Here is a 144,179-nt window from a genome sequence, read left to right as displayed (position 1 = left end):
ATCAAGGCATCAATATTCACCTTATACGTGCCTTCCAAAGGAGCTAGCCATCTGATTTGGCTAGGATTTCCACCATTAGAATCCTTCCTTTCATGTTGGGATGGTTTCAGGTTATTCTACATGTTACTATGGATTTGGCTACATTCCAAGTTTCTGGTTTGAAATACCAATTGGTTACGACCAAACCAGATTGCCCAAAGCCAAAGAGAACATCATGTTCTTTGCTTCCATGCCCATTTGAGTCACATAGCTAAGAAGCCATAAATGCAAGTTTGAAATATTACCTGAATCCACTCTCAATCCCATAGGTGAGGCAAACCATATATGCTGGACTTCAGGACAAGTTACAAGAGCATGCAGAACTATTTCTTCCTCGAGACCACAAGAGGGCGAACTGGATCCACTTGCACATGTTTTTTCGCTAGATTAAAATTTCACTGGAAGGATATCGATGCAAGTTCGCCAAATGAAGTGCTTGCACTTTGGAAGTGCCTCTGCATCCCAAACCAAACTCCGCTGCTTCTCATCAACCAGTGAAGAAGATGCTATTGGATAGAGTTTCATGCGGGTTAAGTGATAGCCCGATTTCACTGAGTAAATACCATTGTTGTTGTAGCACCAATAAAGCCAATCATTCGTCCAAGATAGCTTAATTGGGATAGCTCTGATACAGGCCATTGTGCTTGGCGAGAATAGCAAGGAGAACAACTTAGAATTCCAAGTTCCCCCATCTTGCCCAAACAACTCACTTAATGTCATATTTGGCTTAACACTCACACCTTCATGGAAAGGGATTCTATCTTCGGGCAGGTTTGGCACCCACTTATCCTCCATAACACCATTTCCTATCCTCCATTGGCATCCATCTTCAAACAACCACTTTGACTCCATGATAGAAGACCACATATAACTAGGCCTAAATCCCTTGGTGGCTTCCAATAACAGTTTGTTTCGGAAATACCTTGCCTTAAAAACTTGAGCCATCAATGATTGGTCTTGGACTAAAAGTCTCCATCACCGCTTCTTAAGGAAAACCATATTAAAAGCCTTTACAAAACCAAAGCCTAGTCCTCCTTCCTTATTTGGGCTAGCGAGTTTCTTCCAACTCATCCAGTGTATCTTCCTCCTCTCCATGTCTCCTTTCTAGAAAAAAATGGGCTGTCATGCTTTCTATTTCTTCACAAATGGCTTTGTGGCAGTAGGAAACATCCCATCACATATGGGGGGATTGACTGGACCACAAATTTAATCAAAATCTCCCTAGCTGGCTGCTTTGGATAAAGCCTTTTCCTTCTAGCCCTTCAATTGCTTCCAGACACAATCACAGATAAACTTGAAGTCTTGGGATTTAGACCTTCCTATCAAGGTGGGAAGACCCAAATACCTATCATGACTCTCCATTGCCTTTACTTCCATCAATTGGATCAACTCATCAATCCTGGGACTAGGCACATTTCAGCTACAAGAGAGATCCGACTTGTTGTAGTTTATCCTTTGTCCATAAGCATTTTCATAAGTTATTTGATTATTATTAATTTTTTAACATTTCTTTTGATTAAAATTATTTTAAAATAGTAAAAAAAGACTTCAAGCAAAGGTCATCATAAAGTTAAACTGAAACATGTGCTATCATTACCGGATCATGCATGTCTGGACTAACTGATAAAAGATATGAACAGAACCTTTTTTCAAACAAGTTGGAAACAAGAAGCAGATTAAAAGGACAAGACACCTTAGCAGGGGTAAGAGATCCATCCGAGAACCACGTAGATCTTAGGCAACATATAGCTCCGATCTTGCAACTTAACTGCTTGTCGGCATAATCCAAGACAAATTAGCAATGAATAAATTGAATAATTTTTTATTCATGAACAAGTGGAAAATACATCATATCAAATCCAAGACAAATTTAATTATGACTTCTACAACTATAAATCAATTTGGTATCTAACATTACTAAATCCATTAATTTAATCCCTAAATTTTATAACCATTAATTTAATCCCTGAATCTACACTAATGTTATGAACTAAAATGAGTAATGCAAAAGAGTCAAAATAAGTAATAGTTGTCAAAATAGGAAATTAGTTGAATTGATCCTTAACATTAGATGTTAAAGTGTTGTTGATATTAAGGTCTGATTTTTTTATCTTTTTATGGTTTTGTCAAAATTAAGTCAAAAGTTAACTGAAAGTTAAAAAATTAATTAGTAATTAAAAGCTGAAAAATTAACTTATTAAATTATAAATGTTTAATAAAATTAATTATTGAAATAGTTGAAAAGTATAAAATAATAGAAAAATAATAAAAACTTAATTTATTTAAGAAGGACAATTAGAAAATTGAATAAATATATTGAAAATAAAAATATAAGAAAATATAAAAAGTAAAAAATTAGAAGATAGTGTTATATAAAATATTAATTCAAGTAGCATTTAAAAAAACATACTAGAAATTATTAAAAAAATTTGTTTATCAAACAATCAAATAAGATTTTTAACTAATAAAAAAAGTTAAAAAATAAAATTTTTAACGATTAAAAAAAGTTAAAAATTAACTGAAATTTATGATATTGTATATCTTCAGGAAGTAAAATGATTAATACCTTTCCCATATTGAGGACTTTTCTTGATAAACTGGATCCAGTTAAATCCTTGCTGTTTGATTCAAAGATGACTTCTAGTTGAAGTAAATGCGCCAGATATTCTAGGCCAGATCTCTCGAATTGACCCCCCAAAATCTCAGTGCCCGTCACTTCATTTGAAGGATGATTCCTTTTTGAATTTTTTAATTCCCTCTCAAATCTCAATGGTCCAGAGGGAGTTAGCTCCATGATTGCATACTCGAAGGAGCATCATGAAAATTAATGGCACGAATCCAAGAATGGGGGAAACTGTTCATAGAAGAATTGTGCAAGTAAAGATGGAATCCTAAGTTCTAACACTATCTTAAAAAGCAGCACACTAACTGCATGTTTAGATTAAAGTTAAAAAGAACCAAAAAGTGGTTTTATTCTGGAAGCAACAATCTTTTACTTCGTCATTTGGTGCATTGAAATTGGTTATTGTACATCTGCATCTCTCACTAGATAGAGCTTCTGTCATTATGGCATTAACTAGAAGTCTAAACTTTCCTTTCTAAATCTGTTACAGTGATATTCATATAAACTTTCTTCTCTTTTTCTTTCCATCTTTCACTTTCATGATTTGACTTGAGAAAAAATGAAAGAAAGATATATTAATGTTTATTTTCCTTTACGGGTAAAATCGATGTTAGAGTTGGATACGTTTATTTGCATTTATTGAGATTCAAACAATGGCATAATTGTGACAAGGTCCGGTTTTAGTTATTGTAGGTAGCATAAGGGCTAGACGCTCATCATACAGTTAAGGATTTTCAACAAGAGAACAAGTCAAAAAGAACGGAAACTTCTGTAAGAATTTCATAAGGAAACAATATATCAATTGATTTCTTTACACGCTCATACAGGGGTTAACAAAGAACAAAACAAGAAAAGAATAACTGAATCAATGAGGCTGACTTTCTTATTTCACCTCGTATGACCAGTTTGCAAACCGCAGTGTGGAAAATTATGTCAAATGATGAGAGAACAGAATAAACTTAAAGTTCTTTGTAGAACTATACCATTCAAAGTTGCTGCAACTTACGAATATGTTCCAATAATGAAGTAGCCTTCCGTTTGGCCCTCTCTGTGCCATTTCGAGCAAGTTCAGAGAGAGGTATGACAACACCAAGTCTACTTATACAAGCAAGATTATCTGCATCCCTCTTGCACAAGGCAAGAAGAATAGCAGCTGCATTCTCTTTATTGCGAGGCAATCCGGTCCTCAAAAGATCTATCAAAACTGGTATAGTGCTGGCTTTTACTATGGCAACTTTTGCCTCTTGGTGGCTGGCAAGAACTGACATTATTGTTAGGGCTTCGTCGACCATTGATTTGCTTGAATCTGTAAGCATTTTCAACAGTGCTGTGATGATCCCTGCCCTAATGGCCCTGCCCTTGTTCCCTTGATAAATGCAAAGATTGAACAATGCTGTAGCTGCATCCTTCTTTCCTCTAGGACTCCCATTTTGGAGCAATTCCACCAAAGCCGGTATAGCTCCTGAGGCGCCAATTATTATCTTGTTCTCATCTGCAAGTGACAAGCTGAAAAGGGTCGCTGCGGCATTTTCTCTTGCTTCCATGGTTCCAGCCCGGAGGACTTGGACAATGGATGGAATGGCACCAGCAAGCATTATAAGTCCCTTGTTGTTTTCATATATGGAAAGGTTGAGAATTGAAGTAACTGCATTGTCTTGTGTCAATACATCTTCTGATGTTAGAAGGTTGACTAGAACTGGAATTGCTCCAGCTTCAGCAATTAGTATTCTATTATCAGTACTTCGTTTGGATAGCGATCGAAGTTCAGTAACAGCTGCTCTACGCTCCTCAACAGATCGGCAGGAGAGCTTCCGGACCAGAGCTTCGATTGCTGCTATGTCACCTGTAACATCTCTGAACGATCCATCACTTTTCTTTAATTTTCCATTGGTTAGTCCTGTTGGCTGCTCAATGTTGTGCTCTATACACCACTGAGAAATAAGGCTCCTTAAAACATAATTTGGTGTAAGGGTCAAATGCTGGAGCTTCTGCTGAGTTTTCGGACATGTTGTATTTCCACAATCTATCCATCTCTGTATGTAAGATCTCTCATATGTCTGCATAATAACACAAACAGGGAGTTTAGAAGAGCAAAAAAATAAAATTGTTGGAATATTTCTTGTGTTGATGCAACATGTGAGATGAACTCACCTGACCAGTGGCTACAATAACAGGATCCCTCATTAGTTCCAAGGATATAGGGCAAAGAAAATCTTCAGGAATCACAATTGCTTCAGGCTTTTTAACCTCAGGTAGAATCTTTGTCTCAGAAATTTCTTGACTTTCAGGATCAGTTGCATTTAAGGAAACTTCAACTTCAGTAGGGATGCTCCTTGTTCTTTCCAAGCGAGTTCCAGCGGGATTTTTGCTGCACCTTTTCTCTTCATAGTTGATAGGAATGCTGTCTAGTTCTGATAAATTTTCAGGGCAGCTGTGTTGTTTGTGCAACCTACTCACAGATTTGCCAAGAACCTGACTAATTTCTTCAGCCAGTGGCTGGGATAATTCATGAGATGGCATCTTTGAAATCATAAACCCATATTTATCCGTGGCTCGTCTCAATTGTGTTCTCACCAAATCCACCTAGAAAACCAGAAAATATCAGCAAATTCACTCAAGCAAATTGTAGATAAAATTAACAATACTTCAAAAAAAAAAAAAACACCCCATTTGTCCAAATTCTACCTGCTCCTTGACTTCCTCTGAGATGTCCAAATCGTCATACGGCAAATTGCTCAACAGTTTCTCCAATTTCCATGTCACACACTGAAATTGGAAGACAATGGTCTTTGCAGCTCCATCCTTAAATCAAGATATATCAAATTTCAGAGATGTACACAGACATCCTTTTTACACATATACATGCCCACAGAAATTCAACCCTCGTAAGATTCCAACTTAAAATAATTCAAGAAGTGCAAATTCTTCTCCCTATTTAAAGAACACATTGTAAAGACACAAATATTTACCAAGATAATCAGAAAGAACAACACACAAAATGCCAAAAAAAGAACAATTCCAGCCAATGAAACATTTTTTTTCTTTTCCCTAAATATATCCATATCCTTCTTCTGAGGCAATCCTGATTGAGACATGGTTGAGCTCTAAATGCGAACACCTCTCCTTACAGGAATTTGAGCATTGGTTCGACCCGCTATGAATTATGATAGACTAGACTCTTCAACTAAATCCAAACCCATTTGTAAACAACATAATGGGAACATAAGCAATATATGAGTAACATATATGGGAAGTATTCTACTTTCTCCTCAAAAACATAACCATAAATAGCGGTTTGATTGCACGCATCACACCAATCTAAACAAAAAATTCGAATCCTATAAAAAAAACTATATAATTTCCCGAAATATCCACTCTCACAAGTAACAATGGAACTTCATAATGAACTTGATTAAAACTAAACAATTTTCTTTCTATAAGATGCCGTTTTGGGAATGCAAAAAAATAAATAAAAAACTCAAACTTTAACAGTTTCAGCTGGTTGAACTACAGATCTGAACTACTAAAAAAACCGAACAAAACGACGTCGTTTGAGATGGATCGAGAGACTCACAGAGGAGCAATAGGAACGGAAGTTTCTAGCGACGGAAAGCAAGCGTCTAGCGGAGTGAAGCGCGAGGACCAGATCAGAAGACCACTTTGAAGACGCCGAGGAAGAAGAGGACGAGTAAGAAGAAGAAGAAGAAGCGGAACCACCGACATCGTTGTTGTTTTTGAGTTCCTTAATCTCCTCGAAGAGGTGGGTGAGGAGGGAGATCCGGCGAACCAGATCGGTGCAGTCCTTGCGGAACATGGCGTCGGCGCCGGAGGAGGACCCCGCCGAGCACATTCCGGCGATTTCGTGGACCAGGCACAGAAGCTCCGGCGTGTGGTCTCCGGCGAGGTCGTCGCCGGCCATTGTCGACGCTGCTAAGGTTATTAAGGCTAAGGCTAACTATGTTGTTGTGTGTTGTGTTCGAGGACAGTCAGAGAGAGTCTAATAAGGTGTTTGTGTGAAGAGACTTGTTAAATGTCCACATGTACAAATACACAAAATAAATCGCTGTAATAATAATGTCTTGTGTTGGTGCTTGCGAGGCTTCACGTTCACCGAGTTTTCTAAACTATTACAGCATCAGTTAATCAAATAAAAAAAATTGATAATTAAAAGTTTAGAAGAATTGAGCTCTCAAAACTTATCAACATCATAACAAGACTTAAAGACTGAGTGATAATAGAAGAATTTACATATTACTTATTAATAATATTTTTCTTAAGTTGGTGTTGAACCCACATTCTTTTAAAATATAATGAGTTGGATAATTTCTTATCAATCAGACTAATATTGGTTGGTAAGTTAGTATATTTGAATATAAGTCATAAGTACTTTTGACATCTTTCTTATTAAAAATATTGACTATTTTTTTAGTAGATAAGCTCTTAAAAATACTTCTGGTCTTAAATTCAAACATTTCAACTTCTAAGAAAAAATGAAGGATGAGAGAGAGGAAAATAGTCAAATTACGGTTTTTTATGGGTAGTTTTATTTGTTAATTAATTAATAATTTAATAATTGGTTCGTTCATTCTTGAGAGGGTTAACTTAACTTGACGCCTTAACAGGGGAAAGCGAGAATCTCGGAGATTGAAAATTGGGAGGATAATGAGAGAGAGAAAGGATACAAGAGGATACAGTTGGGTTTGGAATATTATGAATTGTAATGCAACTAACCACTATTTTTTTTTCCTTTTTAATATGTATTTTGATGTCTTAAGACTTTGAACGAAATTTTTGCTACTAGCTAGTAGCTATTTCGTACTCTAGGTCGAAATTTAATTTTGAGTATTTGACACGTTCGGATTTCAGAAACTAGACTCAATATATGTTTTTTGGTACATATACTCAATATATGCAGTCAAAGAGTTATACTTTAAGTCATCTTTATTTAGTCTAATATATATTCAACAACGACAAAAATAGTCTATTGTCTTATATTATTTTCAGAAGTATAATATATTTAACAATTTAATTAAAAAGTACTGATGATGTATATTTTTTATATTATTATTTTAAAGATTATATATAAAATGATTTTTAATTAATTGTTAATGTAATTACACTGACCAAAAACAAGATTTTTCTTTAAATAATTATATGTTAATAATAAAAAATTATATTAATATTATCTATCTTAAAATATGTATTATAAAAATACTTTAATTATATACTTATATTTTTTATTTTACAGTTTAACTATACATGATATTAAAATTTATACATTGTGTCAATATATTAAGTTGAACTAGTCTGATTTCATATATATATAATCTTTTAATCAAGTTAGAATAAATTTAAATAAAAGTTCCTATCAATATTTGGAATTAGATTTAAAAAATTGCATAAATATTCTACCGGCTTGCACATCCTAAATACATTTTTTGATAAATAAAAATTTTACAATTAAAGAAATGAATTTACTATTTCATAAATTAAATTCAAAGCATGAAAACAATGTCATTAACGCCATTTAAAATTTCTTTTAGCAATATTGTTAGCATTTAAATATATTTAATTATTTCTTGAATATAAACATTACGCAATGTACGTAGAAATAGTGATAAATTATAAACATAGGCAGTGGCGGAGCCGCGTGACAGCAAGTCGGCAACGTGGAGCACAGGTCTGAATTTTTCTTTTCTCATAGAAACTAGAAATAATGTGAAGAAAAAAAAAACTAAAGATATAGCTTTTTTTAAAAAATTATCGTATCTTGGCTAGCTTTTTTATTTTATTTTTAAAGAAATCTTTTGCTAGCTATAAGTTTGCCAATATTTTCTGAATTGTCTAGCATGTCTCTCTTCCATTCCTTTAAACTATTACTCTGGATTCCCCCATAAGTATAATTCAGTATCATATCAAAATATCATTTAAGTATGTGAAAGTATAATTTATCTGTAACTTTAATTATTCGACTAAAAGGATTTTTGTTAAAATTAACATTTATGTGTATTTGATATGTCATATGCTTACGTAATAATTGATGATGCACATGACAGGCTAATTATTATTATTTTGGTCTCTAGTTAAACTGTTACTTAATATTGTTAGTTGTCCAATATGCATTAGATCTTATCATTATCAATTGTTACCTCAGTAGATAATATGTCACCTAGGCACCAACGTTAATTTTAATGAAATTTTTTAATAATAAAATTAAAGTGACAAACAATTTATACTTTTAAGAACTTAAATGACATTTTGATATTTTCAATTTGAGAGATCTAAGTGATTGTGAATTATCAATGTGAGATATTTAGGCATTAAATGTCTATTTTTACTGAAAGATAACGTGAAGCTTGTGATTTATATTGAGTGGTTGCTCATTTTGCTATTTTCTGTTTTTTATTTTTATTCAGGTGATATATTTGTTATTTTTGCCCTATACTATTGTTTTCCGTTCATAATTTCCTTTATTTTTTGCAGTTGAGTTTATAAAACTCTAATGATTTTACTGCTTTTAATTTTCACTTCATGATTGTCGATGTTTGAAATTTAGAATTTTGACGTATATAAGGGAATTTTATTGAAAATTTCAAGGTCTCTAACTATATTTAATTATTTAAGAAAATCAATGAGCAATATGATACTAATATTATTTGACATGGTATTTCAGAATGGATATAATTTTTAAAAGAAAAATAAATTATTATAACGATCTTTTAATTAATCTATAATACAACGGTTTTTAACAGTTAGCTTTGCCGCTGTGTGGAGGCAACATATCTCTTTGGTTTTTTCTTTGATATTTTGCTATGTTATGATGATTTTGGTTTCTAGCTGGAATAGAAGCATTAGAAACAATAAGAGCATTTTCAACTAGAGGTGCGTCATTGGGTTCTTAGCCTAAAGAACGATTTCTTTTGAATTTTTCGACACTGTAGCAAAGTGACGTAGTAGAATCAATTTCTTCAGTGCATTCCTTATATAAGGAACTGTTTCTTATCAATAAAAAACCATTATTTTCATAGAATTTGTACTCCCCAACCACAAGAACAACAAAAAGAAAGAAAATGAACAGTTTCAAAAAACTAGATTAAACAGATGAAGCAAACGCAAAGATGAAATTTTACAAAAAAAAATTGCATTTTTTTCAAACAAATCAAATCACCCAATGCAATCTCACCTTAGAATAAAATACAAACCAAATTAATGAGTACCAACAATGACCGTGAACGAAGTATGAATAGTGACTGTGACACCAACGATGTCGTTCCGACCAACTTTGAACATAGTGGGTTGCACATGCCGGTATTGGAGGCGATGAGGCGTTGAGGGGACGTGGGTGGTGTTGCACATGTTTGGTGTTGGGGTCTGGGTTAGGTGGTGGTGCAATGAGGGGACGCAACGATGTTGGAGGATGGGGTGGGCTGGCTTGATGAGAAGTTTAAGGAAAATGAAGAGATGGTGGGTGGGGTGGGGTGGCATTGGAAATTACTCAAAGGAGTGGGAGGGGAAGGTTTTGGAGAAAAGAGAGACTGCAGAGAAAGGTCAATGCAAGTAGGTGGGGAAGGTTTTGAAAAAAAAGCTTTTTGAAGGAAGAAAAGAGAAAGGATATGAAACCTTTATCACAATATTTTTTAAAATTGTGGATATTACCGTTGATTGTGAAATTTGTGCATTTGTATCGTTGAATGTGGAGACGATCGTTGTGTAGCATTTTTCACTGTGTTGCACTATTCACTATAAATTTGTGCATCGTTGAACATTTGCACAGTTCACTTGTACTGCTTATTTTTTTATTGTTGCTATTAAGTGTCAATTTTTTTTATTCTATCTGAAATGGATCTCAATCAATATAATTATCAATGTTACTATAGTTATTTACAAAACCAATCACTCCCTATTAGTGAAAATTCTCAAAATTCACCGCAATATGTTATGTATCGACCACCCCATACCAGTGAAAATTTTCAAAATCCATCGCAATATGTTATGTGTCCACCACCACCCCTTACTAGTGAAAATTCTCAAAATCCACCACAGTATGCTATGTATACACCACCCCCACACATGTGGTATATGCATCCTTCATCCAATGTAGAGCCACCTATCAGTGGTAGTTCTCAAAATGCACAAATTTATAGTCTACCATCAACTTTCTACCATCTCAAACACATGTTATAGACCTTCTTTATCCAATATTGTGCCCCTTACCAATGAAATTGAATCACCCATCGGTGTAGACAATATTCAACTAGACGAAGGAGATCAAAATTCAGGTGCAAAAAAAGTCGTACCACATTCTCAGTGATAGAAGATGTGATTCTCATCCAATCGTGGCTCAATGTGTCAAAGGATTCAATTATAAGAGTCGACCAAACATCAAAGCAATATTGGGCAAGGATAAAAAATGTGTACAACAATAACGATGTGCGTCAAAGCGGACAATTTTGTGAAAGAAGTTAGACTCAATTAAAATCTCGTTGAAACAGGATCCATCCTCCAGTTCAAAAGTTTAACGGGTGCTACAAACAAGCAGATAAACATAGGAGAAGTGGAAGTTTAGAGAATGATGTTTTGGCTAATGCTCATATGATTTACTCATAAGATACAGGTATAAAATTTGAGGTTGAGCATGTTTGATTGTTGTTGAAAGATCAACCAAAATTCGATGCAAAATTTATGTCAAAGTGTTCATAAAGAACAAAGGTTTTTGCTTTTGGAAATTACTCGTTGTCTTCTAACCTAGAGACACCCGTTGAAGTCAAAGAATATGATACGTTATTGTCAATATCTCACCCAATTGGACAAAAAGCAGCAAAAAAGAAGAGCAAAGGAAAAAAATCTTCTAACACTCTCGATTTATCAGGCATAGAAAGTGTAATGAAGGAAAAAAATGTGAACACATCAAAACTTATTCAGTTAAAGGAGGCACTGGAAAGACGTCTGCAAGAACAGGAACGACATATGGAGTATGAAATCCTCATGAAGGATACATCCAACATGTCTAAACAACAACGCAAAGACCACGAAAAGTATTGTGACCATATTAGGAAAAAACTAGGATATCAAATTTTTTCTTCTTATGTATGAATGTTATGCTAATGTTGTGTTTGATATTTAATTTTAGCAGTGTAGGTCTTTGTTATGTCTTAAATTTAGAATTTTATGTTGTAAAACTAGCAGTTATGAAAGTAATCGTTATAAAACTAGCCGTTATGAAAGTAGCTATTGAAAAACTAGCCATTATGAAAGTAGCCGTTATGAAAGTAGCCGTTAATGAAACTAGCCGTTATAAATGAAGCTATATAAATGTCCAATGTTTCATTATTCTGACATATTCTCATACAAAATATGCAATGTTTCTTATTTCAAACACTTCAGTTACCATATAATGGATCCAAACATCGATTTAGATGAAGTTTTAGATCAAATGATTGATGAGGAATTGCAAGACAACACCGATGAAGAAATCATTAGGTTGATACTTGAGAGCCAACAACAACTACATGGCAACACCATTAGGCATAGCCAAAGAAGAAGAGTGGTACATCGTAATCGTGAAGAAGGTCATGATCGATGGTTCAATGACTATTTTTCAAAAAATCCTGTGTACACAGACATTTAATTCTAAAGAAGGTTTCATATGCGAAGGCATGTGTTTCTCCGAATTGTAGACACGCTCAACAACCATGATGAATACTTTCAAATGAGGGTCGATGCATTACATCGAAAAGGCCTATCTCCATTGCAGAAGTGCACATCTGCTATTCGTATATTGGCTTATGGATCACCTGTTAACAGTGTGGATGAATACGTTCGAATTGGTAAACAACCAATGGAATGCTTGGAGCGATTTGTATCAGGCATTTGCACCATATTTGTGAATGTACTTGAGAAGACCAAATAACAAAGACACCAAACGACTACTACAAATGGGAGCGGCACACGGATTTTCAGGTATGTTAGGTTCCATTGATTGTATGCACTAGGAATGAAAAAATTGTCCAGTTGCTTGGAAAAGGTCAATTTTGTCAAGGTGATCATTGCAACCCAACAATCATTCTTGAAGCTGTGACATCACAAGACTTATGGATTTGACATGCATTTTTTGGAACCGCCAGTTGAAATAATGACATTTGAAGTATCTTTAGGTGCTCACCCTAGTATGAGATCAAGATACTTCCAAAGGAAAACACAACTTCATGACAAACAAAAACACCGCCAACTTCAAGCAAATTTAATTGAGCATATTTGGAAATGCTTTGGAAATGAAAATAACAATTAATTTTATGTAATATTTTTTATTTTTCATCATTATGTTTTTTTATTTCAATGTCATTGTATTTAATTATCTATTATTATGTAAAAAGTATTTATTATTGTTACACATTTTCTTTTAATGTTATGTAATTTTTTATTTTTAATTTATATTTAATATTTTCTTCATTTATTCATATTTATTATTTGTATACATAAAAACTGAAAAAATGAATTAATTATTTTATTGGAATAATAATTAAGTTATAATAAAATAATTTAAATGTTTGGATTTTTTAAAGTTTCTTGTGGTTTCTCACATTTGAGTAAAATTCTGTATGAATTTTTTATGAGTGACATGACATTATGGGGACTACAAAAAATACTACAGAAACCATAAAAAAATAATTAAGAAACTCATATAAAAAACTTGCACCGAAAATGCTCTAATGCACAAGGAAAGAAAGAAGAAAGGATATCGATGCAAGGTCGTTTGCCACCTGTAAAGCCATCAACCGTGAACCATTTAAATAACCAATGGGAAAAACAAAGAAATAACAAAGAAAAAATGTTTCATATAATAGACTTTAAATATTTCTTTTCTTGTAAGTTAAGACTTTTTTTTTGGTGTTTGTAAGTTAATTTTTTTAATTTTAATCTTTTTAAGTTTGACATATTTTCAATTTTGATTTTTTTATATATATTTTTTAATTTTTAGTTCTTGTAAGTTTATATTATTTTTTTAATTTTAATCCTTTAATGGTTTTTTTGAATGAATTAATAATTTTATAATTTATAGTACCTATAAGTTCACACTTATAAGGATTAATATTGAAAAAAAATACAAACTTATAAAAATTAAAAATTAAAAAAATATTTTATAGAAATCAAAATTAAAAAAAAACACAAACTTGCATAATTAAAATTTTAAAAATAAACTTATTAAGACCAAAACCGAAAAAACTTTAACATGCACGGACCAGGACAAAAACGTGTTTAATCCATAAATATAACAATAGTTTGTAGTTATTTCTTATTTACAAATGTAGATCTTTGCAGTGGTGCAGGCGGAGCGATACAGTAGAGATGAGGGTGCTGGCTTTGGTCTGTTGGAAAGCATTATTAATAATTTAGAATGCCACTACACTAAACAAATGAGTTTTGAAATGTTATATTGTTTTGTTTATTATGATTTTAACTTGTATCACCCATACGTGTGTATTTGTCCTAAGGGGTAGTTTTTATTCTTTGTAAATTGCCAGAAATAACAATGTTGATCCCTCTTAAATTATTATTATTATTATTATTATTATTATTATTATTATTATATCCTTCACATTAAAAAAGGATTAGTATGCTTGAGAAAAAATGAAAAGGAAAATAATAAAGTAGAAATATAATAATTTAATGTCATCATTATCATATTCAATTTATAAGATAATTATGCATTTCATGATTTAATTTTTGGATCTTTACTGATGTGATATTTTGTGAATAAAGAAAAAATTATGAATCATACAATTTTTTTTTCCACAAAATGCTTTACAAAAGAATAGGGGTCACTAAAAAAATCAGCGAGACAACATTCTCTAGCAGATTGAATTTGCCACGGGTGTTTCATAATAAAAAAGGTACCTTATAATAATCTTCTTTTGAAAGATAATTATTTGTTTGTGGCATGGGCGTTAGAATATTTGGAATATGTGCATTCCAAACTAAGACAAAAAAAGGTTGAATGGTATGGGTAACTGACTTAAGTTGGATAAATTAGTATTCACAAAAAAAATTCTTTGATAAGTACTTATAACAGAAAAAATAAAAAATAAGAGTACAGTAATTTTTTTCTCATAAGTTAAAATTAGTTAAAAAGGTTAAAATTAGGTTGAAAAAATTTCTGTAACTCATGCATAAATTAATTTTAATTTATAAATTCTTTTTAATTTTTTTTTTATTTCTCACTTTTTTAAAGTACTTATAATGTCAATCCTAGTTTTATGATTATTGGCGTTTAATGAATCGAAATTCAAATACATCTTATATTGTTGGGTGTTGAGGAAAAGTCCAAACTGAAGAAAAGGTCCATTGATAAATTAATAAGCAAAATATTATCATAGACATCTTAATCCAAATCTTTAAAACGATACATTAATGAGTTTTTTTTTTCATTTTATATTGTCCACACTTATCACCAATATGAATGATTTCAAGCTTATTAACATATGCTTTTAGAATTTTTATTTTATTCATTCAAAAAAGACATTTTTATTTTATTTTTAATAAAAGAACCTATTTGATAAAGTTTTTGTTTGATGCTTAAGTTCAAAAATCTATTTTTAAAAATTAGTATTTGTTCATGTCGAAGAACATCAGGAAGAAAGGGCGGAGAACTCTAGCTCATAGTCAATATCAATGTCTCCTCCTAGTACTCCGTAACAATGAACTTGAGGTGAGTCATGTAGCTCACTTCTATTTATACATGGTGCTCTTCGACATTATCGTCCACGTATCATGATCTCATTTGTTCCTTTTTGCCATGTTATTGGTCATTTTCAGTCTTATCCCACTTGCACATAATACGAGGTGCATGATAGTGTGTCTTTGACATGTTAAACTACGGTGATTCTTTGATTTTGTTGCCACATCTCTGAAATAATGTCTCGTTATTGTACTTTCCATTGTTTCACTTTCTCGACTATGGCAGGAATCAGGTGTCACTTCGCCTACCTGGTAATGTAGTGACAAGTCAGTCATCCTGGAGTTCTACCTTAGATGGTGTTTGGCTCATTGGACAATGGGCCCCTTGGCATAGGTACACATGAGAGCTAGTCATCATTTTTGTTAAGGTAAGTGTTTTGAGATATTCATCTCAAATAGTGTAAAATATCAAAATTCAAAACAATTTTTTAAGAATGATATGAAGTCAAACAATGGTGTGAAGATGTTGAAAAACACAGTAGTAAGCAAAAATTTTCTTTCTTTATTTTAAGAAATTGTTTTACAAATCATATTTTGAAAATGAAAAAAGAAACCTAAAAACTATTAAAAGATACTCATATTTAAATATCTAATATTCTCACCTTAAGCCAAACAAATATAGTTTTTGACTATAAACTAATTATTGGATGTTTAAGAGAAATACTTAAAAATGAAAAACTACATCAATGGATTAAGTGAAATATCACAAATAGTAAGGTTGATACCACACTTTAACATCAAAAACAAAAGTTAAGACAATAAATATATCCTCACTTGACTCATTTCTTTCTTATAGCATACTCTATCACTTATACCTAAATTTAGTAAAACATAATTCGTTCCTTCATTACAAACCACAAATCTGTGCTTGGTATCAATTTTTCACTACTTTCATAAATTGGTCAATGCAAAATCCCTATGTAATTGATTGAAGTGAAATGCTTGTATACATGAGGATGAAACCTTTTAACTTTTGAAACACTCATATTTCCCCTAGTGCAAAAAAAAAAAACCTTTTACCATTAGTTAAAAAAGGTTTTTAACATCGATTTTAAATCGATATCACAAACCAATGTCATTAAATGTGAACACTTTCAACATCGGTTGTAACTTCAGCCAATGTAAAAAGTGTGTCCTTAGGCTTTTGCATTGGCCACACCCACTAATATTTGAGGAAATAATGGTGATAGAAGATTCAATTTTGGTGGGAAATTTTTGAGTTAAAAGATTAGGAACTTGGAAAAAGATTTTTTGTAGCATTTGAATATGGATGGAAAAGTGCTTCACAAAATTAGTGTTTTCTTTTCACGTATCTTTGGTGTTATATTTTTTTTTTGAGTTTATGCTTAATAGCATATTTGTGTGTGTGAACCAAAAAATATTTGTTTTTGTTATGTTTCATGTAATGACCTTTGGCCTCTACCTTTTATTAGTGAAATTCATTATGGTTTAAGCTTAATTGTGTGTACTTTTCTTGTTAATTGATATAAATTATATGATTGATTGATTAATACTAGATTGGTCTCTTTCTTTTTGGATTTGATGCTATAAGGGAAAGAAATTGAATGATTCCTTATTGTATGTCATGTGCTAGATTTACATATGGTTATACATTTCAAAGGGATTGATGCTAGTAACCATTTGTGTAAGCATTGAGTAAACACATGTTTAAAGTAAGCAAAGGAAAAATGTTGACCATAGAAGATTCAAGTTTGGTTTGGCATGATCAAAACCAAAAAGGGAGAGATTGTTGAATATTGAAGTATTTGCCTCATTTTAGTTTAGTTTTGATTTTGATAATTTTGCATGCCAAAACACATTTAACAGGTGTGATATTGCATTAATGGTTTAGCTATGCATGTGTGTTTAGTTTATGTCAATCTTGCTTAGCTTTATCACCTTTATGCTAGGATTTGTTATCTTTGAAAGATTAGAAGTTCATTGAATAATTTATGAACTTGGCGATCGATTACAACATATGTGTAATCTATTACACAAGTCAAGATTGATTTATAGATGTTTACATCTAATTCTAAGTGAGATTTGTTAAATTAATCGATTACAACCTTTTGATAATCAATTACATTGCTTCTCATATTAGAAAAAGACTATGTAAACTCTTTGTAATCGATTACGATATTTGTTAATTGTTGAGTCCAAAATGCTTGGTGTTTTTAATTATGACAAACTTTCTGAACACAAATCATAAGCCTTGAGTTTATGCCTACTAATGAGTTTGCTTAAGTGTATTTAGAAAAAATAAGTTATGTAAAGAACAACAATTGAAGTATACTCAGTGCTACCATGAGTCACTCAGAAAGGATGATGAACATGAAAGCTTAAAAGAAGATTTAAATTATCCTTGGCTGTGTACAACAATGAATAAGTCAACATTCTTATTGGATGAAGAGAAAAAAATTCAAGCCATGAGAAGTAATCAACAGCTAAAGGACAAGAAGAATGTTGCATATATGAAGATCTGCACAATGAACATAAAATGAAAAATGACATTGCTACAACATAGACATAATGAAATTTATCTAGCAAGATAAGTTCATTTTAGACATCGTATCTAGATTTCCATAAATGAAATTAAGTTATTCTTGGTAGCTATGGAAAGCTTGAAGAAATAAATACAGCATTCATGAACAAGTCATGGTCAGAAATAACCTGAATCATGGACAAAATTGAGCCTGAAGTTGTAGACGCTGATTTGCATGGGCAGCTAGATATATGTGAATCAATTTAAAGACTTCTTGAGCTATATAAGTGCATTTGAGATTACCTTAGTGTTTGAGGAAAGATAAGAGAAATATATACATCTTTCGTGAAGAAGTCATGAGCTAATATGGCTTGTATCTTGGAGTAAATTGATGATCAAGATAAAGATGTCATTTTGTTCTCACAATATACCATAACTACAATGCTTCAAATATTTCTTATGTTGCAGTGGTCCAAATGACATGAGACCAGTGCCTGAATGTCAAGAATTAGATTCTCTACAACTCTCATGAAGACATCAAAATCCAGTTTGACCATTCAAAGGGTCAAAGAAATAAAAATAGTAGCAAGCATAACATGCTACAACAAGCTCACACTAGAATGTTTTGAATACAAGTTTGCCGTGCCATCTCATCAAAGTATTCATATAAGAAGAACATTCAATGGCTTTGTATCTATATCAGAGAACTCTCTTAAAGCATAGCATCATATGCAGGAAAGCTATGCAAGCCAACATATTTTCAAATGATACATACACAAATAGCAGAACATAACAAGTATTATGATGAGTTCAGAACAAACTCATAATGGATGTCTCAAGTGTGCTTTCAAGTGAAAAGCTTTGGAAGATTTGAATGAAACCTATACGTGTGATGAAGTCAATGCTTCCCTCCAAAGATCTCAACCTTACTTAGTTGCAAAGATATAAAGAAGGCCTTACGTAAGAGATTTATCAAAGGCTATAATAAACATACAACATTAGAATGAAGCTGCATTAGAGTCTACATCAGAATGATGAAGAACCTGACTCTCAAAACTAAACTTCAAGATGAAGTTCAGAATGACTCAGAATTCACCTCAAAGACAATATCAGTTCTTCTATATACTGTCACACATATAGAGGGTACATCAAAAGACTGAGGTTGAAAACATTTCACTTTCCATATGCTAACACACACACACACACTAAGGGCACATTAGAAAGTAAATTCTAATGACATTAGAAGATGCATAAGTAGAAAGCTGAGAATGTACTTTGAATATTTAGTGTGAAACATTAGAATGAAGATTCAAGAGACTTTGTGAAGTCTGAATCAAGGATATAACACTAACACAACAACAACAACCTTCACATGTTACCTATGTTGAAATATGCTACTTTAGAATGATATGTGTTGTGATGAAGTATTTGGATTGATGGATTTGTGCTACCTACAGTGTTATATCATGTTATCTTAAATAGAAGGAACCTACATTAGAACATGTCCTTAGCAATATCATAATGCAAAATTGATATACATTCATAAATTGATCAAAATTGTTCTTTAAAACAGACTTAGACCTGTCAAGTAAAGTACAACTGACACACTTTCAACTTTTACAAGAATTTGTTGTAGAGCTAAAGGCCCCACTTCCAACAACTATTTTCTAGGGGCATTTCAGACTTGAAGCAAGCTTTTGAAGAGAGAGAAGAAGAGACCCATTGTCATAATGGTTAGTTTGACCTGTAGGTCTTTAAAACTGTTACAGAACATATGCATAAGTTGTGACAGAAGATAAGAAACCACGTTCATAGTGCATAAACAAAAATTACATCCTCTCCACCTTCCACAATCCTTCTATTTGTTGAAAGGAAGCAAATGGAGTGAAGTACAACCAAAGCATCAATGAAGATCCAACCCATGAGTGTTGTTTTTCTGTAAAATCCCCTCAAACACATTCTCCTTGTATCTAATCTGTATGTATCCTAAATTAACCAGGTGGGTTAAGTTTGGATGTGAGAGAAGTGATATGGAGAACTCATGGAAGGTGCGTAGTATAGTGAGAGTCTCTAAGATAACAGCCTGAAGAGACTAGATTGAAATAATTGTATTGTCTTTCCCATGACCAAGTGGGTGTCGTGGTTGAGTGGATTTCACTTCCCAAGAGTGAGGAGAATCATTTTTTGGGTTAAGCCCACCTGAAGACGTGAATAATAAATGGATTGTCTCTCGCACAATGTTGTGGTTGAGACAAGTTATCTTCAATCCAAGACTAGGTTTGGTGTTGTGAGGGAGATGTTGTGAAGTCCAACAAGTGGTTGGGAGTTGTAAAATTTAGCATGTTTTGGTTGTGTTAGTGGAAATCTCATTAGTTTGGGTGAGGACTGGACGTAGCCCAAGGTTGGGGTGAACTAGTATAAAAATTCTTGCGTTGAATCCTCTCTTTCTTTCCTCTTTACATTATGTTATGTTTTGTCATATATATTGCAGCTGCATCAAAATGTTCTGAGCATCAAATGACATATATCATAATACATGCATAAGAAGGTTTTCATAACAAGCTTAACTGTTTGGAAAATGAAATATCTGAACTAAATCATGTTTGTGATAACAATATTTGTCTTAGACTAGTTCAATCATATGTATCAGAGTATGAAAGCTTTTAAAAAACATGAAAATGATTTTGTGCATGAAAAGTTGGAAACAACATTCTGAGTAATAGCTTTCTGAGCACAACATTCTGAGTACTCCATCTGCATAACATAAATTGAGTTTTTCATAATAACAATATTATGAGAAATGCTTTATTTAGGTAATGAACTTTTGAACATAAGCAAATGTGCATTGACATTAGGTTCTCACAATCATATCAAACATCTAATAATGGAAACCACTTAGAGAGCTTAACTATCTAAGTGCTTGAACCTTTGTGTCAAAACTTTTTGAACACCAAGGTAATCTTGAATAAAAGTTCAGAAAGGTTTAAAGTTTCAAGAAAAGTTGGCAAAGTCATAATTCAAACCCCCTTCTTGTGATATTTTGATCACTTTAATAATCAATTATGAGATTCTGGTAATCAATCAATTTCGAAATTCTGGTAATCTCCTACAATGCTTCTGACTTTCTTAGATGGCCTTATAAGATCAAATCAATCAATTACAAGGTATTGCTAATTGATTACATTGATCTTAGATGGGAACCCAAGTCTTTTCTTAGCAATCTAACCAATTATATCAATTATATAACAAATTCATTATAAAATAGTTCTCTTTGTAATGAGTCTCTAAGCTTCCAAAACGTTTTCCAATTTTGTGACTCATTGAGAGAAAACTATCATGAGGGTTTTTCAAGAATGATGATGATGATCAACAAGTTTGAAGTCCTTGATGTTGAAGATTGAAGGCAACCCCTAAGGCTTGTGTTAGTCAAGAGCTCAATGTTATAGAACTTCAAGGATTTGGTGATCTCTTTCCTTTACCTTCTTTTTTGATTTTGTTTGATTGATTCTATGATAGGATTTCTCAAATTCTTGTTGTAGGGTTCAACAAGGTTTTGTGATTTCCACTTGTAGGGTTCAAAAGTTGGAAGTGAGTTTTTGAATTTCTTTGTGTCTACATAGTGTTTGCAATACATTGAATTTCATAGTGAAAATATCAAACTAGGGTTGTTGGGTATAATTGAATGTGGGTCTTCTTGAAGGATGAACTACTATGAACCTTGTCTTTGATTCTCTTTCTCTCTCACTCTCTTTATTTTTGCAATCAATCTTGTTAAATGAAATTTAAATAAGTCTTTGATCAAAACTCTGATTTTAAAGGTTTTGTGTTAATTGGTTTTTGTTGTTCATAAACTTTGTTCAAGAAGTTATTTTGAGAAAACCTTAATTCACAAAAAGGGGTTTACCTATGTTTTAATTGATCAAAAGAAGAATTGGTAAAATTTCTAATAATCTATTCAAACCCCCTTTTCTAGATTCCTAGCTTAATCCAACAATAATGATGGTGGCAGTGTAGGTGGAGGTAGTAGTGATTTGGTGGTGATGATGATAGTAGTAACACAATGATAGTGATAGTAGCAATGATTGTGGTGGTAGTGGGGGTGGAGACAATGGCAATAATGAAGGTGCGGTGATGGTGGTGGTGACAATATCAGTGTTAGTAGTGGTGACAGTGTTGTGGAGGTAGTAGTAATGCTGGTGGTAGAAAGTAGCAACAATGATGACAATGACAACGAGAATGCATATGGAGGTAGTAGCAATGTTGGTGGTAGAAAGTAGCAACAATGGTGACAATAACGGTGACAATGCATGTGGTAGCAAAGTCAATGGTGATAGTAGTAGTGGTAGAGGCTGTGTCAATAGCAATGATAGTTGCAACGATAATGACCATGATAGTGGTGGTGGTGGTGACTATGTTGTGTCGGTAATGGCGATGGTGGTGGTCATGTTGTATTGCTGATACTGGTAGTGATGACATTAGTGATGGGAAAGACCATTGTTAATGGTACTAAGAGTATGTTTTTTTAAACAAAAAAATCAAATTCATAAATATTTTCTTAGTTTTTGAAAATAATGTATTTTTTTTAAATTGAGTTAAAAAATATTTTAATTCCATTTTTATTGAATGCATTTTATTTTCAAAATTGCATTTAAAAATAAATAAAAAAACTTAAAACTCGCTATCAGCCTGAACTTGCCCTAAGATATTAAGCCTATATTTTCTTTTAATTTTTGTTATATTGGAAAGGAAAGCAATGTGGAACACGATGGAATGTTTTTTTGTGTTGGGATTTAGAAAGTGCTTGTAATAATTTATTGAATTGAATAGAATAAAATGGAAGGATAAGAAATCAGCCAATGGTCATCGAATCCACACACACGAAGCATCACAAACAACAAACAACAAATTAATTGTTGGGGTCACGTCTGAAGTTAATCGACAAGCGTGTTGTCTGTTATGTATTTTTGTTTTTCTAAAGAGTCTCTCTTATCTATAAAAGTATGATTATTATTTCTTTTTGATATTTATTTTTGTAAAGCATGAATAAAGGTATTTCTTTTTGATATGGGAAAACATATAAAAGTATGATTATTAGGCTAACATAATTCTTCTTTTGGCATACAACAAAGTGTTTTCTATAACTAATTGGACCCATTATTGTTGACAACACAATAAATTATAAGGCTTATCCAACTCATTTCTTCATTCAGCATAGAAAAAATCTCCATTAGGTGTTAGTTTCGTTCTGTTTTGCTGTTCATGATCACTCTAACTCAATCGCTGAAGTTCAGTTCATCCTGAACTCATAATGGTTTTCTCTTATACTAGGTAGTAGTGAAATTTCTTCACTACTTGCTTCTAATTTTTTAGAGTAAATATCTAATTCGGTCATTGAATTTGTAAGTACCGATACTTAGGTTTTCAAATGATGGAAAAATAAAATTTTGTTCTTAAATTTTTAAAAAATACGACAAATTCATTCTACCGTTAGTTTTCTTTGTTAACTCATGGACAGAGAATGTTGATCTCTGGAGGAGCTTACCTCTCGGCAGTAGGAATTTCGATTCCTTTGTATTTTCCTTTTTATGTTATCATAATATACATTGCTATTCCCAATTGTTCATATCTTTTACTGCTAAATTGTTATTTCCTGATTGTGGTTCCTGATTGTGATTCTGGCTGGGCAGAGCTACTATCCCTGACTAGTACTGCTTGAAGTGGAGATATGATAAGAAGATTGATCAATGGATTAGCTAGTGGGCCCACAGGACAAGTTATCTTAATATTTATTGGTTTATGATTCAGTTGAAGTGTGCTGATTTTTTGTTATAATGAAAATGGAATGCTAAACTGACAGAGATGTTTGTGCTGGTTGAAATTTATTCCCCACTTGGATTATTGAAATATGTTACCATGAAATTTACTGTTATAAAGTTTTCCTTACTGACCATTGGATATTTGATTGTATTCTCATCCCTATTTGTTTTGTGTGTATTTTGTTAATCTTTTTAAGCTTAGACAAATCTTAGAAAAAAGCTCATGCACTTTGCTTAATAAAATAATCTTTTAAACAAATAATCTAGTTGTACTAATAAGGGTGTGACGATGCTTATGTTTTAAGTAGATAAATTCATAGAGATTGTAACGTAATTTTGTACCATCTTTAAGGACAATGGAGAACTTGAATCAAAGGTTCCTCCGAAAGACATTCCTAATGAGGACAAACATTAATGTTTATGCAGGTGATGCTGATGTTACTGCAGTAATTTTGTGTTTCTCTTATTGTCTTTGAATGGATACATTTTTTTGTCTTTTACTAGAACAAATTGTTGATTAGTGTCTGTTCATATTACTCTTGAATGACCTAGCTTGTATTAGTTAAAATGAATTACTTTTTTCATCAATATGTTTAGTTTCATTAAAATAATGTTAATCACCTTACTTAAAATGTATATATACATAATTACTTGACAATAATAATTTTCAAATATTTATCTATATACATAGGTTTTAGTTAATTTAATATTATATAATTATCTTTATTGATTATTAGTAATCTAGAAATAAATTATTTGATAATCATTATTTATATTATTATTTATAATTACAAAACTATCTAGAAATAAATTATCATTATTACAAAATATCTAGAAATATATTATTAGTAATCTAGAAATAAATTACTTGATAATCATTATTTATAATTACAAAATTATCTAGAAATAAAATTTCTCCATTATTAATGTTCGTATTTTCAATTTTATTATATTATTAAGCTAAAATTTACCTGCAGGTTAATTTTCTTTCTACGTTTGTGCTTATGCCAACACCGTCTTCGAAAGGAAGTTTTCTAAGTTGGTACTTATGCTAGCACCGTCTTAGAAAAATTTCTTTCAAAACCGATGTAGAAATACATGCTGACGGTGCTTACCACAACATTGTCTTTGAAAGCACGTATTTCTACGTTGGTGCTGCCAACAACTATTTAGAAAGCCTCCTTACTATGTCGGTAATTACGTCAGCATCGTATTTGAAATCTAGCTTTCAAAGATGGTGCTGACGTAAGCAACGACTTTAAAAAACATATTTTCTAAGTCGGTGCTTACGCTAGCAGCTTCCTCGAAAGAAATCTTTCTAAAACAGTGCTGACATAAGCACCGACTTAGATAGTATGTCTATTTACAACTGTCTTTTGTCGACCGTCGTTGAAAGTGATTACTTTCAACGACGTTAGCTTCAAAGACGGGTGACCACCATCTTTGAATGTTGATTTCAACCGACGTAGAAGGCTCTTTTTTTACTAGTGCCAAATGACTAATCCTACTTGGCATCTCTGTCATCCTAAATTTTATTGTGTGTGTTGCTAATACGAAAGAACTAAATTGTTACCAAAATTTTGACTGATTGAATTGACACCACCATTTTCACCACAAGTTGTCACCACCACCATTAATCATGCTTTCACAGATCCCCCTCACTGAAAGGTGAAAATCACTATAAACCCATCAACCATCATCAAAGTCACCCCAAAACTCCACAATAACAACAAAATCACTATCTTTGTGAGCTATAACAATAAACCTCCATTGCAAACAACAACAACAACAAAACAAAATGAAGCACCTGGAACAAAATATCTCGCTGGGAACCTGTAATCCCACCAACAAACAAGTAAAAAAGAAGAGGAAAAAAATCAAAGCATTAAGCCTTTTTTCTCGTTCTCTTTTTTCTCCTTTTGGTTCGATCTCATCTCTCACTCATGCCAATCCATTTTTTTGCAACTTAAACATCACATTTAAAATAAATTAATAAACTTGTGACTATCTCTGCCACCTCCATGGCGACGGTGAGTGTCGACCTCTGGATGAATTTGTCGCTACACGATTTTAAGGGGGAACAAATGAAATCATGTGGGGTGGTGTATGGTTTGTGGTTAGAGACTAAGATGCAACAGTGATGGAGAGTGCAAAGACACAACAGAGGTGGAGAGGGTGAAGGTGCAACGGAGAAGGAAAGGGGAAGAACAAAGGAGGAGAAAGAGAAAGACAAAAGAAAATTATCTACAATTCTCCAAACTGACAAATTAGTCCATCAAAATTTTGATAACAATTTAATCTGTGTTAACAACACACCACAAATTTTAGGATGAAAAATAGGTCCAATGATATCACATAGGATTACCCGTTTGGGTTAATGGAGAAAATTGACGGTGAGACAGATTTGTCGCACCTTTTCAAAATTTAAGGATAAAATTTTATTTTTTAATCTTTGAGGGATTCAAATGTTAACATAGTACAAATTCAAGAACCAAATTAAATATTTACCCAAGTTTTTACTAGTATTTATTTTCTTTTTTGTACAAGATTTCTATTATAAAATTTATAATAAGGATGGGAAAGGAAGTTATAAAACAGGGCTAGTCTTATGTAATTTTTGAACTGATGCGCGATGCTCTATACTCAATCATTGAGTGACATAATAAAAGTTCACTTTATTTCTTTTGGTTTCTCATATACTTTCATACTCTTTAATCGTGAAATTGATTTTTCCATACTCTATATTAATAAAATAATATGGTTAGGCTTTCTTTTACAAGTGGCATCTCCCCACTTTGAAACTTCTTTTCCCCCTAAAAGCATTATCATTGATTGCAAGCCACTTAATGGTTAACTTAAGTCTGTTGAAAAAATAATGTTGCCAAAATATAAATGAGTTTTGCTAATAGTTATGGAATTGAAAATACAATAATTTTATTAAAAAAATATAACATTCAATGTTATTAATTTGATTCTATTGTAATTTTGAATAAAAAAAATCAATTTATTTATTCACTCATATTCATTGATCATTATTGGTATGCCAATAGTTAGCAAAAATGTAATGTTATAGTTTTGTGATATAATTGAAGTTTGAGTTGACTAAAACAATTTGCTTAATGATGTTAGATAATGATAATTTCATATCATCAATGTTTTATATCTTCTAAAACTCTGAAGTATGGCAAGAAATGCTATTGAGGAAAAAGCAAAGGATTTGTTGCTTCAGGGAAGATTTTATGTCTTGAAACTAACCGATCAATTGCTATAAAAGCTACCATTGGCAACAAGATAGACCGAATGAGATCTTGCCTCGGCTTTTATTTGTTATGTTGACTTTCACATCAACAAAAGAATTATAATTGCTTTTTGTCAAAAAAATAATAATAAAAAATTGCTTAAACAAACAGTTATTCAACAATCTTTTACCTTAATTTTTTACTTAATAAATGGAGTATAGTCCTGATAGCTCAACATTGATGCTTAGAAGGTTCTATTATAAACACTAAAAGCTTGTTCGGATCATTCTTTCCTTGTTCAAAACGCGTGTTTTTTCTTTTTTTGATAGATCAAAATGCGTGTTTTTTCTTTTCATTCTTAAAACATTGACGATATCTTGAAATATCAAAAACTTCAACACTAGCTATGGGTCTCACAGAAGAAAAGATGGATTTGAGAAAAGAATGGAAGGTAAGGTACTAATCATAAGAGGGTGGGCGCTTCAAGTGTTGATTCTTGAACACGAAGCGATTGGCGCGTTTGTGACTCATGATGGAATTCAACGTTGGAAGCAGTGACTGCAGGGGTTCCCATTGTCACTTGGCCTATTTTTGCAGACCAATTTTTCAATGAGAAGTTGGTGTTTAAAGTCCTTAATATTGGGGTACCTGTTGGTGCTAAAACATGTATTGGAGTCTAGGGACATAATATTTCATGGGATGCAGTGGAGAAGGCTGTGAAGAGGATAATGACAGGGGAAGAAGCCATTGAAATGAGGAACAGAACAAAAATGCTTTCGCATTTAGCTAAGGGAGCTATTGAAGAAGGAGGATCATCCATTTCTGAATTCAAAGCTTTAATTGGGGAGTTAAGTTCATTGAGCCACTAATATACATCACAACAATAGTATGCATATGTTGAGTCACTGAGTGGATTTCCTTGGAAGGTGGTGTTTTGTTATCTAAATTTCCATGATTTGAACTAAAATAGCTTGAAGTCTTGTCAACTAAAGTTTAGATATGCTTAATTAATTCAATATAACCCTATTATATTATAACATTAATCATGTATTAATTTTGTTTCGGAAGTGTACGATTTCTTATGCAGCCAAGTTTCACATTTAAGCCTTAGGGCTAACATATTCATATTAATTGTGAACCAACTATGGTTGCGTCAGATATTATGGAGTGAACCAACTAGATAAAATCTTGATTGTTAACATGAAGCTTCAAGTTAATATACAAAAATTCAGCAGGGGTAAATGGGAACTTTATGATAGAAGTATCACATTTATAGTTTGTGGATAATACTTTCTTCATGAATGGGAGAATCTGGTCTACAGAACATGTCATTGAGACATTGAAAAGTGTTTTAAGATGCTTAGAACTTGCACCAGGTCTTAAAATCAATTGTTTTAATTCTAAGAGTAGTCTCATGGGTAGAAAGGGGGAAAGTTACAATTTTCTGGAACAGTATGCTGAATTTTTCAACTGTGTTGTGGTGGTTTGAATCATGAGGCGTTTAGCAATATGCTGTTTGCATGGGATCGAACAAAAGGGGACCTCTTAAAGAATGATGAAATTAACTGCTAGCTGTTTGTCTTCAATCTTAGTTTCTTGGCTTGGCACTTTACTAGACTTCATTCGAATATATTTTGAGGTTGCATTGGAAATAGTAGAAAATAGAATTGGTAAATATTTTCAATTCTCATACAAAAATGTCAATTAGATGCAGGGCTGTACTTGGGGTTAAGGCAAAAATGTTAAAGAGATCCTTTTTTTTACAAGAATTTTAAAGAGACTTATATAAAATATTAATTTTTATATTAATCTTCTAGCTCTTTTAGCTGTAAAATCATTTATCAAAGTTTTATAATCAAGTAATTCTAACACTTCACTTTACAAATATTAGTAAAAATATGAAATAAAAAAAATATTTTCTCAAAATAGTTCAGAAGGGTCATTGGCCTATATATGTTCTAGTCAGAGTCGTATATAGAGATTATAAGACCTAAAATAAAATTTACTTTAAATTTTAATTTAATACACTTTGTTATTTTTTTTTTAAATTGTGAGTTGCTATTTTAAATATTATTTAAATTTCAAATTGACTCAATTAAAGATTTAAATTAATTTATGTATACAAAATATCAATTATACAATGATACATGTTATTCCAATTATAATCACTATCAATGCTAATAACAATTTACGAGCAATTCCTTTTTTTGGGTCTATAGCAATTATCTATGATTCTAATTTAAAAGAGATTGTAATATTACATTTTTTTTTCTGAATAGACTGTAATGCATAGTAACTAGTATATTGAAAAAAGAATGGGGGCCTAAGGCTGTGGCCTAACTGGCCTCACACTATACACGGCCCTGATTAGATGAAACAACTGTATTTCAGTTAACCCAAAGGATAGGTCGAGTGGAGTAAGACAAAGGTCTTGCATTTAAAAGATTGGAGGTTTAAACCTTTGCTCGTCTCCTTAGAGTGAGATAAATGTATGCATTTGTAAGTCTTTTGAGCACGAAGATTAAGTACTTTTATAAGCTCTCTTTTAAGTTTGGAGATTTTTACTGCCTTGGTCTAGAATGAAATTCCTTTCCATTAAATTTTACTCTACCAAACAAAAAAAATCTGTATTTCAGTTAGACCGCTATAATTTTGCCATGAAGATTAGTTATAACTTATTGCTGCATGGTAGTATGACTTTTCAAATTCAGAGTAACATCTCTAAGCCATGGAGAGGGAAATAAAGATCATCAAGCAGCTAACTATTTTCAGTGGTAAGACTTACAGGTGAGGGGAGAGAAAACGAATGAAAACTTGTCTCCCACAAGCTTTCAATATTTCTAAAATAGGCCATCCAAGAATTTATTGTCTATCCATGTTGGCTAGTAATGATATATGAACATCCAAGTTTTTTAAATACCTAATAAAATATATATATTTTATCTTTCTCTCTTAAGTGTCAATTAACATATTAGATATTCATGCATAATTTTTCTATAATTAACTACTCCTCCTCCTCAGTCCTTTAGAATTTATATCCACGTCTTAAATGACCCTCCACCTTTGTTTGGAGATCAATTAAATCAGAGTTCAGTAAATTCGATACAAACTACTGCTTTATTTTCGGTGTGTGTGATAGTTATCATACGGTATTCTTCAGTACACGAGGGATTTGGATTTTCATAAGTCAACATACATACATGAAAATCGGGTTTGGCCCAATCTGATACTACCTACTTGTACCAGTTTTGGATGCTTTTTAATAATAAAATCTCTTTCCTTCGGCTTTTTCAAAAAAAAAAAAAACATAATAACATACATGAAAAGCAATCATTAGATCCATGATACGTACCTTACCTAAATACCTTTTTAATTTATTACTGTCCCGCCTCAGTCCCTGAGAATCATTTAACTAGCTAATTCATACCTATAAGAGTCATTTATTTTATGAATCATCTAACATTCTCAGCAATATAAAGATAAGAGTGATATCTTTCGTTTCCAACAGAGTTACATTCCCATGTAAACATAGTTTTTATTCCATGTCAATGGGATGAAAAAGTTACAATTTCTATGAGAATGTAACAAATTATTTTCTAACTCTTTTATAACTTTCATTTTTATTTTTATTTTTCATTTATTATTTCAAAACTTTATAAAAATATTCCTAATAATGTTAAAAGTTAACGAAACCCATCTTTATATATGTCAAAGAATAACATTCTCAACTACAATATTCATGAGGATGTGATTTCAGAGAATACAAAATTATTCCATGAAACAAACACTTTTTATGGGGTTAAATTTAGTAGTAATTTGTATTATTATTTTTAATAAAATACTCTTAAAATTATTGACGGTCATCATCTCACTCTTTTCATTTAATTATATTTTACCTAATTAATTAATGTTTATTAGTCATCTTCTCCAATCTTAAAAAAACAAATTTATTTTATCAATTTATAAAATTTATTGTAAAATATTTAAGAGTATTTTAGTAAAAGAAAATCAATATTAATTTTTATATGTAAAAATCAAATACAGGTATAAAAAATTTATAATAACTCATGGATCATCATGTTTAACTAGTTGAATTAGACTTTTTTAATTAAAAAAATATAAGAGATAACTTGATAAGAATCTTATAATAAAAAACAAACAAATTGAAAAAAAATATCTTACATTTAAGGACAAATTTAGTATTTTGCTTTTTGTGCTTAAGAATTAAAATAATTTGACTTTAAGCTTGGCAATTGAGGATTGTGTTCCGTATCGGGATTGACCTAGTTTTAGCATTGGCCTTGATGTAACTGATGGTTACTCCTTAAATCTTCTGAAATATTACTATCACTATTTTTATATAAGAAATAAATCCTTAATTTATAAAAATAATAAAATAAAAGAAGTTAAATTATTTTACAATAATGTCTTATATGAAGAAAGATGACCTCAATCAATGGAGCGATTTTTTTCCTGGGGAAACTAAGGTAACAGTTGTGGCTAAGGAGTTACATAACTTTGCTACAATTGAAGTATAATTTAACTAAAGCTCAAGAGCAAATGGATAGAAGGAGAAGGATGCGACCATTTGAAGTAGTAGAACGAGTTTCCTCAGATTACAACACGTAAACAACAATTGGTAGAACATCCAATCAATAAAAAGTTGGATCCTAGATATATATATTATGGTCCTTTCAATGCTAGAAAAATCTAAAAATGTAACTTGTAGATTATAGTTACTTCCCTCTTTTGAGGTTCATTCAGTGTTTCATGTGTCTAGATCCAACTTACACGATTAAAAAGTGACACTGTTATAATTTTAATTAACTATTATATTATTTAATAATTTTATATAATATTTGAATTTGATCGATTCTTTCATATATATATATATATATATATATTATAAAAATCAAACATCAATAATAAAAATATAATCAAATAAATCATATTTTATTATATCTTTAAAAAATATATATTACATCAATTTTGATTTATATGAATAAGATATTGAATAATTTTTTATTAATATAAAATCTAATGGATATGGTATTTATGATATAAACTTTTAATCTAACATATGTTTTGAGATAAAATTATCTAATTAAAAATTATTAATATAATAATTAGCGTAACCGATATGATTTCATCTCTCCCTTTATTGTTATTCCGTCTCATATTTACCGTTCAGTGGATAGTTGTGAACTGCACTTGAATCCCAGAAATCACCTACCCCAAAAGGAATACCAAATAAACAATTTTCACTGCATTAGTTCCCGAATAATGAAGGTTTCTGATAGCTATAAAGGTACATATATATTCAGTATTTCCATTTTTTCTAACACCACAATATATATAGCTGCCAAATCTGTAGCAAACATATTGTACATAGAACTCTTCATTAAAATGATCCTCACTTGTTCAGGACCAACACGAGGAAATTATATATTTCTACAATTACGTTTCAGTGCATTCAATCTAATTGCTAATAATTGGATTTTCCATAGAGATATATACCCTTCTCATTTTCACTCTCAAGAATTTGTGAGTACTGATCGGTTGCAAGATAGCAGCAATTAATGTTTGCCAACTATATATATATATATATATATATATATATTGCAACTAGCTAGTTGAGGGCTTTCATTCTTCAAAATGAAACACAAGCTAAGTCCTTTTCTTGGTCGGTAAGATCTCAAAATATTATGATCACAACACACTTGCGCCTCCACATATGACGAGTTGCTGAATCACCATATTCAAGCCAAGATCGATGTTGATTAATTAATTACTGAAACAGAAGAAGTGTAGAAGGGGAATCAAATTGCACTTTCCTCGACGAGTTAGATTCATGAAATGGTTTTACATTGTTTCCAGAAATACTTTGTGAAGCTGAAGGATTGGTAATAGAGAGATCAAGGTTTAAATCGGGCAATGCACACGGTGACTCAGCCTCACCACTTGCAGCATCTGAAACTTCAACATGGTTGTAGACACGAGGTAATTTACTTGTCTCGTTCTTATTAGTGTCTTTCATACTAAAGGCTTTTGAACTATCATCAGACATGAGTGAATTCTGAAGGGAAGAAGGGGTTGTATGGTTCAATCTATGATTATTTGGGTCAATGCCTTTGCTAATAAGCTTTCTTCTTATATGAGAATTCCAATAGTTCTTCACTTCATTATCTGTACGTCCAGGCAATCTCCCAGCTATTAGTGACCACCTGTACGAATCAATATTTATCAATTAATTTTTTTCTTTCCTTTATAAGCACAATTTATGCAACCAAACAATGAATTATGTGAGAAAACCTTTATAGCAATGTACGTTGATAAAAGTTAACTTTAATTTCCATTTATATTATTTAGTGGTGATAATATTGTTGCTCAATACACATATCTACGGTGTAATCATGATTCTTTTCATTCTTATACACGTATAAAAAAAACACATATATAAGTCAAAAGCACAAAACAAAAATTATTCATGTTTAGAATTAAATTCACACCGGTTGCCTAGCAGCGCATGAAGCTTGATGATGAGATCTTCTTCATCTTCAGCAAAGTTGCCTCTTTTAAGGTCTGGGCGTAGATAGTTTATCCATCTCAGCCTACAACTCTTACCACACCGATGTAAACCTAACCATCATTAAACCAAATGTAAGTGGTCAAATATATATCTTGTTTTTACATGTATGTGTGTGCTATCGCTTGTGGATACATATGATGTATTACAATTATTATAATTATTGTTCGTTACACACTTACACCTTTGATTTATTAAGACATTAGATATAGGATTCAAATTTCTTATATGTCTTTCATTGAATCCTTTCCTAGTAATATATGACTAATCACTCAATAGGGTCAACCTAATGGTAAAAGATTGGAATAATTATAATGTATGAAAACATAAGTTCAACCTTTATTGTTACCACTATACACCACAAAAATAGAACTAACAACTCAAACTTGATTTTCCAATAATTATATATGCACGTTGCTAGGGGTTTATTAATTTCATACCTGCAGCCTGAGGTAGTGTACGCCAACAAACTTCACCATGTTTCTTGATATAATCAATAAGTTTCTGGTCTTCTTGTTTGGACCAAGCTCCTTTGTTCAAGTCTTTGATATCACAACTAGGCTTCCTCATTCTTTCTACCTTCACTTGGGTTTCCTTTCAAACCTCAAAGGGTATAAACCCCAGCTACAAAAACGGAAGAACCTAGGAGGGGATGATATATATAACAAGCAAGTGTTAGAAAGAAAGAAAGAAAAAAAAGAAAGAGATGTGGAGGATACACGAGAAGAATGGGAAGGGTTATAAGATCAAAGGAGGTAATATATACTATGAGTTAGTTATTAGGATATAAGGAAGTGTAAAGGGTTGACTTGGACCGGTGGTTTTGCTCATACGTGACTGCGTGATTCACAACACACCTTCAGACAGAGAGAGAGAGAGCAACGACAAACACTACTAAGGAAATTGGGAGTGTGAATTCTTTGTTTGTTTGCCAATTTTGTAGGATATGACATACGGTTGGTCTTAATGAATAATGTGTTTGGCGGTGGGGTTGCATGATTTATTGCATCTTACTTACCGTCAGATATTGATGCTCATGATAGCGAGTTGGGAGAAGAGATGGTGGGATGAAAATAAGAGGGTTGCTGGCTTAGCAACTTAATATATATATATATATATATATATATATATCAATAATCGTATGAGTTTCAACCCTATTTTTTTTTTAAATAATAGAATTGGTAAAAGCTTCTTTATGCACTAGTGGAATTAAGTTATTCTTGTCAGAAATAATAATTAATTTTTATCAGATATTCTAAGCGGACATAAAATATTTTTTTTTTAACGTAATTTATTTTATATCATCTTATCAATCTTATATCACTTGATTAAAAGACACATGTCAATGTCAACTTTTATTGGTCGATGAGAAAAGATAATTAATTTCTTAATAACATCAAAATCTTTAGATTTTAATTCGAAGGTATCATATAGTTTTTTCATTTATTCTTTTTCTGAAAACTTATTTAAAACAATTTAACTCCAGCATAAGTTAATTCAATGGCACTAAATCTTTCACTTTTTCTAATTTAGTTTTCTAAGTATAAGGAAAGGGAACATCAACGTTTTGTCATTTTTTACTTTTAAATTAAAATTTTTTATTGAAGCTGTGCAATAAAAATTATATGAAAATTATTGAAAAGGTACAAAACTACAAGAGTACTAGAAAGGAGGAAAGGGTAAGTTGGCTGTGTGCGTCACACGTTACAGTGTTGACTGTTAGTTTTCTGGAGCCCATTCGTTGTTCTGCTTTGACGAAACACGAAACCGGATTATAAGGTGGGTGCGTGCATGTTTTCACCAGCTAGGTCTTTTCTTTTATGCTATGTAAAAAATTGATTATTAATATATAGTCCATTCTCAACAAGTTTAGTGGATGATCTTTCCCAACAGACACATTTATAGTTCATCATATGTGCGGCAAATTAACGGTTAACATCTTTTCTTTTTCGGGGTTACAATGGTTCCATGATCACGTAATCACAGCATTTGACTATTACGATCGATACATTATAAACAAATTTGTATCTGTTATTTTTTTTTTATCTTAATCTTCTCATTATGAAAAAATCATCTTAACTAATCTGAAATTTTTTTATCTTAATCTTCTCATTATGGAAAAATCATCTTAACTAATTTGAAATTTGATCGAAAAGATAATCAAGAATTATTTCTACTAAGATTTAAACTTAGATACCTTTAACTTCATAAATAATTCCATATGTGTAAAGCCTTGTTAATTTATAACTTAATTAATTTCCTTCACGTATAAGTTTTGGATTATAATGTTCAGTTATAGAAAAGGCTTCTGATACTGGTCATAAAATACCTATGTTAATAGTAAACTATCGTTAATGGTTTTAAAATGTTTTCGAAGATCGATCAATTATGTTAATTAGTATAAAAAAGAATCACTAGCATGCTATAAAAAATAAGACTTAATTAAATCTACTTTTGATTCCTATAATTTTACTATTGTATAGTTTTGATCTCTCAAAACTTTTTTATTAATTATATGTTTGGTCCCTCAATTTATAGTTAATCTTTCCCACGTCAATTTTTTTTTTAAAGTTGACAATAAACTAATGATAAACTAAAATTGCTAAATTTAAGAACCTGGCGGCTAAATGTGCAATAAATTATTTTGAGATATTGAAGTGGCACAATCATAAAAATATATAGACCAGAAGTGGATTTAAGAAAGAAAGAAAAAACAACTAATGAATTAGTGTCTAAATTTAGTGAAAAAATGTTTTTGTTTTTTTGTCTAATTTTACTATTACAAAACATTCTAATGACATTTTTTTTATAAAAAAAAGTACATATACATTGTTTCATTGTTAATTTTAATTCTTATAATAAAAGTTTGTGTGTGTTAAAATTAAAATAGAGCAATATATATGGAGAGCCTATCAAGTGATAATTATGCTTATTATGAGAAATAAAAATTATAAATTTAAGTCATACAACTATATATGAATAATTAAAAGTTAGTTAGTAGCTATAATATGACATCTAAAACAAGACATATGTATTTTCTTTATAAACTGACCATTCAAAAATAAGTTATTTGTCTATATTTATAGTTTTCATGGCTCACTATAAAAAGAGTTAAAGTGATAACTCTTCTAATTATGAAAAATAAGAACTACAAATTTGGACCATACAACAAATCAACTACCTTGAGTTAGTTGAGCCTACTCGAATATTGATGAATGTATGACTTGGATTTTTAATTTCGAGCTCAAATTAAATGTTGACCTATTTAGCTAATTTAATCATGTCCTGAACTTTTGCTTAACCTACAAAAATCTTGAAAACAATTCAAGGTTTTCCTAGTCTTGAGCTTCATTAATTTTAGAGGCACAAATTAGACATTTTTTTTATCTAACTCACATCGGATTAGGTAACCAATTTTTCCACCTATGTATACATGGATGGTCAAGAATGAAAGTGAGTTACTTTTCAACGGGAATAAGATCTAATAAGATCTTTTACATTGATTATATTTAGGTCTGATTTAGATACCACTCATATAGAATGAGAGAATTTTTTTACATTGATTACTATGGCAATCAATTATGTAAAAAGTTACAATTCAAACGAAAAAAATATGCATCTAGAACAAGATTATGAAGCCGGGGTCACCACCGTCACACCCTCCATCACTTTACTCTGTCACACCATTAACCACCATCTCCGTTGCAACTCCCAAACCTTAAACCTCAAAGCCATCGATGACAAAATTAGACAAATAAACAAAAACCCTACCAACAGGATTGAGCCATTTGCTCATAAATAGAAACTCTGAAACAAAAGCTCAAAAAACAAAAGCTTTCATTAAGGAGAAAAGTCCATTTGTTAATCGATGAATAGTTTATAATTTGGGAAGGTTATGCTTAGAAAACAAATCCGAGCAAGATTATTCTTCCTTCAACAGGTCAATCGGGGCCAAAATCAAACTCAAATCATCAAGCGATGTGAAAACCCTAACTCTTTCACTTATTTTCATTTTGAAACATAGATCCCAGGCATCTTCAGACAATGTCATATCCCTACTAGTGGCTACCTTGTTCATGATACTCTTCAACAACGACAAGGTCCTCTGATAGGTATTGGTTCCCTAATTTAGGGCTAAGCTCTAGCACCATCAAAACATCTAGCCCACCTTTATCGATTATTGAAGATCTTATCTACAAACCTTGGCATATAAAACGAAAGGTATAAAAACACTAATGGGGAAGGGGAAGAATGTGGTGTAGCATTAGTTGAGAATGGGAAGAGACTTGCAGGAAGGTGATGTCTATGACAGGAAATTGCGTGTCATGGTGATCATAGACATTACCGCTGAGCATGTTGGAGACGACAAGTTTGGAAAAGTTAATGTCGCCAATGACAGTGTGTAGAAGTTGACTTTGGAGAAATTCAATGTCCTTGAGAGCACCTTCATGCCCTTCACTAATTTCATTGGCGGCCACCGTGTCTGCTCATACCTGGACACCAAGGGATCCAAACCATGCCTTTCATCTGAAGGCACCACTAGAGAGAGAAAGGGAATGAGAGGTGTTGATTATATTAGGTTAAGTGTTTGAAAATCTAATGTAAAAAAAAATTAATTCCTTTCTAAATTGATTAGAATGGTCAAAAGTTACAAATATTATATATATATATATATATATATATATATATATATATATATATATATATATATATATATATATATATATATATATATATATATATATATATATATAAAACCAAAACTCTTGCTATTAGGATAAATGAAAATTATAAATATAAACAAATATATCAGTTTTGAAAATAAAAAGAGTCGATGGTCAAAGGCAAAGAAACTTGTAAAATTTAAAGAATTGATACTTGGAATATTGTCTCGAGGATATTCAATTTTTTTAGAACTAATGTTGTCCATTTGACGTGGACACCAGTCATATACGATAAATAAATAATTAAATTAATAAACATCTTAATTTTTACATCACTTTTACAAAAATCCACTTTAGTCTTGTTGAATTTATGTCATAAAAATAATTTATGACAAATCGAAAAAATTACTGGCTGAGTCGCAGATAATGTCGCTTTCTTTAAAACGTTTTGTGGCATTGCCAAAAATTGGCATTGCCTACGTGACTGCATATAGCTATACCATCAAAATTAAGTTGATCCATATATCGTGGGCTACCAAAAAAGGTTGAAAGCAAGATGACTCTTTTGCCTTTACTTAAGCCTTCTGTATTTCCAGTATCTAATGACTGTTGCAAGCTACAGAACTTGTCAACTCTGAGTTTCTTTTGGTTGTTTCTAACATAGGAAAGTCTTTCTGATTCAACCATTATGTACCCTTCAACAACAAATTATTGGAATAGTTTTCTAGAATGCAACAGAGTTTGACCTTCATTTGGCCTGCATTGTAGTCTGTAAGCAAACCACTCCCTCATTGTAAGATGATTCCTTTTTCTTTTTTTTCCCACTTAATGTATCACGATGCAGAATGTCAGGCCTATATCCATCTTCTCCGTAAGGAAACAATAGAGGATATTGCAGAGCTAGATAGTTAGAATGCAATTTGTGTATCCTTTGTAATTACCCATTTTGAGTTTCAATAATAATATCTCTCTTCGAATTTGCATCAATATCACATGCAATAAGTGCAGCAACTTCTGGAACACTTGGTACATTATATGTACGCTCATCTTTTTCCTGACCAGCGATCAATTTCAGTCTGACATTATGCACTTGACTACCTGTCAATCTATCTCTTGTCATCCTAAAACTCTTTGCATGAACATTGTTTTCATCCAGCATTTTTCCCAAACTTGAAACAATATGTGCTTCAATTTCATTATGGTGGCTAAAAAAACAGATATTCAAATGCATAGATAATTTAGAGGACATCAATGTAGAAGTAACAATAGACATCAATGTAAATTAGACATGTTCTATTGATGTTGTGTTGTTAACTACCTCATAGTATTAATTGCATTCTGAACTTCATTTTCTGTTTCAAAGATATACAACTATGTAAATTTAGGTTCTTTTCCAGGCATTGGTAATAGACTTCCTATCCTGTGACATGGTTGACCTTGAATTCTAATTGTAGGAGTCCTTCTTGAATGAGTCATTGATTTGTCAAGTTTAATACCAGTAGAAGTAAATGCAAACATCATGTTATATGTTCTTATGTTTTGTTGGTAATTTTTTCCATAAGTTGTATTTTGATCAAACAGAAGTTGTTGTAGAAGTTTAGGTGGATTTTGTAACAATGGAAGTTCAACCTTGCCATCTCCACAACATAGGCTAAATCTTGGGCTTGAGTTATTTCTACGTTTTGATATTCTTTCATTATACCACATTTTTGCATTACAATGTCTACATTGCATTAGCTGGTCACCAAGATCAAAATACTCTAAAATGATTAAATTAGGTATGAGGCCATAATGGTAACCATCGATAATATTTTAACAGGAACATCTAAATTACATATCAGAACATGAACTGGTGGCCAACATCAAAATACTAAAAAATGACACTTGTTATGTTATTTTTTTAACTAAAGGAATTGTATCATACATTTACCTCCTATGTTAGTTGCAGAATCATTATATGAGGATTCACACTTTCCATATCCAACTAAAGAAATAGTATCAGATTCTACAAAAATTGCAGTTAGATATGATAATTAGAATTGAAGTAAAAAAATCAATGAAGGAGATTCTTAATAGTACCTTCTGTTGATTTAGAATTGTCATTCTGTGATGAATCGGAAACATTCACTTCAAAGTAGAAGAAAATTGAGAGAAACAGAAAATCATGATAATTATTCAAACGGAATAATAAAGTGACATGCATTACTATAATGTTACATCATACTTGCAGATTTCTTACCTTTTGATAACAAATGATCTATGGATATTGTATCAACCTAATTAACTAATATGAGCTGAATATAAAAATATCAAAATGCTATCCTTGATTGCTTACAATGATCTTCAGTATGGTGGGAAGGCTGATTAACAGTTTCATGGACACTATTCTGAGCATTAGCATGCAGCTTTTGCTGTCTAATACGCTTTCTGTTGATTCTGCCTTTTGCTGAATCAGACTTGTTTATATATCTATGATTTTCCATGTTGTTGATGCCTATAGCTGATGATACTGCAGTTAATATTTGGACAATGGACTGTTCTTGGAATGGATAATTATATTGTAAACTCAAATTCTAAAAGAGAGGAACAAACATTGAGGATTGCTCACCATATTTCAGTTTAACTTTTCTGTGTGAAACCTTCTTGAAATAGGCTATGTTATGGTTAACTATTTCTCAAAAAGAAATCAATAGACATCGAGGATGAATGAAACACTAACAAAAGGGCCTCAAAACACATTTGAAGATTGACAGCTGGTAAAATGAGCATACTTTTATTCAAATTATTATGACACATGTACGTATAGGCATGGGTTGGTAATATCAATAAGATAGTTGATATCAAGTATGTTGTGAGTGACAGAAGTAGCCTCTATTGATTGATAAAACATTTATCGTCCCCTTTTTTAAAGCCATATTCAGTGGAATTAGGAAAAAGCGTACGAAATAACATAGCCGATACGTTAAATCAGTTTATGTTTCTTCCTATTGATATCTCCAACCACATACCAGATTTTGTTCCATGCATATTATGAATTAACTTAAGCTTATTCTATTGAGCTCGTCACAGGCTTTGGCCAAATTTGGCAATAAAAACATTTAGTCAGTTAAACATCGAATTACATGCACATTCTTTAGTTACCATGGAATAAATCATGATTTTTTTTAATATAATACAACATTCTACTGAGCCTCTTTTTTTAATAATAATTAATCGTAATTTCCCTTGGAAAATTAACATATGTCAATATTGTTCAAAAGATTTAAACAGAATGTCAGATAGTAATAACACATGCCAATATTAGCCTAATGTTTGACAGGGTTACACAGCAAAATAAACCAAAGAAGAGACTTCTATTACAATTTTCAAATAATAACCAAAATCAAAAAGAGTGTTTGCTGCTTCTAAGGAACAAAATCTATTCGATTTGCTCATGTTTCCCTAATTTGTTGGACGATAGCTGAGCAGGTGAAATCTGGGAGCTTCTTGCTTCATCGTCACATTCATCAGATGGTTGTCGCTTTGTCGATGTCAAGGAGAGCCCAATAAGTGGATCATGGTCTGCTGTCATAGACATGGATTGCTGGATACAACAAACAACAACAATAAGTTCATGCCAAACCTGAAGTTGGTGCAAATGTTTGTGGAAATTCTTGATCCCATTGGACCATCTTTATGTATGTGCATTAGAATTCTGGTTCATATACAAAAAACAAATATGATATTGCAAACAGAGGCCAATATTGAAAACTTACAGATGCATGTTGGGCAGGATCATTGGAGCCAAGCATTGTAACTTTAATCTTTGAACATGTCTACATAAGATATTGATTGACACCAACACAATCCATGCAAAACAAATTAGCATATGGATAACATATAGATATAACAATTATTGGTCAAGTTAACTCAATAAAACAGCACCTTAGCATTAGGCAACATGTTGAGTACGTCGCTAATTAAAGTTAAGTCACTTGAGCATTTCAAAACAGCTGAATTTTTATACTTTGGCTGGACTTTGATTTTAAAGGCAAGTACATTACTCGAGATTCAAAATTTATGTTTGAAAATGCAGGCACCCACTGCTATTTTGAGACTATTTACTTCATCAGCTGATTGTCCAATCAATTCAGTGCATTCACGGTCCCAGAGGAGGAATCTTGCGTTTTCATTATGTTTGCAAACATATATAATAGTGTTAAAATCAAAGATAAATATGGTGGTACAAAAATTGGAAAAGGGATAGAACGACCTAAGCACAGCTCGATCATTATGTTTTCCACATGCGCATGCGAACGGTTCTGTGTACTCATCTATTTTTTGTGGCACTGAATGCAAGCTGGATAACACCATGAATGATTGTCCATAACAATACTCGTGATTGTCCCAACAGTAACACAAACAAATTCCTATGGAAAATAACACAGGCATAAAATTTTGTAGGAGGTAGCCAAGGAAGCAATAAACAATTAAACATAAATAACATAATTACTTCAAAAATGTTGTTTATCTCAGAAATGGTCTTTGCCTCAAACTTGGAAATAAATGTTTCCTTTGATGATAATTTAGCAGAACCTGAAAGCTATGAGCTCCCTTGCGAACGACGTGTCAAAACCGGTCGTACCTCAATGCCCAATTCTAAAAGCCTATACATACTGAATCAATGCCAGAGCCAAGGGAAAAAACAGTAAACATATATTAACAACAACATGAGCAAAATACCTCTGATTGAATTCTTGGATTGGTGCCACTTGCTGATTAATAGCCAACTTAGAAGCCTTCAAAGAATTGCTAACTGAGGATGGATAGGATCCTGCACCAATCAAAAATAGAAGCATAAGTTGGATGTGATGAAGATGAAAAACAACAAACTATATATGATAGTATACCCTGGCCTTCCTTAATTCTGGCATTGGTCAACAACACAATAATGGGGCTTTCACTCTCATGCTCATCTAAATATTCCAAAAATTGAAGGCAATAATCGTCCCGTAAAGTGCAAGACAACAATTGGTTACTAATGAAAAAAAATGATCATATAACCATCAGTTAACAGTCATACAATCATGCAAATAACTTTAAAAAACAATTTAATAAAATGTATATAACCATGAATAAGTCATAGAATATATTGGACATTTACCTCAACTCCATAAGTTTAAAAACAACCTTTTTACTTCTCAATGAAACATGGCGAAAGACAACCTCATCAACCACACCAATGATGTCTAAAAAATGTAGAATAAATAAGAAACGGAATTTAAAAAAGACAAACGCTGCTTACAAAATCAGTGGTGTAAATCTGGCTTGGCTCACCAACCAATAGGCCAGGTTGTAACTGGCCAACAATGACATCGCAAAATTCTACAAATCTATATTTTTTAAAAGGAAGACCATCCAATTCACACTGCCTAACAACGGTAACTCCAATAAATGTCAATTTATATGCATGATCACAAACTCTGTATTGCCCATCATTCTTGTTGACCCTAAAATTGTGCATGACATAAGTGCAATTTTCCTTCAAGTCCATTTTTCATGTCTTTAACTGGTCTTGCTTACAGACCACATGGATTTCATCACCCTGAGCATAGGAAAAATATGTAAGTAACAAGTACAAAGGCAGACAAATCGTAAAAACTAAAAACACAAATTGAAAGCATACATCGAAGTCAATGATAACCATCTCAGCTAGTTCGGACTTGTCTGGTGTCCCAACAAACCAAAGATCAGTGATCCTCACAGCAAGTTTAAGAGTTTCTTTTGATCCATCAATGGTCTTGATCTTGTCAAGAATACGTGCCATGAGTCTGAACAAAAACTCGAAAACATGCATAGATATTGAAACCACAAAACAACCACATAACGTGACAACAACAACAAACACAATGTTATTTATTGAAAAAACAACAGTTTAGCTGACCTGATTTTTTATTTTTTTTGCTCCTGCCTAAATGACAGCCAACACCAACATCGAAAAGGAAGAACAATATATGGTATCTATGACACACAAAACATTTCAGCCATGCTAAATAGCATCAGAGAAATGACGAATGAAAAAAAAACAATCAATAGGCAAGCATGCATAAATATGGAGCAAAATTTAAGCGTGGGAATAAAACCTTACCTATTATGCGATTTTCTTGACCCTACCTAAATGACAACCAAAACATACACCAAATTACATTAGGCAAGAGAGGGATGGTAAAAAAAACATAATGACCAAACATCCATAGATATTAAAAAAATTCCAAGCATGGTCATTATAGCTTACCTCGAAAGAAAAATTTTACCCTGGGAATAACACCTTACCTATTATGCGGTTTTCTTGACCCTGCCTAAATGACAACCAAAACATACACCAAATAACGACCAAACATGCATAGATATTAAAAAACATTCTAGGCATGGTCATTATAGCTTACTTGGAAAGAAAATTTTTTCCCTACGAATAACACCTTACCTATTATGTGATTTTCTTGACCCTGCCTAAATGACAACCAAAACATACACCAAATAACATTAGGCAAGACAGGGATGTTAAAAAAAAGGTAACGAACAAACATGCATAGATATCAGAAAACATACCAGCCATCGTCATTATAGCTTACCTCAAACATTGAGCTGTCAAACACCAAACAGCATCAGCCATATCGGTTTTGGAAAAAAAGAGTCACCAGAAAAAACCATGCAAAAAAAAAAACGTAACGACCAAACATCCATAGATATTAAAAAACATTCCAGGCATGGTCATTATAGCTTACCTCGAAAGAAAATTTTTACCTAGGGAATAACACCTTACCTATTATGCGGTTTTCTTGACTTTTCCTAAATGACAACCAAAACATACACCAAATAACATTAGGCAAGACAGGGATGTTAAAAAAAAGGTAACAAACAAACATGCATAGATATCAGAAAACATTCTAGCCACGGTCATTATAGTTTACCTCGAACATTTGGCTGTCAAACACCAAACAACATCAGGCATATCAGTTTTGGAAAAAAAAAAGTCACCAGAAAAAACCATGCAAAAAAAAAAAACTAACAAACTTGCCTGGTGGATGCTCCTTCGTGGATCATCTCATAAGAGGGAAAACCACAAACAAAGCCAAAAACATTGACCTCTGTGAACAACAAATCAACAACACCACCCAAAAACATGCAAAAGCAACCAAACATATAGATCACCAAACAATATCCCAGATGACCAAAAAGAAACAACAGGGAGCATGCATGAAACTAAAACTTGTGTGGCCGTAAAGAAATGGACAGAAAAAAACCAAAGCGGGAAAACTCTAAGTAAAATGCACGACAACAGTAACAAAGAATGGAAATGAAACATAAAAAGCAAGAAAACTTGAAGTATTTAAGCAGGAAGGAAACAAAAGCAGAACCTCCTATGGAAAACACAAAATGGAAGGCCTCAACAACTGGAAAACTAAATTGAAAGTGAAGACACAAAAATGAAAAAGAAAGCAAGCAAACGAAGAAAGCAAAGCAGTATCCAACACTCAGGAATAAGGGGATTACACAAAAACAGAGGAAGCAGGTTTGGAGTAGTTGAGGGAATGACCGGAAATGCATGCAGAAGGTGACACTTGGAGCCAAGTGGAAATGCCCAAAAAACCATCAAATTGGACACGTGTTAGCACATGGAGCATGAACACAATAGTCATTTCCAATGCCTTCTCCTTTATAAGACTTAATAGAGATGCTACGAGTTTTAACCCACAAAGCCACAATATCAAAATTCAAGTTAAGCAAGGTTGGTCAAGATCAACTCTTGTTCGAAATCATTTACTCTCACTTTTCATGCATAATGATTTTTCTTTTAATCCTCCTCTGCCCCCTGCTTCCCTGACAGTCGTTCAATCCGATTATTTGACCAAAACCCAATTGATTTATCACAATTAATATACTATTTTCTTGTTATTATATTATTTGAAAAGATCAAACTCGTAACCACTTGGTCATAGGGGATCTAGTACTCTAATATCATGTTTAGTAAAGACATAAAATGCTTTTATATCTAAAAAATACTACATCGATCGCATGTTATGTGGTTTTGAACAACAATCAATCTAAAGACCAAGCAAACAATTATTGTTCAAAGCAAATGAAAGTCATTTCTTAAGTTGCCTATAGCACTCAGTTCCATATAGTTCAAAGCATCATCAAGCAGCTTCCTTGCAATCAATAACTCTACTATCTTTTTGCAAATATAAGTCCCAACTTATATCAACCACAATCAAAACATACATAAGTAGGAAAAACAAATAATTAAGCTCGTCATATGCATCGTTTTCGAATTTCAATTTACTGTGCAATCTGGCTTGGTATAAAATGAATAGCAAAACCAATAAATATTAATCAAATTGGTAAGGAACATGCTCATGTCCTAAAAGAATATGAGTTCAATTCCGATTGCCAATGTAATAATATTGATAATATTGTTGGTGGTTCATTAAAAAAAAATGAATAGCAACCATTGCCAAAAAACCAACAGTATCATCTCATTATCAACATATAACTGATCAGTCCCCATGTATCTTAGTTAAAAACCATAATTGATAAAAATAATAATAATAATAAACCGAAATTCGAGAACTACAAATATCAACTCTAAACACCACATCTATTTCTTCAGTAGCATAGCAGGTCTAACAATTCTCAGTTCTTATATCTTCAGCTAGAACAAAAAAAGAAGGTGAAGGACCATTTTTTTCCTGCGTGACTAATTTTCTTTTGCTCAGCAACATTTTCACTTGTATTTATATTTATATTTGTATTTAGATAGAAGTATTAATATATTTTTTATAAGTATATACAAATATATTTGTATAAATAAATATGAGTTAATAACATCATTAGTATTAATTTATTAATAATATTATTAATATTAATAAATACATAATATATATGTGAATTTGGACCCCATTTAAGTTATCTATGTTATAGTTGTAGAAAATTACAGACACAAGGAATTGCACTCAATATGGAGAATGAATAAATGAGGAAAAATCTTATTGATTTCAACACCATTTACAAAGGTCTTAGTTACTTATATAACAAGTAACTAACTTTTACATCTCTATCTGTCATTCAAAATCGTTAGTAACTAACTCTAGGTAACTTGAATTACTTAACTAACCAACAATAAAAATTTCAAGAAATTCTATTAATCTAATGGTTAAGAGTTTAAAAGAATAAGGCATTATATCAATTAAATATTACATAAATTAAATACGACTAATAAAAAATTAAATGTCAAAATCACATATAAATTAAAGTATAAGAAGTAAAAATGTAGTTAAATTTAAAAATCAATCTAACAACTTTTGAAAGTATTAAATTGATAATATGTAGGTCAATTTAAGCCCGCGGATACCACTAGTTGGTACGTATAGGCCTTCGGTTTGACAATAAAATAAGCCCCTTACCGACAGGGCTCAAAATACTCTATCTCATTTTATCATTTCGCGTGGAATGTTTGGTCAGAAGATAAATTTTTTTATTTTCAGAAATTATCGTTTACTTAAAAGGAATAAATTTTTTAATTAAACATTAAGAATCTTTAGATAAATTTTTTAGAAAAAAAATTATCCATATTTTTATTAATTATTTACCATATTATATAATTTAATAAAAATAACATAATATTTTTATTATAATAAAAGAAAAATAAACTTTAAAAAATAAGATTTTCACCTATTTCTATAGAATTTTTTTTTTGAAAAACTGATTAAAAAATAATTCTAGGAAACATTCTGTTTGAGTAATGTTATTTTTTAAAAATATATATCAAACATGAAAAATTAACTTTCTCAACTACAATTTATGAAAAACCAAACACTTCTCTTCTACCAACTCTCTGTGTGTTTAGTTCACTTTGTCTTTTTTTAAAAATAAATAAAATTCACACTGCAAATTAATATAATTTTATATGAAAATTAATTATGACTTTATAATTAATTTTGAGTTAAAGTAAATTTAGGAAAAAAAATTTGTTGCATATAAAATTATATTAAATTTTATTACTAATTTCATTTTTAAATTAAAACATTTAAACATGAACTACTTTACTTCAAAAGTAATTTTAACCAAAATTAAATTTTATAAAATCAATTTTACAAACCATCACGGAAATACATCAATCCTTCTCATAGAAAGAAAAGTCAAATTATAAAAAAAAAAACATTAAATATGTAATGAAATTAAATAAGCAGAAAGTAGTACATAATTGGGTCAATGATTAATTTAGAGATTTATACAGCTGAAATTTCTGCATCAAGCATGATTGAAACTAGTTAATAATAGACTTGACTCTTTTCACTTTGCTGATCGTTGCTCGTAGTTGGATTTTTAATTTGTCACATATTATAACCTCAAGAAAATATTGATAAAATAAAGTTCAGAATTAGTTGACATGATTCCTCAGTATTTCTGCTTGAGAGTGCTTGTGACAATAATATATATATATAGGACCCACTAATGACATACAAAGCATTATGTCTATATATATATATATATATATATATATATATATATATATATATATATATATATATATATATATATATATATATAGACATAATGCTTTGTCATTAGTGGGTCCTCTTATGTAAATAGGAGTACAAATTCATACTGAAACAAATAAGACTTCCCACAAAACTTGATTGTTATAATTAACAAAAGCATAACAAAATTTATTTTACGTTTGAATAATATATTTTTGCCCAAAAACAAAGATCATTTCCTTTCTCTCTGAAACAATAGGTGTTCATTATATATGTAATATGTTACAACTTTCTTCTTCCGTACAATCATTGAGGAATCTATTTCTTCAAATAATTTTTTAAACTAAATAGCAAATTACTGTAATATTTTAAATTAAACTTACTAGAACATTTTGTAGACAGAGATTATGTACTCATACTAAAGAAATGTCCACCATATTTTTATTACCATAGTATTACTTTATTAAACAAATACTGAATTAATAAAAAAAACAAGCCCCATTACCAACATTTATTTTAATTAGGATATAACGTTTTTTCTTTGTAGTTCCAAATGTAAGGTATTTATGGAAGGTTTCTCAAAAAGGCCTGATGTCTTTGTTAATGTTGATTAAAATGATCACATGACATGTTAATTGAAACAATATCATTTCAAATGGTACTATTTTGTTCCTTTAAGATTTTAGAATGGTTTCAATTCAGCCTATTAATTAAGTTTTTAAATGGTTATATTTTTCTTATTTTAGTTTGCAAAAAATTTATCTAAAATAAATTTAGAAATAATTTCATATTAGTATTATCAATTTCATATGCACATACTCAATGTCTACTACGGGGTAGCAGATGACCTTCTATAATTCTACCAAAATCATCACAATACTTCAAATTACTTAATTTAGATATCTCCAAATTTAGGTACAATTCACCATAATATAGAATATAAAAAACTTAATATTAAATCAGTACATTCATAACCCAAGCAAAGCCACCTTAATTTGGATAATTAAGGTCCCAAGTTATATTGGCACACTTGATGCCACAACCTATTTTTTATTCCTAATATTAGACACACAAAAAAAGCATGATTATTATGAGGCAGAGGAGTAGATCATCTGCTACCAGAGGTAGACATTGAGTGTGTGTGCGCATGAAATTGATAGTATTTGTACCATTTCAGTCGTCCGCTGACCTATCATTAAATTTTGTGCCAATCTTTTCCCTCGTTCGGCCTTCGATTGCGAAATGTTCTTATCGCTATAACACTCATAACACCGAGGACCTAATGATCATTAAAGAAGTGTTATTACAAGGCAATCATAATAAAAAAAATTAATAAGTAATAAAGGACAACAATGATTGTTACCATATTAGAGGGGGAGCCTGTCAATAAGAACCTCTCTACTAGAGCTAAGAAGGCATATTATACTTGTCTCACTTGAATGCTCTTGGGTTAGGTCTTGTAAATCCTATGTGAGACTTAGTTATAGAAACATTTTGGCGCCAACCGTGGGGTTATGGTGAAACTTTTCCTATCGCCCTTTGTTAAGCTTATGTTCTTTGACGAAATGAGTGGACAAATGAATGACGATTCCATGTCAAGGACACGTATTGTGCCCCCGATGCTAGAATCTCTTATGGCAGAAATGGTGAAGATGAGGAGACAAGCCAAGGGGTCTATGAGGATAGCAAATAAGGCATTAAGAGGTCAAGACGACCTACATCTCTAAAATAAAGAGGCCAAAAGGATAGTCGACAAGGCATTACAGGAACAAGACATTTTGTGACAGCAAAACGATGAAATAAGGAGGCGGGTGAACGCTGCCTAAGCAACAATGCAGAACCAAGCGACGAATCTGAGGCGATTGGAAAGAGAAGGAGTGATTAAGCCACCGAGGGTTTTCCAAAACTTTTTCGAGGAGGTGGTAAATGAAGTAATTCCACCCTTTCTTCCTTGCCCTGAAAATTCCACATTTCGATGGGACAATGAATCCTACACAACATCTGAAGAAGTATCGAGCTCATATGATAATGAGTGAGGGTAACGATGCCCTTCACTGTAAGTTTCTTGTGAGAACTGTAAATCATGAAGATTTTGATGATGTCAAAAAGATCAAGCATTGGATAATAAGTGTCATCATCAAAAAGGGGGAGAATGTGGATCATGCATTGTTTTGATGATATCGAAAAGAAATCACTTGATTGTCATCATCAAAAAGGGGGAGAATGTGAATGTATGTATACATGATTTTGATGATGCCAATGATAAGCACTTCTCAAGTTTAATCCAAGTCAAGAATTCGAAAATTCAGAAAATAACTCCCAAGAGTCACAACTCTTCAGAAAATAACTCCTGAGAGTCACATCTGTTCAAGAGATTTTTGAATGGTCATCAAAGGCCTATAAATAGGTGACTTGGGACACAAAATGTATGAGAGAGATATTTCAAGAGAACTTCATTGCCAAATGCTCTCTCAAAAGAAACTCTTGGACAAACACTTGCAAATCCATTAAGAGTTTCTCCATGGACTTCAATTATAATATCCTTCTCTTCAAGAGAGAATTCTTCTTTCTTTCTTCTCATTCAAAGAGATTGATTAAGGGACTGAGGGTCTCTTAAGTTGTAGGAATTCCTGAACATAAGGGATGAGCTGTCCCTTTGTGGTTCAGACTTTGAAAACGGATTTTTACAAAGAGAGTGGAAAATCTCAAGTGGGTTGCTTGAGTACTGGACTTAGGCACGGACTTTTCCGAACCAGTATAAAACTGTGTTTGCATTCTCTCTTCCCTTATCTCATTTATTTTGTTGCAATCAATTTTGTCTTGCATGTTTAAAGAACATTATTAAATTGATTGTTGTTTCTTCTGCATTCTAAGCCTATCCCTCTTAAGTTATTGAGGTCGCTGGTCCAACAAGAACACTAACTCATATCACTTTGGATTGGGTCAGTGGAAAATCCGATGGGTCTATTGCTCATTTTGATGAATTATCGAGTCTATTTACTACCCAGTTCATAGCCAATTAAGAGAAACCATTGATGACAACTGATCTGTTCAACATACATCAGCAGGCAAATGAATCTCTTAAATATTTTTTGGCTCATTTCAATGCAATGTCAATTTAAGTCTTAGAACCGATGAAAGAATGACTGTGGCTACTTTCTGCAAAGGGTTACATGTAGGACCTTTCGATGAATCTTTAGTGCAACAAAAATCAGAAACCATGGCCAACATTCGATCATGCGCCTCTTGTCATGTAGAAGTTGTGAAGGCTACGGTGAACAAAACGATCATGGAGAAAAAGGAGGAAAACCTGGCTCCCTCCTCAAAATCACACCAAAAAGATTACTTGAAGCCGCGCATTAACTAGAACAAAGGAGGAGGTGTCGGCTACGAGATAAGGTATAATGGAAGCTAGAAAAACTATGATTATGGAAAGAGACAAAAGGAGTTAAAAATTCTCGATCAAGCTCTTTTGGTTGTGTCCTGAAAACAAATTTTGAGAGAATTATATAATACAAATCTGATACAATACCCATCGCCAACAACCAAACAAATGGGAACCAATTGTTCCAGATGGTGCGAATTCCACAAGATTAACAACCGCGATACAAAGAAATTTTATGCTCTTATCCAACAAATCAAAAAACTAATAAGAGAGGGGCCTTTGGCCAAGTATGCTCATCCAAAAATTGATTGTGAATTATTGAGCGGTAAGGATAAAATAGATCAAAGACATCTAACACCCTCCTCCTACAAACGATCCCTCGACAAAACCCAAACACCTATAGGTAATATTTGGAAACTTTAGTATTATAACTGGTGGTTTTTTAGGAGGAGTTACATTGTCAACCCAAAAAGGATAACTAGGTCAGTCATGATGGTATCCATTCAACTTGCTTGACCATCACTAGCCATTTATTTCATAGATGCCAATTTCGAGGGAGTCTCTCCCTACGAGGATGGCTCTATAGTGATTTCGGCAGTAATAATGGGCTTCAATGTAAAAAGAATTTCGGTTGACAATGGGAGTTCGGAAAAAGTCATGTTCTTGGATACACTTATGGGACTCAACGTTCCAAAGGATCTACTCTGACCACATCATGGTGCATTGTGGTGGAGAGACTAAAGTGCGAAGTTATGTTGAGTTGGAAACAACCTTTGGGGAGCCAAATTAGAAGAAAACTTTATCAATCAAATACATTATGGTAAATGCTCCGTTCGCATACAAAATTATCCTTGGTCTTCCTTCGATCAATAAGTTAGGTGCGGTGGTATTGACAATGCATCTAAAACTAAAATACCCATTAGATGATGGTACAATCGACACCATCAAAATAGATCAAGCAATAGCTCAAAAATGATACCAAGACAATCTGAAAGCTAAATGAAGTTGGTACAGACAACCTTCACAACACAATGTTAATGTCCTAGAAGTTAAAAAATAATGATTTTTTATTGAATGGATTTAATCTTATTTTTAATACCTATGTATTTATTCTTATTTATTTATTTATCTTTTAAAAATAATCATTAACTAATTAAATTATTCTCTCTCTCTCTCTTCATTATCCATTCGATCATACGGTGTAACTTAATTAAATTATGAGATCCTCAAGTTAGTATTGAGCGAGGAAGATTATTCATTATCTTATACTAGGGGCAAATGATGCCTCCCTATTTACAAAGAAATTTAGATTTGTGCGATAGTGAGACAGTTAATTATGTTATGTTGTCAAAGTTTTGAGAGGGGTAATATTTCAATTAAAATTCTTAAAAATAAGTAGTTTCGATTTTTTTTATTAATGAGTGGTAATATTTTTTTCCTTTTTTTATAACTGTTAATGAAAAAAAAAAACTAACAATAATTGAGAATAGTAAATATATACACCAAATACCAAACGAGCTAATTGCATTATAATTATAGATTTTGGCCAAAGATAGGCATGTGAAACTGAGTTGGCAAAATCAAATGAATGGCAATGCATGCCTATGAGGAACTGAAATTATTTGATAGGTTATCTCTCGGGAATCTGTTGTGGTTTTTCTTTTAAGGCTCATTTTGTAAGTATCTTAAACAGAGTTGTGCCTGGAAGTTTTAGATCGTTAGGCAAAATTACTAGACATACTTGATATAATATATTATTAGTTTTTGATGTTTTTTTTTCAAGAACTGTGAAAACATTCATTAAACATTTATAATTACGTAATTTTAACATTTATTCTAATAAATAAAATGGATAACCCAACTACTCTATTTTGTAACATTGCTGATTTTTTTTGGTACACTAACATCACTGATTTAATATAATTTAAACATTTTTTTAAAATTTCTGTTTAACAACAACTATTACAGATATTACTAATAATATCCCATAATTTGTGAAGTGGATTCCCTGTGGGTTTTGCTGAATCCGATAGCGATTAGAATGTATTTATTTTTTCACCTTCACCTTTTAATAACTTATCCGGAAGCGACGCGTTGCCATCCATATAAAGGATCTTCTTATAAATAACTCAAACAATATAGTGGTAAGAACTTTAATCGTTAAAGTTGGACATTTAAGTGTTGATGCCGAAGTGAAAAATCACTGATGCACTTCAGGCATGATAATCACTGGCCTAAAAAGTTTGTTTGCAGTATCCCATACAAACTTCTACGGAACTTGTAAAGAAAAAATGATTGACGAAAGTAAAGAGAAAGAAGGTTTAATAGAGGTCAAAAGAAAACAAAGAAGAGTAAAGAAGAAGCCGAGAAGAAACAACGGAGAAGTCAATGAACTCATTTCCTTTTATATTAAAATTATTTTTCAAAAAAACTTCAGCCAACTTTTTTTTTCTTTTATCACTTATAATAAACCTATATATAATTATCATTGTCCCTCTCTTGATTTTCACTTTTATTGGTATTAATAGAAAATTTAAATTTAAGAAAATTACAACATTAAATTCTCCAACAGGAGTTAATTATAAAAAAAAGATGATAAATACTTTGCATTAATGTTATGATGACCCAAAAAAGTTGGACAACAAGTTTTTAAGGGTGACAATTCAACTATTCCTTGTGACTATTTCAACCACTTAAGTTTAACATTATTATACATTATTATCTTTTATTTTCTAACATTCATATGCTTTTGTAGAGTTTATGTAGATTTACTAAGAGAACTCCAGTTCAATATTTTGCACTTTCACTTTGATCAAGAAATTGTTAATCACGTTCCTAACTTGTTCAAAAAATGTGTGTGGCTTACTTTTAATGTTATTTAAGTAAGAATCTTCATAATATGGGTTCAAAATCTTGAACATCAAATTCGAGATCTCTTGTTGATGTCTCTAGCATATAAAGGCCGTTGAGAAGGGTTGAAGTGTGGTCTTGTTACATTAATGATTGGCTATATAGTTCAAACTTCAACTTGGAGTGAAGGAATGAAATTACATCTAATTATGATGTGCAAGTACAAGGCGCCAATGATCAATTAGAAGGTGACTTTTTGGAATATTGATTTACATCATAAATAAAATGGAATATTATATATATATATATATATATATATATATATATATATATATATATATATATATATATATAAAGTTATCAAACTCGAGAGTTTACGCAGATTTGTGAGAGTTTCATAAACTCGACTCATGACTCAATTCATAAGAGTCTACTTCATATGAAAATAATAATAAAATATTTATAAATAACATTCTAATTAAACATTTTAACAATATAATAAAATAAAATAGTAAATCATAAAGCTCAGAATATTTAAATAATCAAGTTTAGTAATAATATATCATTACTAACAGAGGTTATAGTAGTGATAGATCATTTTCATATAGGATTTGATGTTATTAAAAAACAAGGATTTGATAATAAAATAAATGAAAGTATGTTGAATGTTATACAGACATAAAACAATAAAAAATAACTTACATTTTAGTCTAATTTTTTTAACTTGTTAACTCGTTGACTCGATGGTAAACTCGAGAGTCTATCGAATTAAAGTTCATAGAGTTTGTTGAGAGTCTCTTAAAAAAAGAGTTTACTCAAGAGTCAATCCGTAGAGGACAAGTGGACTCGTAAAAATTAACCAGTTAACTCGAGAATTTGATAACCATATATATATATTGGGTCGCTTATTAAAAAGTTAGTATTATTCGTGTGTGAATCTGATTTATTAACACTTTTAATTAGGACAAAAAAGAGCGTGCAACAAATATGAAATTGTCAAAGTTAGTCAATCACAAAGATACAGAGTGCATAAATCATTTTTTGTAAAAAATAAAGAAGTGTATGAATCATTCATATTAATGTAACAAGCCTAGCAAATTTATTACGTTTCGTATATATATCTTAAGGGACATTTTGCTGAATGTCATTAAGACAAAGGCTTATAGTGCATTATGGGTTCCACGAAATGTTGCATATTGATGCAAATGTTTTATAGTACTGATATAGAGTCCATAGCATTAATTAGTCTTTTACACATACTAATATTATTATTTTTTAATCAAAGGGGCCAAAAGCCCCACACACGATAGGATTAAAACCTGCGAGAAAATGCAGTAGAACTTACATCTGTCCATAGTATTAAAACCTACGAAAAGGTAAATAAATGACGGATAGACTTGTTAGCTACGGATTAAAACAGCTTTAGAAATAAATTACAAAATAACATCAAAAACTATAACTTGATTAACTAAACATAGACAATAATTAGCAAGTCTATCCGCCACTTGATTATCTTCCCCTAGGGCATGACTCCATTTAAAATCACCACCTTGCAGCAAAAATTATCTGATATTTGGACTATTTGAAAACGAAGAACTGGTGTCAGGACAACCTTTGGATAACAAGTCAATCGAATTTATTATATTGGCTAGCTCATTGTCATTAAGACACAGGCTTAATTATAGTAATGGACCGAACTCATTGTATAAAAAGATTTAATATATTGGTTGGTTATTGCACATAATTTTGGTTTTATTTCTTCAAAAATATTTTAAAATTTTAAGAAAATTTATTAATATTAGTTAATAATGTAAAATACATTTAAATATGCAATATCACGTGTCATTATTTTAGGACGGTCACTAATATAACATGATCTAAATGATAATTTAGACACTTCTTTTGAAAAAATTGAATGCAAAAAAAAAGTAAATTTACTTCAACAATTTTTAAAAATAAATTAAACCAAATTTTACAATATTTACTAATATTAAATACATATTAAAACCCACAAACAACATAAATTGCAAAATATCCCTGAACAAAAAGTTGAGTCAAATTTATAGTGATGGTCCAATGGTTTTCTTTTTCTTTTGGTAGTATTTGGCTTTTAAAAGATGGAGAACGTGTCAACTTGGCGACCCACCGGAACAAAACAAATCATTGTCCTTCTCTGAAAGAGAGAGCGCAACAACAACAGCTTCTCACGAGAGAGTAGAGTGTAGATTATCTTCAAGCTCCATCGAATTCAAGCCCCCTTGACTTTTCTCCCCAATAATCTTCCACACACGATAAGATATATATATATATATCTATATAGCCCATCCCACAATAACAACTCGATAAGAACACAATAAACTCCTTCCTCATTTCTCATTTCTCATTCAACACCATGGCAAGAAAAACCAAGTCCATTTTCTTAGCCTTCTTACTACTATGCTCTTTCTCACTGGGGGTAGTGGTAGTAGCCCAAGAGGAGGCAATAGCAAAATCCGAAAGTGAAGCATTAGGGGAACCAGAGAAAAGAGAAACACTTGAAATCATCATTGGTGGAGGTGGTTCACCTGCTCCTTCTCCCTCTCCCCCTACATATTGCCCACCTCCTCCACCAAAACCACTGAGCCGGTTGGAGAAAGCAAAACGTGTTCTTCTCAAATTCAAAACCACAATCGACGACCCCAATTGTTACACGCAAAACTGGAGCCAGGACACAGACGCGTGTAAATTCAATGGGGTACGATGCGCCAATTTCCCAGACGATCAGCAGCGAGCAGTAGCTGGACTTGACCTAAACGGAGCAAAACTCGCCACTAAAAACGGTGGCAATTTGCCCCTCACGGGTCTCCTCGACAGCATACCCGAGTTAACATTCTTCCACGTTAACTCCAACAACTTCTCCTTCGTCGGTGGCTTCCCCAACAACATTACCAGGTTCCGTTTCTTCTTCGAGCTTGATCTCAGTAACAACAAAGTCAGTGGCAAGTTCCCAACGCAAGCAATTCAGAACAACCAGTTAGTCTTCCTGGACCTCAGGTTCAACCAGCTCACCGGGCCCATTGACCCGAAACTCTTCGAGAGGGACCTGGACGTGATTTTTGTGAACAACAACAAGTTCACGGGGTACCTCCCGGAGAATTTCGGGTCCACGCCGGCCCGGTACCTCACGTTTGCCCACAACAGCCTCTCGGGCTCGCTCCCTAAGAGCGTGGGCTACGCGCCGAACCTCACCGAGGTTCTCTTCTTGAAGAACCAGTTCGAAGGGTGTCTGCCCTTCGAAATCGGTTACCTCAAGAAGGCCGTAGTGTTTGATATAAGTGAAAATCTCTTGACCGGTCCCATCCCGCTCTCCTTCGGATGCCTGAAGAAAATTCAATTTCTCAATTTGGCGCACAACAAGCTCTACGGCTGTGTTCCCGACAACCTTTGCCAAATTCCTTCTATCCGCAACAATGGGAATCTCTCTTTGGCGAACAATTATTTCAACGAAATTGGACCTTCGTGTTGGAGTTTGATAAAGTCCAAGGTTTTGGATGTGTCAGGAAACTGCATTCCGGGGCTTCCTAACCAAAAGTCTCCCAAAGAATGCTACCAGTTTTACAAAACAAAGAAAACATGTCCGAACCCGAATTCATTTTACTACGTTCCGTGCAAATCGTACTGGGGGAGGCAGAGCAAGCCCACTAGTCCACCTTCTGAGCCAGTGACTTACAAGACTCTCAAACCACATCGTCTCAGATTGTGATCAGATATCATAGGATAGCTCATATTAGTCCCTTGTGCAGGCGGGACTTTGCCTTTGTGTTGGGTTTCATTTTTTATTTTTCTCACAACAATCCTCTGGTCAGATAGAAACCTCTCCTCTGATGCGTTGATTCAAATCCTGTTCACTGGTTTCATATTATTACTGTGGTTATGTTTGTATGTTTTTCTTTCATGATTAGCTGTTGTTATTTTGTATTTTGTATGCCCCGTGAATAAGCGCTGTCGTGGAGTTGGGCATCTTGACTATTACAAGTTTGGTGTCACTCAAATGTAATTTCCCAAGTTGTCGAATAAAATTGGTACTATATTTGGATGATGGGTTGTGTTAATATGCCATCTTTCAAATCGAATTTTGTTTGTTTCTGACCGAACACATGATGGATGATATGAGTCTTGCTAAAAGCAAATTATTAAATGTTAAAGCTGCCTTGTCTTTCTCTATAGCTCTCTTTTTTGGTACACTACAACTTTTATTTTCTTTGTTCTTTGTTCTTTGCTCGCCCTTCCCCTCTTCTTTTCTATCAACATCAGTTTCTTCTGGTGAAATGTCTTCGTCATGTTCCCTTTTATAAAGGCTAGTGAACGCGTACAATGTATTAATATATTCAAGAAGATAAGGGTTTTGTTCGGACATTGATTTCAGGCGTTTACTTCTTAGGCCTTGAGTCGTTCATCTTTGCAGCCAAGTTTAACTACAATATTTCGTCGGAATAAAAGGCTTAACTAAAATATGAGAAATGACTACGTAAACTAAATTTATTAATTCGGGTGTTTAAGTAAATGCGGTGTTTGTTTAATAATTTTAATTTGCTTGATGTATATATAAGATTGAAGATTCTCTTTCATAGTATAATGCCATAAAAGTCATTGATTTCTTGCTTGCAAGTGATTAATAATTAGTGCCAAAGACAAACGTCATGGTAGCTAATAGTTAGCTTAAAAAAAATCAAAACTCTCAACTGCTTCGAGAATGATTTATTTTTGTCCTTTTCTTATTAGTATTACTATTTTTATTTTTGTAAGGGTCAAGTCATCAAGGTTTTGGTTTTTGCTAACATAAGATAACACGTACAATTGATGGATGAAAAAGAACCATGGTATATTTGGATTCCAGTTGTTCTTCCCCTTCCCGCGTCTCGTCTTTTTTTCCTCTCTTTCATGTTGACAAAAGACCAAAAGAAAATTTGATTGGTCCGAAATGGATGTGGATGATGTGTTCAAGGTAATTTTGACGTGACAATTTTTTTTTCCAGAAAAGAATAACGTCATATGAAAAATATGTCAATTTTTGTAATGATTAATTAATGTATATAGAGAAAAGGGCTAGCAAAGACAGGTGATGTAGCCCAAATTACTTGCATATGGGCTCCTTAATAGTCTTTGATACGGTTTTCTCCAGTCTGTAACAGTGGGCCACCTAGCTAAATCAATCACTTTGAAATTGAAGTCCCACGAAAATGATAAGTGATGACTTCGAATCGATGGAAAACAGTGATGATGACCTATATTATAATTTGGAGTTGACGTAAAATAAAATTTAATGATCATATTTAATTATTTAAATGTTTTTAATCAATTAAATCAAATTAATTTGATTGGTTTAAATAATTAAATTAAGATAGAAAAAATACATTAAGGTATTTTAAGAAATCTTTGTCCTCACATATTTTTATATAAAATTTTAATTTTCATATTATTAAACGTTTAAATAATTTCTTATTTTAAAATAATTTCAAACAATAATTAATCCTATTACAAGAATAGCTTTAGGGACACCTTATACAATTTTTACTATCCCAAGGTAAGGAATAACCTAGTAATATTTATAACTCCGACAATTAAAGATGGGAGATACGGTTCATCAACAAATTAACATGACTTGTGAAGTACAATAAATATTAGAAAATAATCGAGTTAAAACTAGTTATGAGTGGAACAGATAATCTAATGAGAGAAATGTAAGTGATTGACATGTGAATTTCCTAAGTGTTCTAGTAGGTAGAGCAACTCTAGAACAAATTTTTAACGTGCTTAAAGAACTCATTGATAATTTAATTCCACTAGATACTCATACAGCATGTCTCATTCATAAATCTAGGTATGCCTTTATACAATAAGAGTTTTGTATTACTTTTAGATAAGAGTAAATAATATTAACTATTTTTGACATTTTTTTAAATTAAACAAACTTTTCCTGCTTTTATCTACTCTTAAATTAACCCTCCTTAACTTTTAAAAATTATACATTGATCTTTTCTTATATATTATACTAATTCTCTCTTAATTTTTGAAAAATATATACTAACCTCCTGTCCTGATAGACATTATAGTAACCTTTCTATAAGGGAGGTTATACTAAATGTTAACAAGACATAGAAAATTTATACAATTTTACCAAACTTCAAGAATGATTAATATTTACTCTTTAAATAATACTAATATTTAACTTTCATAAACATAAACCATTTCCATCTAAACGTAAAACCATTTTAACTTTCCATTTTCATGATCAGTTTCAGTACAAGCAAATCATGTTTTGGGGTCGACTTTGCATCAGCTTCTGATCCCGCATTAAGGTTATGTTTGATAAGGTATTTAAGTTAATTTTTATTTTTTTTATTAGTTAAAAATTTTATTTTATTATTTAGCAAAAAAAAATTAGTAAATTCTATCATTTTTTTAAACATTACTTGAAATAACATTTTTAAAATGTTAACTTCTAACTTTTATATTTTCTTCCATTTTTATTCTCAATATATTTATGTAATTTCCTAGTTATCATTTTTAAATAAATTATACTTTTCTTATTTTTCTGTCATTTTATATTTTTCAGCTATTTCAACAACTAATTTTATCGAACACTTATAATTTAGGCTATTTTTGGCAAAACTAGCTAAAAAGCTAGCTGGTAGCGGGAAGCTGAAAAAACTAGCATACAAAATTATAAGTATTCAATCAAACTAGCTGTTAAAATAGCTGAAAAATATAAAATGATAGAAAGATAATAAAATCATGATTTATTTTAAAAAAAATAACTAGGAAGTTGGTTAAATATATTGAGTATAAAAATGAAACAAAATATAAAAAAGTCAAAGCTGGTATTTCAAAAAATGTTAGAAATTACTAAAAATAACTTGTTTACTGAACAGTCAAACAAGTTTTTCAACTAGTAAAAAAAGCTAAAAACTAATTGAAATGTCTTGCCAAATATAGCCAATTTTTCAACTAGATTTACCAAACATGACTTAAAATATATTGAGGATAAAAATGAAAAAAATATAATAAATTGATTTTTCAACTTTCAACTATCAACTAATTTTTCAACTTTCAACTAACTTTTCAATTAATTTTGCCAAACATATTCTAAAATATATACTAACACCGTGTTCTATACATTATAATTAAACATTTAATTACGTTCAACATTTATGACTGGTGTCACTGCTGGAAAAATGTTATATGACGATAGTTGTAAGGCTCCTTCAAGGATGATTTTGAATCGTCTTTAAATCTAACGCGGTTGAAAGTCAAGACTTTCTACGACGGTTTAAAAAAATGTCTTAGAAAAATCCATCACTCTAAGATGGTTTTTAGCTTAGAATCGTCTTAAAAAGACACCTTTCTAAGACGGTTTTAAGTTAAAAATCGTCTTAGAATGAATTTTTTATAAAAAAATAAAAAAAATTGAGAATTTTAAGATGATTCTTTGAAAAACCGTCTTAGAAAGTGCAATTTCTAAAACAGTTTTTGAAAGAATCATCTTAGAATTATTTTTTTAAAAAAAATAAAAATTGATGAGAAATCTAAGATGATATTTGGAGACTTTCTAAAACGGGTTTTCAGATAACCGTCTTAGAATGTCTTCTTTAAAAACAAAAAAAGAAAGTTAAAAAATTTGAGAATTTTAAGACGGTTTCTTGAAAAATCGTCTTAAAATGTATTTTTAAAAAAAATTAATGAAAAAAGTTCTAATTCACTCTGTTTTAGATGTCATTTTTTTAAGTGTATTTACTCCACAAAATTATTGAAAGACAGGGTTATTAAAATTATGTTTAAGGGATATATCAACAAAAAAATCCACAAAAATTACAACTAGAAAATTACCAACATCCAAAACTTACTATTAAAATCATGTAAAATATAGCTAACATTACAATACTCTTAGGAATACATGGCAATTTTTTATATGCCCTTGGATTTCAACTTAACAAGAACATAAGCAAACAATGAGTATGAAGTATAAAGAAAATCCAAGAGAGAGAATGTGAGGGTAGTAAAATCTAAGGCTTCACAGGAAGTCCAATAATCGATTAATTGAAAAAAAAAATAAGGATAATTTTTAAGTGAAAAATTAAGGATAATTTTCTTAAAAATATTATAAATTATTAATAAATTTAATATTATTAATTAAATAAAAAAATTATATAAATTAATTAAAAAGATCTTGTAAATTATAAAAAGATACATGGAGTATTTAGATACTATTATAGAATTAGCACATACAAGATTTGAGACTTAATTAACCCTACTCACCCTAGGCTTTTTATAGTGGTTTAGAGTAAGCGATTTCCTATAAAAGCTAGCAGCATAGGTCCAGTGTCTTGGCTTTATTCAAGAGATTGACATAAGTAGTTAAATATCAAAACAAAGTGATTTAGTTTGTTTATGTAACTGCATAGTCTCAAAATTTCTCACAGAAGAAAAGAAAATCTAAGACTTTCCTTTCTGGAAGTTAGGGACTTTTGCTCATAATTTTTGCTAGTTTGGACAAATTGTACCTGCAATTGAAGACATAACAACTAATACCACATGACCATCGGCATAAAAAGCTTTTCCATTACCTTGTTAACACTGAAAAGGAGAGGATATTTACTACTTCAATATGATAATGGAAACTAATCAAACAATCATATAGGCATAAATAGCTACCTCAATATTCAATAAAAAAACAGTTCATTTAAGAAAAATTTAATCAACTCAAAAGATAAAATATTTAACTAAATAAGAAACTACAAATTTAATTTCATATGGTCATTCCCCATCAATGCAATAAGATAATTTCTTTTACCTTTAATATCACAAGTTTGACTGATGGGTCATTCTCATACAACTCTAAATTCTTTTTTATATGACAAATCTGAAAAATAATAAAGAAGCCAGTATCATTCTTTTACAACAAAAGAACTATATTTTATATATATCCTTTTAAAACTAAACTACTTGAGATTTCAACAATGATATAGCTTCATTGATCGATCTTCCGACGGTCTTAATTGTAAATTTAGTGATCCCAAAGTAAAGTAATTTGTAATTATATAAAAAATATAAGAATTTGCTTTATGAACTTGCCATTTCATGGTTAAGGATGTTTAGCTTTTGTGGTATGCTTAGTATCAGTGCCTTGACACCAGAGTTTCCTATGAAAACTACCTATAAAGAAAGCCATGTGACAAGGATATATAGTTATTAATAATCCCTTGGATTAATTAATTTTCAATTTTTCCCATCATTTAAGGAGATTTTGAGTCCGTCGTTATAAAATTTAACTCATTAATTTTGCCCTCAAATGAATTAATTTTACAATTTTTAGAGTGGAAGATGTTCTTTTTTTAATTTTCTAAACTTTAATTAGGATTAGTATCCATTATTTTTATTTTCCTTATAATTTTAGGAAATAAAAAGATGACTAAAAAGAGCCAATGAATCATTTTCTACAGTTTTAGGATTTTTTGGATTTCTTTTGTAATCTGTAATTAATTGGAGTGGTTTTAACATACCTTATGTTAAAATTGGTATTCTTCTCTTTTTCAATAAAATGGTGTTTTGTTTTGGCTTTCAAAAATAAGATTGTGTTTCAAAACTTATGAATCACCTTTGATCATGCAAAATGACACTAGGCGCTTACTTTTTAATTTATTAGTTTGTGACTACGTGGTACATTTGCCAAAGTCTCATCAATCATGCAATCAGAAAAGATATATAATAAAGACCTTGATATATAATTAATTTGATCAATTATGATAAAAACTAATATTTTTGAAGTAGTTTTATTGTTGAGTTCTACTTTTTTTAGAGCTAAATGATAAAGTATTAACAACCCCAAGGATAAAGTGCTAATGAACTAAACACACGAGGCATTCTTAATGTCAGAATATAACATAGAAAAGTGACAAATCGTATCAAATTAGGGGGGGATATTGAACTAACTATTGTACCCTCAAATGTGTGTAATGGGATCGATTACTCTGCAACGTAGTAAATATTTGGGCATCTTGATTTGTCATGATGTGAAGGATCATTTTCCTAGGCATCATATCTGAGACACAAGAATGAAGAATAAGTAGCCAAAGGCTTACATAGAAAATTCCAGCTCACAACTCACACGACATTAAGAAAAACCTTTTAGAAGATGGAAAGTAATTAGAAGCCATATAAAAATCAGTTAGTCCAACACAGGTTTAAAATTACTAGCTTATATCAATCGCCATTATTGCATTTCTTCTGACTCGTGGAAGAGAATAATTCGGTGAAAATGCCTTAAAAGAGTGAAATATAACTTATTATTTCAAGTTTTATATTTAGGCAGTTCATGAAGAAAAAAAATCATGGATAAATTGAAAAAAGCCCCAACATAATTACTGATATCAGATATTGTATTTCCTTTCTTACTGCACCATCTTTGGATACACTTCCTATGAACAAACTGCATGCCAAGAAATAGTGAGCAGACTAGTTCATAAGGAATCACAAAAAGCATGATGTAAGTGCATCAAGAGCATAAAAGTCAATTTTTAAGCGTCTTTGATTTTATCAACTTCCTAATAGATGCTAATTTGTCAGCACAGATCTTTGAGGCACTAAACTTTTTCCAATTATCATTTCTTCTAACAAGTACCTCTATAAGAATTGTGTTGGTGCAACTTCAGAGAATTGTCTACATTGCAATTGTCTACAAGGAAAAGGATACCTTCAAATTCCAAAAGGCCATTCCAGGGGATGCGCGAGATCTGGTAAAGAATATCATCAGTCAATTTACATTTCCAAATTGCATAATGGGCAAAGAAATGTTTTTAGTTAAGTGAGAAATGTGTAGAAAACCAAACTTACCAAAGCAATCAGCATGTGTCACTCACACAATGCCTTTACTTAAAACATATTATGGCACTTCAACCTCATGTACGTAAAATGAAAGTCCTAGTGACTTAGAAACATACTGGCATAATTAAACCCAATTTCTAGGAATTTGTTTTGTTTTAAAAAAGAAGGCAAGGACATCAAATAGCAGGCACCAAGAATATGTTTCCTAGAAACTTATAAATTATAAGCAGATAAATAACTTTTGTTATGATCTAAAAATCAGGATTTCAATATAAAATAAGCACCATCAACATTTATGGAATTCAATTCAAATGGGCTATGTTTATTTCCATTCCTTTTATTATATAAAAAATATACTACCTTTAATCTATTTAACAGAATATCAAATTACAACAATATATCATACTTGGTAGCAAGTACTAGGCATAAGCCTTATATGGTAGCTCTTGCAAAAATTCAACAAATATCAGTAGTATTTTATCCACTCTAAAAGCTATCCTCTCGTATGACCTTCCCCATAAAGTCAAAAATTGAAACTGCTTCTTAGAGTAAATATGATTTCACATCACTCAATAAGAACCTTTTGTAACTTACAAATGCATACCTATCATAGTATTATCAACTAATGATGCTTATTCATTAATTTTAGAGCCAATGAGAGATGACATGAACTAATCATGGAAGAGTAATAAATAGCAAGTTGAAAGATGTAGCTCACCAGCAAGTAGCAACAAAGCTGTGAAATACAACATGGAGCTGCATAGGCATATACTGGTAATTCACCCAACCAACTATAGGCCAAAACTGCAAGTAAAAAACAATATAACTTCAAAAAACTAACTTTTCAAAATGCTCCTTGAGGTAAACTGTAGAAGATTATTCTCATTGCCATACCTTCCAAAATAAGATCTTTTTTATCCTTGATACCAAGTTTCAATAAATTGTAAGTTGAGAAAAAAATATTTATAATTAAAATTGATGCAATTAAATGTGATTAATTAATTTTCTTAGTGTGACAACATATGTTTGTGATCCTTCAGAATTTTGCTGTTATTTTAAAATGCTTGTATTATTTAATTTTTTCTGCTTAAGCATGTTGTACAAATGAAAGTATATTGTTTAGCTTATCAACAGAAAAAACCATTGTGTGTAAATTAAAAGGGGAATGAAGGTTGAAAACATAACATGTGTTCTGTGCATTTATAGACATGAGTATAATCAATTCATGACTTTTTAAAGTTCTTGCATGCTGAATTGTTAACAGTGTCCCCATCATCAATTAAAATTAGGGTCCATATCCTGATCAAAAGAAACTGGGAGGAGATACCAGGGATCTGTGCTATAAGGATGATTCTACGTAGGGTGTCACTACCACAAAGAATGCTATTGATACTCGATAAAAAAAAAGCTTTTACTGGCCAATTAATAAGTGAACACGGTAAAAACTCAAGATTCCCATATTAGCTATGAATTAGCAAACATAGGCTTGGATCTCCACATGTCTTGTTTCATACAAATGCTTGTAAGATGATAGGGGTTTTGAAGAATCCAAACACTTGAGACATTATAGTGGTCCGCATGCCAAACACCTAGTCGGAAGAATAATGAGATGAGACCCCAGATGCTTAAAGGCTGGTTTCCATTTGCAGATTAATCACTAGGAAGATTCTTGGGATTATACCTTCCAGATAAGTATACTAATATTGAACTGGGAGTTTCGGTATGCAGAAATTGGGGAAATGGTTGCACCCATTGCTATTTCACTATTGACTTGAATAAATCATGAGGTAAGAAAATTTTAGTAGCCAATAGCTTGATATGCATCACTTTGCAAAATATCATGAAATGAGTTTGATAAAAGAAAATAATAAAAAAAAATTGGACTAGCACAAACATTAAAACAAAAAATCAAAGCGATGCATAAAAAAATAACATCAAAGCTTATCTTCTAGTAGGTGAATAGTCGTGTGTTGTTATCACTATATAAATAAGGGCTAACATGTTATCATGCACAACAGTCATTACAATTTACAATTATAATTCAGAGTCAAGGGCAAGTACTTAGATTTCACACTTGGTATAAATGAATACTGATTCTTATTTCTTTGTATATGCCAGCAAGCTACAATGTTGTTAACCAAATGAGCCTCCTAATATCCAAAGCTGAGACAAGCTGAACTCATTAGGCTGCAGAATATTGTACCCTTCAATACAGTTTTTACCTGATGACCACTTTGAGGGATTGTTATGTGCTTCTTCCTACCATACCTTTTGACTGAACTTGCTCTCAGAACATCCTCTTCCTTGGTTCTCCTAACGAGTATTGTGTCCTTAGGGCATCTACCATTCGCATGCCACAATTGAATGATTGGGGTATGTGTTTTTGCTTTAGGCTTTTTATATAACTTGTTCTATTCAAAAAGCCCTTTAGCGTTGAAACTAGGCCTTGTCTATTAAATCAAAGCATGGTGTTAGTAAAAAAATACATAAAAATGAAGAAAAATAAAGAACAAAAAAAATAGATCTTGAGTAAGGATAATGGACCTGAATCTTGAGTGAGGAAAATAGAAAAAAGATAACATATACAAACCAAAAACAACACCCCATTTTAACATGCAAGTTCTCACGCATTTTGTTAAACACGTTGAATGTGATTTTAACCTTTTTAAGTAACTCACCTGGGAAACACCCTAGTTTGGAAAAAATGCATTCTCCTCCGCAATAGGTGGAGGAAGATCATCCAACACTCCACTGTTCTCGAAATCAAACTTTGAAGAGACTAAATCTTTCATCTTCAACCTTGCAACTTGCCCTACAACTGCATACAAAACATCCCACGCGTCGTTTGTTGCCTTAAACGACATCGTCGTTGGCGATGGAACGCGAGAAGACCCGTTCAGGCTTTCGTCGTCCATGGGTTGGGCCTTGTGCCCTTGGAACCCTCAAAAAATCAAGCCCGAAGACGAATACATGTTGTTCTGAATTTGATACAAAGAAAGAATGAATGAATGCAGAGAAGGCAGGGAGGGAGACTGACAAGATAGAGTTTGCCTAGGAGTTCAGCAACAGAAAGATAGAGTCCACGCAAAATGCTAAGAGGTTTTGGTTAGGGTTGTAATACATAGCAACGAATGGAATGACAGTAGCTAGGAGAGTGAGAAGGAAAGTGAAAGCCAAGACATTTACACTTCTAAGAATGTTTTGTAAAAACTGTCATCGAATATCAATCATTGGAAGATGATTTTTGCAAAATTGTCTTCAAATGATACTTTCTAATAGGATTTTTGTAAACTTATTTTAGTTGAAAATTTTTATTTATAAAATTCTCACCGCTTTATATATAAGACGATTTTTTAGAATCGTCGTCAAAGTTACATTGTAAAAAATTATTTTTTTAATAGTGTGTTATTTAGCTATTTCTAAATATTAAAAAGGGCCAAAAGACCAAAAACACTATATACCAAGGGCAAAATGAATGAAAAAAATAATAAAAAAAGGGAGTTCTAAATAATAAAATTTAAAAGTTATAAATGTATAGTATAAAATAAAATTCATCAGATAATTGAATTAATTGAGATTGAGAAGTACGGAAAATTTTTAATTAAAAATTAAATCAATGATCATAAGATTCAAGGGAAGTCAAATAGGGGCCTTATCTCCCTTAGGACTCTTTATGTATAATACAAAAATATAAAATTTTAAAAAATATTATTGAAGAAAAGTAAGTTTTTAAACTAATAATTGTTCAATTTTCTTCTATTAGTAAATTATATCTCTAGTTTTACACGTTAATTAGTAATAATATTTTTGTTAAACTTATTATTTAGTAAATAATTATTTATTAGAAGTTAAATATTTAAATAATTTTGTAAAAAAAAAAAATTCGGCCTCCCTTACGTACTCAGATCCAGGGATTATAATTGATTTAGTTTTAATTTAAAAAATAACGAATTCATTATTTAAATTAATTAATTTAGACCATTTTAATTAGTTTCATTTGAATTAATAGGTTCATTGACTTAATTTGACTCGATATTAACACCCATGAAAAGACTTATAGTAGTTCAATGAATGGCCACGGTAAACTGGATGTCCACCATGAATCAAAGGGTCACTGATTTGTGAGGAAAGATAGCAGAAAGGTTCAATCACAAATCACGTTTTGCATTTGGCTCTTACTAGTATAAATTATATAGGGAGAGCACTGAACTGATGAACATCCATTTAAGTTAGAAGTGGCTCTTATAAGTGGTTTACAATGTATAAAAACTCTAAAGTGTTCGCATGTTCCATTTAATTTTGTGGTTTACTTTGCAAAGTTGGGAAGCCACAATATGTGCTCCATTTTCAAGTCGGTGGTGCGCGCATAATGCCACCTTACCAAACTCCCAAGCACAAGTTCTTGGTGGGCTTGACCTCTTTCCAAGTGCGTAATGTGCACAAACCTACTTAAACATCCACCACCACTATCATGGAAAGAAGAAAAACAAGTAAATTAAATCGTGGAAATATTTGAATAAACTTATCGGATACATTTTTTTATGGAAAAAGAAAATGAGAAAAAACGAGCATCTTCATAGATTAATTTATAAAAACTCTTTCCTATAATTTTCTAAAAAATGAAATATTTCTTATAAATTAATTTGAGCTTAAGTAAAAACTTATTTCATCTTTTTCTTTTTGTTTTCTTCTCATAGAAATAGGTAGGGGTGCTCGGAACCAAAACAAATCCAGCGTAAAATTGAAAGGCAACCCAAAAAAAAATAAAAAATCGAAGCAAGCTGATGGTCATTTGTTTGATCTTTTTTTTTTTTTCCAAACCAAAATGAATCAATCCCGTTAAGCTGAATGACTATTATTTAAGTATTCAAGCATTGTTCAATTTGAAAACAATTATTGATTTACTGAAATTTTAATTGTTGAAATTTTATTGTCTATATAATTGATTGTTGAACTAATAATTATTCAAATTTTTGTTCAATTAATAATAAATATTTTTTTAATAGTTACTAGCAAAATTTTCAAACATTAAAACATTAAAAACAATTTTAAATTAAACAGTCAAAAATTGATTTGATTTGATTCAAATTTTATAAATAATTTAAATTAAACTACACTACACTTAATTTTCTAATTTGATTCGAACTAATTTTAAATTAAAATTACATCACAAACATCCTTAGAAGTAAAACTAATCCAACCGTAATTATTTTAAGAGAGACTTAAAGTAAATTTTAAGAAATTTTTTTTTACTTTTAAATGAAAAACTATATGTTTGCCTTTTTTAACAAATATATTTACTTTTTTCTCAATATGTAATTTTTTTATTTTATAAAATTTAATAATAAATAATATTTTATAGGTGAACTTAAAGTTTGAATGGACTTTGTCTAAAAGTACTTTTGAATAATCTTACCAAAACAACCTCATTTCATCATATGACCCAAGAAAAAACCATCATCCACAATACCACTATAAATCATTAACCAATACAAACAATTCAACCATGTACCCTTCTCTCAGAAACCGAAAGCATGGTTTTATTTAAGCAATTAGCATCACTTTCAACACTCCTCACCCTATTCTTTCTTCACCTTCTCTTAGTAGATTCCCAAATCCTTGAAACTCCATCACCACCACCCGATCCAACCTCACTGGTCCCCAACATTTTAAACTTCATAGACCAGAGGCTCGCACAGGTCTTCCCAATCATCCAAACCTTCAAGAACACAATAACCTCAGACCCTCGTGGAGTAACATCAACATGGGTTGGTCCAAACATATGCAACTACACAGGCTTCTATTGCGACAACCCACCGGACAACCTCACTGCCACAACCATCGCCTCGATCGACTTCAACGGCTTTCAGCTCACCGCTCCAACCCTAGATGGCTTCATCGACCAACTCCCTGACCTGGCTCTCTTCCATGCAAACTCCAACAAATTTTCCGGCATCGTTTCGCCAAAAATTGCAGGACTCAAGTTCCTCTACGAGCTCGATTTGAGCAACAACTTGTTCTCTGGGGCGTTCCCCACATCGGTCCTCAACATCCCAACCTTATCCTTCTTGGACATTAGGTTCAACTCCTTCAGCGGCACATTGCCCCCACAAATTTTCATGCAAACCTTAGACGTTCTTTTCCTCAACGACAACAATTTCATGCTGACACTTCCCAACAACCTAGGCAACGCCCCAGTTGTTTATCTAACATTAGCCAACAACAAATTCACCGGCCCCATTCCACGTAGCATTGGCAAAGCCTCGTCCACGTTGATCGAAGTGTTACTATTGAACAACCTTTTAACAGGTGTGTTTTTTATTTATTTTTGGATCCATAATTGTTAGTTTTTTGTTAGTGAAGATATGTGCGATTTAAACCAACCACGTCTCCCTTCTCCCTTTTCCAAGTCAATTTTATAACTCCTTATATTTTTTTTAATAGGTTGTCTTCCTTATGAAATTGGTTTCTTGAAAAATCTCACATTGTTTGATGTTGGTGGGAACCTCTTAACTGGTCCAATTCCATGGTCATTTGGGTGCTTGAAGAAAGTGGAGCAGCTTAACCTAGCTAGGAACTTCTTGTACGGACAGGTTCCGGAAGTGGTGTGTGCGTTGGGGAATTTGGCGAACTTTTCGTTGTCTTATAATTATTTTACTAAAGTGGGACCATTGTGTATGATGCTGATTCAAAGGGGTGTTCTTGATGTGAGGAAGAACTGCATTTTCGGGCTTCCGGATCAGAGATCGGTGAGGGAGTGCATGGCATTCTTTTTGATTCCTAGGTCTTGTTCGCACCCTGCGTTGTTTAACTTCGTACCGTGTCAGATTCAACATCATTGGACCAAACCGCAAGAGAGAACTAAGTCTAAGAGGCATTTGCTGTCATATTCTGCTCTTTCCAGAAATAGAGTAGTTTTGTAACTAAGGATTGTGAAGTCTGGACTGAGGTATATATACTTTGATTTACATGCATACACAGAATATAACGAGTGAAGTTGTGTTTATGATAAATTTTTTTACTCATCTTTTCACATTTTTTTTCTTTTTATATCTCTGCTAAATTAGAAGAAAGTTGTGAAAAATTGTTCTGAAGGATTTCTGGTGAAGTACAGCACGTGCAAATTGATTACTGTAATAATAAAAATCTCAGGAGATGATGTTGTGTGTAATTCGATTAATGTTATTTCCTCTTCAATTGTACTCCTATATGCTATTATAATTGTCATAAAAACAAAAAAATTAATAAATAAATAAATAAGAGAAAATAATAATTTTATAAAATTAATTTTATAATCATTAATTTATTTTTACTTTTTACTTTTGTATTATTAATATTATAAAGAATAAAAATAAAAAAGAGTAATTAATGTTATATTAAAAAATTAAATTAATAATTATTTTAATTTTTTTTTCTTATACCACCATTATTATGGGATGGGGAAAGTAAACTTTTCAATACAATATTATTTTTTTCCACTAATATCATTAACTCATGTTATTTTAGTTATTAATATTAAGGCTAATTCTATAAAATTATTATAATCTTTCACTTGGAGAGAATACTTGTGTAATGTGTTTTAACAAAAAGAAAAATGAATTATAATGATCGTATTTATAGATTGTCGATCTCTAACGGTTAAGAGATATCATACAAACACACGTCAAGTAAGATTTTGAACCTTTTTTTTTTCTTCTAATTCTTCTTTTCTTGACACTCCATCAGTTTTTATCCCTTTAATCATATAAAAGTGGAATAAATAATTAATTCATCAACAATAACAAAAATAATTAAATTAGTTAATTTTAATTAATAATATCATACATTTAAATTTTATTTCAAAATTATTCATAAAATAAATTTTAAAAAAGTAATAGTTAATTAATGACATTATTCGTAATTCTAAGTATTTTTTTTCACCTACAAGTGTGGCTTAAATTATTAATAAGCTAATAAATATATAGATACTTGTGTGAGGAATGAATGAGTGTCTTTTAATATATTTCACAATAAATTAATTAAGAGTATATAAATACAAATTAATGCATTGAGTCTGTATTGTTCTTATAATTAAAACCAAAAAAATATACTCATTTGCAAATATTTGTTCAACCTTCAAATATCTAATGATATTTGAGCATTCTATAAACACTTCTTTTATTTTTTATTTTCTTCTTATTATCACATCATATATCATTTTTATATTTTTTTTCTTCTCTCTTTAGGGCTGGCCCTAGGCCTTGATAGAAGGGGTGATGGCCCAAGACATACTAGGAGGGGTCAAAAACTTTAAAAAAAAAAACTATGCAGGTATATAGTAAAAAAAATCTATATCATTTTCATAAATAGACTAAAAGTATATTGTTTCATTTTATATTTCGTTTCATTCAAAATAATATGATATGTGATTAAAAAGAATCATTCTTTTAGTTGTTAGTTTTTTTCTTCTTCTAATGTTTATATTCATAAACAAATGTTAAATAAACTTTTAGTCAATTATGACATATCAACATGTGATGGATGTTTAATAATAGACATGTTTGCTTTTTTAACAAGATAAGAAATACAAACTAAAACTTAAATGATAAATAAATTAAAATTTAGTATATTAATAAATAATAAATTATACGTAAGTTTTAATCTGAAATGATACTAATATTTTGTTGATAATAGATAATATATGAACATAGCTAAGTATTTTGTTGGAGGGTCAAATATAAAAATTAAATTGTAATTTTAAAATAAATATATAAAATTTAACTAACAATTAAAATAATCATAATAATTGACTAAATACCATAAAAATCAAATTCATATAAATTAAACAAAAGATGAAATACTATAAAATTGCTGTTAGAGAAAAGATATTTAATTTTAAAAATTCTTGATAGCAATTCAAATGATATAAAATCTTTATTCTATTTAGATATGTTTAAAGTTCTAATTGGCTATCAATTGTTATTAAAGTAAAATTTAATTTTTGACTTGAGAATAATAAGAATAATATATTATCCACTTTAAACAATGAAATAGTATTTCTTTATTTTTATTAAAAAAACATTCAGGAAAAAAAATAGTGTCCTTCAAATTTATTGAAAACGATGATTGCATATTTTTGAGGAGGTATAATTTTTTGGGAGGTGTATCTTTAATGGTAAGAGAAACATGAAGAGGATAAAAAGAGAGTGTATGCCAAATTTAATAAATGTGATAAGAAAGGAATATAAAAAAGAGAGAGAGAGAGAAGAAGTTATGAAAAATAAATTGTATGAAACTATTTTAAAAATAATATTATATATGCATATGTGTATTTTTACTATTTTTTAAGGGGTGTCCTTTTATATAAATATTAGTGTGTGAAAAAATAATGGAAGGTGTAAATTAAATGATGGATAATAACATATGAGTAAATTGAATTAAAAATATTATACATCTTTTTGAAATTTATTAAAATCATATGTTATTCACTAATATCATAAACCATATCATTTTAAGAGAAATATTAGGGATACTTTATCTTATATTCTCTTTCTAACACTTTTTTTATAGGCAAAATTGTAAATTTGGTTTCCACAGATTATCTCTAGTTTCGAATTTGGTCCCCGGTAATTTAATTCACGATTTTGATTCTCTTATTTTGTAAAATCATGTAATGTTGATCCCCCATGTCACAAATGGACATTGACTGTTAACAAGTGATATTGACTATCACATGTCACGTTCTCATTGAATGATAACTCTCACGTGTCATGTTTTGATTGGATGTCAACTCTATGAAAGATGAAATGCATTGTTATTTTTATTAATCAATCAGAACATGATGGGGAACCAACATTGCACGATTTTACAAGATAGGAGGACCAAATTCATGAATTAAATTACTAAGAGACCAAATCCGAAACTAGAGATAAACTGGGAGAACCAAAAATGTAATTTTTCCTTTTTTATAATTGATTGAAATTTATTAAAAATCACCAATTTAGAAGTGGGATCCACTAAAATTAAAAAATTTCAACAAATTTTAGACAATTATAGAGAATGTTAAAAAGATAGTAACATTAGTATGGATGATCATTTTAATAAAATTGAACATCTATTTTTTGCATAATATATTTATTTTTTAAAAAATATTTATGTATATAAAGAATCCTTATTATTATTTTGTCTTTAGTCCCTAAATTGTCTGGACCGACCTAATCTCTCGAGGCGTGTCAACTAGCATATGAAATATCTATATATATTTTTTTCAAAATGTCACGGGAAAGCTCTTACCAAATCAAAGAAAAATTATATATCGACATCTAATATAAGATGCCAATAGACACCTAGTGATAAAAGTATAAGCATTGTAGTAGAGGAATATTAGTGATACTTTCTTTAATATTCTTTCTCAAATATTCTCTCTATAATTGGTTAATTTTTTTTGAATTATCAATTTTGATGGATTTTGGTTCTCATTTAATATAAATCAGAAGAGAAAATTATTAAATAAGAAAAAAAAATTATCAAAAATTGTGATTTTCAATAAATTCTAATCAATTATAAAGAAAATCTTAGAAAGAAAGCCTTAGAGAAAATGTCATTCACAAGTGTTCTCCAACCCAATAAATTAGAGATTAATCTCACTTACAATGTGTGGTTGCCGCTGGTCCAAGAAAATTTTACATCGTAAGAATCAAACACAGATTCACTTATTAAATGGATTTTTCTCACTCATGTAAAGGCAACAAAATCTTATACCAATGTGTTAACCTTTAAGTTTATAAGTAATATGATTTATAATAAAGAGAAAAATAAAAAACAATAAATATTTATTAGGTGTTTAAAAAAATATGAACATACATCACTCTGCACTCATACTCAAATGTTCTAATGTCAACCGAAACAGCACTGCTCCCGTCCCTTATTGCTTTGTGGCGGTAAAAAGAGAAGGTGATTGGTGGTATAAGGTGATGATCTCTCTCTCTCTCTCTCTCTCTCTCACACACACACACACATATATATATATATATATATATATATATATATATATATATATATATATATATATATATATATATATATATATATATTCAATTAAAAAGTTGTATGCCATTATGTGCTTTAGAAAAGCTTGGAGAGAAAGAAAGAGATATACTACTTATTAATATTGATATAAAGGACTGTACCAAAAATATTTAAATAAAGGATTGTCATATACTGATTATTTATTAATCATAGCATCGTATGCTTTATGTCATCAGGGAAGAAGCTAAAGTTCTAAGTGGTTGAGTGGTAGTAGCTGAGCACTTTGGAATACCATATGTATATTCTCTTTGTTTGAATTGAGTATCGATGCTTCATTTTTCTAAATAAATAATCATTTTACACTCTCTAAGAATACCTTGGAAAGAAGAAAGAGAACCAGAAGAGAAAGAAAAAAAAGATATGGCAAATAAAGGAAAAGCTGTTATGAAAAGAGAACGAAGAGACTTTTTTTTTAAAAGTCAATATATGTTATGTCTATTATTGTGATGAGCAGAAACATCGGTACCGACAACTGTGTGTCCACATTTTTTTTATCTTGTTTTAATGCATTAAATTTATATTTTTATAATATTTATTTTATTATGTTTTGACGTGTATATCAATTTTGTTATTTACTTAGTTCGTATTCTTTTTTTCATTTATTGTTCAGTTTTCTTTATTTGTTAATTAATTGTGTGTTTACATCTTTATTGCACAAATAGTTTGTGTGCTCGTATTTTTATCAGTGTTATCATATTTTATTGGGTTAAATTTGTTATATTACAAAAAAAAATTCATTATGAATTAACATGCATATTAATTTTGTTTGTTTGATTTTTTCTAATTATTTGTTTATGTTTTTTATTTAATGATAAATTTGTTAACATTAATTGTACTATTTAGTTTTTTTTTAAGTAAAAAAAAACACCCGTGGTCTCTATTTTAGTTCCTATTAATTACTACTATATAATTGTAGATAGACCTGTCCGTACTGATATAATTGTTAATAGTATAAATAGAACATTTAACCTTCAAAATTTTCATTATTTTAATTTTAAAGTTCCAAAATACTTTAAATACTCTCTTCTTGACTTTTTAAAACAGACAATTATAGTAGTCTTTTTTAATTTATCTAAATCACAACTATTTATTTTATTGATTTCTTTCTTAGAAATTTATGCACAACACTATTTTTTATTTAAGGATTTCTTTTGTTATCATTGGTATGAAATATCGATCGATCTTCTAAAATAGTTATTTTTTTCCACTTCAAATATTTAATAAAGTACACTACAATTATTTAAAAACTTCAATTTATTTTAATTTTAAAATTCCAGACTACTATTATTAAACAACTGACAATTTTTTTAATTCTGAATATAAACTATTATTATTATTATTTAAAAACTGTCAATTTGTTATTTTAAAATTCTAAACTATCCTATTACTCTTTTTTTAACAATATCCTATTAGTTTCTTATTGGATATTTTAATGAACTACTACTATTTAAAAACTAACAAAGTTTTTAAATTTTTTATTTTCAAATTACTATTATTTAAAATTTTCCATTTTTTTAATTTTAAAGTTCCAAACTACACCACTTCTGATTTTTTGACTTGAATAGAGGAATATTAAGACTTGTCATTTGTATCTGATTCAAAACATTATATTAGTAGCGTGAAATATATGATTATTTTTTCCATTAAAAATATACATTTTCACAAAGGAATAATAGTAGTTAATAAACATGGAATAAATCTTACGGAACTCCCTTTTATGGCCTCTGTTATGGGCAATTAGCTAGAGGCAAAGAAGAGAATTTAAACATGGTCGTCGATAAAACTACAGCAACACATCGATAGATTTTTTTATTTTTGGTACAAATCAACATTGATAGAAGTATGTAAATTACATATAAAATATATCTTACAAAATCTGGATGATAAAAGTTGTGAAATCTAATAAGTATTTAAGAGTCATATCAAGTTTTGTTTCTCTAAATAAATCCTCTGACAAATAAATTAGAAATTTTGTAGCTCACACAATGACGAATTTTAGTAGACCCAAATTGTTTGCCAATAATTAGAAGGGGGCAAGTCATGACCTATAGCAACTGGAAGTGACATGGGATTAATATAAAAGATAAAACTTAAAATGCTACAAAAAAAATAGTACAATCATCAAAAGAAACAAATAAACTACTTAAAAATTGTAAAAGACAATAATTAATTAGAAAAAATAAAACAATCGATAACCTGAACGAACGAAAGCAAACTCACCAATCAAATTATGCTTCTTTAATTTGAGAGCATATGCATAGATCCACCTTCATATCAAGAGCTTAATGGCCATCCCAAAGAGCATATAACATAAAATATTGTTTTAATTGTTTAGTTTAAGGGGGACAAAACAATCGTAACGGATGGAAAAATTGAAGTAAGATAATATAAACTTACGATTTATTACAAGTCTTTCTAAACTTTCAGACTTTGCTTCAAACACTACAATTTTTATGTTAAAAAACGTAATGTTTTAAAAATATAATTTTCAAATTAGGAAGAGAGAAAGACAAAAAAAAATAGAGATGATCACAAATACGGTGAAATATAAAAAAAAACAAGAAAAGTTAATTTGAAATTAAAAATTAATACAAAAAATTAATGCCATGATATTAATTAGAGTAAATTAAGGGATAAAGCCAAAAAAAAGTGGTTATGATAAATTGTTTTATATATTTTTTTTCTAAATCAAAATTTCAAAATAAATGGATAACATAGCATGGAACCACCAACTATCCCACGTTATATTAGGTTATGCCATTTATTGCTTCAACACGTTGTTTGAAGAAAAAGAAGAAACCAACCTACCTAGTTGTTATGATAAATTACTACTTTATAAATTTTAAATTGCCCTAAAAAGTGCAGATCGCCAGGACAATTTATAGGAGAAAAAAAGTTAAAGCAAAAAAAAATGAAAAAGACATTAAATTTATATGTTAATTGTGAAAGGGGTAAAGTTTAAGAAACTACAACACCTTATGATAAATTGAGAGAACAAAAGAGAAAGAGTGAAGAGAAATGTTGATTCTTTCTTTATAATTCAACTCTTCAACTTTCTTGCTGCATTTACAGAAGAAAAAAAACACGGTAAATCAAAATATAAGTAAGTATGTGCAAAAGTGAGAGGGGAAGAAAATTAGATGAAGTATGTACATCAGATTCTCCCACCGTGCTTTTAAAAAATAATCAAACAAAATAAAAATGCTTTTAAAAACTCTATATTCACACTAGACAATATGCTTTCAAAACGTTAAGATAAATAAGAAATAGATAAAGTAACATTAAGATTTTAAAAAAGTTCATTAGATAAAAATGAAATAGATGATGAAGAAAAAATAAAAATATTAAATTTCATCACCCATAAAATCTCTTGTTTCGATAATATTCCAAATCACTGGAAGTTGTGGGGAACAGAAATGAGAGAACGTGGGGTTTTTAGGGAAGAAAGAAAAAAAGACTTAAGAGAAAGAAGAGAGTGGGTGATTTTATGTTGGTACTTATCGCTCAATGTTACATGCTAGCTTAACTGCTAACAAACAACAACCGTCTATTGATTCAAAGAACAGAAACTGAAAATCCAAATGTGAGAGGTTACTAAAAAAAACGTGGAGTAGTTAGTGGGTTACATGAGTCGTTAAATATATATATATATATATATATATATATATATATATATATATATATATATATATATATATATATATATATATATATTGTTATAGATGCCGTGGCTTAAAAGTCATTATCATTATTTTGTTAATTCAATAAAATTAAGAAAATTCCTTATAAAATTAAACAAATGTTAAATTAATATTGTTTAAAAAATTAAAAGTAAAAAAGATTTTTTTATTGAAAGTGATATTAATTTATTTTTAGACTCTATTTGAATAAATTTCTCTATGAATATTTATAAGATAAGAAAAAAAAATGAACTTATTTCTTTAACTAAAATAAACTTATGAACTTAGCTTTGATAGAAGTTATTTTCATTGAACTTATCTAAAAATTAGGGTGGATAAGTTGATTTTAACTTATTGAAAAGCTCTATACATTTTACCTTCTTATATTCCTCTTAACAATAGTGTGTTTAGATTTGTGGTAAGTTAAACTCATCATGATTTTTTAAAACAACAAATAATTATTTTTTTTTAACTCATCATGATTTCATCTATTTGTTTCTTTCGAAAACTATAGTGAATTTAACTTATCATCACCTATTTAAACACATACAAAATCTTTCTAAAAAAAAAGTTCATCTAAACAAAGATCCTACCATTGAGACTAATCCTAACATTTGTTAAAAAAAAAAAAAGAAGATTGATCCTAACATTGTATGAGTCAAGCGCAAAACAATAGACAAGGTCCATATATTTTTTTTTCTTATTTTATCTTTTTTTTCTGGTTAGAGACCATGAATATCATCTAACCTAGTTAACCAGCTCATGAGGTGTAATTGTCACTGATTTAAAAAAAAAAATAGTTTTCTCAAATGTGAATAGTGTGGCAAATGAGCACCCTCTTTAAATGATCCTAATTGTCCATATCCCACACAATTTGCAACATCTATAATTGTTTTTTTTCTTATTCCTTATTAGGTATTCCCGAATTAGAATATGTAATCCGAAAATGTATTCTGAAATGTCTAGTTTTGGAATAGGTCTTTCGAAAATGTATAGGGCCATATTTCTCTTTTTTATGCAAACGGAAAATCCCTACCCCCCCCTTGGCATCTCCCCTACTTTATTCCCTCTTTCCTCCCCACAATGTCCATCTACACCTCCTTCTCCTCATTCCTTTGTTCTTTGAGATTCAAGATAGACCTAGGAGCACCGCCAGGTTCAAACCTCATGAGGGCGTGGTGGTGTTTGGGGCGCGATGGTTATGGAGGCTTGATAGATTGGGTTTGCTGGGAGAGGCAGGGATGCAAGGTGCCTGGTGAGGGTATTGTTGTCCGTTTGGGTTTTTGGGGGTGCAGGAAGCAAAAAAGGATGTAGAAAGTAATCCCCTCTAACGGATTAGAAAAATGGGTGAATCCAAATGGAAGTAAGCTACTTTTCCTCTAAAGTGAGCTCTTGTGTAACCTCTAGGACCACCACGGCATCAACCCATTTAAATTTGATGGTCCTTGCTCAAGAGAACTAACTTCCTCCATCAAATACTTAATTCAAAAGTTTCCCAATTTTAACTAGAAATTATATATATTACTGCCTCGCATCTTATTATAAGATGAAATTAACTTATTCACCATGATTAAAGAAAAGGTAGTTTAGTAATTAACATTAAATTTCTCTTAAATTATGTATTTTCCAAAATTACCCCTAATATTAATGAGCATACTTTTATTTTTTCTCAAATATTATTATTAATTTTAATTCCTTTAGTATGTCTCATAATTAATATATTTATTGCTTTAATTATTATTGGCTATCAATGTCACTAGTCAAAGTAAGACTTCCAAATATACTTTGTATAAGACAGAGTTAGACTTCCAAAGAACATAAAATATTACTTCTTTTGTTCCATAATAATTATAGTGCAAGAAAAAATAAATTATTCTAAAATATTTATTATTTTAGCTTTTCAATGTAACATTAATTATTTTTTTACTTATATTTTTTATAATATTAATGATATAGACTAAAAAATAATGATGATAATATTAATTTTGTATAATTGATATTTTTTTCACCTATTTATTAATTTTTTTCTATGTAAAGCAACCCATTTATATTTCATTTATTATTTATTGAAATTAGAAAAATATTCATAATTAAAAATATTTTTATGAAAAATAATCAATAAGGAAATATTATGAATTGAAGTCTTATAAAAATGACTAATTACTACTTCTAATTTGAGCGCATAAAAAAGACGAGAGATTCTTTCATTACACGTGAACTTCGTGGACCAAACATAAGATAATCATTGTATAGTGGGCAAAGGCATGGGATTTTTCGACAATCAATTTAATGGTGAAAACTTTCTAGCATAGGTCACAAAGACCTTGAGAATACACAATGTGACATAGTCCACAAGGGTCTAGGAAATGCATTCTCGTGTCATGGTCAAGGTAGTTAAAAGTGTTATAATTAGGAGTAAAGGAGTGTTGGTAACATATATTTTTTATTAGATTAAATTTATTAAAAATTATAAAATTGGGAAAAAAAATTAAATAAAAGATATGATTAACTAAAATTTATGATTTTTAATAAATTTTAATTAATAAAAAAATATGTTAAAGAATATATTGCTAATATTTTTTTATAATAATATATTCGAAGCATGATAGCCAAAATATTTTAGATATAACTATTAGGATGCATTTGATTTGAAAAAAAATAAAAGATTGGATAACACATAATTATTTATCCAACGTTTGATTCAAAAAATGATTGAAAAACAGTGCAAAATAAATAATAATGGACTGGATAAATATTCAAAAACTTGGAACTCACTAAATCTCAATACAACTTTTTGTCCGATGTCCAACAAAAGTAAAAATATAATATTATTTCTGTTTCTTGACTTTTTATTATCACACACATTTTTTTTCTTTTTTCATATGTGTCTCATTCTCTAAACCTCTCTCTTCTCTACCGTGTCAGAGCTCTCCCAATTCATCTCCCTCCTTGCCTTCGCCATGCCCCTCCCCTCCCCCCCTCCGGCAAGCTCATCACCGTGATGCGACAGATCGCACTGAACTTCCTCTTCATCAACAAAGACACATTATCGGTGACACTAAGCTAGTTCTTCTGGGTTGTCATGAAACACCCTGTCATGAAAGAGAAAATCTTCATGAAGCTAACAATGGTGCTTACTTCCACTCGTGGCGGCGACTGGGGGCACTGGACGGAGGAGGCAGTGAACTTCGAAGAAGCGTAGAAACTTGTTTACTTAAAAGTAGCATTAGCTGAAACACTGCGTAATAATAAATTTTATGTTAAATAATAAAATAATTTACAAAGTTTCAAAATCTTGTTCTGTATCTTTTTCTAGTGCAAACCAAACATTGCATAATACAAAAAATGTATTAGAATAAAATTTACATTATTCTGTCCAGTACATAAACACATCAAATAAAATACAATACAAAATTATTTGTATTATGCATTAGCCATTAAATAACGTACAATACAAAAAAATTATCTTATAATTCAACTACTTACCTAATACCGATCTATTTATCCTATCTTTTTAACAAAATCAAATACATCCTTAAATTTTTAGTATAAGTGTGAAGAACATATGGAAGCACGGACATACAAGGGCCTTTTGCCCTCCTCCCCAGGAGTCATAATGAGTAATGTGTAGTATAATTTAAGTGTTAAAGGTAATCCGGGAGGAGAACAGAAAATCGTGAGAAACATCTCTGTTAAAATTCAAAGTTAAGTGCAACTGTATCAATGAATAAACTAGATGTGAGAATCTTAACATTTTTGGCGCCTTGTCTTCTAACCAATAACCATGCTCAATATTTGATAATTAGAGCAGATCCTGTCCACACTAGTAATTTCCAGCATATTCCTACTCCAAGTTAGTTTTAATTAGGTCTCTGTTAGTCATATTCAAGGACGTGTATAGAAGACTAAAGAGTTTTTTATAAGCTTTGGAAAGAAAAATATATATTACACGTTATAAAACGTGAAGTCTTTAGCAATAATTTTTTAGGGAAAACTTTGTCGGCCGTGATAAAAGAGAATGTAATAAAATATGTTGAAGCTCATTTTTTTTATTAAAATATTTTAGGTAAGTTGGATTTTGACAACTCTTTAAAGTTAGAATAAGTTTTAAGGCTCCAAGAGTTTTTATAAAAGTATTTACATATTATTCACTCGATAAATATTTCATATTGATAATGAGAATCGAACTTCATTTTTATGGGATATAATTTATTCCTTACAAATTAGACTAAGATTAACCTTTGTTTGTTTCGTTATAGCTCATGTTAATGCTTGGATATTCATACAAAATTCTAAACAATCTAGTATGGATGTTTATGGTGCAGTTTAATTTAATTTTTAATCAAACCAAATATAAAATAAAGATATCATTATGTTTAATTTAATTTAAATATAACATCGAATCCAAATTTATTGATTTTTTATTTTTAATTCTATTATCATAATTTAAAATCTATCAACTAAACTTACATAATTACTATGTTATATTATTTTAAAAATGAATTTTATTTTTTTATTATATTTTGTTTAACATATTTTAGTTAAAAATTGTTATTTTTACTTCTATCTATCATTAATATAAAATGATATTATTAACTTTTTTTAACATAATAGTAATTTATGCTTCACTTGATGCCTAACAATATTAGTGTATCTTTTTTTAACATATGAAAGTAAAATATGCATCTTATAAAACAAAAAAAAAGTAATAAATCATTTAATATTTATTATTAATTACCACAATAAGAATTAATATAATTATAATATGTGATTTATTCTGTTAGGTCTGATTTTTTATAACGAAATTTAAAAATCAAATCAAACCATGTGATTTTTTAGATTTTTAATTTAAGCAATTTTCAATTTTTTTTGAATCAGTTTGATGATTTACAAACAACTAAATTCGATTTTTAACACCCTTACAATCTAGTATATCTATACTAAGCAATTATTATACTATTCAACATTTTTTTATAAAAAATAATTGTTACATTTTCTTATTTTTTAAATAGTTGATATCCTATACATGATAAAAGTTTGTATTGTTTCAAATAGTTTTTTTAATTTAGTTTTATATTTTCTTAAATAATTTTTTTCTTCATAGAAGTCATTATGTATTAAAAACTAGGTATTTAAACAAGAAAAAACTAATGTTTTTAATATCTATACTCTTGCTTAAACTTGGTTTTGGTCTCTATCATTTTAAATTGATGAATTTAGTCTTTAAAATTTTTAAAATATGTGAATTTAGTTTCTCTTATATTTAGTGACATTTTTTTTTTACTATCATAAAGTTGAAATAATAACTAAATTCAAGTAATTTTTAAAGTTGGAATTAAATTTATCAATTTGAAAATATAGGAACCAAAACCTTTATTAAAATTCTCTAAAATGATATAAATTATATAAAATATGAGAGAGACCAAAAAAAGTTATTAAAAAAATTTTAATCAAACAATTTATTTCATCATTGTATGATATCTAGGATGTGCTATCTTTTTTTGTGATGGACGTGGAGGATGCCGATTGTTGGCCCATTCAAAATCCAAAGTCTAAAATTTATATGTTAAGAATAACCTTTTATTCGTTATCAAATTTAATTATATAAAATAAATATTTATTATCATATGCGTGTGTGTGTTAATCCTCAATTTTTTTAATAAAAAATAATAAACCTGAAAAGTTCAATGTTTTATTTTGCAGAAAAGTTAATTCCTTCAAAAATTAATCTATCTGAATATTTTTAAAAATAATCAAAATTTGTAATGCTAATATAACGACATTCTCGGAGTCGTCTCTAATAAACAATCAGACTATTTTGAAAATCGTTATAATTTAAAAAAATAATAATTTTCCCAAAAAAATGATAAAAGCAATTATTTTTAAAAAAAATAATCCATATAAAAATATAACCCGTCAAAGCAATATTAATACAGGCAGCGTATATTCAACGAGAGTTTCTTAATTTTTTTTATAGTTTCTTTGGTTTTCTACATGGAAAAAAAGAGTTTCTTAAAAAAATAAGATTAATATCTTCTGTAAAAAATTATTGCTTAGAATTAAAAAATAATATTTATTTGATATATACCAATACCATAATTAAACTATAATTAAGTAAAAATTTAAAATATGTAAAAGTCAATTTTCTAAAGTTTCTTACAAAAATGTATGAATTTTTTTAACAACATAACACTATAAAAACCACAAAAAATAATATAAAAACCATAAAAAATAACTTAAAAAACTTACTTAAAAATTTATATTAAAAATATATCAGTGACACGCAGGTACTCCCAACTGCTAACGCATGTTCCACCACTTCCACGGTCACGACCTCAAAGCATATTTTGATTTTCCTTTGTATATTTTTTTTCGCTACTATTTTTGTATTTTCTATGTTATCATATGATTCACATTTTATTTTAGATAAGTAAAAGAGGTTGCCGTCGCTCTGGCAAATTCTGCCGTACCACCACCGACACTCATCTATAAATCCTGATCAATGTTAGGCAAATTTCTCAAATTAGGTTACTTTTAGAAACTAATTCCCAAAATGGGGCTGTTTTGAAACTTTTTTCAGGGGGTCTGTTTTTGAAGGGGACTCGCCAGTGGGGTTGGCGAGTTGGACACGTGGCAGCGCCTGGTGGACTCGCCAGTGGAGTTGGCGAGTTGCTGTCCACGTGGCGGCCACGTGGCGGGTCCCGCCACTCGTACTGACGAAATGCTTTTTACGGAAAAAAAAATTTTAACTTCAAACGCGTATAACTTTTGATAGGAATGTCCGTTTGAGGCCCATAATATGTCAAAACGTGGACAGCAACTCGCCAACTCCACTGGCGAGTCCACCAGGCGCTGCCACGTGTCCAACTCGCCAACCCCACTGGCGAGTCCCCTTCAAAAACAGACCCCCCCCCCCCCGAAAAAAGTTTCAAAACAGCCCCATTTTGGGAATTAGTTTCTAAAAATAACCTAGTTTGAGAAATTTACCCCAATGTTAGGCGGGTAAAAAATATATCATAAAATGGACTTGCTAACGGATTTCAAATGTGACAATTCTTAAAGAACAATTGTTTCTATTATAAAACAGTTCTTTACTATTCCTTTGTTTTTTTTTACAGTAAAAGCTACTACTATAATGTTATGAAAAAACTATTACTATAATTTCATTTTAAATTTTTTTAAAAATTACATCTTTGTAAGACACATAATAGGAGTTTGAAAGAAAGTCCAAGAGGTGAAAAAGACACAAATTTCATCATCATTTCTGTTTTTCTTTTACATCACTACCAATAAATGTCTTGAAACCGAAATCCTCAAAGACTCATTTGGACAAGGGGAAAAAAGCGGACTTAACGCCCCCGCCCAATTTAATTTTCTCGCCTGCAACTTCAAGTTTCAAGGGAAACCAACAAGCACACCATCATAGTCATGGACCATGCAGATATAATTTTAAATTCAAATTTCAGGAAAAAATACCTATTTTAGTAACAAATTAATATATCTGAAAAAGTTAAAAAATTTCAAATTTAATTTTTAAATATAAAAAAATATATTAAATGTGTGAAATCATTTGATTATTAAAATATTATTTACAAATTAATTTAATAATAAATTAAATTTCAAAATTTCAAAATTAATTTGTTATTAAATTCTCCATAAAATTAATCTGTCAAATATTTTTACATTAAAAAATTAAATTAAAAATTTTCAGTTTAAATTTTTAAAATTTTCAAGAATCAAAATAAATATTTATTCAAAATTTAAAAATATATTCAAAAGAATCATTGACAATTTCACATTCCTCACCCCTTTTTGGGGAGAAAAGCGGGCCACTTGCTATAATGCCTAAATTAAATTGCATTTCCTGGTTCCTTTCTACTAAAAATATTTATATAAAAAAAGATAATTTTACACATTCTCTGGAGCCCAAGCATAATCCTAGTCCTCTTCGTCGCCGACAACCTTCGACGACGAGTTTTTACAGAAAACAGCGCTTTCTCCGTCGTGAGCCTCACTCTTAACAACGAAGTGCCCCAACGAATCCACCAACTCAACCAAATTTTCCTTGCACAGAAACTCCTCGCTGAAAACCCTTTCCACCTCTCTCCCGAAGTCATGCACGAACACGTGGGTCTCGCCGCCGGATATTTTACTCCGGGCAAGCACCGCCGCCGTGAAGATCGGCGCCATCCGCCCTGGGGCCGCCGGAAAATACCCTTTTGGCCCGTCAACGAGAATAACATCCCACGCAACCTGGTAGATGTGGTTAGGTAAGTCGTTGATTGCAAGCTTGCATTCGGAGAACAAGAGGTTCTGGACGGGCCTGCAGTCGTTTTGGGCCTGGGATTGGGCCTGGGAGAGGAGTTTTGGGTATTCGCTGACTTTCGTCGTGAATTGAATGTCGTAGGCTTCGACGCCGGGGTTGGAAGACTCGAACTTGGAGATGGCGTATTCGTTCTCGTCGAGGAAGACGGTGCGGCCGCCGCGGTGGTTGAGGGCGGCCCAGAGGAGGGACTCGTGGGTGAGGCCGAAGACGAGGAGGTTGGGGCGCGGGGGGAGGCGGAGGAGGGAGGTGGAGACGGCGGAGATTTCGGCGGGGGACATGGGTTTGGTGGAGGAGTTGGCGGCGGCGGCGTAGTGGAGGAGTGCCTTTGTGACGGAGGGTGGGAGAGGGGAGGTAACGGCGGAGGAGCTGGTTGAAGTGGAGGAGATTGTGGTTGAGATGAGGGTCCAGGTGAAGAGGAGGGTGGAGAAGAGGAGGAAGAAGAAAAAGAGCCAGAGACGGTGGGAAGAGAAGAGTGTTGAAGCGGCGGTGTTGGGTGTTAGGGTTTGTTTGTGGAGGAGGATGAGCTTGGTGTTGTTGTTGTTCTTCATTTTGTACGAGGAAAAGAGATTGATTGATTGATTGATTGTTGTTGTTGTTATGTTTCTTTGGAGATTGTTTCTTCTTCTCTAAAACCTCTCTCTCCCTCTAAGTAATAGTTACTACTGGTGAGAAGTGCCTTAATTATTATGGCTTGTGATAGTAGTAGTACTACTGCGGAAGATAGGAGAAGTTAGCAAGGGACAGAGGAATTGAGAAGGGTCACACGTATCCCAAGACCCAGCCACAGATCCTGGAGACTGTAAATGCTGCCTTGGTCCACTTTCTCGTGCTCCATTTATTAATGTCAGACCTTGAATTTATTTTTAAAAATATTTGAGATATTTAATTTGACATGTGAGTTTATAAGAAACAGTAGGGGTGATTTAGAGAAAAATGGAACCTGAATGAGAAAGAGGAATCGTAATTATAAAATATGATTGCCACTGATAGGGAAAAAAAGCAGATTTAGTAAAAAAAAAAAATTTAAATCTTCTTTACAAATTACAATAACCCAGTGTTTTTTTTCTTTAAAATATTTTTAGTAATAAAGTATATTCTCTTACCAAATTCTATTTCAACTATTTTTAGATATTTCAATAAGATTATGAAGATGTTTAATTGATTGAACATGATAAGGGCAAATCTTTTAGTATGATCTTCCATTCAATTCCTACATATTAAAAAGGGATTTGAATAAGTTTACCTCTTTTTATGTATACAAAAACAAATATTTAATTCATTAAAATTAATAAAAAAAATAGTTAAATTAGTTTAATATAATTAATATTATTATAAATTTAAATTATGTTCAAAAATATCTATAGAATTAATTGGTTTAAACAATGTCAGATATAATGACACTATTTATAATGTAATGAGTATTTTTTAACCAGTTATATTATTAATAGATCAATAATGCATTCACTTTCATAAAAAATGTGTCATATCTCATTAATAGACTTCAAAATAAATTAGGATTATAAAAGAAAATTAACAATTAATATATTTAAAAGAGGACATACGTTTCTTATAATTTGAAACAAAGAATATTATTATTTAATTTTTCTTATATATAGAAATAGATGTAATATTAATTAATAAAATAACTTCATGTTAAATTATTTGTGTTGATTGTAATTTTTTACAAAGAACTTGTTGATGTTTACATGCTTGCATTAAAATTTGCAAATTCAAATTTGAGTTAAATTCAAGTCTGTGAAAGCAACTAAAGCCTCACTTCTACATAATTGAGTTTAAAGGAAAATTTTTAATGTACAAACGTACTTTTGATTATAATCAAACATGTCACGGTACTTTACTCGCTAAAATGAGTTTGGAACTTTCCAAACAACCTTTTTTATTCATTGGAAATTGGAAATAGGCTTACTTGATTATAAGAGAGAAAACATCACTCTCTCCTTCCTCTCTCTCTTTATATATTTATGTTTTAGCCTTTTATTTTTTTTCTCGAAACTTTTGGTACTTTAGAATCTTAAAGTCTAATTAATGTTTTTTTATTCAAATACACCCATAATTAATACTCACTTAGTGGTACATGGATAAAAAATCAATGTATTAAATAGAGACAATGTAGTTTAATTATAACAACCTTTTTCTTTTTTTCTCGAAACTTTTGGTACTTTAGAATCTTAAAGTCTAATTAATGTTTTTTTTATTCAAATACACCCATAATTAATACCCACTTAGTGGTACATGGATAAAAAATGAATGTATTAAATAGAGACAATGTAGTTCAATTATAACAATGTTTTAGTTCTATTAAATATTTCATAAATGATGTACAATAACCTTAAATATCAAAAGAAATAAAAAGGAGGGAGTAATTGTTTTCTAAATTAAAATAAGAAACTTGTACGTTACACATTACAACCCCCTTCTCATATGTTTAGATGTTTAAAGTTAATGCATATAAATTAAAAAAATATATTTAATAGAAGTAAAATATTAAATTTAAACTAAATGGCCTTATTTAATAATCTTTAATGTTTACGTGAGATATTAAATAAGGATATATTTGAAAAAAATATTAATTAGACTTTAAAATTTAAAAACACCAATTGTTTTGAGCTTAAAAAAAAAGTCACAACATCTACCTTTGTTTGGTAATTGAGAAATAGGGAGGCTAGGAGAAGAAAGAAATAGAAGAAACAAAAAGTGAGTGTGTCTGGTATGCAGAAATAATTATGGAATCCACATATTTTTACTATATTTCTTATATATTGTTATGCACCTTTTTTTTCTCATTTCTCTTAAATTAAACACCTTCATTTTTATTTTATTTCTCATATATTTTCATTTATGTTCCCTATTTCGATTAACTCAATTTCTTACATTTCTATTTTTTTGTATTACATATTTCTAATTTATGGACCTATTATAAATTTTTTCTCAACTAGTTACATAAGTCTTGATTGTCAAATGAATTATAAATAAATTCTTTTAAGAATATATTTTTATTGAAAATGGTGATTCTAATTATGGTCGTATGGATGCTACTCACCTAGATGTTGTTGATTTCTTTGTTGATCCGAATAGCAATATTGATCACCTTGTTGGTGATGAAAGTGTCAAGAGATAATTTTGTTATTGAACTTTATTCTTTAGTAGAATAGTTTGAACTTTATATGTTTTTGAACTTTTGGTACTTTGTTGTTATTTGACTTTATTGGACTTAAATAATTTTATTGGGCTTTATATGTGTTTTTCTTTTCAAAGCAATATATAAGTTTTGTTATCTTTCAATTTGGTTTCTGTATATTGATTTTTTTATACTCCTTTTTTTGTTAAGAATGAATATTGGCAATAACATCAATAACGAAGATGTCTTACTAACAATGAAAACAACTTATACAATCCACAAGAAAAATGAATTTTTCTCCTAGTAATGCAAGAAGTTTGTGTTAGTATTATATCTAGAAGTATAAATATTACTGAAGGCTTTGGTAAAGCCAATATATTGTTACTTGGAGGAACTAAGTTACACATTGACAATGCATTATATTCTTCCAAGTCTCATAGAAACTTGTTAAGCGTCAAAGATATTCATTTAAATGGATACCATATTGAAACAAACAATGAAGGAAATGATAGTTACATAGAAGTATTCTCAACACTTACACTGGAAAATTATGATCTATTTTGCATTAAAAAATATACAACAATAATAAATAGCGAAAAATAGAATTTTTTTTTACAGAAGTACACATTCTCTCTCCAACTTTATCTCAAAATGCACCTGCTTAGAAAAAGAATACTCAATATACACTACTTTGCAGCATCTTTGGGAAGTCGGGTCTGGCCACCCCGACTTCCATCCGGTGATTCTTTTTTATTTTAATTTAAATTACTAAAATAATACAAATATTATATTATATAAATATATTTTAAATTGATTTTAAAAATACTTTTTTATTAAAATAATTTTTTAATAAGAAAATGATATTATTGAATATAATTACTTTTCTTATATTATTTAATTTATATACGAAATTTTTTTAAGTTAACATTTTATTTTTAAAAAAAATATGAATTTTGTCTAATAATATATTTGCTTTAGTAAAAAAATTAAAAATTTTAATATTATTATTTTACTAAATATAAATTGTTTGTTTATGTCATTAGATTTTTTTTAAATGATAATAATTTTTGTTTAACAATTTATTTATAGAAGAACATTATACTACATTATAAATAAAATACTTAAACAGTCACATTTGGTTAAGGAAAAATTTAAGATGAAGACATGTTGGGACAATTGTTGTTTTTGTTATGTCTCTTTTGTAAGCAAATTCCACATTTTTTCTACTTTTCCGTTCATTCTCGTCTTCGTCCATCTCAGTTGGAATGTGAGTTGAAATCGGACGACCATTTGCGAAACTCTTTCTCCTTGGATCAAGACCCCACTGATCTCCTTCATATTCTTGTCACACATTAATTTGTGTGGCAGTAAACCAAAGAAGTTGTAGACGTGCAAAATGTGTTGTAAGGTGAACAGAGGGGCATATAGTTCATGGGATCAGCACTGACAGATTTACAAGCAGGCATGACGTAAGAACACGGTAAGTGTTTAGCCTTATATTCACCACAATCACACTTTTGGGATTGTAACATTACCCTAAACCTTCCCTTCCATGTGGTCTGGGTGTTTGAAGTGGAGATTGGGTCTCTGTTACAATAAATGTGTGGTGTGGTTGTGTCTGTCGAATTCGTTTACAATGTGTATTTGATTCTTGTTGACCGCTATTTGTTGCCTTAGAGACTGACTTCGGGATAAGCCGGAGTTGATCATTGCTTGAGTTTGTCGGCCTCTAATAGCAAAGAGTTGTGCGGTCTTGAAGTACATCTCCTCAACCAACAATGACACTGGCAAATGTCTTACATTTTTTAACATGGAACTAACACACTTAGACAAATTTGTGGTCATATGTCCCCAACGTTTCCCACATCGAAGCATTGTACCCAAAAAAATTTGAGTAACTGATCAAGCCATTCAGCTGCACTTGGCTTATTCGCACGAATATCCCTAAGATGTTGTTAGTGCATCTTCTCCATGTTTGCGTAACTTGTAAATATTCAATCAATCTATTATGTTATGAAATTTGATTGAAAGTAAAGTTTAACGAAGAAATAAAATAGATTCTCACCCGCCAGTATGAGTGGTTTCTTTAAACGTTTGTAGTTTGAGTTACCATGAAGAAAATTTTGTGCAATGTGGCGCAGGTAAAAGAAATGGGATGTGCCCTGAACCCATAAGTTACTTGGGTTGTTGTAGGAACTTATAATTAAGGGGTGTTTGGAATTGTCCCATTAAGAAAATTGTTCTGAATTAGAACACAAACGAGTGAAGGACATGTTGATAGGCTTGCTGGAATTGGACCCAAGAAGGCATTATTGAAAAGTATGAGCTTTGTGAGATAGCCCTTGGTGCAAAGAGTTTAGAAAAAAAATATGATACTTGAGAAATCAAAATCAAATAGATGGTTTATTCTAAAATAATTCTATTTTACAGGTTGGTACCTATTTTGGTTCTAAGGGCTGAAATCTTGATGCAGCCAGTCAGCTAGGGGCACCGTTAGGTATATAAGGATTTTTCTATTGCTTTAATATGTTTTCCTATGGAAAGGGTGCATAATTTTAGTGGAGTAATTGCACAACATTATGGAGAGGGTTTCATACTTGTTTAGGAGTTTTCTTTTCACCAGAGATTAGGAATGGCAGAATTCAATTTTATGTCACTTTTGGCTACCTTTGTTGGTTGGTGTTACTGCAAGTTCAAAATAAACACATATTCAAATAACATGTCTTATCAAATTCTTTAGGAAAAACCCCACACTGAAGTTGTCTCCCATTCTACAATGGCATAGGCAATCGAGAAGATATGGTTAGCTTCATCTTGTGCATCAACAATGTGTCAGTATACTTTCCCTAAAAACATGTATCATCTACTTGTACTATGGTTTTGCAATATGCAAACCCATTAATGCATGGATCAAATGACCAAAAGACACGTTTTTTTAAGCATGTTTTTGCCCGATACGATTTCTCCTCCCTCAAACACAGATTTTGTTTGAGAAGCTACCACAGTCTCAGGAACAAAAGATTGCAAAGCTCCTAAAAGTTTTGGTAGCTTGACATATGATTCTTCCCTGTTAACATGAATCATCTTCAACACTCTTTGATTTGCTAATCATGTCTTTTTGTAGGATGGGGTATAACTCATGAACGTTTTGCTCTTAAAATTTACATTATTTTGTCCAGTACATAAACGCATCAAACAAGATACAATACAAAATTATTTGTATTATGCATTAGCCATCAAATAACGTACAATATAAAAAATTACTTGGGTTGTGCAATGTGGCACAGGTAAAAGAAATGGGTTGTGCAATGTGGCACAGGTAAAAGAAATGGGATGTGCCTTGAACCCATAAGTTACTTGGGTTGTTGTAGGAACTTATAATCAAGGGGTGTTTGGAATTGTCCCATTAAGAAAATTGTTCTGAATTAGAACACGAACGAGTGAAGGACATGTTGATAGACTTGCTGGAATTGGACCCAAGAAGGCATTATTGAAAAGTATGAGCTTTGTGAGATAGCCCTTGGTGCAAAGAATTTAGAAAAAAATATGATACTTGACAAATCAAAATCAAATAGATGGTTTATTCTAAAATAATTCTATTTTACAGGTTGGTACCTATTTTGGTTCTAAGGGCTGGAATCTAGATGCAGCTAGGGGCACCGTTAGGTATATAAGGATTTTTCTATTGCTTTAATATGTTTTCCTATGGAAAGGGTGCATAATTTTAGTGGAGTAATTACACAACATTATGGAGAGGGTTTCATACTTGTTTAGGAGTTTTCTTTTCACCTGAGATTAGGAATGGCAGAATTCAATTTTATGTCACTTTTGGCTACCTTTGTTGGTTGGTGTTACTGCAAGTTCAAAATAAACACATATTCAAATAACATGTCTTCTCAAATTCTTTAGGAAAAACCCCACACTGAAGTTGTCTCCCATTCTACAATGGCATAGGCAATCGAGAAGATATGGTTAGCTTCATCTTGTGCATCAACAATGTGTCAGTATACTTCCCCTAAAGACATGTATCATCTACTTGTACTATGGTTTTGCAATATGCAAACCCATTAATGCATGGATCAAATGACCAAAAGACACGTTTTTTTAAGCATGTTTTTGCCTGATACGATTTCTCCTCCCTCAAACACAGATTTTGTTTGAGAAGCTACCACAGTCTCAGGAACAAAAGATTGCAAAGCTCCTAAAAGTTTTGGTAGCTTGACATATGATTCTTCCCTGTTAACATGAATCATCTTCAACACTCTTTGATTTGCTAATCATGTCTTTTTGTAGGATGGGGTATAACTCATGAACGTTTTGCTCTTAAAATTTACATTATTTTGTCCAGTACATAAACGCATCAAACAAGATACAATACAAAATTATTTGTATTATGCATTAGCCATCAAATAACGTACAATATAAAAAATTACTTGGGTTGTGCAATGTGGCACAGGTAAAAGAAATGGGTTGTGCAATGTGGCACAGGTAAAAGAAATGGGATGTGCCCTGAACCCATAAGTTACTTGGGTTGTTGTAGGAACTTATAATCAAGGGGTGTTTGGAATTGTCCCATTAAGAAAATTGTTCTGAATTAGAACACGAACGAGTGAAGGACATGTTGATAGGCTTGCTGGAATTGGACCCAAGAAGGCATTATTGAAAAGTATGAGCTTTGTGAGATAGCCCTTGGTGCAAAGAGTTTAGAAAAAAATATGATACTTGAGAAATCAAAATCAAATAGATGGTTTATTCTAAAATAATTCTATTTTACAGGTTGGTACCTATTTTGGTTCTAAGGGCTGGAATCTTGATGCAGCCAGTCAGCCAGGGGCACCGTTAGGTATATAAGGATTTTTCTATTGCTTTAATATGTTATCCTATGGAAAGGGTGCATAATTTTAGTGGAGTAATTACACAACATTATGGAGAGGGTTTCATACTTGTTTAGGAGTTTTCTTTTCACCTGAGATTAGGAATGGCAGAATTCAATTTTATGCCACTTTTGGCTACCTTTGTTGGTTGGTGTTACTGCAAGTTCAAAATAAACACATTCAAATAACATGTCTTCTCAAATTCTTTAGGAAAAACCCCACACTGAAGTTGTCTCCCATTCTACAATGGCATAGGCAATCGAGAAGATATGGTTAGCTTCATCTTGTGCATCAACAATGTGTCAGTATACTTCCCCTAAAGACATGTATCATCTACTTGTACTATGGTTTTGCAATATGCAAACCCATTAATGCATGGATCAAATGACCAAAAGACACATTTTTTTAAGCATGTTTTTGCCCAATACGATTTCTCCTCCCTCAAACACAGATTTTGTTTGAGAAGCTACCACAGTCTCAGGAACACAAGATTGCAAAGCTCCTAAAAGTTTTGGTAGCTTGACATATGATTCTTCCCTGTTAACATGAATCATCTTCAACACTCTATGATTTTCTAATCATGTCTTTTTGTAGGATGGGGTATAACTCATGAACGTTTTGCTCCTAAAATTTACATTATTTTGTCCAGTACATAAACGCATCAAACAAGATACAATACAAAATTATTTGTATTATGCATTAGCCATCAAATAACGTACAATATAAAAAATTACTTGGGTTGTGCAATGTGGCACAGGTAAAAGAAATGGGTTGTGCAATGTGGCACAGGTAAAAGAAATGGGATGTGCCCTGAACCCATAAGTTACTTGGGTTGTTGTAGGAACTTATAATTAAGGGGTGTTTGGAATTGTCCCATTAAGAAAATTGTTCTGAATTAGAACACAAACGAGTGAAGGACATGTTGATAGGCTTGCTGGAATTGGACCCAAGAAGGCATTATTGAAAAGTATGAGCTTTGTGAGATAGCCCTTGGTGCAAAGAGTTTAGAAAAAAATATGATACTTGAGAAATCAAAATCAAATAGATGGTTTATTCTAAAATAATTCTATTTTACAGGTTGGTACCTATTTTGGTTCTAAGGGCTGGAATCTTGATGCAGCCAGTCAGCCAGGGGCACCGTTAGGTATATAAGGATTTTTCTATTGCTTTAATATGTTATCCTATGGAAAGGGTGCATAATTTTAGTGGAGTAATTGCACAACATTATGGAGAGGGTTTCATACTTGTTTAGGAGTTTTCTTTTCACCAGAGATTAGGAATGGCAGAATTCAATTTTATGTCACTTTTGGCTACCTTTGTTGGTTGGTGTTACTGCAAGTTCAAAATAAACACATTCAAATAACATGTCTTCTCAAATTCTTTAGGAAAAACCCCACACTGAAGTTGTCTCCCATTCTACAATGGCATAGGCAATCGAGAAGATATGGTTAGCTTCATCTTGTGCATCAACAATGTGTCAGTATACTTCCCCTAAAGACATGTATCATCTACTTGTACTATGGTTTTGCAATATGCAAACCCATTAATGCATGGATCAAATGACCAAAAGACACATTTTTTTAAGCATGTTTTTGCCCGATACGATTTCTCCTCCCTCAAACACAGATTTTGTTTGAGAAGCTACCACAGTCTCAGGAACACAAGATTGCAAAGCTCCTAAAAGTTTTGGTAGCTTGACATATGATTCTTCCCTGTTAACATGAATCATCTTCAACACTCTATGATTTGCTAATCATGTCTTTTTGTAGGATGGGGTATAACTCATGAACGTTTTGCTCCTAAAATTTACATTATTTTGTCCAGTACATAAACGCATCAAACAAGATACAATACAAAATTATTTGTATTATGCATTAGCCATCAAATAACGTACAATATAAAAAATTACTTGGGTTGTGCAATGTGGCACAGGTAAAAGAAATGGGTTGTGCAATGTGGCACAGGTAAAAGAAATGGGATGTGCCCTGAACCCATAAGTTACTTGGGTTGTTGTAGGAACTTATAATCAAGGGGTGTTTGGAATTGTCCCATTAAGAAAATTGTTCTGAATTAGAACACGAACGAGTGAAGGACATGTTGATAGGCTTGCTGGAATTGGACCCAAGAAGGCATTATTGAAAAGTATGAGCTTTGTGAGATAGCCCTTGGTGCAAAGAGTTTAGAAAAAAATATGATACTTGAGAAATCAAAATCAAATAGATGGTTTATTCTAAAATAATTCTATTTTACAGGTTGGTACCTATTTTGGTTCTAAGGGCTGGAATCTTGATGCAGCCAGTCAGCCAGGGGCACCGTTAGGTATATAAGGATTTTTCTATTGCTTTAATATGTTATCCTATGGAAAGGGTGCATAATTTTAGTGGAGTAATTACACAACATTATGGAGAGGGTTTCATACTTGTTTAGGAGTTTTCTTTTCACCTGAGATTAGGAATGGCAGAATTCAATTTTATGCCACTTTTGGCTACCTTTGTTGGTTGGTGTTACTGCAAGTTCAAAATAAACACATTCAAATAACATGTCTTCTCAAATTCTTTAGGAAAAACCCCACACTGAAGTTATCTCCCATTCTACAATGGCATAGGCAATCGAGAAGATATGGTTAGCTTCATCTTGTGCATCAACAATGTGTCAGTATACTTCCCCTAAAGACATGTATCATCTACTTGTACTATGGTTTTGCAATATGCAAACCCATTAATGCATGGATCAAATGACCAAAAGACACATTTTTTTAAGCATGTTTTTGCCCAATACGATTTCTCCTCCCTCAAACACAGATTTTGTTTGAGAAGCTACCACAGTCTCAGGAACACAAGATTGCAAAGCTCCTAAAAGTTTTGGTAGCTTGACATATGATTCTTCCCTGTTAACATGAATCATCTTCAACACTCTATGATTTGCTAATCATGTCTTTTTGTAGGATGGGGTATAACTCATGAACGTTTTGCTCCTAAAATTTACATTATTTTGTCCAGTACATAAACGCATCAAACAAGATACAATACAAAATTATTTGTATTATGCATTAGCCATCAAATAACGTACAATATAAAAAATTACTTGGGTTGTGCAATGTGGCACAGGTAAAAGAAATGGGTTGTGCAATGTGGCACAGGTAAAAGAAATGGGATGTGCCCTGAACCCATAAGTTACTTGGGTTGTTGTAGGAACTTATAATCAAGGGGTGTTTGGAATTGTCCCATTAAGAAAATTGTTCTGAATTAGAACACGAACGAGTGAAGGACATGTTGATAGGCTTGCTGGAATTGGACCCAAGAAGGCATTATTGAAAAGTATGAGCTTTGTGAGATAGCCCTTGGTGCAAAGAGTTTAGAAAAAAATATGATACTTGAGAAATCAAAATCAAATAGATGGTTTATTCTAAAATAATTCTATTTTACAGGTTGGTACCTATTTTGGTTCTAAGGGCTGGAATCTTGATGCAGCTAGTCAGCCAGGGGCACCGTTAGGTATATAAGGATTTTTCTATTGCTTTAATATGTTATCCTATGGAAAGGGTGCATAATTTTAGTGGAGTAATTACACAACATTATGGAGAGGGTTTCATACTTGTTTAGGAGTTTTCTTTTCACCTGAGATTAGGAATGGCAGAATTCAATTTTATGCCACTTTTGGCTACCTTTGTTGGTTGGTGTTACTGCAAGTTCAAAATAAACACATATTCAAATAACATGTCTTATCAAATTCTTTAGGAAAAACCCCACACTGAAGTTGTCTCCCATTCTACAATGGCATAGGCAATCGAGAAGATATGGTTAGCTTCATCTTGTGCATCAACAATGTGTCAGTATACTTTCCCTAAAAACATGTATCATCTACTTGTACTATGGTTTTGCAATATGCAAACCCATTAATGCATGGATCAAATGACCAAAAGACACGTTTTTTTAAGCATGTTTTTGCCCGATACGATTTCTCCTCCCTCAAACACAGATTTTGTTTGAGAAGCTACCACAGTCCCAGGAACACAAGATTGCAAAGCTCCTAAAAGTTTTGGTAGCTTGACACATGATTCTTCCCTGTTAACATGAATCATCTCCAACACTCTTTGCTTTGCTAATCATGTCTTTTTGTAGGATGGGGTATAACTCATCAACGTTTTGATCTCTGCAATCAACGTCTTGATGGAGACAATTAGGTTTGTTTTGACAATTGGTTGTATGATTTATGTTATGACGTGTTTGTCGAGTTGTCGATGATCTTGTCTAAGCATTGGCGCGAGACAAGTGTGATGACCTCTGATACTCTTGATAATACATTTCTTATGCTTCATGCACAACCATTTTCATGTGATTTACACACAAAGTTTAGCCTTCTGTGGTCATAATATATTGTTCTGCAATCAAAATAATTTTTGATGTTGCATCCTTTAACTGCTCGAATACATTGTGTTTTTTCATCGAAGGTCATGCCAACCTCAAGTGCACTAGTTAGTGGTTGTACAGTATGTTGTTGCTAAACGAAATGATGTCGATCAATGTAGTGTGGTAGGTGGTCAAGGTTCAAGTCTACCGAACACCTAGGTGGTCCACCAACACCCTCGTCGTCATCGCGTTGGTGATTGATGTGATCAAAGAACTATTGATCCTCATCCTCACTAAAATCATCCATGTTTTCCTCGTATAATGGGATCTTTGTTAGCGATGGAATGTTCATTTCGGTTTGATGTTTGTGTTTGTGGTTGTTGTGAGGGTGACATAAACGGGGATGAAGGATGGTTTTGTTGGTCAAAGGAGGTTTGTTGGGTATCAAAAAAAGAATCATTTTCAGATAATAGTTGTGTGTATGAAGTATAAATGTCAAAGGCGTCTTGTGTTTCAAGGATGTTGTATGAAGACACTGGATCATTGAGGTCCAAGTTGTTGTACGGTAATTGTTTCAAGGCAAACATGATCATACTGATTCTGATCAGGATCAATCAGAATCATATATGAGAAAAGGGAACCAGGATCAAGTAATAAAGGTGGAAAAAGAAAGTTTGACAAGAGTAAGATCAGAAGCTAAAATTGTCAAGGTTGGGGACACTTTGTAAATGAATGTGGAAGTGCAAATGTAAGAGAGAAAAAGAAGAAATCCTATAAAAATGAGGCTCATATGGCACAAGCAAAGCAACAGGATGATAGTGAAAGTTATTCAGATGGAGAAGCAGTTGTATTAATGACAACCACCTACAACTTTACCGATAGTGGAGATTCAGAAACATGGTATTTGGACACTGGTTTCTCAAATCACATGACTTGTAATTTGAGTTGGCTAGTGAGTTTTGATGACAGTAAGAAATGCACTGTAAAGTTTGCAGATCACAGTATTATCAGAAGTGTGGGAATTGGGAATGTTGCTTTCAGAAAGAGTAATGGAAGCCTTGCAATAATAGAAGAGGTGATGTATGTGCCAGATATCAGGTGTAATCTGATGAGCTTTGGCCAACTTCTTGAGAAAGGATTTTCAGCATCCTTGAAGAACAAGTTTCTAGATTTGCTAGATCCAAGTGATGTGAAAGTGTTTAAAGTCCCATTGTCCAAAAATAGAACTTTTCAGGTGAACATGAATAATGCTGATGTGCAGTGTCTGGCATCAACCGCCAATGAAGATAAGAGCTGGCTTTGGCATTCAAGACTTGGGCATTTGAATTTCAAGGGACTGAATCAACTTCAGTCACAAAAGTTAGTTGAGGGCTTGCCCAGGATCAGAGTTCCTAATAAGATTTGTGAGAGATGCTTAACAAGCAAGCAACCGAGGAACTTTTTCAAATCAGAATCACCTACAAGACCAACTGAAGTGCTAGGAGTTGTTCACTCTGATGTATGTGGCCCACTAGAAGTGTCTTCAATGGGAGGTAACAAATATTTTGTAACCTTTATTGATGAGTTTAGTAGAATGATGTGGTTATACCTAATTAAAGCCAAAAGTGAAGTGCCCCCTATTTTCAAAGAGTTCAAAGTGTTGAGTGAAAATCTAAGTGGAAAGTCAATCAAAATCATTAGAATTGATGCTGGAGGAGAGTACACATCTAATGATTTTGAATTTTTCTGTACTAATCATGGTATAATACACAAGATCATTGTTCCTTATACTTCTCAGCATAATGGTTTGGCTGAGAGGATGAATAGGACAGTGATGAACATGGCAAGGTGTATGTTGAAAGAGAAGCATTTGCCATCAACTTTATGGGGAGAAGCAGTGTCCACTACAACATATATTTTGAATAAGTGTCCCACAAAGAAGCTAAAAGATAGAGTGCCTGAAGAAGTATGGACATGAAGGAAGCCTACAGTGAAGCATTTAAGAGTGTTTAGGTCACTGTGTTTCAAGCATGTGCCTGATGAAAGGAGGAAAAAGCTTCAGGACAAAAGTGTACCTATGATACTGGTTGGATATCATCCAATAGGTGCCTATAGGTTGTATGATCCTTTAACTCATAAGATCTTCATCAATAAAGATGTTGTGATTGACGAAGATGGCTCTTGGGACTAGAAGAGGAGTGCACTATCAACACCCTGTTTGGAGATGAGAACAATGAGACTGGACTCAGTGAAACAGCAGAAATAGGAGTTGATCATGAGGAACTTGTTGCTCTGCATCAAAGACCATAGAGAGACAAGCACCTGCCTTTGAAGTATAAAGATTATCATGTTGATATGCCTAACATCCTTGGGCATGCTGCAATGGCAGATGAAGAAAAGAAGGTAGAAGCAAAGAGGAAAGCAAGTGAGTTTGTGCATTTTTCCTTTTTGGCAAACACTGAACCAATTGATCACAAAGATGCACTACAACAAGATAATTGGAAAGCTGCAATGGAAGAGGAATTGAGAGCAATTGAAAGAAATTAGATCTGGAAATTTGTTAACTTACCTCCAAACAAGTCTCCAATAGATGTGAAATGGGTGTTTAAGGTGAAATTAAAGCCTGATGGAACTGTTGCCAAGCATAAAGCAAGGCTAGTTGCAAGAGGATTCCTTCAAAGAGCTGGTTTGGATTATTCAGAAGTGTTTGCTCCAGTAGCTAGGCTAGAAACCATAAGGTTAGTGATAGCCCTAGCCCACAGTAGAGATTGGCCCCTATATCAGCTTGATGTAAAGTCGGCATTCCTCAATGGTACTTTGGAAGAGGAGGTCTTTGTGAAACAACCTCCTAGGTTTAAGATCAAGGGTGAAGAAGACAAGGTATTCAGGTTATACAAGACTTTATATGGCCTAAAGCAAGCTCCAAGGGCCTAGAACAAGAGAATAGATTCCTTTCTTGTCAAACAAGGTTTCCATAAGTGTGAGAAGGAATATGGAGTTTATGTAAAGAAGAGTGATGTAAAGAAGAGTTATGATCTGATAATTTTGTGCTTGTATGTTGATGATCTATTGATCACATGGAGTAATCAGACTCATATAGAGAGATTCAAGAGGAGTTTGAAGTTTGAATTTGAGATGACAGACCAGGGGGTATTGTCTTATTTCCTTGGAATTAAGTTCAAGGAAGCCAAAGGAATTCTGATTATGCACCAACAGAAGTATGCAACAGACCTGCTAAAGAGATATAAGATGATGAGCTACAACCCAGCATCCACTCCAGTTGACCCAGGCTTGAGATTAGTGAAAGATGAGTCAGAAAAGTCAATGGATAATACCCTATTCAAGTAGGTCGTAGGGTCATTGAGATACCTCTGCAACACAAGACCAAACATTTCTTTTGCAGTTGGTCTAATTAATAGGTTTATGGACAATCCTAAAGCCTCTCATTGGGCTGTTGCTAAGAGAATTCTGAGATATCTCAGAGGAACACTCAACTATGGTGTTCTATTTACTAAGGATTCTGATCAAACTGTTCTCACAGACCTGGTTGGAATTTCAGACTCTATAACTATGTTGATGGGTTTCTCAGACTCGGACTGGTGTGGAGACAAGGTGGAAAACAAAAGCACTACGGGATATCTCTTCAAGTTCCTAGGTGCACCAATAAGCTGGTGTTCAAAGAAACAACATGTAGTAGCATTATCTTCCTGCGAGGTTGAGTACATTGCAGCATGCTATGCAGCATGCCAAGCACTATGGCTAGACTCTTTACTTGAAGAATAGAAGATAGAAATTTAGAGGCCAGTCGAATTGTATGTGGACAACAAATCCACTATCAGCTTGGCCATGAATCCAATAGTACACGGAAGATCAAAACACATAGAGACAAGATTTCACTTTCTTCGTGAAAAGGTGAGCAAAAAACAACTTGACTTGAAGTACTGCAGTACTGAAATGCAACTTGCGGATATTCTCACAAAAGGCTTGAAGGTGAACAGATTCATAGTATTGAGAGACAAGCTTGGAGTGACATTTATAGAGATTCTGAATTAAGGGGGTGCTATAGTTGTAATTCATAATATATTAGATATAATATAGGTGTGAGTTTGTTAAGTCTATTAGTTGACGTGTCAAGGAATCTGTACTTAGACTATATAAATGGTCTAATGTGTAATTTAGTTTTTTTTCAATAATATTCATCTTAAATGTGATTCCCTAGTTTTTCTCCTTTTCTCCAACAATCTTAAATGAATTTGAAGAATCATAGGGAAGGTTTGATGATCTTCGCGTTCTTATTATCAAAACATTCTTCATTTTATTTTATTTAAAAGTATGAAAAATATATTTTTTTAACTATTATATATTCTATTTATGTTACACTAATCATATTTATATCCATCTGTGACATCAGGAGTTATACTAGGAAAAATCTATTTAGATGAATTTTTTTTATAATCATTATTTTTTATGTTAAGAGACCCTTAGATATTTATATAAATAATGTTTATATTTCTTTTTAGAACAAAAGATCCTTCATTTTTTTTAATCTGAAAGTATAAAAATATCATATTTTTTACACAATTATATAATCTATTTATGTTGCGTCAATCCATCTTTATATCCATTTGTCATCAAGTAACCATACTAGAGTAAATCCATTGGAATAATTATCTTCTTATAATCACTAGTTTTTGGATACTAAGAAACTTTTAGATATTTAAATTTAAATTTAATTTATACAACTTTTATATAAATAATGTTTAAATTTATTTTTATCAAAACATGCTTCAATTTTATTTTTTTAATTTGAAAGTATAAAAATTTTAATTTTTAAACTATTATATATTCTGTTTATGTTATGTTAATCCATATTTATATCCATCTATTTCACTTGCATCCATACTAGGACAAATTATGGGAATCTTCCGTTCAGATGGTATTTGTCTTTACAATTTATCACATGAACGGAGTTCAATTTCAATACAAAACTTATCTACATATTATGACAAATTCATTTGGGTGATTTCTTTTTTATATTATCATTATTTTTTCATTTTAAGAGATTTTGGATATTTATATTTAAATTTAATGTACACAACTTTTACATGATGTTTATTTTTTTATCAAAACATTCTTCTTCTGTTGTTTAATTTAAAAGTATATATAAAATTATATTTTTTAAATTATTATCTTTTATTTATGTTGTATTAATCCATGTTTATATTCTTGTATCACACAAGCAACCATACTAAGATAAATCCATTGATATATTTTTTTTAATCATTAAATTTTTTATGTTAAGAGATTCTTAAATATTTATGTTTAAATTAAATTTATATATTTTTTATGAATGGATTTTAAATTTCATTTTATATATAAATATCCTATATTTTTTAATTCAAAATATAAAAATTATATTTTTAAATTATTATGTATTCTATTTATATGGTATTAATCCATATTTATATTCATTTGTCACACAATATCCAAGACAAATATATTTGATTGATTTTATTTACAATAATTATTTTGTGTCAAAATTAATTTTATATATTTATATTTAAATTTAATGTATATAAATTTTTATGAATGATGTTTATATTATTTATATTAAAACATTTTATTTTGAAAGTTATTGTATTCTATTATAGTTTGAAAATATTATAATTATATTTTTAATCTATTATATATTCTATTTATGTTGTATTTATTTATATTCATTTGTTACACGGGTAAAAATACTAAGATAAATTCATTGGGATGATTAATTAATTTTTATAATCATAACTTTTTTATATTAAGAGACTCTTAAATATTTATATTTAAATTTAATGTATACAAATTTATATGAATTATGCTTAAATTTTTTGTATATCCCTTATTCATTATTGAAAAAATTATTCAAACTAATTTAACTATTTTTGTTGGTTTTGATGAACTAATTATTTATTTCTTTTATATAGAAACCGCTGTATAATTGTTAATTAGTAATAAAAATAATATTTAATTTAATATTTTATTAATATTATTTATCATATTGTTAGTAAGAAGTCTATGTCTATTTTTATGATTGGAAAAATCACATATACAATACCAAAAAAAATCAAATAAACATATTCAATCACTTTGTTTATCCCATGCTGTTATATTAGATAGATTTTTTTATTATTTTTGTCAGATTTTTTGACAATTTTCTATACCTATTTTTACACTTAAGCAAATTGTATTGGGACAATAAAAATAATAACATCCAAGATAAAATTGTGGCATTAATTGGATGGAGAAAATAAAAATCAAGTAAAATTTGGCATATTATTTGACAATTGTCTGTATTTATTTTCACGCTTTAATAAATCACATTTAATGTATAGCACTTATTAAATATTACGCTTGACATACCGATCCTAATGTGATTTTGCATATTTTAGTGAGTGTTGCTCAATAGTTCATTTTCATTAAATAAAGATAATCAAATTAAAGATAAATTTGTGGCGTTAATTGGATAAAAAAAATTCAAATAAAATTCATGATAATTATTTTGCCTATTTTTGCACTTGGATAATTGCATTGAATAAATGACACATGTTAAATAAACTGTTCGATTTTATTATGTATGTTTATCATAATTTAATATTACACTTGTTGTATTAATTTTATTGTAATTTTGCATATTTCAAATATTTTCTTAATAAATATTTTTCAATTCTTCAGTTTCATTGAGTAAAAGCAAATACATTTAAAATAAAATTGTAGAATCGTATAAAAACAAAAAAAAATCAAGTAAAAATCGTTATATTATTTGATAGATGTTTATGTTTGTCTTTACTGTTAAATAAAAAATAAAATATAAATAAAGATTCTCAAACTCTATATCTCGTGCATTGTAGGAAAAAAAAAACTAGATAAAATGTAAAACAAAAATTCTCTAATGCCCATATAAGCACACAAGGGGTGCGACCAATTTACACTACATAAGGCCTACATGGTCTAATCTCATGTGAAGAAGTTGATGGTGGAGAGTGAAGAAGCAGAGGAGATGAGAACAAGAGTCAAAGACATTGCAGAGAAAGCTAGAAGAGCTGTGGAAAAAGGTGGAACATCTTAAGCCGATGCTGAGGCGTTGATTCAGGAGCTTAAAGCTCGCAGATTGGCAACACAAGATTAGAATTATAAGAGAAGAAAGCTGTAATGAAACAAAAAAAAAACGAGAAGAGAGCGTTCAGTTCATACTTCATTGGGACAACGTTAGTGTCCCTTTATACAGAGTTTATGTTCATGCCAAGTACGCACAAAAAACACAAGAAAAAGAGGCTGTGTAGAAATAAAACTCTCTTTGAGAATTTCCAATTCCAGCCACATGGTATAGTTTAAAAAATATGGTGCCAAGTAGATGCAGTGGCATCTAGCATTCAGTTTCAGAATGCCTTAAATTTGAAGTCTCGCAAGAAGATTCAAAATAAATTTATTTCATGAACTCACCCTCCGATTGAGAGCTACAAACTAAATTGTGATGGCGCAGTCAATGGTGACTTAAAGAAAACTGCAATTGGAGGAATTTTCAGGAATTCCTTGGGTCATGTTATTCTCTCATTCTCTGCTGATATTGGATTTTGTTTTGTCATGGCTTCCAATAGTTTGCTTGAAGTCGTGGTTTCCAATAGTTTCAAGTAGAAACAGACTCACAAATAGCCATTACATTGCTCACTACTGGATGTCCTACTTACCATCCATGCTTTAGTTTAACTCAAGAGATACTGAAGTTCCTGGAGCTTGGAGGTAGCATTTCATGGCATCATGCCTTAAGAGAAGGAAATCAAGTGGCTGATTGTTTGGCTAAGTTTGGTTTGTCCTATCTGACAAGACTCAAGAAGATCGTGAATAGTCCAATATGAAAAAGGACTAGGGCATAATTACATATAAATTAAAAGCCTATGCAATTTACAGTATCAAGGTTATAGTACAGGGCTCAAAATGATCTATTCCGACCTCATAAAATGTCAGTTATGGCTTTTATCCACCACTAAGACCTCACAAGGCCATCAAAAGTTACCTTCAGCTCCTCCTTTGGCATGTCATACATTTGTAAAAATCTAAACATCCACTAGATATAACTAGATACATTATCCGTAGCTAATAATATAGAGGTTACACTAACTGTCACCGCCACAACCAGCAACCAAAGCTATTTCAATAATGTTTCTCAAACACTATCGCCACTCCCTGGCATGTTCTCATAGCAGAGCTTCCTTAACATATAACAATATTTCCCCTTGTAATAAGTCCAACCTAACCAGAATGTGAGAAAAATCAATAACCAAAAGTCACTACTGGAAGAAGCATAACAATTGAAGTTACAAGATGGAATAAATATTCTCCTTACCAGCTTTCCATTATCATCTACCACAGGTAGTTAACGATATTTTGTTTCAAGCAACAGCCTAATACAAGAAGTAATGGTTTCAGCCTAATACAAGAGGTAAAAAAATGTCATAATTAAATTTACTTTGTTTACTTTCTTACTTCTCATGTATTTTGAAATTAATAACCACTCTTAATTTTACAGTTCCTCCGGATAACTTATAGAGGTTATGCCACAACATGCCTTTCAAGATTCAAGAATGGGAGAGGTTGTATTTCCTTAACTTTTTACACAACCAATGGATCATAAGTAATCATAGAAGTGAACTTTAACATCACATCTTAAATCAAAATCATTTATCGATCTTTTTTTCAGTTATATGAAACTCAATTTTCTTATTTTTATCTGATGTAGGATTTCAGCTCATCCTAGTCCTCCAACACAAAGAAATTCAAAAACAGTCAATCAATCACGAAATGGAGAGCACATAGTCAAAAAGTCTTATTAAGCCAATTTGTTCAGGGTGATACATCCCTTACAGATGAATATTTTGCCATGGTACAGACAAAATTTTGCCATTGTTTATCTTTGAGTGCCACAACAGTTACAAGACCCACGGGTTGCAGAAAATAAAGATGTTGGGCAAACGTTACACAAAAACCACAACGACAAGGTGCACGGCAGAATACAACTCAAGTACCGAGCTCCCCAGTTATCGACAATATGCAAATTCATGACTGGGGACCACGCAGTCATTCATCAACAGAAGGAGAATTTATTAACAATCTATTTGGTGTAGACGTTGGTACGCCAGAGTCAGTTGCAGCGTATTTGAGAAGTATGTACCATAGCGCCGTTCCATCTTTTCACCAGAAACAATCAAATCACCAACAAGAGGCTGATACTTCTTCTGCTCATTACGTCGACGATTACAATTACTCTAGTGTCACAAGATCAACAAATTGTTAATGATGAAGACAACCATATACGACATATGAGACAATCTCGTCGTAATCCTTCGCAAAACATAAGACCTCCAGCTTCTGGAACTGGCCACCATCTATGATAATGATATTTTTTTTCTCGGATTCGTATTTCACTTTTTCTAATGTAATTTATTCTTCAATAATTAAGAAATTTATCAACAAAAAATCACATATTTCTTTTTTCGTCAACTAGAGTTTTAATGCGCTTTGTCATTGAATAATTCAAAAACAAATTAAAAAATCCCATGTATTTTTTAAATAACCATTTTTAAACTCAATTTTTTAATGTTGAATGTGTGGCATTCCCACAAATAATGGTTGCAAAGTGTGACAGTTATATATAAAAAAAAAATAAACAAATAGTCAGGTTTTTACTACATTTTTATGATATCAAACAAAACCACCTTTATTTCCATCACTCTCGTTTCCACTCTCCCTCCTATTTCCATTGAAATAAAAACTCAGCATTAATGTGCTCTAGTTGTATGCATAGATCTAGGCATCTAGTATCAGTTTTCTAGTGATGCAGGAAAGTAACGAGCTGTTTTTCTTGTGTTTGTTATGCGTTCATGGCATGAATATAAACTCTTCATCATAAAGTTGTCCCGATGAATTGAACCCTTTCTTCTCTTATTTGAAATTCTAATCTTGTCTTGCCAATCTGCGACCTTTAATCTCCTGAATCAATGCCTCAGCATCGGCGTAAGATGTTCCACCTTCTTCCACAGCTCTTCTAGCTTTCTCTGCAATTTCTTTGACTCTTGTTCTCATTTCCTCTGCCTCTTCACTCTCCACCATCAACTTCTTCACTGCTGATTCAACCTTCTCTCTTCCCACCAACTCTTTCCATTCTGAGTTCCAGGACAACCACTCCCTGCTCCCCACTTGAACACCAATCTTCAAAACCTCAGTTATCAACTTCTCGTTCGAAAATTGCTCGGCCGAGAGAGGCCACGTAATCATTGGCACTCCCGCACACACACTTTCCAAAGTGGAGTTCCATCCACAATGTGTCATAAACCCTTTGATTGCAGCATGCTCCAAAATCAACAGCTGAGGAGCCCACCCTCTAAGAACCAACCCTTTATTCTTTTCCTTCATCCTCTGCTCAAACCCTTCCGGAAGAAAGTTTCCACTCCCATTTTCTTTGTTTTCTGATGGGTTGTTGCGAATGCACCCCACCACCCAAATGAAGGTTTGGTCAGAAGCTTCAAGACCAAAAGCAATTTCCTTTAACTGTCCAGGGGGCAACCGAGCTACACTTCCAAAGCTGACATAAAGAACTGAATTGGGTTTCTTAGAATTCAACCAATTCAAGCATTTTTGTTCATCGATTGTTGGTGGCTTCCCTCTCTGGGTTTTATCTTCGGCAGTTCTGTTACAAAGGGACACTGGTCCGACAAGCCATGCCTTCTTTCTCTTTTTTACGTAATCAGCATAATCCGGTTCTAAGTCATAGAAGCTGTTGGTGACAATGCCGAAACCGTTGTCGTCCCATTGCTTCATCCTATCAGGGAACTGAGACGGGTTCCTCAGAAAAACCGGAAGCCGAGACCTTGTCATTTCGATTCTGTGAGGGAGATTAGGAACAACAAAAGGCTCTGAGTCTGAACTCAGATTCTCAAGCGTGACATGATTTCTGATGTTTTCAGTAACGCAGCGAGGGAAGCACCCGTGACCGTTGAAGAGGATTCTTGTGATTCCTAGCTGATCAACGATGTCGGGAGCCCAACGATGGAACATGTCGATGACAATGCAGTCGGGGGGGCGTTGCAGGAGAAACAGCCTCAGCGGTTCGAGGAGAGCCGAGGAGTCGATGAAGGGACCGGCAGCAGACATGTCTGTGTCGGATATATCGGCGGAGAAGGTGTGAATGGCGATGGGAAGACCGGATTGTTGGTCATGCGAGATTGAGTTATGGAAGTGGAGAGCATTGGAGGGTGTGGCTAGAATGGTTGATTTGGCTCCGTGAGATGCAAACACTCTTGCTGCGTCTATCATTGGAATCTGATGGCCTCCTCCTACGAAGGGGAAGAAGAACATTTCAATTGAATCGGTTTCGGGGGCCATGTATGTTGAATTGGAGAAGCTCGCTTGCTCTGTTTACTACAAGAAAATCGCGAATTAGCCAGAGAATTTAGCTAGGTGATGAGGGAGATATGACTTAAAGGACCAATCGCACGCGGCTTCTATTTATTGATTTTCCTCTAAGATAGATGGTGGGCTCGTAGATTCCACAATGAGAAAAAGGTTGCAGCTGAAACGTCATGGGTGACATATAACAAGCAAAATTCTAAGTGTATTTGACTAGTGGTGTTCGACTGAAGTTTCCAATCCCTGTGATCGGATAGATCCGTCAAACAAAATCCACATATCATGTGTGGAAGTTAAACATAAAGCATATGGTGCCACTATTGTTATTTGTTTTAGTTGATACTTCTTTTCTTGTATATGGAGGAAGACCTTTACTTGGACGATCTTCTTCTATCAGCACAAAAGCACCAAGATTTATGCAAATTATAATTTGTTTTAGTCTATACACTCTTTCGGCATGGCTGTTTGACCCATCTCGAGCTACTTGTCTTTTTATCTGATCTAGAGCTTCTTTATTAAAATTGAACTGAAGACTGGTATGAACTGTTGCAAACTACTAGCAGTAACGCTAGAATATAACTGCAAGTAGTTTAAAACCATTTCATGAAAGTTATTTGCAGTAAATAGTTTGTAAAACTTCCAAATTGGTCATTCACCCTTCACGATATGAAGAAATTCTCTAGCATTATGGACGACCATGGGTCAGCCATTGGGGATTTGAGCCACAGAAATGTTTTGACCAACAGCTACATAAACGCGTTACATTTTGTCCTATGAAAGAGCTACGTACTCACTTGAATAACATGTTTTTATTATTTACTAAACTTTAGCATTTCACTAGATTTGTCTTATTTGAAAGGATTATTATATCCTTACAATTGGAATTTGAAGTAATATTTAATGCCCACGTCTGTAGCAATAATTCAATACTAGTTCATGGTTGACAATACTTACAAGTTCAAAGTGAATAGAAAAAATAAAATAAATAGAGATCGATTTCGATTAAATATTTCCCCTTTCCCTTTATTTCCACGTGTACGCTTAATAATTAAGAAAATGTGTCAATTCGTCGTGGGATCTCTTGACCCTGCCTATAACAATAATAGATATTCAATTCGACAATAAAGTGGTAGATACGGACAAGACTCGAGAAGTTTGTAAATAATCCAATAATGAAGGACTAGGACATAAATTACATATAAATTAAAATCCTATGCAATTTACAATACAAAGGTTATAATAAAGGGCACAAAATTATCTATTCCGACCTCATAAATGTCAGTTAACAGAGACTGCATCAAGAACTGGATGTAGTATATCCAAGCTCGAAACAATCCAATGCACCGAAACAATTTTGACAACTTAATAAAGGTTATCGATAAATCACATCACTCTATATGGTTTTTTATCCACCACTAAGATCTCACAAGGCCATCAAAAGTTGCCTCCAGCTCCTCCTTTGGCCTGCCATATACATTTGCAATAGTCTAAACATCCATTAGATATAACTACATACATTAACATTATCCGTAGCTAATAATATAGAGGTTACGCTGACCGTCGCCAGCACAACCTTCAAGCAAATCTATTTGAATAACTTTTCACAAAGACAATCACCACTATCCAGCACGTTTTGATAGTAGAGCTGCCTTAACAATGTTTCCCCGTGTAATAAGTCCAACCTATCAAAAATATGAGAAAAATCTATGAGCAAACGTCACTACTGGAAGAAGCACAAAATTAAACTTGCAATAGAATCTCCTTACCAGCTTTCCATCATCATCTACCACAGGTAGTCGACGATATTTTGTTTCAAGTAACAGCCTAATACAAAAAGTAATGGTGTCAGGCATCAAGTGGTCAATGGTTGCAAGTTAGAATGCTAAATTGTGATGGTTGTCAGATTTAGGAATCTTATTTAATACTACCTCTAGTCCTATATATAGGAAACAATTACTTAATTCATCGAGACCAATATAAGTAGTTAAATTAGTTAATTAGTCATAAATTTTAGTTTTATTCCAAGACTGCCTATGGTTGATTTTGAAAAGATAATTTTTCAAACAATGAATTTACCTTGTTTTGTTGATAGCTCAATAAATGCACCACTTTTATGGAAAAATAAGTGTAACCATTAGGGGTAAAAAGAAAATTTAACAATAAAGTAATCCAATGTTTCTTATGAATAGGACCAAGAAAGTGTTATCTTTTCTTTCTTATATATAGGACCGGGGGTAGTATAATTTAGATTCCATGGAAACATGTAATATATGTAGCAATAAATCAACAGTGACTTCTGTTGTCCTCGTACATTGGTAAGAATTGTGTTAGCAATAAAATAATCAGAGAACTCAACAATATTGGATATGTATGCAAAGTCAGTACCTAGCAGCTTCCTCAAGACTAGTTGATTCATGAACAACAAGTGGAGTTGGAGTCATCAAGTCACCGACAACTTGGCCATTAGTCTTACTAAGCAGCTTTTGTAACTCATTGAATGTCTGCCAAACAAGACAATAATTAGAACTACAAAAGTGTAGCAAATCAATAGAATAACAATAGTTCTCTAAACAATACAACCCTTCTCTGAGGGCGAGTGAAGAAAAGGACCAAAAGGATTATTAAAAGTCATGATTAGATGTTTGTATTTCCCAAATGCTCAACCTGCACGTATCCTTTACCGTACAGGAAAAAATTGATTTCATTAAAAAAAATTCTCTGGCCATCATGCAAACCAATTAAGAATAAACTATAAAGGGAGCAAAAGAGGTACCGGTGGTAAGACAGAGACCAAGTACCACAAAATTAAATGCTTGACAGATAATAAAATCAGTAACCTGGATGAAGAAGAGAAACTGTATTTTATAGTTTTACTATAAAATGAAGGAAAACTCATTACAGTGATGCTGACTTGAATATGGACACCTAATTGCTTCCTCTACAAAGAAGCAAACCCCCCCACGGCAAAGCCTTTCCACCACTACCTGACCTCCCCATTGACCCCTACCTCCCCACTATGAGGAAATGATTCCCTATCTTACCTCCACTCTCCAATTTTCACCCCTTTAACTGTTCCTCTAACATTTTCTGTCACTGTTGCTATGTCTTCCTTTCCCTCTCACACATGTGGGCTCACTCTTTCTGGCCCATTGTTCTCTTCAGATAGGCCTGATACAGCAAACTCATCCCTTTGCTTATTTTCTCCTCTTACTCCCCTCCTAGGCTTATATTACCTTTGTAATAATGGGTCAATCATACAGTTATTTCTCAACTACTAACATAAACCTTCCAAAGAAACAGGGGGCACCAAATATATAAAGGCATCAATGCATGATTTCAAGGCTTGGTTGATATATAGAACTTTTCTATAATACAATATTAGAACTCTTCAATTAGCAGACTTTTGCAACATGATTAAACGGAAGTTTTCTTCACTACAGCATCATATTAGCGAATCATAGTTCCTTGAAGGTTGACTCTGGCATACGAAATGTGAACACATGAATTTAGAGATCCCGATTATACTTCACAAAGCAATTTTTCCACTATCCTATAAGAGACTGAGGAACAAGGAAGTGCATTAGTTGAAACTAGACATTCTGTATTAACCATGGAACATCAATATTATCGGTCTCCCTTTGAAATCTTTACATTTTTTTCTAGAAATATGATCTAGGTGTAAATCATGAAACAGTTGGTGTTTAAGTCAACATGTACTGACTGAAGGTCCAGGAAATTTCAAGTAAGCACTAAAAAAGTATTCAAATAATGTTTTAAAGGGGATGAGGGTTTATTCTACCAAATACCAATGAATATTGGTCAAATATAAAATCTAACAAAACACACCCCGACTCTAAACAAAATATATATATAAGCTGCTAATAAAAGGGCCTGTAAAACAGAGGTTTCGTCTCAAGTATTTATGTATTCAATCATCCACGTGTCCTCACTATATTTAGCCAACAAGTCAATGCTGTCAAATGAAAAGTGAGCCCGCTTAAGTTTGTAAATGATTGTGTGTAGAAGCAGATGAATTAATAATTAAAAACTGAGTATTGCATTAAAAACTAAGTCCAAACTTTAGTTTGTGAACATCATTCATCATAATAGAATTAGCATCTTATAGCACCATTTGGCATCAGTTGCAGAGGAGTTATTTGCAATTACAAGTAAATGATAAATCTATTCCATATAATTAGAAATTTAGAATTCATATCGTGGCATGATAACATTAATAAAAAATCACAGCCAAGAAGCAGAACATAAAATGGGTAAACTTACTTTCCAAGTACTATCAACATTGGGGAACAAGTTTGCATCACTTTGAGGACCTCCTAAAAGCCAAGCATAATAATTAGTAAAATCTTAGCAGCAGCATGAAGAGAACTCGTTTCACATGATTAAGCACATCAATGGAATTTCAGTATGGCTGGGATTTAGATATGGCAAAAAAGTTAAATATTCTCTTCATTTGAAATTATTTGTCAAATAAGGTAATGCACACATCATAAGAAAATTATTAGTTGCAACAATTACTATGATTAAATAGTCTTCTTTGACTAAAATACCCTTACCAAAAGTATTGTAGCATGGTTGCTAATTAATTAAAGAGAAATGCTAGCAAAACACATTACTATTGGCCAAAAATTATTGTAGACAAACTTTTTATAGGTCTCACTTCTTATTTAACTGGTGTTTTAATTAAATATTAAATATTTAGATAAGATAATAAGTAAGGGAGCTGTTGGGCAAAAAAAATAATGTGTTCTTCATTTTCTAAAGTAACATAATTTGAAGTAGAGAGAGTACCATTGGCCTCATTCCTCACCTACCAAACAGAAACTACTGTCTCTCTGATAAAATCATGGCCTCATGGGCATAAAAGATATGGTATCTTCAATCTCTCAACAAGTCAATTACAGCACAAACTTAGTAATAAAAACAATCCATAATCATTCCCATAAACCTACATGGACATTGATTTGACTTGGTAGAATGGTAGTTAACAGAAATTTTACTACTTTAAAAGCAAAAGCAAACTAGGACCAACATGGTATTTCGAATTTTTACCTGATATCGAATCAATAGCTAACAAGTCATAATCAGATACAACTCCAACCTGCATCACCAAAAAAAGTCCAATGAGGAACTGAATCCAGCTCAAAATAGAAAAAATATATATATTTTCAAAAATTAAATCATTAAAATTACATAATATTAAGGGAATTCGAAAATTACCAGATTCCAGACCTCATCGATTACCGGAAGACCACTGATTCTGTAGTTTACAAGAGCCTCCAGAGCTGTAATCGAAAAAATATATAAATAAAGTAAATCACATGATTTAAAACTATATAGAACATTGAGATACCTTCATCAACGGTAGTGGTGGTTTTGACAACATGCAAATCTTGCTTCTTTGTCATGAAATCAGCAACGGTGTAAGTTCCATTCCCACGCTGAAAACGCAAAAACGCAACCGCATAAAAAAAAAAAAAAAAAGCTAGAAAGGAACATGGTAGCGTAACAACGACGCTTTGGTCCGAAGAAAAGAACACTCACCGGAACCGAATTCACGGTTTGGCTTGAAGCAAGGCGGAACCCAGAGGAGTTAGCGAAACGACGCCGTTTCGGGGCAGCGGAAGAACGGAGAGGAGAATGGCATTGCGGAAAAAGCGACGGAGGAGAAAAAGAACGAAGCGGAGCAGCGAGAGTGTTTATCAAATGAATCGAAGTCATTTTTCTTCTCTTTTTTTTTTTACTAAGAAAATTAAAATAACTTCAGTTGTATTATTTGGGTTTTTTTTTTAATTTGGGTTTTGGGGTGATGATTCTTCTGCGTGGGAGAGGAATTGGGGATCGAATAATGAAATGGGAAAGTAATGTAACGGAGATGTGCAGCTCTAACTCAGTCAGAGGAATGATAAAATAATTGGAAAAAAAATGAATGAAAAGTGAATAAATGAATAAATGAATAAATATAAATATATAAATGGAATAGAAAAATGGTTGAAGGGAAAAAGAGGAGACGTGAGCGTCCTTTACTTTTCCGTTGAAGGCGGTGGAATCAGCACAACGTTGACGCATGCACATGACAGTCGGCGTCCGCCTTTTCCACAACGGCGTCGTTGGGTGTTGACATTTTTTTTATTTTCTTCTACACTAAAAACTAAAGAAAAAGAATGGCACACCGTCCAGTTAACAAAATAAAAACTCTAAATTCAAATAGCATTAATAATTTATTATTATCAGTAAATATATTTTTATTTATTACTTATTTCATTTTAAAGATATATATAGACCAGAAAAAAAATACTAAAGATATATTCTTTGACATAGTTTTTATTTATAAAAATATAATTTAAATTGTAATTTTAATCCTTTTATTTTTTTCCAATTCATCTTTTAAAAAAATTAAATTCATGATTTTTATCCCTAATATTTAATAATAACATGTAATTCTCTTAATTTTATAAGTTGATAATTTTGTTTCATTTGTTATATTAATAACTAACAATTATGTTGGTTAATTATAAAGTAAGTTTTTTTGTCAAATCAATTATAAATTAATTAAAAATTATCAATTATTAAAAAAGTTAGATTTATAATTAACTTTACTTAATATAATTATTAGTTAATAATATAACATATTAACCAAAATCTTTAATTTATAAAACTAAAGAAACCAAATATTATAATTAAAACGTTCGGATCAAAATTACAAATTTAAAAAATTAGAAAAATAAAATTATAATTTAACATGAAATTTATTTTTTAAAAATTATAAATCTCATATTTCATTAAATGATTCTATCTTTTGATTTTTTTAATTTTTAATAAATTTAAACTAATAATAAAATGTGGTAAAAGAAGAGTATGTTAAGAGAATATATTACCTACAATCCTCGACTAAGAATTCAAATTTATAACTTGTCAAATGCAAAAACTGTATCTTATACTACTCCACCAATACACCTTGTATTCATTGATATTTCCAAATTTCGAAGTTATTGTTTTGTTTTAACGTTGTAGGTGTCTTTTATTCGTGCCTTTGGGCTCGTTTGCTTGCCCGTTAAAAGCACGAAGGAACCTTCCTCGTGCCCTGTTCCGTTTCTTTGGGAGTAACTGTTCCGTTTCTAAATCTTCTTCGTCCTTTGAAAATTTTAAATTGAAATACTAATTCAACATTGTGTTCAGACCCAAAAAAAATAATCATTTGTTCTTAAAATTATAAAGATGACAAATTCATTTATCTATTAATTTTTATCAATGTTAATGAAAAAGTCTATGTGATACACTTAGAGACGAATTTTTCAGTGCTACAAGGGCAAAAATAAATATTTATTCAAAATATAATTTAATTTTTATCTTTTTTTAATCAAGTATAACATTACAATAAATACTTAAAAAATTGAAAATAAGCATAAATTAGAACAAATATTAATCTTCATCTTTTTTATTTTTTAATCGTTAAAGCATAACATTATAATAAGCACTTAAAAAAATAAAAAAGTAAACATAAGTTAAAACAAACATAATAATAAACATAATATTAATTAATAAACATAATTTGTTTATTGCTATAAAGTGTTTAATTTCATAATATCTTATCCAAAATATGAGACTCAATCAAAAATTTACAGTCATTAAGTTAATTCTGACAAAAAATGAGACTCAACTTAATTTTTTTACTATTTAATATTGTCACAATAGAAATTTTAGGGTGATAAATATTATGTTTATCAATTAATATTAAATTATATTTTGAATAAATAATCATTTTCATCCTTAAATGCATAAAATATTAATAAATTTGTCCCTAATTATGTAAGGTAGACTAAAATTTAAATTTTTATTTTTCTTGTCCGCCCTCTACACATTCATTCATAAAGATAAACAACTAAAATGATATAGAACGTATTCATGTATTAAAGAAGTCTTAAAGCCCATCATTAATCGTTTAATATTATTGTGATTCACATTTCATTAAGACATACTAACATTTTTAAATGATTAACATTTCAAGATTTTCCTAAATTTAAATAAAAAAAACTTAATGAATGAAATAATTTTATAAAATATCCTCATTTTATTTTATAAATACACTACTACTAAATATTCCAACACAATATTTTTCACATACACAAAAATTGTTTATTACTTTTGCATATGTAAACTAATCATTGTCAATGACTAACCATTATCATAGTACTTTTTATAAGTTCGTTTTGGGAATATTTGTGGTTTGTTGAAAGTTATGAACACAATAATAAAAGTCATTAGGTTGATTATTTGTTAATATTTTATTGAAATTTAAAAATGTCAATAAAAAAAATTCAATGTTTAAAAGTCAAACATTTTAAAATGGAGGAAAAGTTTTGATATACTCTTAAAAAAAAAACTTAAATATCATTTTCATACCTAAAATGAAGGAAAAGTTTTTATATACTCTTTAAAAAAACCAAAAAAAAAAAACTTAAACATATTTTTCATAGATGTAATATATTATTTTTTAGTTTAGTCTGTGAATATCTAACATTTTTTAACTTTTACTTTTAATATACGTAGTTAATCTAAATTCATTAAGTAATAACATGATTTTTTAAACTATCAATGATGTGATATTATGTTAGTTTATTATCTTATTAATTAACGGACTATTCAAAAGCAAAAGTTTAAAAATTCCAAATACTGAAATTAAAAAAATATTTAGATAATAAACTAAAAAAAGTAATATATTATAAGTATGCAAAATATATTATAGTATATAATATATAATATATAAAAATTTCTATGATCATGTGATTACATTTAATATATTGAAAACGAGGGGGAGAGAATTTGAAAGAAAGGAAAGAGATTTCACCCAGAAAAAAATACAAAGAAAGTGTGGTTGCCAAGTTAAATTTTCTCACAATTTTTTCTATTATATTTTTATTAAAAATATTAAATGATTTTTAAATTTAAAAAGTAAAATAAATTTATTTTTATTTAATATGTTCTTCATAAAATATTAAAAAAATATTTCTAGAAGAATATAGCATTCTTTTTTCATTTCCTTTTTAGTCGGTTGAATACTATGGTTGTCATCCACTCCTAACAAAACTTGAAAAAATGCGCACATGATCATCATTTAGCATTCCATGATATCGACACCTCATTCACTATTGACCGAAGCTTAAAAAAAAAGTCTCCTTTTAATTGTGTTGCAAAAAAAATATAAGAAAAGTTGGTGAAATGAGAAACTACAATGTGTTAATTTATTTTTTAACAAACTACATTCAGCTTGTATGTGTTTTGGGCTTAGCTGTTAGAATTTTTTTCAATAATTAATATGAACTAATATTAAGCAAGTCTCCATAGGTAGGAAAAACAATGGGTTCAAACTTGCTTTTTGATGCGTAAAATATGTTAGATTCACACAAGGACAAGTATACCCTACGCAATAGTAACAATGGACTCAAAAGTCTGAATATCGAATCCAAAGGACCAATTGTATTCACAATTAGTCAAGTTTATAAACTAACAATAGAGATGATTAAAAAGAGGATTTAAATATTTTTATGATTTTGATTTTTATAAGAAAGCAAATAAATGAATATAAAGATAGGTTTTGAGTTATAACAAGAGTGACTAGAGGTTATGACTCACTAGTATGAATCTTTCTCCAATCCTAATCCTAATGAAATTATTTCCCCAGTTAATTAGTAATTTCCAAAATCAACTAAAGTTTATGATCGAGGTCAAAAGATGTTTTTTTTTTCCTTAAATCAATACCTCAATGATCATGGATCTATCAATTTAAGTCAAAGGATAAAATCAATTTAGGGATGATTAGTTAAATGTTAACTAATCTATCAAAGATTACCCAAACAATTTAATCATACAATTTTGTGCAAAACATTCTCTGTAACACCTCAAATACTTTTTTCTAAAATATTACTTTAAAATCATTTAAATAATATATTTTACGGAATACATGTCATTAAATTTAGTTTCTATTTTTAAACTGATAAAATATCTCAAACTTTTTTTCTTTGGGAAAAAAAGAAACATATATATATATATATATATATATATATATATATATATATATATATATATATATATATATATAGTGCTTGATTAAGGTATGTGTGTATGATTAAAATGCCCATGAATAAAGGATATTGTCAAAATGCATTCTATATTTAAAAGTCATTTCAAAAGTTATGATCATTTTTCTTTCACCCTCTTATAACATTATAATAAAGTACAACTTATAAAGAATTTATTTGCACAAAATTAAATGATGATAAACTGAAATAAATACGTAATTATACATACTAAGACTCATTGACCCTTAAGATATAAACATGTATGTACTTAAATAATTACAATTACTTGCAGGAAAGATAAAATATTCAGCGCCCCTAAAAAAATATTACACGATATCACCAAAAGGATTAATACAACAAAATATCATGACATTAACTATAGAAATCTTCTCACCCCACCTATACATCAAAAGGGAAAACAATCATACACTCATAGTAATCACTACCTAAGACCCACAAATTACCTAGGGCGAAGTTATATCCTCAAAAGGGTCACTTTCGTTTCCCGAGGAATCTCATTCCTTGTTAGACAAAGTCATCTCTCCCCGGATATCTCTTTATCGCAGGCACCCCGATAGAAAACGGTCTCGAATGGCGTGAGATCCTCATCAACGATAAAATCTCCCACATCCTCATAGACTTTGATAGTCGTATCATCACAAAAGGTAGATCTAATGGCCCTTCTATTAGCTTCATGCCTAAAGAAGTACTGCACAAATCGTAATGGGTTGTCTGGCTGCTCAAATCCCAAGTAGGCGAGATAGGTGATAACATGGTTAATGTCGCACCGAGGAGTACGCTCGAAAGGAATGTGATACGTAGTGTGTGCCTCTATGGTAATTGATGGTATTTAAGGCTCATCTAACAACAAAAAGTAGTGTCAGATGTAACCAAAGTACGCGTGGAGGCACGCCTCTTCCTCCACCGTATAATAGTAGTGGTATCTACTGATCCATGTGAACATCCTCCGTGGATGCTCCATGACCTGCCCATGAAAAGTTGTTGGTTGTACGGGTGAGTTCTTTGCTCTTCAAACACCACAAACAACAAATAAAACCATAGTATATAATCTACTTAACCACTGTGTGTAGTTGTCTATGCAAAAATCACTCTCATGTCCTAAGTGCATAACTATCCCACTTTTTTCAGAATAGGGCCCAACCATTGCCACCAAGTCTCTCAGGTCATGGTGGTCTTACATTTTTATGTGGATGACAGTTGGGAGTGATCATTGCATACAAATACATTGTACATTGATCGCCATCATCGCATAGCAAAGTGAGGTTGGTGAACTTCCCCATGCCAAATAAGTACACTAAATGTCGAGTAGTCACCACTCGCTAATTTCACTAGGTCTTGTGAATCTCTCTACCCACTACACCGCAATGTATCCTTATTCATCAACCACTTTCTCAACGCAACCTCACCATTTATAGATGGCATAGAACCTTTGGTTCCTTAATCTTCCTTTGGTCCTCTCACTTGTTTCCATCGCGTCATGTGCGTAGCCCTCATGTTGCGTACAACAAACATAATCAAACTTTCACACCACAAGAAATTGAGTCGAGGATCAAACATACATACTACTCTCAAGAAATCAATATGAATCTCTCAAGTAATAAAAAGAACATGTCTAATCGCGAACAACATAATGACTAAAATACAATAATCTAGAAATTATAACAGACAATTTGCTGAGGGTCAGACACCCCCGAACCCAACCCACAGTGCGTACAAAAAAGATAATCAATATATATATATATCACACATTTTACCAGACTAGTGTTACCCACAATTATATTTGTGGGTATTTTAATAAATCCATACAATTGAGTATTTTAATACACTTGCTAATGTTACCCACAATTATCATTTTACCAAAAAAATAAATAAAAGAAAGGATAATTACTTTCCTTTTGATATTCTAACAACTTAATTTTCTTACATTGATATTATAAAGTTTTTATACATAGGTTTTTTTAGATAAGTTTTTCTATAATTATGTATAAGAAAAGAAAATAAAAAAATTAAATAATCTTTTGTAAGTTAAAATTAGTTTATACATAAATAAAAATTAACTTTTTTGAAAAAAACTTAATTGAACTTGTGTATAGAACAATTTTAACTTATAAGATATTTTTTTTTCATTTTTTTTCTTGTTCTATTCTATGAACACTTATTAAAAAAATGAACTCACATAAAGTAATAATAATCTAAAATTACATAACGCTAAAAGCTACACCAAAAATAATATTTTTTTACAATATAAATATATTTTTATAGTCATTAATTATATTTGAGTCAATTCTAAAGCAAATAAAGTATGATTGATGTGAAAGAAAATTTTTTATATAATATTTTTGAGATGATTTATATAATATTTATTACATATGCAAAATTAGAACTCAAATCTAGAAAACGATTAGTAAACCAAAATAACCTTCTGTCAATTAATTCAACTATAATTTTTTTATTACTATATAAATGGGAGTATGTTTTAATTAAATTTAATTATTTAAAGAAAAATAAGTAATATTTATGCACCTACTGTGTAAGATAATAATAAATATAATAAATTATTCATTAAAAATGAATAAATAAAGGATCTTAATGCTAAATGAAAAACAGTTATAGCAAAAAAATAAAAAAAAATAAAGAAGAACTCATAATTTCAGAAATAAATATTCATTCAAACAAAACAATTTATACATTATCATCAAATTATAAATAGCATTTGAATTATTTTAAAATAATTATATTAAAAATTAATAAACTTATTATATATAATAGGTTATAATGAGAAGACTATGTAAAATTACACTATAAATATATAATTTTCTTCCTCAAAAAATATACATTTGATTTTGAATTTAATAGTTAAGTATAAACAATGACAAATTATCATAGAGTATACAACTGTGCCTTATAGTACTTATATAATGTAAGTGGGAAAAAAATAAATATTATTTTATTTTTATTCTTGTAAATTTATTTTTAGTCTTTATAAAATATATTTATCTTGTTTTTCGTTTTTAAAATACTTAATATAATACCTTAAAGAGTAAAAAATATTTTAAGGATGAAAAAATAAAATAAATATATCTTGTAAAGATTTAAATGAATTTTTTTATAAAAAAGTAAATTACAGAACCGAAAAAAACATAGCGGAAGACCGAGACAATTTAATTACAGCTTGAGGTCACTTGTCACTGTTGTGTAATAGTTTTAGAAGTTGTGCGGTAAATCATAACTCATCATCTCTCATCACTCCTATGTAGTATGCATCTTTCTTTCATTCTACCTCACTCGTAGTAATAAGAATTTTCTTCATCTTTATTCTGCTTTCGCAATCCTCTATCCCTCCCCTCGGGCCCCACCTCCTCCCTCATCCAACGGCTCAGATCTCTCCGCTGGATTGTGCTAGGGTTTACCCAAACCCGCCACCATCATCAATTTCATCATCTCTCTTACCTATTAATCCCTCTCACTCCTCCTTTCCCCATTCCTTTTCTCAGCGCAGTATCTACTGCTCTCCCTCTCCCTCCAAACTTTCCTTCATTCTCACGCGCCGCCGTGGTTTCCGCCGGCGGCTACTCCCTATCCACCGCGCATCCATCCCGCTTCCCTCTCCTCGCTTTTCTCTCACAAAACAAAAAAAATTAAAAATTTCTCCGAAGACTGTGTATTATCGTTATCGTTCACTGAGTTAGGTTTTGCTGTTCTTCCTAGGGTTTTATTGTGTCCAATAACAAGAGGAGGGGGAAGAGAAACAAAACAAAAAAAAAAAAGAATAAAAGGCAAAAATTAGGGATTTTTTTTGGGAAAAAAAAGAGAAATTTAAGTTATCGTTGTTGTAGTTGTTGTTTGGTTGAGATGGCTCAGGTTCAGGTTCCGCCTCAGAATGCGATGCCAGGTCCCAACGGTGGTGGTGGTGCCGGTGGTGCTGGAAACCAGTTCGTAACGACGTCGCTTTACGTCGGAGATCTCGACCCGAACGTCACGGACGCGCAGCTCTATGACTTGTTCAACCAATTGGGGCAAGTCGTGTCCGTTAGGGTTTGCAGGGATTTGACCAGCCGGAGATCGCTCGGTTATGGTTATGTCAACTTTAGCAACCCGCAAGACGGTTAGTTTTTGAAATAAGAAAATGTTTTTGTGCTTTGTTCATGTTATTGCTCAGTGTGAGCGTTGGAAATTTGGATTTTTTCTTTTTGCTTTATCTTTTCTTGTATTGATTATTTGATTTGATAATGAAATTGGTTTGCCTAATCTTGTTTCTGAGTGAATGAATTGGTTTTGGTACTTTATTCATATGTGCATTATGGACCAAAGTTTTAACTTATAAGAATTGTGGCCGCATGAGTCAGATTTGTTTGCAATTTCCGGCGGCACTATCAGGGAACACGACGACCAATTTAAAACCTTGTGTTAGACACTATTTTTTTTTATTAATTTAATTTGTGGTTTAACTCGTATCTGTGTTGGTGTTAATTCTCTGGGGAAATGTTCATTCCAGTTATTGCTTTCTGTGTACAGCTTTGTTTTGGCGTAACCTAATGAATAGAGACAAAACTGAACCGTGAAAGCAGCTGGAGAATTTATTTAGTCTACTTGCTATACAAATATGTGCTGGTCTCGTTTATCTCAATTAATGTGTTTTGCCTTTAATTTCTTTTATTGCATGGGCTGCTCAAGAAGTAAGTCAGTTATTTTGAGGTTGTTTTGTAATTTTTTTGGTGGTAAGATTTATTGCTTCATAAATGTTGGTCATGCCTGTTGCGAACAGCTGTGTTAAGCCTACTGAAAGGTGCAGTGGCAATTGAATTTTATTTTATTTGTGAAGTACAACACAAATTTCTTTGCATGCTTTTTTTGACAGGGAAATGAAACTTCGCATGCTATGTCACAGAGCTAATCTTTCTGTAGTATCTTGTTTTTACTTTTGAGTCATTAAGAGGGAAAGTGACTATGCTTTTTCAATCTAAAAATCAGACAAAAGATATTTGCACCACTCTATGAATTTTAATATAACACTGACATTTTCCATGTGTGAAGGGGTACATATTGGGAAGCATGGGTTGTAGTAGCTAATGTAATAATTGCTGTATAAATCCTGTGGTAGCTACAACTTCTTCAGTTGGCAATTGTTATGCAACTATCAGGAATCTGAAGCCAGTTTGATTGTACTAGAAATTTAGTCTTGCAAATTCTATTTTCCAGGATGTGTTAGTGTATCTGACATACAGAAAACATACTTGCACTCTAGCAACCTAATTCATATTGATTGGATATTTTAGAGAGCTAGAATAGTTTCTAGTTATTGTAAATTAAAGTTAATGGATTTGCAAAATGATGGATTTTGAATTTCTCTTCTATTTGTCTTTTGATACTAATTTTTTTTGAGTTTTAGTCTCGTTGTTGAGCATTGCCTTTTGATTCATGCTTGGAATGATGGTCTTTTTAATTAACTAAATCCTGTAGAGTTATCCCAGACATTTAGTAATCTGCTTCTAGAATTTGTAGTCAACCTCTGGTGTTTGGTAGGCATTCTGTTGATTGGGTAATATACATGCAATTTTCTTAGAAATTGGTCTTTTGATGACTCTGTTGATGAACAATAAGATGGGTTTATCATCATTTTAAATTTAATACACCAGATGAATGATTAAAATATTCTGAGGTGGTTTGTGTTCTTATTATACTCCCTCGTGTTATTGGCTGAATGGCCATGACCATTCTACATCAGTGTGTTTTCCCAATTTATCACTGATCATGAAAATTCATGATTTGGTCTTCAATTATCTTATTAGCTTTTGTTCCCATAGACTTGATCTTCTTTTACAGGTCCTCATAGTTTTCTATGCTTGACTAATACTTTCTACTATGCTGTTGATGTTGTGATAACCATAAATTTTTCCCCCCATCTTTATTATAGATTATTTTCTTGCTGTTTCTAACATATATGCTGCCTGTTTACAGCTGCTAGAGCATTGGATGTTCTGAACTTCACTCCTCTCAATAACAGGCCCATCCGTATTATGTATTCGCATCGTGATCCCAGTATCCGTAAAAGTGGACAAGGAAATATATTTATTAAGGTATGAATGCCTTGGTTCTTCCTGATTGTCTGGTAATGGAAGGATTTCTGCTAAGCTTCTATATTGCATGTCCTAGTTGGCCCTGACTTCTCCGTTTTTTTTTTAATTGTGGATTACAGAATTTGGATAGGGCAATTGACCACAAGGCATTGCATGATACCTTTTCTACATTTGGAAATATCCTTTCGTGCAAGGTAGCTACGGATTCATCTGGGCAATCAAAAGGCTATGGCTTTGTTCAATTTGATAATGAGGAATCTGCCCAAAAAGCTATAGAGAAGCTGAATGGTATGCTGTTGAATGATAAACAAGTGTACGTGGGACCCTTCCTTCGCAAGCAAGAGAGAGAAAGTGCTGCTGACAAGGCAAAATTCAACAATGTTTTTGTGAAGAATCTATCAGAATCAACCACCGATGATGAGTTGAAGAACACTTTTGGTGAATTTGGAACTATTACTAGTGCTGTAGTAATGAGGGATGGGGATGGGAAATCAAAGTGTTTTGGATTTGTGAATTTTGAGAATGCTGATGATGCTGCTAGGGCTGTTGAGGCTCTCAATGGCAAAAATTTTGATGACAAAGAATGGTATGTTGGAAAAGCTCAGAAGAAATCTGAAAGGGAGAATGAATTGAAACAACGATTTGAGCAGAGCATGAAAGAAGCTGCTGATAAATATCAAGGCGCAAACTTGTATGTAAAAAATTTAGATGATAGCATTGGTGATGAAAAACTTAAGGAGCTGTTCTCCCCTTTTGGTACCATTACCTCTTGCAAGGTATGTAGTGTAATTGACTTGACCCTAAATGTTCGTTTGCTATATACTCTATTCTATATATTATGTGCTTTTCACTTGAAAGGTTATGAGAGACCCAAATGGCTTAAGTCGTGGATCGGGTTTTGTTGCATTCTCGACTCCCGAGGAGGCATCTAGAGCAGTAAGTTGTAGGATATTTTCTTTGTGAAAGTAATACTTGGCCTTTTTAGTTTGAAGGTGACTTTTTTTTCTTTTGTTTTATTTTTTGGTAGCTCCTGGAGATGAATGGCAAAATGGTGGTAAGCAAACCTCTGTATGTGACTCTAGCCCAAAGGAAAGAAGATAGGAGAGCTAGACTGCAGGTATGTCTTATTTTAAATGCCGAGCTCTTTTTAACTTTATCTCTGTTGGTGGAATTATGTATTACCAATGCAGGATTAAATCTTTGCAGTCGTCTTTTCAAGCTCATGCATGCACAAGCAATTTAATGCCATTTCTTTCCATTATCTTAAGATATGATGATTGTAATTGGAGCTGAATATGGGTTGTTTGAATAATTGTTTACATGTTTTCTATGTCTATTATATTTCCTAGTACAAATTCTGGTTATATGAGATCAATAACATGGGCTATATTGTTGCTGTGTTTTGCAAATCATCATAAATGCAATTATGATTAGTTTTGCATTGTATTTGGTTATTGAATCTCAGTGACTGTAAAAATATTTCTATGCTGTACTAAATTTTTTATGCAGGCTCAGTTTGCTCAAATGCGACCTGTTGGAATGCCACCATCTGTTGGTCCTCGTGTGCCAATGTATCCCCCAGGTGGTCCAGGTATTGGTCAACAATTATTTTATAGCCAAGGCCCTCCTGCTATCATTCCTTCCCAGGTAATCTCTTCTACTCTGTCTATACTTAGACTTCAATCAGTGCAATCTTGAATGGTGCTTGATGTTATTCCTCTGATTTTGCTCCATGGAGTAATTTCCTAATCATTCTCCTTTCTGTCCATGAAATTTTTTTCTCAGCCTGGATTTGGCTATCAACAACAACTTATGCCTGGTATGAGGCCAGGTGCAGCTCCTGTGCCGAATTTTTTCGTGCCAATGGTTCAGCAGGGACAACAGGGACAGCGTCCCGGTGGAAGGCGTCCAGGTGCAGTTCAGCAGTCCCAGCAGCCAGTTCCTATGATGCCACAGCAGGTTCATGCAATTCTTTGTTCATATTTTTGTGGATCATCTATCTTGTTTAGAACATTGACCTGAAATTTTTTGGATTGACAGATGCTTCCTAGGGGACGTGTCTATCGTTATCCTCCTGGTAGGGGTATTCCTGATGTTCCTATACCTGGGGTTGCTGGAGGTATGTTTTCTGTTCCATATGATGTGGGTGGGATGCCGCTGCGTGATGCATCAATCTCCCAGCAAATACCTGTTGGGGCTCTGGCAACGGCTCTGGCTAATGCTTCTCCAGAGCAGCAAAGGACGGTAGGCTTTTCACTTCCCCTAATTTTACCAAGTTAAACTTAAATCATTGCTGTAAAGTTTGGATGTGCCCCAGCATCATTTACTGCCTTTTAGTATTTGTAACTATTTTTTGTTGGTTGTATATTTGTAGATGCTGGGTGAGAATCTCTACCCCCTTGTGGAACAGTTAGAGCCTGATAATGCTGCCAAAGTGACAGGCATGCTTCTTGAGATGGACCAGACTGAAGTTCTGCATTTGCTTGAGTCGCCAGAAGCCCTGAAAGCAAAGGTGGCTGAGGCAATGGACGTCCTAAGGAATGTTGCTCAGCAGCAGGCTGGCGGTACTGCTGATCAGCTGGCTTCCTTATCTCTTAATGACAACCTTGTTTCTTAAGGTTTATATTTTGGAGTTTACTTAGTGATGGTGGATTGTTATTTTCTGCACTGGCTTTGATACAGATTTCAGGTTGAGTTTGTTTCGTTATCTCTTAATGACAACCTTGTTTCTTAAGGTTTATATTTTGGAGTTTACGTAGTGATGATGGATTGTTATTTTCTGCACTGGCTTTGATACAGTTTTCAGGTTGAGTTTGTTTCGTTAGATTAGACACTTTTGGTATGTTATGGACCACCACCTTTTGGTTGAAGGATACTTCAGCACTGATTTTAATTATGCCTTGCATTTTGGTACATGGAAATCATTTGTTGACTTATCTATGATTACATGAGTTTGATTTGCATAAATAATGGGTTACCTATGATAAGTGATCCAGTGTTTAGCGGGGACGTGATCCTCGTCTCATGTACTTGAGTCGTGATGGATATATTGATCAATTTTTGCCCCTTGTCTTGATAGGCCAGGGACAAATTCTTGTGGCACTTGTTTTGCTTCCTCTTTTAATTAAAAAAAAAAACTTTATTGGAATATTTCGGTGTTAGAGATGACATCATTATCTAGAATGTATGTGGTGGAAAATAGGTGCTCCCATAAAATAGAAGATCATTTGGAGTAACTTGTAATAGTAAAAGCTGGGCAGTTATGACGTTTCACGCACTAATTGTCAGTAAAGAGATGCCGCGCGGGTAATGTCATCCGTTTCAAGTTGCATGGAAAAGTGTGTAGCTTTGCAAAATGTTTTCGCCATAAATGTTCAAATTATTTGTGAAAGCAATTTTTATATAAAAAATAAGTCAAGCAAGCAAAATATAGGCAAGGTAGTTTGTGTGGGGTATAGCTCCTGCCTTCTTGGTTGGCCACTGTTATACTTAAAAGCTAATAAAATTTTAGTATGTTGGAAATTTCACATCACGTTTTAATTTTTAGGATGTGGTTTATATATATCGAGAATTTTATTTGGTGTTATTTGGTTTCAAAATGCAAAATGAAATTTATGGTATGTGTAACTCATCTGTGAAGAGGGTGAAGCCTGTTTGGGGGTAGTTGTATCTTTTTATTTTTGGTTTTAAAATATAATTTTTAAAACAAGATGTGTTTGATAAAAATGAAGGTGGAATGACTTTTAAATCAATTTTGAATCACTTTTATACTCATTTTCAAAATGAAGAAAAAAACATGTTTTGTAAATTTGGTTTAGTTTTAAAAATACACATTTCTCACACAATGACACTCTTTGGTGTCATTCGCCACCCTTGTACCACCAACATTATTATCATCGTCATCATTGTTATCATTGTAGTATAATACCGACATCATTAACATTGTTACCATCACTACTTTTGTTACTGCCATCACAATCATCACCAACATTGTCACAGTCACCACCATCATCATCAATGTTGTTGCTATCACCACTAAAATCACGAACACCATTTGAGTTTATTTGAAATTAATCATTTTAAAAATTGATTTAATTTTTTAAACTAAAACCAAAAATTGGTTGTTATTTAAAAAAAAAATTGAAATTCAAAACTAAAAATCATCCTAAGTAAGAATTTTGAAACTGGTTTAAAAATTTTATTTAGTATTATTTGGTTTGAAAATGAAAATGAAATTTACGGTATGTGTAACTCATTTCTCTTTGCTTCCCTGATTCATGGAAGGAATTTTCATTAGTTTTAGTTTTCACTATGCATTGCCTAGTTCAATAAACATCTGTGAAAAGGGTGTTGAAAAGTTTCAGTCTTATTAATTAGTAAGGTGTGATTTATATACTTAAGGGAAATTTTACTTACATTCATTTTGAGATTAAATCTAACATTTGAGAAATATTAAGGCCTCTTATTTTCTAAATGATGTTATGAGATTTGTTTGAACAAGTTAATTTTTTTTTTGCTCAGCAAAAATAATTATATATATATATATATATATATATATATATATATATATATATATATATATATATATATATATATATATATATATATATATATAAAGAGTACCAGAGGTACTGAAAATACATAATGAAAATAGGTACATAGCTGGTTCCAAAAGTTAGCCTAACAACTTATATTAGGGACCAGTTGAACCCAATACAAGGATTGCAAATGTCTTGCACCTATTATATTAATCCTTGCAGCTGCCATCCTTTCCTAATTACCCAAAAGAATCTCTCAATTGAGTGGACCAATGGTTAAAGTGCACTTCAAAGTTTTTTTCCATAACTTTAAGCCAAGACCAGATTAGGAGTACTGCATCATCCAGCACTTTACTTTCGTTGAAAGTTTGGTTTTCAAAAATTATTCCATTTCTGTGCTGCCATATGGTCCATGTTAAAGCTACCCACTAGCACTTTCATCTTGTAGCTTTAATTCCATTAGCAGTCCCACTGTTGTGTTGCAAGAAATGATCCTTGGGATTTTGAGGGAAAACACCCACTGTATTCACCCAGGATAGTGACTCCCACCACAAGGGGAGGGTTTTGCTGCAATTGAAGAATAAGTGGGCTGCATCCTCCTCCAAAGTGTTGCACAATGGACACATCGAGTCATTTATGTCTACTTGTCTCCTTCTCAAGTTCACCATCGTTGGTAATCGGTCTCTAATGAGCCTCTATACAAACACTGCCACTTTAGGTGGGATCTTAAGTTTCCACAATACCTCAAAAGCCCCATCATCATTTTCCCCCCTTGTTGCTTTCGACAGTAGGTTATACGCAGATTTTGTTGAATAATTCCTAGTCGGATCAGCCTTTCATACCCATGAATATGCTTCATTATGGTGTATTGTTAGCTGTGCTATTTCCTCTATAAATTCTGCAGTCATTGCAACTTCATTATCAAATAAGGTTCTCCTCCAGCTAAAGTTCCATTCCCAACCTGCATCATTATGGCTCCCCATGAGGCTGATGGTTTGCTGTTGTTGCTTTGAGATTTGGTACAGATTAGGATATTTTGTCATTAGTGGTCTGTCTTCATCTGTCCAATTGTTCTCCCAAAATCTGATCTTGTCTCCCTGTCCCACCCTCCATTCTATTTGGTTTTTGAGTGCACTTGTCTCATGCTGTTGATTGAGCAACATAAGATCCTTCCACCAATGAGAATGATATTTGCTTCGTCTTTCATCATCTAGGGATCTCCACCCATTATACTTTGACAACAATATTTTGGTCCACATTTTCCCGTTATGCTGAAATAATTCCCATCTCCATTTTCCAAGTAGTGTTGTATTGAACGTTCGTAGATCTTTTATGCTTAATCCCTCTTTATCTTTTGGGAGGCATACTTTCTCCCAATTGACCCACGCTATTTTCCTTTGCTCTGTTCCTCCGCCCCATAGAAATCTGCGCTGAATGTTGATCAGCTTCTCTACTATTTTGTTAGGTACCCTGAAAAATGAAAAAGAAGTAAATTGGAAGCGCTGTTAGGACTGCATTAATTATAGTGACTCTCCCTCCAAAATAAATGTATCTTTGTTTCCATCTAGCTAGTTTTGTCTCACACTTCCTAATGATAGGATCCCATATCTCACTAAGTCTTGGATTTGCCCCAATTGGGATACCGAGATAGGAAAAAGACATGGACAACCTGATGCAATTAAGGACCTCAGCAACCTCCTTCCACCATTGGTCAGATTTGTAGATTTCCCCAAAGCGGCTTTTTGCAAAATTGATTTTGAGTCCTGATGTTAATTCAAAGCATCTGAGAATTGTTTTTATAGCCTTCACATTTTCCATTGTGGCCTCCCTGAAGAAAATGGTATCATCAGCATATTGTAAAATGCTAACTGGCTCCTTATTTTTCCCCATTAGGAAGCAGTTAAACCTCTTTTTGTCCATAGCTTCTCTCATAAGACCTGTTAGACCTTCTGCAGCAATGTTAAATAGCAAGGGCGTTAGGGGATCCCCTTACCGGAGGCCTCTTTGCGGAGTAAATTGATTAGTGGGGCTTCCATTAACCAAAACAACATTGATGCTGAATGAAGATAGCCCCTAATCCATTATATCCATTTGGGACAAAATCCCAATCTCCTTATCATATATGTTAGGAACTCCTTTGAGACAGAGTCGTAGGCCTTTTCATAGTCTACTTTAAACACTAAGCAAGGTTTTTTGCACCCTTTTGCCTCCTCCACTACTTCGTTAGCTATCAGTACACCGTGCAACAGATGCCTTCCCTTTATGAATGCGGTTTGTCTCTCATCTATGATGTCCGTCAACACCTTTTTCAATTTGTTTGCTAGGATCTCGGCCACTATCTTATAAACACAGCCTATTAGTGGTTTGTATTCATTAAGAGATTGTGGGTCTTTCACTTTGGGGATTAGGGCAATAAACGAAGCATTGCATCCCTTTGGGAAGATACCGTTGACATGAAATTCATCAAGGAATCGGGTGATATCGGGTTTTAGTAACTCCCAAAAAAACTTTATGAACTTGAAATTTAAACCATCAGGTCTTGGGCTTTTCTCACTTCTGCAATCACATACAGCTAACTCTATTTCCTCCTCATGGAAACATGCTACCAGCAAATCATTTTGTTGCTATCCAATACCTTTGAATCTGGTCCCGTTAATTTCTGGTCTTCCATAATCAGGCTCATTGAATCTGGACTGGAAGAAATTATGAATTTCCTCCTTCACTCTGGTTGGATCTTCGACTCGTGATCCCTCAATAAGCACCCCTTTGACTGCATTGTTCCTGCGGTTAGAGTTCATGAGCATGTGAAAGTATCTTGAATTGCAGTCCCCCTCTCTAATCCATTTTGTTCTTGCCTTTTGTCTTAACATGGACTCGTGTGATTGGGCAGCAGTCCACAGATCCTCCTATAGCTTTTTACGGGCTTTCAATTCTTGGGAGGACAATTGTTTGTCATTGCTGCTAGTTTTTAGCTTGTTTAGTCCAGACTCGATCTGTTGTACCTTCTTAAATGTGTTTCCAAACTGTTTTTTGTTCCACAACTTCATTTTCCCCTTGAGTGTCTTGATCTTTTCTTTCAGCGAATATCCCCCCCCCCAACCACTTGGTTGTGTGTTTGTCCAGCTCTCCTTGACTAATCTTTGAAATGTCTTATCTTTTAGCCAGCAGTCTAGAACCCTAAAGGGTTTGGGTCCCCAATCCACATTTTTAGCTTTAAGCAGGATGTGGCAATGATATGAGAAATTTCTGTCCAAAATGAACTATGTGCTTCCAGGCCACTTAGACAGCCACTCATCTGTCTAATTTGCTCTTTGCAGCCCCATTTGGTCTGAACCATGTAAATTTTCTCCCTATACATGGTGCTTCTTCTACTTCTAAGTCTGCTAACGAGTCATTGAACTCTATGATATTATTGAGATCCCCCTCCCTCTGAGTCACACTCACTCTCTCAGATGGATGTCTAATGTTGTTAAAATCGCTCAGAATACACCAAAGACCACAAGGTTCAAGGTTCTTAAGCTGCCTGATAGATTCCCATAGTGCACGCTTACTAACAACATCACATGGTGCATATACGTTCACAATAAATATTTTCTACATCTCTTGAGTCCACACACCCTCTAATAGAATGAAGCCCCTATCAGTAACCCTTCTTTCCACTTTAAATATCTGCTTCTTCCATATGCATAACAATCCACCAGTTGTATTTATCGGAGGCTGTATTTCCCAACTCAGTTTAGATTCCCCCCTCAAAGCTTGACACATGCCTGTTCTTTCTTGGTCTCCTGTATGCACAACATATCAGCTTGGTATTTTTTTTTTACCAATCTTCTGATTGCTGCCCACTTCACTCCTTTCCCTAACCCTCTGACGTTATAAGATATGATATTCATGATGGGTTGGTTCTCTTTCCCAGTACTGCTGCCTCCTTCCTATCTCTGGTCTCCATTGATGAAATTTTTTCAATAATTTTTTATTGTTCTGTCCCACATGACATCCCCAGTTCTTTTGCCAATTCCCATTGAGCTATTGCTTCCTCCAGCAGATTAGGGCTACTTTGGTTCCTACTATGTAGTGTCTTCCTCTGTTCTAGATGTGACTTGAAATCCATTGGGCCTGCATTCGTGTAGACTTTGTAGCCTTCATCGATGTTATCTGCTATTTTTAGTTATACTGGTGGTTGTTGTTGCTGGTGAGTAATTGTTGTATTTTCAGGTACTGTTTCTTTGCTGCTTATTTAGGCCTCCTTCTTTCTGCACCCTCTTACCTTTGAGTACACCTTCCAGGTAGTTCCTATTTCCGCCTGCTGCTGTTGATAGTTATGCAATCCCAGTGTAAGTCTTCTACATTTGTATGTATAATTTTATCCTATCCGAATTTTTTATAAGATCATATATTTAGATTGAACTCAATCTAATTTAGTCTCAATAATGTGACCAGACTAGGTTGACTTGTTGATATGCCAATCTGTAACATTATGTAGAGCTAAAATGTGGAATAAAAAACATAAATTAAAATAATTATCATATATATTTCAAAATAAATAATATTTATATAACTAGTATGCTATATAATTAAATCAATAAATTTTATAATTAGAATATAATAATAATAAAATTATTTTTATTAAAGGATATAGAATTCCAAGTTAGATTGATATGGGGTACTTTGGGTTAGAAGAACCACATGATAGTAATTAGTGATTGACACATAATTATTAAAAAAAAAAAATTAGAGCACTAGGACAGGTTGATGTGTCTCAAAGTATCTCTTAAATCATTTTTCAAAATATTAATTTATAGGTTTAATTGAAAATTTTATCAACCAATTTTTATCATTTTATAAATTTTATCATCTAATTTGTTTTTTTTGTTTTTTTACACATTTTACCATCGGTGACTTATCACAAAAAAAATTATTTTATTATCAATGTGATGATAAAATACGCAAAAAAATAAAAATTTAAGTGATAAAATTTATAAAATAACAAAAAATTTGATGTGAAAATTCATGAAAAAAAAACTGGATGGTAAATTCTTTTGCAAAAATTACTACAAGTCATAAACACTCATTTTATTTTTTTTCTCTTTTGTCCTAGGTTAGAGACCATAAGTCTGACTCATGAGTCTTCTCTAACCTACTACTAAGTCAAAGATTGATTTTACTTGCGATACATGGATGTTTGTCGTTAGTTTAAGAAAATTTTGTATTAAGAGAGAAAATCAAATACAATTTTTTTCATTAAATAGATTGTTCTTTCAATGTGGACACTACCATTTTGTTTAAAAATTATTGCAGAATTTAGCAAAAAATTAAAATACTAATTAGTAGGATGTGTTATTTATGGAAATTATAAGAGAACGGTTATCCACCGATTATCGCCCGATTAAAAGACGGGTGTGAATTTTCTATTTGTACCAATAAGCATTTTCTCAGGCTAAAAACCAGTAATATATGCAATACGTTGAACTTTTGGAAAGTGCCACATAACAGTAATTAGTGGGTGATATTTAGTCATGTGCCTACATAAAACATATGAAAACTAATTACATCTTAAGTAGGATACATAAGTATATAATCCTCAATTATTAAAAGTTCTCACGTTATTAAAAATAAAAGATCCCAAAGGAACTTTTCAATTTATAAATACTGCTTTTTTTTTGCGTTTAGTATTTTTAGTGAGATCTGCAAAACAGGTTAAACTTCTGGATTTACTTAAATTAGGTAGCCTGTATATTCGCTAACATTAGGTAGCTAATTTTTTGGGGTGGTTATAAGGAGCAAGATGCCCTAAAACATAGAGTAACTCCTAAACAACAAAGTGTTAAAAGAATAAGCTAAAAATGCAAAGGCAGCGAGCACATTGGACTGGAAGTACGAGGTTTTCATCCTTAAGCCAAACTTGGCGTAGCTATCAGCTACAGAATTGGCTTCTATCTAAAAATGGTTACAGCTGATATCTAAGACACTTTTCCACTAATTGGCCAACCAATCGATTTACTATTCCCTTTTATAGTTTATCCCAAGCTAATTGTTGTCCATGAATAAGTGGCTAACAATTCTGCATGACCCTTGATTAGTAGATTACAAGAGAAAGCTCCAATAAATTATCCTCTTAATTCCTGATAATTTCAAAATTAGGTAAGGTAATTGAAGATGTTTCGAATTCAGAGCTTCATTTTATAAATCTAAGATGTTTCGAATTCAGAGCTTTATAAATTCGAAATGCTTATTACATTTTTTAAATACGTATATGCTTGCAAGATATCAAAATCAGTCAATAAGGAAATCTTATACCCAGTTGAACTAATCAAACTATGAACCTAGTCTCATCGGTTTAATTTCTAGTGCAGTTTTTAAAATGTTGCATTCAAGAGTTAACTTGGGGAACATTGTACTGGCTCGGTCAATACTCATCTATCTACATACTCATTCCTAGTGCAAGAAATTACATTCCAAAGACTACTTAACCGTATGAACATGATGCATTTGAAGTTAAGCGCACCGAATCAATCACATTACTGATTAATAAATAATTACCATAACAATTAACTACTATAACTATGTTATTTAAGTATATCTCAGACAGACGATCAAGACCAGCTTCCCTATTTCACAAAGAATTTCTTTGAAAAAAAAATGCGCTATCAACAATTTTATTTTCCTCCTATTAGCTAAATTTTAAACGACACGCACAAAATGTTTAACGTTAACTATAAGCACAGGTGTGTCATGACGAGGTATTATAACTAACCCAACACAAGTGTAGAGTATACATCAGTGATTCATGAACCATGTCAGCACGAGGCTTCACAACCTACACAGTGGCCTTCCTCCCTGAAAATACAATTCAGCCCACCTGTTGATTTACGTGCCTCAACCGTAGTCCAACATCTGCTTCGTGATCTTGTTGGTTTAAACCTGTACCTAGTAAAATAGCTTCCTGCTCCCCTGTAGAAGTTTCTGCTACATTTGCTTTCTCAGCATGTTCTCCAAAGTTATGCAACCTCCGGCCAATCAGATACCGGTCATCGCGTATTGAATTATGGAGATTTGTGAACCAGACATGGAATCTCTTGGCACAGAAGCACACAAAACTGAAAGAGAGGCATCCCAACCATGCAAACCGATAGACGGCAGAATTTATTACCAAGGGATACCCAAGCACTGGAAATACACCTTTGGCCAAAACGTAGGGTACACACAATGCTGTCAACAGCTTCATTATGATCGGAAGTACAATTTCCCGAAGGACCCAAAGACCTTGCAGCCTGGAGAAACCATCCTCTCTCACTCGCTCAAATTTGACTCGCCAACTTTCATCCACCAGCGGCATCATGTGGTCCAACATAACCTAATGAAAGAACCAAGTCAACAATCTCAAATATATAACCAACCTTGGGGAGACAGGTAACCATTTACAAATGGGACGTATACAATAAATTTGACAGATATGGGAGGGGGAGACCAAAAAAGAGACAAGTCAAATTATTAGTTGGGTATGAAAAGATTTCAACATTTTTTCAAGGTAGATAATTCTTCGTCAACTGAATGTAAATTGATCATCTGAAACTTTTAGATGGCAAAGAAATTAAGTTGTAGTTCATCAACTAATTCTGCAGGTAAAACACTTTCCTCTAATTACAATTCCAAGAAACAAAGCAGGTAAAACTCACCAAGTGTTTCCCCTCTAATAAAACTCTCATTATCCAATTATATTCATTCTTACCAACCTACAATATACCATAATTCAGTATTAACAGCCCTTGACAATACCCTTTGATGCTTTTTCTTAAAAAAAATTCCAACCAGAAAAAATGAAGAACGATGCCATATATGGCAAAAAAATTGTAGATTAGAACCACCAGGCTTTACCCCAAAACGGTGTTAGCTACATGGATAAAACGTTTCATTGGGATTATGTAGGGCTATTTAATGATTTGAAGCCAACATTTATATAACCAGTCCCAACTCCCAAGCCCAGGTTACAAGGAGGTTTAAGTTAGGTTGTCAGCAACTTACATAAAACATTGTTAGTCTTTAGAAAAAAGATAGATGAAAAAAATAAAAATAAAGGAACAACAATGTAAAGTCTTATACCATTGAGTGAGGTAGGCTACATGAATCACATAATGCCATTGTTATGAATAAAAAAAAAAAGAAACATCCCAGAAATTTGATATTATCAAGGAATTTGTTTTATTGATTCTGATGTAGCAGAATACATTTACTAGAACTAAAGTGCAGCAGAGGACCAGATTTTTTTTTAAAGCAAAAAGGAGGTTTGCCACATCACATCACTCATAATCTATTCACACACCTTGAGTATTAGATAAGCTTATAAAAGTTTTCCACAAAAAAAATAAAGCCAATAAAAGAAACTGACAGAAAATGCTGATAATAAGGGAAACAAACTCACCAATCTAGTCCATATCTTGAGAAATATAAGGCCTAATGCCCAGTCTTGATAAAGGAGGAATACTGGACTTTCATCCACTGGAACTCTCATTGGCACAATGACCAAAAGCTCAAAGAGAAGCCCAATAAGCACTGGGATAACAAATATCTGTGACCAAAAAAAGATGGATTAATCACTTAAAAGCAAATACAGATCTATGCAAAATCAAAGGGTCAGCCTTGGTAACATGATCAGCAAGAGGAATCATCCTTACCCATATAGACAGAAGTGCAGAACTCTTCACAAGAATGCCACACCACTTCCATAATTGGCCAAACAAAACCGAAGATCTCCTTTTTCTTATTTGCTCAATTGAGTATCTAACTCCAGCAACAGCAGTCCAGATCACATAGCTTCCAATGATAAATGCATACAGATCTGTGAAAAGAAGTAAGGTTATAAACACATTATAAAGCCCAGTGACTTGAAAGCTAGTTCAATCAATTACATACCATTGCATTTAATCCCATGAGTTATGGGAAGGCGAGGAATAGAATTGAAAAGTGCCCGCCCAAGTGAAATTGGTACAACTATCAGAGCAGAGTTGAAGACAAGGAGAGTCATCCAAGCAATCACCAGTAAAAGCACAATGCGAAGCACGAAGGCATAACTGCTATAGTCACAGAAAAACATTTTATTAGATGGTGACAGTAACTAACAATAGCTAAAACATGCATCTGCAAAGAAACTGATGGCTCTAGCAAACTTTTTCATGCATTGCGTTAACCCAAAAATCATGAAACGAAAGACTCAGTCATGCCTTCATCTTCCCACATATCTACTCACAAAAATGTAATATAACTAAATAAATAGATAGAGGGCAATATAAGATAATTCATAAATGATAGTTGTAGGATTTCAATTTGCAAGGAACTCACTCCGAGTCAGACTGCTCATCATTATCATAATCCTCTCCAGCATTCATTTCTCCCACTGTGTTAATGGCCCTGTTCAAATCATCGCCTGCAAATGGCACCATACCCTGATCTTGCACTCCAGCTTGTACTACTTGTAGCCTTTCCTGCCTAGCTGGCTCCCCATTTCCATTTTCTTGATTACCACTCTCATCGGGTCTAGGCAGTAAGAAATCAGTCAAACCAAGTGCCCAACCAACAGCAGTAAACCAATAGCGAAGTAGGGATTTAATAGTTGTTCTCAATTTAAAATGCTCAATTGCAAATGGGATACAAATCTGAAAGAGCAGCATGTCAGCTGGAATTTCAGTGAATGGATCAGATACCCTGCAAAAACATGCATATTAATGTGACACACAATCCATGGCAACTACTAAAATTGATTAAGGGGTAAGCTTACGATATGTCAAGTGGGAAAATCGAAGGTGCCATCCGCATGGCAAGTTTGACAGGCATGAATACCAGCATCACAATCAGACTCCCATAAACTGCAACAGATAACAGAACCCTGCGAGCATGTTTGTGCACAGGATCATCTATCAGATCACGGAATGGATTGTAGTTTGGATCAGCAGGGTCCCGAAGAAAGTATAAAACTCCATTACGTAAAACCTGCCATTGGAAACAAACAAACCATGTGAAACAGTGGATAACAATATAATCAGAGCTTTACAAATCATATCACGTGACAAGAAGTTACCCCTCTAAGAAGGCTGACAAATATGCTAATTAGTAGCATGTACACAATACCAACAACCCAATGAACCAATGAGCTTGCTAAAGGGGATGCAGAGAAGAACTGAACTCTGTGAACCATTGTCTTCCCAAACATCTGAATGGTACAAACATCGAGCCACCATCCACACATCAAAGGAAATACCCCCAGTTCAATGACTAAAAGGAAAGCAACCTTAACCATGGTCATCAAATGCCTCATCGCAGCCAAAAACTGCCTGAAGAGAGATGGAATTGTCTCTGCTATAGAAGCAAAGCCATATAACCTTCCCATGGTCAAAGGCTCACCCTTTGTGTAACGAATTAAAGCAACAATTCCAAAGTAGCAGAAAATTAGAGTCAATATAAAAACATATCCAATAGCTAGAGTGGTAACATCAGAAAGCCTTGAAGTTCCAATTGACCCTCCTTTCAAGATAACAGCTGAAGCAGAAGTTATGTTTGACATTTCACTAGCATTTGCTTTCAGCATTTCAGCAACATGACCAATTGATCCACTTTCTTGAGTTTCAGATGACATGTTTTTAACAGCTGTTAATGCATTCTTCAAAGTAATATTTGCTAGAGAAAGAGATGTGTCTGCAAGTGGGGCCACAGCTGACAACAAAGGGCCACTAGCAGTTGAGAAGAACCAGGATAGATAATGGAGTATGATACGGCCCAATGAAAATGGCACAAAGATTACAA

At 31.9% G+C, this 144,179-nt stretch overlaps 11 protein-coding genes, 1 long non-coding RNA gene and 1 pseudogene across 15 annotated transcripts in view; 4 read left to right on the top strand and 9 right to left on the bottom strand.

Moving 5' to 3' along the window:
• The window catches only part of LOC114420696 (putative pentatricopeptide repeat-containing protein At3g11460, mitochondrial), a 2,033-nt gene extending 1,711 nt beyond the window's left edge, over positions 1-322 (bottom strand). Inside the window, exon 1 of the mRNA XM_028386524.1 lies at positions 285-322. Within this exon, the coding sequence (XP_028242325.1) occupies positions 285-322 (38 nt within the window). The remainder of the gene's footprint in view (positions 1-284) is intronic.
• A 3,090-nt stretch (positions 323-3,412) lies between these two features.
• LOC114419726 (U-box domain-containing protein 11-like) lies at positions 3,413-6,705 on the bottom strand. The gene is made up of 4 exons (XM_028385494.1): positions 6,237-6,705; positions 5,348-5,464; positions 4,814-5,245; positions 3,413-4,719 (listed from the first exon to the last, which is right to left on the bottom strand). The coding sequence occupies exons 1-4, from the start codon at positions 6,579-6,581 to the stop codon at positions 3,649-3,651; spliced, it is 1,965 nt and encodes a 654-aa protein (XP_028241295.1). The 5' UTR covers positions 6,582-6,705; the 3' UTR covers positions 3,413-3,648.
• Positions 6,706-12,041: 5,336 nt separating this feature from the next.
• Positions 12,042-12,890, top strand: LOC114418942 (annotated as a pseudogene).
• Positions 12,891-32,243: 19,353 nt separating this feature from the next.
• Positions 32,244-34,554, bottom strand: LOC114419725 (myb-related protein 308-like). Its single transcript, XM_028385493.1, has 3 exons — positions 33,961-34,554; positions 33,444-33,573; positions 32,244-33,158 (listed from the first exon to the last, which is right to left on the bottom strand). The coding sequence occupies exons 1-3, from the start codon at positions 34,088-34,090 to the stop codon at positions 32,723-32,725; spliced, it is 696 nt and encodes a 231-aa protein (XP_028241294.1). The 5' UTR covers positions 34,091-34,554; the 3' UTR covers positions 32,244-32,722.
• Positions 34,555-41,602: 7,048 nt separating this feature from the next.
• On the bottom strand, positions 41,603-43,717 carry LOC114420695. The gene is made up of 7 exons (XM_028386523.1): positions 43,501-43,717; positions 43,328-43,412; positions 43,074-43,201; positions 42,907-42,997; positions 42,809-42,839; positions 41,940-41,999; positions 41,603-41,767 (listed from the first exon to the last, which is right to left on the bottom strand). Exons 1-7 carry the CDS (start codon positions 43,715-43,717, stop codon positions 41,603-41,605), a joined length of 777 nt encoding a protein of 258 aa, XP_028242324.1.
• A 13,293-nt stretch (positions 43,718-57,010) lies between these two features.
• Positions 57,011-59,030, top strand: LOC114419724 (uncharacterized protein At4g06744-like). Its single transcript, XM_028385492.1, has one exon. The coding sequence runs from the start codon at positions 57,332-57,334 to the stop codon at positions 58,679-58,681; it is 1,350 nt and encodes a 449-aa protein (XP_028241293.1). The 5' UTR covers positions 57,011-57,331; the 3' UTR covers positions 58,682-59,030.
• A 6,404-nt stretch (positions 59,031-65,434) lies between these two features.
• LOC114419723 lies at positions 65,435-69,040 on the bottom strand. The gene is made up of 3 exons (XR_003668287.1): positions 68,478-69,040; positions 66,518-68,249; positions 65,435-65,708 (listed from the first exon to the last, which is right to left on the bottom strand). It is a non-coding gene; the product is annotated as an uncharacterized LOC114419723 (long non-coding RNA).
• A 2,254-nt stretch (positions 69,041-71,294) lies between these two features.
• LOC114419722 (uncharacterized protein At4g06744-like) lies at positions 71,295-72,970 on the top strand. Its single transcript, XM_028385490.1, has 2 exons — positions 71,295-72,108; positions 72,244-72,970. Exons 1-2 carry the CDS (start codon positions 71,334-71,336, stop codon positions 72,720-72,722), a joined length of 1,254 nt encoding a protein of 417 aa, XP_028241291.1. The 5' UTR covers positions 71,295-71,333; the 3' UTR covers positions 72,723-72,970.
• A 15,436-nt stretch (positions 72,971-88,406) lies between these two features.
• LOC114419721 (protein IRX15-LIKE-like) lies at positions 88,407-89,704 on the bottom strand. Its single transcript, XM_028385489.1, has one exon. It carries the CDS (start codon positions 89,418-89,420, stop codon positions 88,485-88,487), a length of 936 nt encoding a protein of 311 aa, XP_028241290.1. The 5' UTR covers positions 89,421-89,704; the 3' UTR covers positions 88,407-88,484.
• A 21,169-nt stretch (positions 89,705-110,873) lies between these two features.
• Positions 110,874-112,746, bottom strand: LOC114419720 (abscisate beta-glucosyltransferase-like). Its single transcript, XM_028385488.1, has one exon. It carries the CDS (start codon positions 112,626-112,628, stop codon positions 111,201-111,203), a length of 1,428 nt encoding a protein of 475 aa, XP_028241289.1. The 5' UTR covers positions 112,629-112,746; the 3' UTR covers positions 110,874-111,200.
• Positions 112,747-113,794: 1,048 nt separating this feature from the next.
• On the bottom strand, positions 113,795-118,597 carry LOC114419719 (CBS domain-containing protein CBSX1, chloroplastic-like). Of its 2 annotated transcripts, XM_028385487.1 has the most exons (9): positions 118,215-118,597; positions 118,024-118,111; positions 117,891-117,955; positions 117,723-117,771; positions 116,934-116,986; positions 115,038-115,153; positions 114,419-114,476; positions 114,270-114,334; positions 113,795-114,116 (listed from the first exon to the last, which is right to left on the bottom strand). In XM_028385487.1, the coding sequence occupies exons 1-8, from the start codon at positions 118,389-118,391 to the stop codon at positions 114,272-114,274; spliced, it is 669 nt and encodes a 222-aa protein (XP_028241288.1). In that variant the 5' UTR covers positions 118,392-118,597; the 3' UTR covers positions 113,795-114,116; positions 114,270-114,271. The 2 variants fall into 2 exon arrangements, with proteins under 2 accessions (XP_028241288.1, XP_028241287.1); XM_028385486.1 differs by having other exon boundaries at positions 113,795-114,334; positions 118,215-118,596.
• Positions 118,598-126,262: 7,665 nt separating this feature from the next.
• LOC114419718 (polyadenylate-binding protein 2-like) lies at positions 126,263-131,791 on the top strand. Of its 2 annotated transcripts, XM_028385485.1 has the most exons (10): positions 126,623-126,875; positions 128,729-128,847; positions 128,967-129,623; positions 129,706-129,783; positions 129,875-129,964; positions 130,357-130,494; positions 130,633-130,806; positions 130,888-131,091; positions 131,222-131,480; positions 131,598-131,791. In XM_028385485.1, the coding sequence occupies exons 1-9, from the start codon at positions 126,623-126,625 to the stop codon at positions 131,462-131,464; spliced, it is 1,956 nt and encodes a 651-aa protein (XP_028241286.1). In that variant the 3' UTR covers positions 131,465-131,480; positions 131,598-131,791. The 2 variants fall into 2 exon arrangements, with proteins under 2 accessions (XP_028241285.1, XP_028241286.1); XM_028385484.1 differs by having other exon boundaries at positions 126,263-126,875; positions 131,222-131,768.
• An 8,082-nt stretch (positions 131,792-139,873) lies between these two features.
• The window catches only part of LOC114419717 (probable E3 ubiquitin ligase SUD1), a 7,062-nt gene continuing 2,756 nt past the window's right edge, over positions 139,874-144,179 (bottom strand). Inside the window, exons 3-9 of one of the 2 annotated variants that reach the window (XM_028385481.1) lie at positions 143,458-144,179; positions 143,158-143,369; positions 142,722-143,084; positions 142,296-142,456; positions 142,058-142,221; positions 141,805-141,951; positions 139,874-140,739 (exon numbers count right to left, since the gene is read on the bottom strand). The exon at positions 143,458-144,179 is cut by the window's right edge and continues 31 nt beyond it. In XM_028385481.1, the coding sequence (XP_028241282.1) occupies positions 140,236-140,739; positions 141,805-141,951; positions 142,058-142,221; positions 142,296-142,456; positions 142,722-143,084; positions 143,158-143,369; positions 143,458-144,179 (2,273 nt within the window). In that variant the 3' untranslated portion in view covers positions 139,874-140,235. The remainder of the gene's footprint in view (positions 140,740-141,804; positions 141,952-142,057; positions 142,222-142,295; positions 142,457-142,721; positions 143,085-143,157; positions 143,370-143,457) is intronic. The other variant, XM_028385482.1, reaches the window with a different exon arrangement.

Source organism: Glycine soja, chromosome 7 (genome assembly GCF_004193775.1).
Source record: "Glycine soja cultivar W05 chromosome 7, ASM419377v2, whole genome shotgun sequence".
Classification (NCBI taxonomy): Eukaryota; Viridiplantae; Streptophyta; class Magnoliopsida; order Fabales; family Fabaceae; genus Glycine; species Glycine soja.
This window is presented reverse-complemented; position numbering and strand designations above follow the sequence as displayed.

Excerpts from the sequence above, each read along its gene's own strand:
- LOC114419720 (XM_028385488.1), bottom strand. The coding sequence starts at position 112,628 with ATGGCCCCCGAAACCGATTCAATTGAAATGTTCTTCTTCCCCTTCGTA.
- LOC114419719 (XM_028385487.1), bottom strand. The coding sequence starts at position 118,391 with ATGACTTCGATTCATTTGATAAACACTCTCGCTGCTCCGCTTCGTTCT. Across the intron at positions 117,956-118,023 it reads CACCACTACCGTTGATGAAG|CTCTGGAGGCTCTTGTAAAC; the intron begins GTATCTCAATGT and ends TTTCGATTACAG. Across the intron at positions 114,335-114,418 it reads TAGATGATGATGGAAAGCTG|GTTGGACTTATTACACGGGG; the intron begins GTAAGGAGATTC and ends TATTTTTGATAG.
- LOC114419722 (XM_028385490.1), top strand. The coding sequence starts at position 71,334 with ATGGTTTTATTTAAGCAATTAGCATCACTTTCAACACTCCTCACCCTA. Across the intron at positions 72,109-72,243 it reads ATTGAACAACCTTTTAACAG|GTTGTCTTCCTTATGAAATT; the intron begins GTGTGTTTTTTA and ends TTTTTTTAATAG.
- LOC114419726 (XM_028385494.1), bottom strand. The coding sequence starts at position 6,581 with ATGGCCGGCGACGACCTCGCCGGAGACCACACGCCGGAGCTTCTGTGC. Across the intron at positions 5,465-6,236 it reads TCCGTTCCTATTGCTCCTCT|GATGGAGCTGCAAAGACCAT; the intron begins GTGAGTCTCTCG and ends TCTTGATTTAAG. Across the intron at positions 4,720-4,813 it reads TTATTGTAGCCACTGGTCAG|ACATATGAGAGATCTTACAT; the intron begins GTGAGTTCATCT and ends GTTATTATGCAG.
- LOC114420695 (XM_028386523.1), bottom strand. The coding sequence starts at position 43,717 with ATGGACTTGAAGGAAAATTGCACTTATGTCATGCACAATTTTAGGGTC. Across the intron at positions 42,840-42,906 it reads ATCCAAGAATTCAATCAGAG|TATGTATAGGCTTTTAGAAT; the intron begins GTATTTTGCTCA and ends GCATTGATTCAG. Across the intron at positions 41,768-41,939 it reads ATCCTGCCCAACATGCATCT|CAATCCATGTCTATGACAGC; the intron begins GTAAGTTTTCAA and ends TGTTGTATCCAG.
- LOC114419725 (XM_028385493.1), bottom strand. The coding sequence starts at position 34,090 with ATGAGGAAGCCTAGTTGTGATATCAAAGACTTGAACAAAGGAGCTTGG. Across the intron at positions 33,574-33,960 it reads TACACTACCTCAGGCTGCAG|GTTTACATCGGTGTGGTAAG; the intron begins GTATGAAATTAA and ends AATGATGGTTAG. Across the intron at positions 33,159-33,443 it reads CATGCGCTGCTAGGCAACCG|GTGGTCACTAATAGCTGGGA; the intron begins GTGTGAATTTAA and ends TGATTCGTACAG.
- LOC114419721 (XM_028385489.1), bottom strand. The coding sequence starts at position 89,420 with ATGAAGAACAACAACAACACCAAGCTCATCCTCCTCCACAAACAAACC.
- LOC114419724 (XM_028385492.1), top strand. The coding sequence starts at position 57,332 with ATGGCAAGAAAAACCAAGTCCATTTTCTTAGCCTTCTTACTACTATGC.
- LOC114419718 (XM_028385485.1), top strand. The coding sequence starts at position 126,623 with ATGGCTCAGGTTCAGGTTCCGCCTCAGAATGCGATGCCAGGTCCCAAC. Across the intron at positions 128,848-128,966 it reads AAGGAAATATATTTATTAAG|AATTTGGATAGGGCAATTGA; the intron begins GTATGAATGCCT and ends TGTGGATTACAG. Across the intron at positions 130,807-130,887 it reads TTCCTATGATGCCACAGCAG|ATGCTTCCTAGGGGACGTGT; the intron begins GTTCATGCAATT and ends TTGGATTGACAG.